Genomic DNA, 111,331 nt, shown 5'->3' with positions numbered 1-111,331 from the left:
AACATGGTAAACGGTGTTTTTCTGACATCAGAATTCGGAACTCTCCAGAAGTCTCTGCAGAGAATCTGATTTGGTTGTACGGAAAAGAGAATGCCTTCGATAAAAGAGCAGTACCGAGGTCTCTTGCTGGTTAATTACCAAGTCATAGAAAAAAAAAAGAAAAAAGAAAAAAAGAACAAGCTTATAACAACACAACAATGACAAAGAAGCGCGTGGATTTCTTTATCTGGAAAAATTAATGCAATCTTTATGGCCTTTTCTTACATAACCATAATCTGTTATCTCATCCTTTTTTTCCCAGACGCCGACCTCAGCGTTGAGTCATGAACAGTAAAGGTCTGGTCCTTTGCCTTAGTGGAAAAGAAAAGGAATACAAATGGTAGAATGCAAAGGCCTGCATCAGCAACTTGTGTTGAGAAAGAACATGATGACTTGTACTTTAATGCTCTACTCAGAAAGAGAATTGCCACATCAAACCCACATCAACTTCTTTCCCCACACGCGAGAAGAAGCAGGAGTTGAAGAATTCAAGCTTCAAGATTTCATGTTGTAGACCAGGCGGCAGCATGCATGGCTGGCAAGCTTTGAGGAAAGTCGGCAAAACAAAAATGTGGACAGAATGTCGGCTCTGCATCCTGAACTGGTGTTGAAAGGTCTCAAGTTGTGATGGTATTGATCTCCGCACAAGAATAACTAGCATTAATGTGACAGTTGAAAAGCGAGATTTTTTTATACACTGATCCTTGGACGGCTAGAACCATTCTTCCAGGCCTGAATAGCATCCGATCGTACTTTTGTAACAGTGTAGCTTGCATAGAATTTTCCTTCTAAAGATCCATTGCATTTAAGATGACGGAGTGTTTTCAAAAGGTACCTCCATTTCTTGTGCACCGAAAAACAGTTGGAGAAATCTGGAGAGAGTTCCGATGCCATTCTCTTGATGATTTCTAGAGTGGTCTATGCATTGCCTTATTCACATTGACCACTTTCTCCATTTTCCTTCCATGACAAACCATAATCAGAAAAACATCATTACAATTTAACCTCTTCAAAACTTTTGTTGCCAGCATTTCTGCATCACCAGCATGCATGGCATTTATATTACTGATTAAATTCGTATCTTAAGCTGTGTGAGAAACCTCTTCCCAGCAAGGGCAACCAAATCAATGCTGGCATCAAGACAATCACTGAATATCTGTTGATGATACTCTATTCCAACCGAACCGACTTCTAATTACATGTCCTCAAGAATGGCTACTCTGTTACTGTTGCAATCAAAGCTTTTTAACAAGTCCATGGCAACTTTCACATTGATAGGTTTGGCTTTGTGATGCATGCGGAAGCTAAAGAAGGAACACATTAAATTTAATTAGCTAAAGAAAGTGCAGATGTGAATCCTAAATGTAGAGGTTTTATTTTTTCTCTAATAATGATTCTTCAGGGAGGTTTACAAAGCCTTAAAAGAATTCATAAAATATCCACCTTAATTAGAAAACAAAATAAAAATCTAAAATTATAAAGAAAATAAAATCCAAAAATAACAAGAAAAATCACAAAAATTACCAAAACCAGGATCCTAAGACGTTGAGATTTTAAAATTTTAAAAATTCAATGGTCAAAATAATAATTTTATAGCTAATTAAGGAAAAACGACTTTCAGAAACTCCTATAAAAATTTAAATACAATTCAACAATTAAATAAAAAATTATAATTTTTTTTAATAGTTATTCTAGTTTAATTAGTACGACTAGATTTCTTTTTGAATTTAGACCTATTCTACTATAAATGCATCTGCTAAATTAGCTATCCATATAATCTATCTAAAATAAATTTTTATTTAATTGTAACAAATCCTCGCCTGACTGCAAAGTCCAACTGCATCACTTTGTATGCATTTTCACTATCTGGATGCCATTTCCAGCAAATTCAAGTTCTGATCTAATGTGAAGAGGACGTCTGAAACTTGACGAAGCAGTTGCAGGTTATATGCATTGCCGTAATCACATTATTTAAAGTGTTCTAAATAAGTGTTTCAATTACAATTAATGCATGTTTCTATTCAATGTACATGATTTTATTATTTCTTCACAAAACACATTGCCAATATCATTTGTAATTTGCATTCATTTAAGCATCTTATTTACATGAACAAAAGCAGAGCAAGAAATTATATATTTTATTGTATACCATCATACTTCGGCTCATAGCTAGGCCATGTATTCACGAAACACTTACACATATGCTCCTTCACTCTCACTTTATAGCACTACATATCTAAAGACCCCAAGAGTTGATACATCATATGTACATGAAGAAATATATGCAGTACGTGTAACTAAATGTTATTATATATTTTGCTGCATAGGCAGCTCACAAGCTATGCATTCAGGAATATCTTAAACCTATGACTTCACTCTCACTTTTATCAAACTACTATATAAAGACCCCAGGAGTGACGTAACCCAAACTCCTAAAGAAGTTTAGATTCACCCATCCAAAATAATATATATAGATTCCAGAAGTAATAAAAACTAAAAACTACGAATATGAAACTACAAATAGCAAAATAAATTCGTTATAAATATAAATGACACAAAGATATAATTTTTTTTGTGGCACACATTCATAGACATCAAATCACACCAAACACTATTAAATTTGTTTTGTCCCATGAAAAAAAGAAACAAGGTAGTGTTTATTAATTAATAAGTACCTTATTGTCTTTATTCAATAACATCTACTTGTAAGGCGTGGGATAACTTTCAGTTGATAAATGAAGTTTCCTCACTGTCTCCGTAGACATCAGATTCTAACAACTATCACTATATTATTTGGCTACAAAATTTATTTATTTTATGGTGTATATTTAATGAAAAATATTAGTACATCGTCAATCTTCTTCTATCTTACCCTTGGTTATCAACAACTCTTCTTGATAACAATGGTAGTACCTCTATCTCCCAGTAAAATCTCCCCATCATTATTTGATCCATCGTTGCAGGCATGATTAGTTTTGTCCATAGGCTTCTCTATCAACAGATTCCTTCCTGGATGACTACATGTTTTGTTGTACTCGGTAGCTCGATGTCCTAGCTAGTTCACCATATCTAAAGTAATGAATTCTAAAGCCATCATTAATTGTCAATTCAACTTTGATCTAACACCCTTACCTCTCAATTCATTCTTAAAATTCTTAAGTTTGGACTTAATTGTCGATCTCAATTTTTCCCTAGGTTGCTAATCTTTAATTGATGATTTCCCCTTTTATAATGGTTAGCTAGTTTGTGGTGACAAAAATGATTTACACTCATTAAACAATTCATATAATGAATCTCTAATCTTGATTAACATTCTCATAATACCATCATCATCATAAAAAAATAAAAACTCTAAATACTATAATGTACGCCTAGAATCAAGAACAACCACAACCACAATATATAAAAGTATGTTCATTTTATTAGTGCCTCCCTTATTCTTATAAAATCTTTTTTTCATATTATCGCCATCAAACACATACAAATATCTTCATGTTGCCTCAACTTGCAAAACACTAATCATCTTATTAACTTCAAAAGTAAATAAGAAATTAGAGATTTAATTTGGACACAATGTAATGGGTCACACGTTGATACATAAGGTTAATAAGCTGATTTGATGAGTCAATATTATTGATTTATAAATAAAAATATATATATTTATAGCAAACTAACAATATTGGTGTATATATAAAAAAGAGAAATCATGTATTCAAATTCCACGAATTACACGAGTTCAAACTTAGTAGTGACAAAATTGATCAGACCATTCAGGTTTGATTGAATCGGATCAAATCTTTGTTTAAGTTAACTTTAAACCTAATCTAAGTTAAATTGTATATTACTAAATTTCTAGATTAATTTGTTGAATTGTGTTGACTATAAAAACCATGCTCTCAAGACATCTCATAATGAGTTTGAAGACTATGATTGGGTTAACCTAAATTATAAGCTTGACATCTCATAAAAATAATTTTATTTTTAGTATAATGTTCTCTCCTTTTCTTTTCCTAAAAAAACGAAATTTAGATAGTTAACCTAAATTATCGCCTTGTTACGGCAGCTACAATCGAGTGTTGGGTCAGTCTATCGTGGTCCATTTTGTTCTCTGTTTTCTTCGGGCATTCTTTCTTACATGAGAAACGTAAGTGTTCCGGGCCAGTTCCACCTGATTAATTTAAGAAGCCCATGGACCTTTAATGCATGGAAATTATATTTTGCTTATTGAATCCAAACTAAATACCGAACTGACAAAAAAAAAGTTATTTCTGTCGTCTCCTTTCTAGCAGCAAAGAGATGGGTGCGATTATATGGAGTACGCTGCCATTTCTTTCAGTAATTTCTTGGTTGCAATGCGAAAGCACTATGAAATTATTAAGAAAATGTAGAGGAAGGTGCATTCTCCTTTCTTGATTCAAGATTATAGAAGTTATTATTCTTATTATACAGTAACCTAAAATAAACAATTCATTTGGTGAATCAATCGGCACGGTGAGAGCATTTGAAGCCAAAATATTGGACAAAACTCATGCATTAGTTTACCACATACACCACTTTATAGTAAAGAACATTCAAAAGCAAACTATGATACGACAACCTAAAATAAACTCTGCCTTGGAGTGTGTTTATATATTTAAGTCTTCAAATTTCTTTACAGAGATGGAGGGCATGTTATTAGCGAAGAAATTAGTATGTCACCATTGGGTAGCCATGATGGATGTTAATTATTGTGTCATGGCATTATTCTTATGCCATGCATGTATTGATAAAAATATTGGTAATGAATAGTATAATTGACGTAAAAAAAAGTGTATTGATAGAAATATTGGTGATGAGTAGAAAAAATAATGTGCTTGAAATTTTATATGTTTGGCTTCTAAGAACCCACAAAAAATACAAAAAAAAGAATGTGTCAAGACAACATTACACGATCATGAGTAGAAAATTCCTGCCATTTGGGCAGCTGAAAAATTATTATTAAAAAAAAGCTTAGCAACATCACATGTCTTAAATCTAGACTCGATGCCTAAAAATCAGTGTATGTTTCTTGTTTCAAATTAAGTGTTTATCTTGAACCTTAGTCACAGTGAACTAGTAGTCCAATAACATGTCTCGAAGTCCTACCTCTCAGAGACAATTGCACTAAAATGTTTGCTGATTGCTTTAGTTGATCTGATGCAAACCATTCCCATGATTTGAAGAAACGGCACGGTAACAGTGTCTTTGTTTGCTTCTGCTTGTAGATCATTTCATGCCAAAGAATAGGACGAAGAAAATCCCCTGCTAAACCATTTTCTGGTTTACTTCATGCTCCATTCATAAGCCATACAAAAAAGAAGTCGGAATTAAAGGGAAACATTTCGACCATCATCGGGGGTAAGAATCACAACATTTTCAAGGGCACGCAGACTTGAAAGGCAAGCCTCGAAATATTATAAGCACAACGGTATGAGCAGATGCACTATATAAACCTCAAAAGATGCAAAGAGATAAGTGTGCTTGCCTGCTTTCTAATTCCTTCACTACTATAGTAGCTGCTACCACTGCCAAGTCTATCATGAGGTTCACAAAACAATCCCAATTCATTTGTCTGGCCTTGCTCTTCGTGTTGGGAGCTTGGCCTTCCAAATCTGTCGCTCGTACCCTCCAGGATGTGTCCACGTACGAGAGGCATGAGCAATGGATGGCTCAGTATGGACGTGTATACAAGGATGACGCTGAGAAGGAGACGCGTTACAACATATTCAAGGAAAACGTTGCACGCATAGGTGCGTTTAACAGCCAAACCGGCAAATCTTACAAACTCGGTGTCAATCAATTTGCAGATCTGTCAAATGAAGAATTCAAAGCTTCACGTAATAGATTCAAGGGCCATATGTGCTCTCCACAAGCAGGTCCTTTCAGATATGAAAACGTTTCTGCAGTGCCAGCTACCATGGACTGGAGAAAGAAAGGAGCCGTGACCCCCGTCAAGGACCAAGGACAGTGTGGTAAGCGCCCAATTCTTTCCTAGTGAGTACTGATAACAACAACATCTTACAGAGGGATACTTTCTAACTCCTTTTCTTGCGCTGTATCAAAATTTAGGTTGTTGTTGGGCATTTTCGGCAGTGGCGGCAATGGAAGGAATCAATCAGCTCACAACTGGTAAATTGATCTCCCTTTCAGAGCAAGAGGTTGTTGACTGTGACACCAAGGGTGAGGATCAAGGATGCAATGGTGGTTTGATGGATGATGCCTTCAAATTCATTGAACAAAACAAGGGCCTAACAACTGAGGCCAACTACCCATATACAGGAACAGATGGAACTTGCAACACTCAAAAAGAAGCCACCCATGCCGCAAAGATAACCGGGTTCGAAGATGTGCCAGCAAACAGCGAAGCTGCACTGATGAAGGCTGTTGCTAAGCAACCAGTTTCTGTCGCCATTGAAGCTGGTGGATTTGAGTTCCAATTCTACTCGAGTGGCATCTTTACAGGAAGCTGCGGCACTCAACTAGACCATGGTGTTACGGCTGTTGGTTACGGGATCAGCGATGGAACAAAATATTGGCTAGTGAAGAACTCATGGGGTGCACAATGGGGCGAGGAGGGATACATCAGAATGCAGAAAGATATATCTGCAAAGGAGGGACTCTGTGGCATAGCAATGCAAGCCTCTTACCCTTCTGCCTGATCAGATGTTCCAATATCTGAAGACATGTCGGCTACTGCTGTCGACGGTTATTTCTATCATGCATTATAATGTACGTATGCTTAATGCTTTCTGTAATTTCTCCTCCTTTGGCTATGTAATTATATCTCAGAAAGAACTCGTAAAAGTATCTCATACTTTGTAACGTAACGAGTCTGTAATTCTGTATATAATTATTACTTATTTCTATACGAGTAACAGTTACATTGAAGGCATCTAAATATTGAGGAAAAGCACTTACGTTACTAGTGTAAAAGAAGGATGGAGTTGCAAGAATTAGAATTATAAATAAAATAACAAAAAAATAATAATTTGGAAAGGCTGTAGAAAAGGAAATTTTGCTAATATTAAATAAAATTATTATAATCTTAATTGAAAACAAACTAAAAACTAAAAGTATTTAATAGACTAAATTATTTTAATCTTAATCTTAATAACTATTTTATTTTAATGAATTATAAATATATATATATATATTTTTTAAAATCCCTTATAATTAAAAACATTCATGTGCTTGGACCTATATGGGTAAGTCCCTGACTTAAAATAGAGAAGGTCAGACATGCTTACAAGGCTAATTGCATGTGGGCTTGCAAAGTGAGATACATGTGCATGGATTTTTTATTTTTTTTCTATAGGGTAGCACATATGTCTTTTGCCTTTATTTTTTCTTGAGTACGTTGGCTTCCATCCTATTTTTCAATCTTTTTTTTTAGTAATAATTTTATTTTAATATAATACATGATTTTTTTTATCTAATTATTCATGAAGGATCTTCATGGTTCTACATATTCATGGATGAAAATGTAATTTACTTTTTAAATTTAAATTTTATTTTTTGATTTTTTTAAAAAAATCAGGTCATTTCATGTACTTGTTGAGTGGAGAAACTCCTCCACCAAATCCAATTTTTCAGATAAAAGATTTCCCATCCTTAAAAATTTAAGAAATCAAGTCGTTTATCCTTATATACAACCATTATAACAGTACCTTCTCAAGAAAATATATACTGTATATCAGCACCTTGAATAATCAATTTCTGAACATTTGAAAAAAATATGTATATTGTGATTTGGAGAATTTAAAAATTGGGCGGACCTGGACCTACAACATCTATTGTTATGATTTCAAGCAATCAAATCTAAGCTATCATCATATCTATATCTTTCAATTATCGTTGTGGGTCAATGTGCTTTTGTTCTTGTTGATGAGGTAAAGATGACTAATGCAACAAGAAGCTAAAGGCTCACCAATTCGTAGCCCCGTTGTCCCTTCATGTATGTGTGTGCTTTCAGAATCCAAGTCCGATCAACCTAAACTGATTCTGCATCTCTCAGTGCATACTCTGCAGGCATGTACAGCCACTGAACAGAGAGGCAGCTGGAGAAGTTAAGGCCAGAAGTGAATAAATCTTCCCTGCTAATGGAGGGTTGATTACTTTAGAAACAAGTTATTGTTTATTCTTTCATTCTTCTTCAGGGGGAAGCAATTTATATTAATTGTTTTAGCATAATCCATATGATTCACCTTGGATCTATATGTGTAGTAGGACTAGAAAATCATAATCTTGTCCTTTCCCAACTGTTTGATTTCCAGGAAGAGCTATCTTCTACCCTTCTTCTCTCTTCCTTTTTTGATGCGGTCGGCTTTGTGCTGTGAGTAAAAGAAGATTTTTTTTATTCAAATAATGGATTGGCATGTGAGAAATGAAGCTGATGTGGATTTGACATGTCAGTTTGCCTTTCCCTCAAACGTGAAAAGCTATACTTAACAGCAACTACTTCACAATCATGGGTTAATGTTGAGATAATCATTTAAATTGTAAGAAAAAAACAGTTGAAGTATGCTTACCGGTATGGTGCTTGACCTGCTTGAAATCCAGTCACCAACACCTCAGCATTGAAGAGGAGTTTTAATCCATTTGAGCAAATGACTTTTCCTTTGCTGGTTTTTGTCGGGTCTGTCTTATCCTTGCAATTCAACAACTTCCACAATCTAAGAAAAAGCAGCAGCCTCTCTTGGAAGCTTGACGACACTTAATACAAAGGACATGTTATCAAACAACTTTTAAGGATGTAATGGCCACCTTAAAATGTGGTTGATACAACAGAGATGAAAAAAAAAGGAGTGGGGTGGCATAGAAAGCTAAAGTGCCAGCACAAAAAGCTTTATGGACACACCCTCACACAGTCAGCAAATTGAAGAAAAGAAGCCATGCGATGCTTGTTAGGATTTATGACTAAGAACTGTCCCAACTAATCAGAAAAAAATTCTTTATTTTCATGGCCCCATTTGGAAAAAGGTTAGAGATTTTCCAAACTTTTCAAGGGAAAGTATTCCGAGGAAGCAAACTGAAAAAAACAGGATGAGATTTCTCACCTCCTAAGAACAGTCTTCTGGTCATCAATTAACATGCTCTGCCAGCGCTACTGTCATTCTTGATGATGCTAAAACAGAATGATCCCATTCCCAATTTCTTTTTTCTTTCTTTTTTTTTTTAATTCTGGAGCAAATGCCTTGACCTATCAGCTACCATGTTTGAAGTCAATGGCCAATCCCTGAAAAATGACTTTCAGGAAATTTTAAAATTTGACTGAGTTTTTTTTATAGTGATTCAAGAGAGATTAAAAATAAGAACACCAGGGCACAACAATATCTTTTCTTAAAGCAATAGAACATGCCATCATTTCTACATCTGTCCTTGAAATAATCTTTATGAGTCATTATGCGTGCCTTTGTCCTTGTCGATGAGCCATGGGTGAGTCATGCAACCATAAAAAGTTAAAGAGATTCACCAACTATTGGTACCTCTTTATATAGACTTGCAGAATACCAGGTTTGATCAACCTAAGCAGCCTCTACATATCTCTCAAAGCAAAATACACTGGTCTGTTGACATTTGCAGCAGCACCAGAAAAACAGTTCGAGTCATTAATTCCAGGCGTTATCAAATCTTCCCTGCCCATCAAATATGAAGACTTCACAGAAACAAGTTATTGGAATTCCAATCAGATCAGCAGCATATTCTGTTGAGAAGATGCCAAGACTGTTACTTGAAAATGCTGAACAGCGCTATATTCCAACCCCCGCAAATAAATCTCTGACATGCAAGCAAAGTATATTTCTTTCCCCCATTTCCTCTTTTGATCTCCCCTAAAAATGAAGGGAGGCTTTTGTTTACTAATCAGCTAGTCTTATAATATCGCAGATAAAACAGATTCATTGCTTAAGAGGATGAACAAGCTAGGGAAAAAAGCTGACAAATTTGCTCATGGAATCCGAGAGCATGGTAAGTTGTTGGAAATGTGATTCGTGACCAAGAATCATCAAGTTTCCTCTCATTCAACACCTTGCAGATGCTAAATTCATCTCAATTTTGTAACTGCAGTGAAACTGGGGACCAGGATCACTGAAACTCTTATAGGGAAGCTGAGCTTGGGGGCTAGGATTATTAAAGTAGGAGGGGTGAAGAAAGTTTTCAGGCAGCTATTTGGTGTTAGTGAAGGAGAGAGATTGCTGAAGGTTTGCCAATGTTATTTGTCAACCACAGCAGGTCCTATTGCAGGCCTCCTCTTTACCTCTACTGAAAAGATTGCCTTCTGCAGTGAGAGATCGATTAAATTGTCTTCTCCAGAAGGAAAGTTGACCAGGATTCATTATAAGGTAACAAGAAAAATAACGTTACTTCTGTCCCTCCTTCGTCTCGTCTCCCTCTATAGCATCTCTGATCTCTAACATCCAGGAACAATATCAAATTATGCAGGTAGTTATCCCATTAAGAAAGGTAAAGACAGCCAACCAAAGTGAGAATGTGAAGAAGCCATCGGAGAAGTACATAGAAATAGTAACGGTAGATGATTTTGATTTCTGGTTTATGGGTTTCTTCAGCTGTCAGAAAGCTTTCAAGTCTCTTCAGCAGGCAATAACTCAAAAACAGATGAATACAAGCCATTCAACTCTGATGTAGACAGAAGTTTTTTCTCCCTTTTGTTTCATCAAATGTAACTAAATGACATGAGAGGGGTCAACACGATCAGTTGATCAAAGAAAATGTAAAAAGTTGTTCTAAACTATGGGAATTAATGGATCTTGATTTCTCAACCTTCTGGATTAAAACATTAAATGATCTTGGCCAAATGACAACATGTATAACAAGCTAGTTCTCATGTGGTAACAGTCACTCTTGTTGCTCTATGATGTGTCTGCTGTCCACATTAATAAGCACCACCAGTTTAACTCTGCAACTCTGTACATTACTGGATTGGTGCAAACCTTTCTTCCCTTTTTGTGGATTCACTGCAAGAGAATTGCATGGAAGGAAGGTCTTTTACCAAGACCTCCATGATGGCATTCCAGCAGCGCTAAGCTACTTGATGAAGATGGTTTTCTCAAGCCATGAATTAGTCCTAGATTCGCCAAGAGACTGTCGGGTAAAGTAATGCAATGAAAAGGCAGGTGGAGTATTCTGTAATCCTAAATGGACCCTAATTCTTGAGGTTTAGTGGAGCTGAAAGAATACTTTACGAGTGAATCACAGCCTAGCTACCACATGAGCCAACTGACAAAATGATTGCAACTTCTGTTGGCCGTTTCCACAATCAGGAGCAGACCATGACACGTTTCCATTCCTTAACATAGCAGGTAAGAACACTGGTGACATTGTATATCTCTAACAAACTCCAACATTAGGACCCACTCATTCCATCGTGGCTGTAAATTACTATAAATCAGCAAACAACCAAAGCTCCTAATAGATCCATGCACGTGGAGGCAGATTTCTATTCCACGAAATAAATCAGATGGAATCTTGCATAAGAAGCAAGGTAACACCCCTGATACACATCATTGCCTCGAAACCATTTAGTTAGCTGCGCTGTAATGGGTCATATCAATTTTTTATATATACATAGATTTGAAATTTAAAAAAAGAATCAATTCAAAAAACTATTATAGGTAGCTGATGAAACCTGTGATCTAAATTATAAAATCAAGATGATCTCATAGAATGCAAATTAAAACAAATTATAAATTTTAATTTTTAATCAATCCAATATTAAAAGATAAAAAAAATAAACTAAAAAATAAACAAGAAAACCAACACAACAAGCTTAACCCGCGACCCGTGTCATAAGATCATGATAACCCTATAAAAACTTGCAACTCAATTATCAATCAACCCAATGTTAAATGATTAAATCGAAAATAAGATTAAATAAAAAAATAACTTGAGTTAATCAAGGTTAACTTATCAAACCCAGGTTAAAAAATTGAGATAACTCCATAAAAAGCAAATAAAAAAACATTATAAAGTTCAATTCTTAATCAATCCAATGTTGAAGGATGAAATTAAAATCAAATAATTAAAAAAATGACAAAAAAAATCAACCTGGTTAACCCGTAAAACTCGCAATCTGGGTCATAAAATCATGATAATCCTATAGAAAACAAATCAAAAAACAATTATGAAGATCAATTCTTAATCAACTCAATTTTGAATGAGAAAATTGAAAAAAAAATTTAATTAAAAAAAAACTCGAGTCAATACAGCTAACTTGCAAAACTCATGACACGAATCATGAGATTGAGATAACTTCATATAAAGTAAATCAAAACAAATTATAAATTTTAATACCTAGTAGAACCAATGTTAAGAATGAAAAAAAAAACTAAGTTTGAAATTAAAAGGGAAAAAATTACAAAAAAAAAACTAAAAGTCATTAGTAACACACTGTAGCCACACATTTCACTGTTCATTGGAACAATAAAATGATGCTTATATCCTTAGACAAAAAACTTAAAAAGTATAAATTAGGGGTAGAATTGTCTTTTTCAGGAATCTATTAGTTATTGCAAAATTAATTAGAGATAAATTGGTCATGACATCTTTTTTCATAGTAAAATAATTATCCTTCCCTAAAAAAAATATTAAGTTTTTGGCCATAAGCTCTGTTATCTTTTCAAAAATCATTGTACAAAAAAGTTACGGCCATACCTTTGAGAGAAAAAAAAAATGAATATGCACAAAAGGCTTTTTTCCTTTTTTTATTTTTTAAACAGTTAAATTATGAAATTACCAATGAATTAAAAATGGTTTCAATGGTGTTTTAGTCTTTTCATTTTAGTTTTTTTATTTATTTTTTGAATTTTATTAGAGGTTGTTTGGTAATTTTAAGTAATTAAATATTATTAAAAAAAATTATTGATGCGTCAGCTAATGACAAACCTGTACTTTTTAGATGGCGCGTGTAAAGCCATACGATTACCAAAATCATTCATTTACAAAGACGATGTGAGCAGCTAGCCATCCTCTTTTCATCAATATGGCATGCGCTATAGATTGGGCTGCAGTGAAGTTTTTTTATTTTCTTTTTCTATTCTCTCTCATGCCCTTGAAATTCATGTCAACCCTTTCCAAAAACAATTGTGTTCTCCAGTTTATAATTTTATTAAATTGTTTTTTATTTTTTTAATTACTTTTTATTTTGCTTTCAACGCTTTTTAAAGTTAAGCTTTTTTTTTTTTAATTTTTTCCCTTTGTATGTTACTCCATTTGATTTTTATATACAATTTGTTTCTTCTATTTTTTATTGCTCTTTTTTTATGTTATATAAACTTTTCTTGATTAACTTTTTTTTTCATTTTTTCCCTGTGTATGTTACTCCATTTTATTGCATTTGTTTTTTTATCCAATTTTGGTTCTCATTTTTTATTACTTTTTTAATATCATTTTCTTGATTTATCTTTTTTTTCCCTTCACCATTTTATTTTATTTTGTTTTTTTATCCAATTTTGATCCCTATTCTTTCAATTATATATTTTTTAATCATTTTCTTAATTTATTCTGTTTTCCGATTTAGCTTCTAATTATTTTCTTTCATTTTATTTTCACTATTTGATAGTTTTAAATTTTTTTTTGTTGGAAAATTTACCTTGTCATTTTTTCATGATTGTCTTCCTACATGGTAATCCTTGTCTAATGACCCGGGTCCGATTAAGTTTGGCATTTTTTGGAGGTTGTTTATTAAAAACTAATATTTTTTTTCAAATTATTATTTGACATTTGGTTATTGGACCATTAACTTCATTGATTGTTCCACTTTCCTTTTGTTGAGGTATCTCAATTTTATATCTCAAGTAATAAGTTAGTTGAGTTAACTTAGTTTGACTCAGATATCTTCCCTGTATTTTTTATAAGGTTAATTTTTTTTTTTAATTTTATCATTTGACATTAAATTATTAGCCTTCAAACTTTGTGATTTTTTTTTTATCTTCTTTTTATTAGGTTATCTTAAATGCAAGTTAGTCATGTTTGCCCAGGTTTTTTTTTTCAATATTTTTTATTTTAATTTGATTTTTTTGCTAGGTCTTTCTTTTGGAAGTTAAATTTTTTTTTATCACAATCATATGTCATGAGTGAGGGGTTGGTCGAGTTGACTCGGGTTTTTTTCCCTCAATTTTTTCTTTACGATATTGATTTTTTTTTTCAATTTTATCATTTGACATTAAATTATTGGCCCTTGACCTTTGTTATTTTTAGCTGTTCTTTCTATTAGATTATTTTGAGAGCATGCAAGTAAAGTTAACCTATTTTTTTTTTATTTTAATCTCATATAATCTTTTTTTTTATTTTAATCTCATATAACAAGGTGTAAGCTAGTCAAGTAACTCATATTGACTTAATTTTTCTTCTTCAACGTTATATTTTTTAAAATTATTTTATTTTTTCATTCATATTTGATTTATATTTTTTAAAATTATTTTATTTTTTCATTCATATTTGATTATTAGACTGTGTTTTGCAATTTCTTTTTGCTTTTCCTTTTGTGGTTTATTTAAATTTTATATCTTGAATCACGTGTTGATAAAATTATCCTGGATTTGAATTTGCTTGAATTGTTGTTGCCTAGACTCTCTTTTCACATTAAAAATAATTTAACTCGATCCATGACATAACACAGGTCATCTATCTAATTTCTCACCCAAAAAAAAAAAAAAACTTAGCATTTTATTGTACCAAGGCATTTAAATATATGTTGATTAATAATAATTCTCCCGGTAGCAGAACTGTTTCTAGGCATCATGTTTGTTATCAAAAACTAATATGAACTAGACATACTACTTGATCCATGTCATGCCTTCGATAACTTCCACCAAGTACACACCAAAAATCGAACTTCCAACATCTCAACCTTCAGTTCATCTTAAAAAAGAAAAAGGAAAGGCAAGATTCTCCAAAATTCCTACACAGCACATGTCAGACTTCATAATTGCAGTCAAGAAAAGAAATCTCCAATATGAAGCATCAGAAAGAGATAATTGTGGGATCAAAGCATACTAACATATCAGAATCCATAACTCTGAAGATGAAGGAAACATCTTTCAACAGCCATCTTACACAGCCGGAAGATGTAGAAAGAGAAAACAAGAGGATAAGAAAGATAGACGCACAAACAATAGAGGAAACAGTGTGCATGCATAAGATGCATAACCATTCTGGCGATGACCATGCAAATGTCCTCATTCTGGTATCCTAACTGATCTGTGCAGGAGAGCATTATATAGGAGTTATTGCAGAAAGAATATCCCCAGAGTTCCAAACTATTGAAATCAATGGTCTCACAGTAGAACGTCTGGCTCATTTAAACTTCCATTGAAATTCACTTTACAGCAGTCAGGGAACTGCAATCCAACCTCATCACAACCTGACTTGGTAATGTGCGGGCAGGACCTTACATCAAGGTATTCCAAAGAGTTGCATTTATCCAAAAGCATGCCTATCCCAGTCACTGTGATCTTTGGGCAGCTACTGATTTTCAAAACCTTTAGCCTCATTTCGGTTTCCATAGCCCCTAAACCATGAAAGACAGCATCTGTAACCTCCCCGCAGCACCCAATATCAAGAGCCTCCAGGTTTCTGCACTTAGTGAGGATGAAGCTTATTGACGAGTTTGAGATGTTTAAACACCAGTCCATGCGCAAGTTCTTCAAACTGCTTTGACAGGAAGTGGCCAAGGATTTTATAGACTCATCAGAGATGTCTCTACAGCCACCAATGATGAGGGTTTCCAGATTTTTGCAAAACTTGGCCAGAGATAAAATAGACTTGTTCCCAACTCTAAAACAATCCATCAGCTTTAGTGTCTTCATGAAAGATGAGCATGCCTCTGAAACAGTGGAAACCCCACTGTCCCCCACATTACTGCATTTATTGATATCTAAGAAATGAATCTGCCGGCATCCACTGACAAGATCTGCAAGTCCACAGTCAGTTATGCTGGTACAACCTTGCAGGCCCAACTCTTCTAGATTTGGACAGTTCTTAGAAAGAGCTTTTAGTACTTCATCAGTAACAAGTTTGCATCCATCAAGATGCAGGCTTCGCAGACCTTGACTGCCCTCAGCAACAGCTGACAATCCCTTGTCTGTTAGCTTTCTGCAATAGGATACATTCAAGGACTGTAGAGATGAAAGACCACCTCCAATTGATGACATTCCCTTATCTGAGATACCTGTATCACATTTCTAAAACAGCTAAGCCAGTATGCAGAGTGAGCGTGTTCAAAATAAAAATTGTATAAAAATGAAGACGATTTAAAAAATGCACCAAATATTTCACCATGCAATGCTGATGTTTATGGACAAAAACTCTCATCCTTGTTCAATCACAGCAAGTAGGAATGAAAAGAGAGCATCTAGTCATGCTTATTTGTAAGGGAATCCATGGCAATATTAGTATTGCATCATGGTGAAGGTTCAGCAAAGGACCAAAATAACACCATATGAGTGAGTTCAAAACCTAAAAATACATCTTTAACAGGATTAATCATTATTTTTTTATGATTTCACAAACAGAAAATAGGGAAGACTCAGCAAACAGAAAATTTACTGGCTTTTCAGCTTCTCAATATTGTAAATTAATCTCCAATTGTTACATCAATCACAAATACATGAAAATGCAGAGCCATCAAGAGAAAAAGAAAAGACAACCATGTTTCGAATTCAGCAATATTGAGTCTTTATCAGTAAGCCTATTATAGGAATCTAATCGTTTTCAAAGAAGCTTAACCTATTTTCAATCAAATCACCATGTCAAAGACACAAAAGAATAACTACGAAGTTTCTCCGATGATCATGTTTTCCATCAAATATTAAAAAAAAAAAAGAAACTCCTAAACCCTCTAAATATACCATGAAGATCACCAAAACAGTTACCTTTACCCTCAAAATCATGCAGCTCAATCCAATTAAAAAAAAAAAAAAACTCTTTTCATCATTGCCACATTAACACACAAAAACCCACTAAAGCACCAAAGTCTCTCCACAAAATGAATCCTCCAAACTCCATGGAAACGAAATAAACAAACCCTTTTTGCATCCAAATTTAAAGAAACAAAAACATAAACTAGATAAGTGATTTTACCTTTACAATTCTGCAAATTCAGGACCTTTAAGCATCTAAAACCATCAGCAATAACAGCAAGATCAGAATCAGTAACACCAGGATAGAAAGACCTTGAAACAGACTGAGACAAGTCCAATTCAATCAATCTAGAAAACCTAGCAGCCATCTTTTGAAGCATGTGAGGTCCAGCTCTAGCAGCAAGTCTCTTCCTTCCATTACTCTGCAAACCTAACCATCTCTTACAAACCAGCCCAAATATCTCCTTGTCCTTATCATTCTCTAGCTTTGATAATATTGATCTTAGTTCATCATCTGTTAATTTCTCATTTATGCAAATAGAAGCCATTGAAGGTGGGTTTTTTTGGAGGTGGGATTATGGGATTTAGATTAAAAGAAGAAACTTGATGTTTGTTTGATTTTGCTATGCTTGTGTTGTGGTAAAAGTGGGATGAGGACGAGGATGCTAATGAATGAAGGAGAAGAGGTTTTTTTTTTTTTTAAAAAAAAAAAAGGGTTTGACAGTCGAAAGAGTTATGTTCTATAGAGTGGAAGTTGAAAGTACAGATAACATGCCTCGTTGTCTTCTTGCTAGGTCGGGTCGGGTCGGGTTGTTGTTTTTCTTGTAATTGTTTTTTATGGGAATTTTTTAAGAAAATATCTTCTTTTTTTTTAATGAGAAATTGAGAAAATATAAAAGAAATTTGTTATTATTATGAACTACAATTTAAGTGGAAGTTTAACTTTCTTCTAACGCCTAACACTAACAATTGATAGCCTGAATTCAGTTAAAAATTTGTAGCTTTTCATTGCACTGTTTCTTTTTTACTTGAATCATAAATCTTTTTGCCAACCAAATATTTTTTTATAAAAAAAATATTGAAAATAAGCCAAATAAAAATTAGACCTGGTAACACTAAAATTCAAAATAAAAAAAAAGGCCTCTGAGAATAAAATTCTCATTCACATTCCCACCAGTTGTTAGGGTTAGGTTTTTTTTATTAGATTAGGAATTTACTGATTTTTGTTAAATTAAATGTAAACTATGTTCATTAGATTGAAATTATCCCTAAATAGTGTCATTTACAATTTAGAATTACATGTAATTTACAGTTAATTTAAACCAAAATCTAAAAGAAAAAAACATAACCTAATTCATTGTTTTTTTTAATAACATAACCTATCAACTAAATGATGCATTTTATATATAATTAATAGTTAATTGATCTCTAATGGAACTACGTTATTCTTACAAATAAATTATTTAGGGTTGTGTTATTTTATCAAATATTTTTAATCACCCTACTATTTTTTTTAAAAGGGAAAAAAAAGAACTTTTTTTTAAAATTTACGTGGGTGTTCGGGCTAGCTTGCGTGCGTCATGACTAATCTCACGGTCCACTGAACACCCTGCAAACCCAGTGAGCATATAAAACATCGCGAGGATGACAGGTGTTTACATGAAAACTCAAATCCAGAAACAGGAGAAGAAGACAAAGCCCTCCCACTACCAGATCAAGACCCTAAATGCAAAAGAACCTCTTTTTAAAAGCCCATGTAGTTGGTTAAGTAACTACCACACACATACCATCCTGTTGTCTTGTTAGAAGAAGGCACAAAGGCAAAGCTGTTCTCCGTTTCTCTCCACTTAAAACCTTGATAATGGTAGCTAGTAGTGGCTCTCGCATTTCACATCATAATTCTTACAGGAGGAATTGTAGCCCTAGGAAAGTTTGATGCTCTTCACGGTGGTCATCGAGAACTTGCAATTCAAGCATCAAAGGTTGGAGCCCCATTTCATCTATCATTTGAAGGAATATGGTAGAAGTTATTGGTTGGGAGAATGATGTATTTTAACTTGTGATAATAAGTAATTTTAGATAGTTAAATGTACGTCTGTTATCACTAAATTAAATTTTGTTTTAGATAGATTATGTGGATGGTTTAATAAATATATTTATAAATCATAGAGATAGATCTAAGTCTAAGAGAAGATTTAATCGTACTAAACCAGAATAATAAATTAAAATAATTATAAATTTTAATTCGATCATTAAACTATACTGTAATTTTTATAAGAGTTTCTAAATCATGTTTATGTTGAAATAGCATGGAATTACCTTTTTTTTCTTTATAATTTTAGATTTTTATTTTGTTTCGTCTGTCCTATTTAAGCTTTGTAAACTTCTAAAAGACAGGGGATTAGAGGATTGTTATTATAGAAAAAATAAAATCTAGAGGTTCGCATCTGCAGCTCCTTTTTCTTATTGAAATTCATGTGTTTTTTTATTTGTTTATTGTTTTCTTTAGCTTACCCTGTAACATAGCCAAGCTTAGGTGACCGTTTGTTCCTTTGTTTGCATGTACAGTTTCTTGTGTTTGGTTGTATGGAAAGCTTTCCTATCCCTTCAATTTTTGCAGCTGTTACCTGTTGAGTTTGAGATGCTTGCTCTTTATTTTTGTATCTCGTGGATTATAGTTGATTGTTTTGTTTTTACTGGAAATCTTGTGTGATGTTTCCATAGAATTACAGTTCATTGACAGTTTGAAGGTTGCAATCTTCATCGTGGTTGTACTGTTAAATGACTCCTTTGGTGGAGCAAACATGTGCTCTGTCCTAATTCTTGCTCTTGGTGCTTTTTCAAGCTTCTTATGATATGCATGGTGTCTTAAATCTCACCATCTTTAAAGATTTCCAGGATAATTTGAAGCAAGTTTGAGTTGGAAACCTAGTCTAAATAGCTAAGCTCACAAATAGTTTTCAAATTAGTCCAATATGCGCGCGATGTACCATGGTGTTCCAGAGTGGTTTTTCCCCACATTTTGCTTGGAATCAATTTTCTAATTTGAAGGAGAGTATTGATAAACTTTGCTGAAACATGCATGTGGTGGTGCACTGGTAGTGGTGGATTCAGGGGGGAAGTGGTATAATTGGCAAGCCGGAGGATCATTCAAACAAACGATGGTTGGTAACTCCTTGTGGAATGGTGTTTTTGACTCATCATATTGTGTTTTAATAGAATTAGTCTCTTGCGGAAGGAAGAGCAGTCGTTGACAAGTGAAATTGGAATAGTTTTTGTAAGCCTGCAAACCATGTACAACATATCACAGTTCTTTTTCTCTGTTTTGCACACTTTTCGAGAATAAACTTCACCACTTTCATTGCTGAAGAAATTCCCAATAGTGATTGATCAATTGAAGACACTGTTTACGATGTCAATTTACAGTGACGATCTTATGATGATGATTTTATATACTTCCTGGACAGGGCGCCCGTAGTTGCCAAAGGTGACCGGAGTAGAGTTCTTTCTTCTTGGGCTCCATACTGTGGCAATCTGGTTCCAGCAGAGGTCCAAATTGAATTTTCAAGTGTTCGACATCTCACCCCACGCAATTTGTTGAGAAGCTCTCCAAGGAGCTTGGAGCTGTGGCAGGTGAACTAAAATTACTTTGCTGCCTTTCTTTTTGTCCCTTCTGTAATGTGAATACCTGCATGTGATAATCATATAATAGAAGTTTTGAATCTTACTGGTTGACTCTGGCAGGGGAAAACTACAGGTTTGGATATAAAGCTGCTGGGCGAGGCTGTGCGAAGGGCAAGGCTTGTGGGCTTACATTACAAGCTCAGTAATGGACAAGAATCAAGATCACAGAAGCATGAATTCATCCACCCGTGTTCGTCAGGCTTTAGCTATAGGAGATGTGAACTACGTGTCAGAACTTCTTGTTCATCAGCATCGTCTCATATCGACGGTGGGAGACCAGAAAGAACTAGCTAAAACCAGCAGTGGATGGAGAATCTCCTTTCCAAAGTCCTATCTATCGAATCTGCGAGAGGTAAAAGGGATCAGAATAAATAAAGATTTCTTGGTGTGATCAAACTCATCTTCAACAATCCAAAGAATCTCTTATGGGCATCCATGAAAGGCTAAGAACAAGACACCTTGTCCCTTGTCTTCCTGCTCACCCTTCCATTCAGAATCTCTGGTTGGAATATCCAAATGGGATATTCTAGAAACCATTCTCGTCTTGCAAGCCACCCGCTTCCTTTTCTTCCTCGCACTGCTTCCTTTCCTTTTAGAAAATCTCTACTTATCTTAGGCAGATAGCTTTTACATGGCAAAGCATCTCTATTTCTTTGGGCTCAAAGGCTACCACATTCTTGTTTTTTTTTAAAAAAAAGAAAGAAATTATATGATATTTTAAGAGGGGAAATTATATCTGAATTCTTTAAAAATAATAAAAATATGTCTCTTTCGTTTGATAAATTATTCTTTAATTCCCTGATTCTTATCGCCTCTCTCAAATTACTGCCACATTAATTATATATCTTAGTTTTTTTTTTTTGGTTAAAGTTTATATATCTTAGTTAAAAAGGGCAAAATCAAAAAGTGACCCTAATTTATATAGAAAAAAATGAAAAAAATAAAAATCCCTAAACTAAACAAATAAAAATAAATAAATAAATAAAGAGGAGTTACGGTATCCAGGAAAAATATATTTAAAGCCACCCCAACAACGCCACCACCATACCCCCACAAATCAAAAATCTCTCTCCCTCTCTCCCTCCTAAATTCAAGGACACATTCCTGTCTTCGCTCTCTTTAATTGAGAGAACAAGAAGCAAACTCAATTGCCATTCACACCGACTCTTTCTCAGGTCTCTCTCTCTCTCTCTCTCGATGTATTATTTCCTTCCTTCTTGCTCGCTTTCCTTTCTCTTGCTTATTGTGAATTTTTGTTTTTTGCCTTCAACGTTCGGATTATCATTAAATTTCGAGCAAAATCTTGAAACGTTTCAATCTGTTTTCATGTTTTTTGTTCAAAAAAGCATTACTTTCAATGGCCATGGGTTGTTTTTTAAACGAAAGACCAAGACTTTACAATCAAAACCTCTATATTCTCAATTGGGTTTTCTTGTTTTTCATTCATTGAAAGAAAGAAAGATTGTTTTGAATAAGAACTCCGAGTTTTTCGTTCGAGTCATGGCCGAGTTAGCTCGCTTTCAATCAAGGTCGGTATGGCCACAAGGGTTTTTTATGCTCTGGTCTCTGTCCCCTGAGTCTGACCTGTCAATTTTTTATGGCAGCCTCGTGTTCCTATGCAGCTTTTAGGTCCACCGGTGTATAGTTAATTCAACTTTCCAATCCTGCCCTCGGAACTCTCTCTTATTACCCCTACCCTGGACTTCTCCTCCTTTTCTCGTAGGGACAAGACTGTCTCTTAGCTCTGCCCACTTTGGCCTCCTAACTAGCCGGAGAGAATTTATCACCACATATCTATCAATCACCATCCTTGTAAACCACAAGGCAGCACCACGTGGCGAGTTCTTACTGGTTGCTCCATATTTGAAAACTTAGTTTGGTTCCATCTTGTCATTCTGCCCCCTGTTAGTGTTCCCTCGGTTATGGTTTTGGCTGTGTTTGTATTTGAAAAATCTTTATTTATTTATTTTCTTTAAATTAGTTTTTTTAATGTTTTTTTTAAAAGATTATGTTAAAAATAAATTTTAAAAAATATATAATTTCAATGAATTTTCAAATACAAAAACATTTAAAAGCAATTAACATGTCCGTTTTGTGCTAGCAGGAACGCGTTTTGAACTGGTAAAAGAAGCCTCTTGTTTGGTGTCTAACGTTTGATCAATCGGGCTGTCAAAAGAGAACTATTTTTGACAGCCCGAATACAGCTTCAAAGACCCTTTACAAAGAATAAGGTAAACAACATCAATAGAATATTCCATCTTTGACTATTTCTATGATTTTTGAATGAGCATGGATATTTATTCTCCTGTTTGGTTTTAAATAGTTTTCATGGAATTGTTCTTATTACTGTGCAGGTGATTGATTATTTAACATACAATACCTGGTTTTCGGGTTGTGACCAAAGTTGAAATTCGGTTGCTTGACTGGATTCTTGGCCTTTTGTTGTGTAGATTGTTGTTATATCGGATTGTGTGCTTATGAGAGGTTTTCTTCTTGTTTATTCAGTATGAGTTCCTTGTGTGGAATGCTTCAAAGACCAGTGATTGCAGCAGCTGCAGCAGCTTTAGCTTCTGTTTCTGTTGATTTTTCTGATAAACTCCAATCTTTTAGATCATTTGATTCTTGTTCTACCTCGGAACAGTCTAGTTCTTTATTGTCTAATTCAGTTCAAGATTCAAACTTTTCAAGGGTTTCTCACAGTTCAGTTTCTAAGCTTGCATCTTTGTCGTTCGTAACTAGGATTCAGATTCCTGTTCCTAAATTAAACTTGGCAGTCCTGGATGTGAGCCAAAACTTTGTTCCGAGTACGTTAGGTTTTTCTGTTGCTTCCTCTCCTCTTTTTGTTAGTCTGTATCAGTCTGCGGAGTTGGCCAAAGGGCCAAAACCAAGTGCATTTAAAACCACCAATATTCCTACATCCTCTCCTGATATTTTGTATAGATGGCATTTGCCCGAGCCTAGTACTATTGATGTTTCTGGGTCTTCTGATTGTTTATCAGAAAAGTCCAGGACAGTGGTAGTTTTGTTAGGGTGGTTAGGATCAAAGCAGAAACATCTAAAGAAATATGCTGAGTGGTACACTTCGAGGGGATTTCATGTCATTACTTTTACTTTTCCAATGGCCGAGATTCTTTGTTACCAAGTTGGTGGGAAAGCGGAACAGGACATTGACTTGCTTGTGAACCATCTGGCTGATTGGTTGGAAGAGGACAGGAAGAACCTGGTTTTCCATACTTTTAGCAATACCGGATGGTTAACGTAAGCTCTCTCTCTCACACAGGCATCTACGGTGACCATTTTTTTTCCTTGTTCTTTATGTAACCTCTTGGCCAGTTGGCCTGACATGCTTGGTTTGATAAACTGTTTTGCAGGTATGGAGTTATACTTGAGAAGTTTCAGAAACAAGATCCTTCCTTAATGGGAAGGATTAGGGGCTGCGTCGTGGACTCTGCTCCTGTTGCTGCCCCAGATCCTCAGGTAAATGTTGCTTGCTGTTTTCATTGTTTTGTTTTGACAATAAAAAGAATATATTGTTGGGAATGGTGGAGGAGATGAAAATCTTTTTATTTTTTTCCTCTCTGAATGTCTTGTGTTTTTTTCTATCATGTTTACCTGTCTTTAATGGAGGTGTTGTCTGTGATGATTGGTGTTGTAGCTGGCAAACCTTTGAAAACCCTGGCTTGTTTCATTTTACATTTTAAGTTTATGATCAACTTTTTCATTGGAATTGAGCTCTTCCATACGCTAGTTGTATGATCATGCTATTGATAACCACCCTTCCATTTTCATCTGCTTGCCATCTATATTTTATTGTGTCCATTGTTTGTTGCTTCTGTTCACTGAACTTGGAAATTTCTATTTTGCCATAATGCTAGTTGTACGATCATGTTGTTAAGAGATGCAGCTGCATGATTGGATCAAATTTTTTTCTCCAACTTGGCAGCAAATATTGTTGGACGGGTGGACCTTCAAACAAAGGCTTAATTTATATGCTGCTTTATGTATTATAAGTATATCTTTTGGTTGACTATTATTGACTCTGTTCTTTCAATTCTTGGTTTTTTTCTTCAAGTTCTAGCTTCATGTTTTATATTTGCACATGCTCTCTGCCACTCAGGGGTGGAGCTAGGAATTTTAGTTTGGGAGGGCCAAATTAGAGAGAATTTTAGGGGGTTCGAAATTTAAAATTTTCTATTTGTAGGACTAAAAATCTAATTTATTGAAGGTGGGAGCTTTTTTCTTGCAGGGCCCCAGCCCTTGCCCGCCCACCCCAATTCCGCCCCTGCTGCCACATCCCTCCTTAATTTATTATGGTTAGGAGATAGTGTTCTGATTCACAGAATATAATTTATTGGCAACATTTGTTAATGTTAATTGACTATTATTGGTCTGATTATATATCAGCGGATTCTGTGCTTTTGTGAGATCATGTTATCGGTGATCAAATATATGATCAGAAGTTGGGATGCTTTCGGCTCTGAGTTCATATGGTCCTGTTTGTTCCCTTGTTTAGGTCTGGGCTTCAGGTTTCTCTGCAGCTTTCCTGAAAAATCATAGTATTGCAACAAGAGTGCATACGAGCTCAAAAGAATCAGATGTGGAGGTACTAGTTGGCAGCAAAAAACTTGTGGAACCCAAGCCTGCAATAACTGAATCAGCTTTATTAGCAATTCTGGAAAAGTTCTTCGATGTGATCTTGAACCTTCCTACAGTGAACAGGTAAATATTCTCTTATCAACGAAGGAAAAATCTGAAACCATACATTGATACATGCTTAATAATGCAATCCTTATCATTACTGCCATCGATAAATTCTCCATGACTGGAAGCTTATACACCTTTCTCTCTATAACACTGCAGGAGGCTCTCGGATGTGCTAAGCTTATTATCATCAGGACAACCAAGCTGTCCACAGTTATATATTTATAGTTCTGCGGATAGAGTCATTCCTGCAGGGTCTGTGGAATCATTCATAGAGGAGCAGCGAAGAGCGGGGCATGAGGTCAGGGCCTGCAACTTTGTTTTCACACCTCATGTTGATCATTTCAGAAATGACCCAAAACTCTATACAACCCAGCTCAGCCAGTTTTTAGATGACTATGTGCTTACTCGTTGCAAGTGTTCTTAAATGAAACTGCTGCGGCGATTATTTTAACCCAAATTCTTTTCCCCACTTATCACATTATACAGCTCAGATTCTTTTTCATCCAATAGATGTCGAATACAGCTGACAAAATTACTTCCTTGCATTGCTATGCCACAAAGTCCTTCCTTTGCAGGTATATCTTTCTGCATTGAATAGCAGAATACTTTTAATAAAACATCACTTATACGAGTGATTCATGAATCCAAAGTTATGTAGGACCAAAATAAACACAACAGCGAGAGAACTAAATGAAATTTTTATGTAAAGAATTATTTAAGTATTATTATCAAGGTTTACACACAAGATTGAATAGTTTAAAATATCGTATTCATTACTTGGCTGTGCAAATAGATTGTATTTAACTAAAAAAAATACAAGGTCAAAAGCTTTCAAAAGATCTATTAATTTCATAATCCCTCAAAAAATCTTCATGTTTTTAAATTGGACAGATAAGTTATGAGTGGGGTTCACATTATTAAATAATGTTGAAACTTTGTTGAAATTTTATTAACATATAAGCTTTAACATGTAACATTAACATGTTTTAAACAAAGTGTGGATGAATAATAAATGGATCTTAAAGAACTCTTGGTTGGTATATTTTAGTAAAATTCAAAATCTTTAAAAGAATTTTATCCCACATACAAAATGAACAAATTTTTCTTGGTGTTTATATAATGAGAATTTAAAATTGATCTAAAAAACAACCTAAATTTTCAGAGAAAAACCGGGAAAGTTTCTAAACAAAGTTGGCTTTGAGCTTAAAACCCACACATGTGCATGCGAGCTTGACTCGAGCTTGGGCTTTAAGCTGAGTTTAGATTTATTATAAAATAATAATTTTGGCTACTAAATTTTTTTTCATCAACTAAAATTTAGACTTTAGCTTGGTCTAAGAAGAATTATTTTTTTCAGCCCATTAATTTATCCAGTCCATGAAAGAAAAAATCGTATTAGTTTTTTTTATAACATGTTTAACAGTACTTAAACAAAATATTCACCTCAAAACTCATAGATTTATAGTTATATCATTTTAATTCTTGATTTATAGTGGATAATTAAAGGTTAATAATGGTAGGAATTAATTCTAATTATTACTATAATTAATTCTTGAATTTTTTATCTTTCAAAATTCACTATAAAAAGAAGATTAAAAAAGAGTTTCCTCCAAGTTTTTTACATATTCTTACACACTCGTCTTCACCTTTTTTTTTTAGTGTTTTTCATTTCTTCTATATTTTAATTTTTCTCTCAAATTAAGAGTTTAGATTTATTTTATTGAGAGATAATTGAACCTTTTATACTTTTGATTCAAAGATCTTATTTAGAATTACATCTAAATATCGGTTGAACCAAGATGAGTAATAAACTCTTAAGAACAAACAATTTATTTTTAAGAACAATAAAAGTTTTATTATTTTAAAGTGTTTCAATAAGTAAGTGCATTTATTTGCTTTTATTTTAAACTTAAAAATATTAAATGAATAATATGCATGCTAGGATTTTATTTTGATATCAATTGTAAGTTTGATATATATTCAGCATGCATGCTCGAATCTTTATATTTTTCTTTTTGTCTATGTTTTTTTTATTCGAGGAAACTTCATCTTCTGGAAAGCGCACTTTGTGGGTCCAGGTGAGTGAGTAAAATTCCGACTGTCCCAGGCTTTTACAAGAGATACACGTCCTGACTCAAACTCGAGACCCGCTGTGCAAATCTCAAGCCCTTTGCCACTACGCTTCGCCTCCTGCGAACTTTTTTGTCTTTGTTGATAGCATATCTAGTGTGATTTATGTTTTTCCATAAACTTTATTCTTTCTATGGATAACTTTTGCTTGGCATGCTTTCGCAACGATAAACTAAACAATCTATGTTAATTTTTGAATTACAGTCTGGTCTAAAGGTAGCAGATGAGGAATATGATTGCGCTTAATTTTTTCTTTTTTTCCCCTCAAGGTGCAAAATCTCGGAGCAATGTGAAAAGGTCTAGTTTAAAGGCATGCAAGGGATGGTTTCGTTAGAGAATTTGAACTTTTAGAGATTCAACTAAGTGAGACAATTAAAAGATGAATGTTCGATGCATATAACAACAGCAGATTTCATATACAAACCCGTTTCTTTTTTAAAATCGAAGGCCTTACACGAGTTCTTGATTAGGAATAAGATACCAAAGTTGAATTTACTGAGAGAAATCTTACATATTATAATACATTATAGATCATCGACAGCAAATCAAGGCATTTTCAGAGATTTTGAATCATTAAGCAGTGGGATATGAGGCTTGCATTGCTATGCCACAAAGTCCTTCCTTCGCAGATATATCTTTCTGCATTCGGATGTATCCTTCTTCTCCCCATTGTGCGCCCCATGAGTTCTTCACTAGCCAGTACTTTGTTCCATCGCTGCCTCCATAACCGACAGCAGTGACACCATGGTCTAGTTGAGTGCCGCAGCTTCCTGTAAAGATGCCACTCGAGTAGAATTGGAACTCAAATCCACCAGCATCAATGGCGACAGAAACCGGTTGCTTAGCAACAGCCTTCATCAGTGCAGCTTCGCTGTTTGCTGGCACATCTTCGAACCCGGTTATCTTTGCCGCATGGATGGCTTCTTTTTGAGTGTTGCAAGTTCCATCTGTTCCTGTATATGGGTAGTTGGCCTCAGTTGTTAGGCCCTTGTTTTGTTCAATGAATTTGAAGGCATCATCCATCAAACCACCATTGCATCCTTGATCCTCACCCTTGGTGTCACAGTCAACAACCTCTTGCTCTGAAAGGGAGATCAATTTACCAGTTGTGAGCTGATTGATTCCTTCCATTGCCGCCACTGCCGAAAATGCCCAACAACAACCTAAATTTTGATACAGCGCAAGAAAAGGAGTTAGAAAGTATCCCTCTGTAAGATGTTGTTGTTATCAGTACTCACTAGGAAAGAATTGGGCGCTTACCACACTGTCCTTGGTCCTTGACGGGGGTCACGGCTCCTTTCTTTCTCCAGTCCATGGTAGCTGGCACTGCAGAAACGTTTTCATATCTGAAAGGACCTGCTTGTGGAGAGCACATATGGCCCTTGAATCTATTACGTGAAGCTTTGAATTCTTCATTTGTAAGATCTGCAAATTGATTGACACCGAGGTTGTAAGATTTGCCGGTTTGGCTGTTAAACGCATCTATGCGTGCAACGTTTTCCTTGAATATGTTGTAACGCGTCTCCTTCTCAGCGTCATCCTTGTATACACGTCCATACTGAGCCATCCATTGCTCGTGCCTCTCGTACATGGACACATCCTGGAGGGTACGAGCGGCAGATTGGAAGGCCAAGCTCCCAACACGAAGAGCAAGGCCAGACAAATGAAATGGGATTGTTTTGTGAACCTCATGATAGACTTGGCAGTGGTAGCAGCTACTATAGTAGTGAAGGAATTAGAAAGCAGGCAAGCACACTTATCTCTTTGCATCTTTTGAGGTTTATATAGTGCATCTGCTCATACCGTTGTGCTTATAATATTTCAAGGCTTGCCTTTCAAGTCTGCGTGCCCTTGAAAATGTTGTGATTCTTACCCCCGATGATGTTCGAAATGTTTCCCTTTAATTCCGACTTCTTTTTTGTATGGCTTATGAATGCAGCATGAAGTAATGGTTTAGCAGGGGATTTTCTTCGTCCTATTCTTTGGCATGAAATGATCTACAAGCAGAAGCAAACAAAGACACTGTTACCGTGCCGTTTCTTCAAATCATGGGAATGGTTTGCATCAGATCAACTAAAGCAATCAGCAAACATTTTAGTGCAATTGTCTCTGAGAGGTAGGACTTCGAGACATGTTATTGGACTACTAGTTCACTGTGACTAAGGTTCAAGATAAACACTTAATTTGAAACAAGAAACATACACTGATTTTTAGGCATCGAGTCTAGATTTAAGACATGTGATGTTGCTAAGCTTTTTTTTTAATAATAATTTTTCAGCTGCCCAAATGGCAGGAATTTTCTACTCATTCGATACCAACTAAGATGGTCTAATATTGTATTGACACATTTTCTTCGTATTTTTTTTGTGGGTTCTTACAAGCCTCTTCTTTGTAAGAACCATAATTTTTTTCTACATGCACAGGAGTTTTTCTACGCAGAACAGACACTATTTTCTACGCTAGTAATACTACTCATTACCAGCATTTCCATCGATACACTATTTTCTATGCCAATGATACTCCTCATGACCAACATTTCCATCAATACATGCATGGCATAAGAATCATGTCATGACACAATAATCAACATCCATCATGACTAGCTAACAGTAACATATTAATTTCTTCATCAATAACAGACCCTCTTCTTTGTAAAGAAATTTGAAGACTTCAATATATGGTGGGATTAGTTAGATCACTAGAAAAGAGTAGGAATTCCTTCTTATAGATCCTACCCATAGCCACTCTTTGATCCGTGATCAACATAGGAAGTCTAGGTTGGGTATACGATGATTGAGCGACAGGTTAAAGATGATATATTGGGAACCACCATTACGGTAGCTACAATCAAGAATAACAATGCATGGAATAATAGGGGGTTTACCTTGTGAAGGAACTGCCTGATGTGTTTATGAGTGAAGTTGCTTTCGTTTTAAATGTTTTTAAAAAGTTTTATATATATATATATATATATATATATATATATATATATATATATATATATATATTTCTTAATGTTTTAATATGTTAATATTAAAAATTAAAAAATAACATATACATGAGAAAAACATCGCCAATGACGATGAATAGCTTCTGCAAAAACTGAAATTATTATTAATCATTGTCACGTTGAAAGCTTGCAGACATTAGTTGTTAAACACGTCCGGTTTGACGAGCTGATCCGGGGACTAAATTGATTTAGGTTTATTAAAAGACCGGTCGATATAACGACCTGGCTAAACCCGGTCAACCCGCGACCCGAGCGAGACCTATCTTTTTTTTCAAAGAAAATATGTTATTTAAAATTATTAGTATATATACTCTATGTTTTCAAGAAAAAAAATTATTTTTTTTCAATGTGAGATTTGAAACATATTAGTATATATATTTCATGTTTCTAAGAAAAAAAATATTTTTTTTTAACATGGGATAAAAAAAAATTTAATTTAAATACTTTAATTTAAAAGTTTAATATAATATCTTTTTAACAGGAGATAAAAAACTTTTTAAAATATTTTTTTAAACTTTATTATTTAATATGTATAACCTATATATAATATTAAAATTTTAATTTTTCCAGATTTACCTATAAAACTTGAGACCAACTCCTTAAACAGGGATTGATGGAGTTCAATATCTATGCAGGTTGGGGATTGAAGGAGGCTTGCTGCACTCTAAGTGCGTGTGGGTGCAACGTGAGGGAGAGACCTTGCAGTAGGGTCAACAATAATGTATTTTCAGGATAAAAAATATAACTAACAAAAATATAGAAGGAAAGTGAGGGTTTCTATAATTATCCAAAAAAAAAATAACCAGGAAATAGACACCGCCATGGGAAGAAAATATTGCTTCTTCAACTTGTGTGATAATAAAAAAGAATGATGTACATTTTAATTTAGGCATCGATAAGAACCAGGAGGCTCTGCCATCACCACATCGCTTGTACAAAAAGAAGTCATCACAATTTTTCTCTGCTATATAATTTTCGGATGTTAAATAGCCAGGAGCTAACCACCAAACAAAGTAATCTAAGTATATCTCGTGCTGTTCCTCCTTCCCCACCACTTCCTTTTCACCCTGTCAAGGGCACCTTCTTCAGTTCCGAGCTTATTCAAGATCACCTTTGTTTCCCGTAGTCTCGATCCATAATCCTTCTTCCAAGCTTCAAACATCTGCTTCAACCTTCTGAGCTCTCGGTCAGGGTTCAAACTTGCTTCAACCTGACCTGATTTTACCTCTACCAAGAACTTGGCATCATCACCAAACACTTGACTCCTCTGCTCAAATTCTTCGGCCATACGGCTTATAACACTCAAGCCTGCACTCATCGGTCTAGCACTGTTACTTTCTTGACCCCTATGGTTACTTCCTGTATCCCAGCTAAACTCTCTCTCATCACTTGCATTGACAGATGCATCAGAATTTCTCTCAGAATCATCAATGGCTAGGCTCTTCTTTGCAATGGAGAGACTGGATTGTAGGGATCTCATCTGTTTCTGCCACACTTCTTCCATGGACTTCATTTTCAACTCATATTCTGACCAACGGTTCTCATACTGTTGGAGCCGTTGGTGAAGAACATCATTCTCCTCCTCTTTCTCTCTAAGAGCAGCTTCAGCTTTGAGAACACGTCGCTGTAATTCAGCAAGAAATGACGCCTTCACAAGCACCTCATCTGACTCATTGCCCTGTTGAGAAATTGAAATTGTTTTTGTATCTCAAGACAAGGGACTCCAATATGAACTGTCCTCTTAGGAAAGAAAGACTAAACAATCACACAAGGTGGTTCAGGGTGGGGGTGGGGGACAAGAAATGATCAATACTAAAATGGTTAAATGAACCAAATCCAGTGCGTTGGTATGGGATAATATTCCTGAAGCTCATAGACATGCATCTAGCCATGTTCAATAGTGAAACAAATATGGAACCGAGAGCAAATTAGCATATGAATGGTAGTTATAAAGGAGATCAAGGAAAGTGAAGATTGGATAGGTACCTTGGTTGCACCAGATTTCAATAATCCTACATCACCCGAAAATCTTCTCACCAACCATCCACGAATAACTGCAGCATAGCACAGACATCATGAATAATTGACAGAGAATCTTATTATTTGAAGCAGAGACAGCAAAGCAGGCTCAGTTTCAGCATTTTCATACAGAAAATGTAAACAATCTCTCAATAGTTGACTGAAACCAACTGAGCACAATGTCCAGGAACCCACTCAGAGATTGTACTTTGCAAACTCTGAACTCAAGCATTCAGATGAGCAAAATATCTTACTTTGCAGCACTAGACTTGCAATTCAGGAACAGAACTCAAGTTTACCTGATTGTATTATGATTGATGCTTGATGCATGTCTTTGTATTTTTTCCCACAGATTGTGCTTTTGATATGTCTTTGTATAACAACGGCTGCTCTATGTCTTTGTTGTGAGACTGCATATTCCTTTCTGATTTTCTCTCCACGAACAACTGCATGAAGGAATGAAAAGGTCATCTTCACATGCACTCTTTCAAATATTTTATGTTTACCTTTGCATGAATGATGATGCTTGGAAGCAAACAGAGGTTCAAACTAGAAAAGAAAGGGTAATACATGACTGTAGAACGCAAATTCCTCTTTTGAGCTCCCTGAGGTAAGCACGAGCTTGGTGCCCCCTGAAACAGCTTTGAACACGTAAAATACCATGTAGCGTGTGGTTTCTTGTATCCTCAAGCACACCAATCTGAATGGAATGTAAAAGATGAGCATAATGGTTCAACAATTATATTTAATAGTAATTAATGGTTGATATTCTACATGGTATTTATGTTAAAGAGTAATATAAAATCATTCTTAGAGCCTCACTCAACAACTTAACAACAAAGCATTCAAGAGTTTGAATTTCATCTCCCCATTCTATTTAACTAAATTAATAAATTTAAGCACAAGGTAGTGGGCTTATGCATGTTTCAAGTCCAGGGGGCTTTCATGTATTAAAGAGTAATATAAAACCACTATGAGAGCCTCACCCAACTTGAGTTTTTGGATTGAAATGGCTTTTTTACAATTTATTCTAGGAAAAAAAAGTCCTCAAAGAAGCTATGTATAATGAACATCTGGCAGATATTTGCATGTAGGTTTTCACATGTGTTTTTTGTGTGCATATGCGGATTCTCCATTTCACCTGTCCTGTTCGGAAAAATAATTTTGTGTAGCCAACTTGATACATCTCTGGCAAGATATCGAACTGATGAAGAATTGCAACCGAAATACTCAGTGGATCTTGAGAATAAGCAACACTTTCCAGCAGAAGAAAACCATATCTGGTGAAAAATCATGTCAGGCAATCAGCATCCCAATAGTAAAATGAGGTACAAAATGCCACAGAATAGGACAAATTTGGAAGCTGTCACATCAAGTTAAAATAGTAATTTTCTTTACCTTCTGGCAAACTTCTGGTGTGACATTCTGGTAGGAAATCCAGACCTTGATATACGAACTACTTCAAGAACTCCACAACATCTCAGTTGCTGCAATACAAGTCCTTGCTCATACGATCCAGGAGATTGCGAGTTGTTAGGCTTTATACAACGTATGAAATGTGGTGTTGTGTTCTCTAGACGTTGCATCAATTGGAACAGTTGGCCCTATACACCGAAATGCCAGATTAATAGAATACAAGCAGAAGCTAGATTGTTATCTAGCATTAACACTCATCTGCGCTGAACAATATTAAAAGAAATAAGCTTTCTAACAATTAGGATTCAATGATTCAGATACTGGATCATCAATGAATAATGGCTAACAAAACCCTTATCTTGCTTCAAAAATAGTGAACAAAACCTTACATCATTAGACTCAATGGAAATCTGAGAAAAGTAATCCATTGCCAATATAAACCTTAGAGCATCGCAATTTCAAATATTATATTCGGGGACAAACAACAAAAAAGCAATATACCTTAAATTTTGTTGCAACACTTAGCTTTTGTGAATCTGCTCCACCTGCTTTATATAAAGGACCGACTACAGGTTTCTCAGATTGTGTAAGCATATTGGAAGCAAATATCTGAGGGAGATGGCATGAACATGAAGAGAGAAGCTGGATAGAGTCTAAGTGTAATAAGTCTCTATTCTTCTCCAGAAATCCAGTTGTATCATAAGTCACCTGAAATTCAACACAGTAGCAGAATTAAATGAGGTAGTCTTCTGAATACCAAAGTGTTATGGCACCTACATTGTTAAATTACCATAATCTTCTGGGAAAATAAAAGAATCAGAAGCACAATCATTCAAAGCTGAGTCATACTAAGTACAAGGGATATGAAGAATGGCATTCATTAAAATAGCACCACAAATCTGTCCGTCAGTTTTGATCAGAAGGAAATGAACAGACCAATATAAACATTTTTCACAACAGAAGGAAAGCACAATGGACTATCCATTGACTAAAAGGCCAATACCTCGCCCGCATAATGGCTGACACTGAAGGCTTTGCCTCGCTCTCCTCTGAAACAAGAATTAGAGTTTAAATGCTGTTTAAGCTTGTTGGCAAATGTCAAATCTGTTCCATTTGGAAAGGTGGACTCCTCATCCAGCAAAGATAATAACCCCAAAGGTTTCTGCATATAAGATAAAAGGACCACACTGAATAAACTCAAATTTCAAAAGCAGAAGAAATTTGAGAAAAGTTCAAGCCTTCCAACTATGAAACTTAAGCATTAGAACTAATGCAGTAAACATAATTAAGAAACCATGTTTTCTGTGAATGATCATCCATATTTGTTAACTTTTTAAACAAAAAAGTCATTGTATCGGGTTTTCCATTCCTCTATTTCACAAACTGGAAAGATAAAATGAGTACTACACTGGTAAGAAGAAGGGAGTCAGCTTTGGTAGCTTTTCTCGCCAGTATCTTGGAACTCTAAAAAAAAATGTTCCATTTTCTTTCCCTAACCATGTTAACAGAAATTATCCCATTTGCACCTCAATACTCTCAGTTGACTTGTAAGAAGACAGAGTAAGAAACTTGCAATGCAACATTGATGGGATTCCTATCCTTCTTAACATATGCAAAAGAGTACAGGTTGACAGAAATCACTATCAGGTCTGCATATAGTCCTCAAAACATTATGTGGTGCGGATACCAGAACATCAATTTACATGTCATATCAAGGTATATTCAACAGGCTAGAAACATTATATTACAATAGAAGTACATATTTATAGTTCCAACACTACAATAAAAAAAAAATAAAGAGCATGAATGAAACATTCTAGTGATCAACTCTGTACCTTTTCAAAAAGATTGAGACAGTCCTGGTTATCATCAAAATCAACCTTGGTCCAGTCAATGCCATCTTGTATGTATTCCTGGTCGACAAGAACATCTTGTAAAAACACACCGCAATTGTTGGTAATACATTCTAACTGCTTAGGCTACAGAAATTTGAGTCTCAAGCTGTGTTTGCCATATATAGATGTTGAGACCCCTAGTAATCCAGCATAATGCTATTTAAGAATTCTTAACCTTTTTTTATTTCCAAGGAGCCAGAAGTTCTGCTACCAACATCGAAATAGGTGGCACATTCACTATTGAATGTAAAATTTTAAGCGACCCCTCTCACATTATAGCCTTGAGTTCAAATATGAAACCAGGAGTCTTGTAAGATATTTAAAGAGGCTTACCTCCTGCTCCAACTTGAATAAATGACGATTGAAGTGTTGCTGCAATCTCTCATTTGCATAATTTATGCAGAATTGCTCAAAACTATTCCTCTACAGCGACAAAGTAAATAGCATAGAATGTCATAAATGAAAACTCAACCCACAAACAAAGAGATCATCACAGTAGGACGATGACAAAACTTACTTCAAATGATTCAAATCCATAAATGTCAAGAATGCTGATGGATCTGCCAGTTCTCCTTTTACCAACTGCAAGTGATTTGTTGACTTGTTCAACAAGCCAATCAAACAAGCAAGAATAAATTGACTTGGCCAGAGCATCTCTTGTATCTATTGCCTGAAAAGTAGAAGACAAAAGTTGTTCATAGCTGAATATTTTTTATGTAGTTCGTGGAAAAAAAGCATCCCGTCAAATTTACTATTAATAGGAGCTCAAGTACAGACAGCTCATCGTGTCCATACATATCAATACATATTTTCAAATTCCATTTTCAAAAAGATAACCACCACCAGACAGACTGAAGGACGGTTCAATAATGATGTTTTAAAAGTGAAAGTTTGAAAAGGATAAATGTACTTGTTTAGAACCATTACTTATGAGAGGCATGTAAATGTTGCCTTCCCATATATGTAAGTGTGCCAAATCCAATATTCAGTGGCCCCTTAAATATATAACAAAAGAAAAATTTTTACATTTTCTAACCTGTGATAAGGATAGCTTTTGGACAATTGTATCATTTCCGACTCTCATTTTGCGAGTAGATAAAGCCAGCTTAAGCTCCTCAACATTACAGCCAATCAATTTTGCAACAGTGGTTAGACCTGAACATGAAAAATGCAAACTTCAGTGCAACAATTTGTTCACAAGCTGATGGCACCATACCAATAAATTTTTTAAAAGAAAACATAGTTTCATTTGCCCCTAGAAATGAGCACAATCACTCTAAGAAGGATCAATGAAATCAAATATTAGATGCTGTTGGAACTAATACTACATAAAATAGAACATAACTGAAGTTGTATTTATTCCTCACAAATAAATGAAACAAACTGCAATAGCATTATTGCAGTAACTATTGCATGTTTTGTTACTTGGGAGGTCAGCATTTTAGTTAGCATTGTCAGCCTGCTTTCATTATTGTGCTGAAATCTAATCCTTCATGACTAGATATCTGTCAAATCATCCATAACTAACAAAATACATTCAGCTGTCGTTTATATTTAATGGTCCATGTTGATGCAGGGTGGCCTGTCAAACCAAAAAAACTCTTCTCTAGATTCACTTCTGAACATTAGTACCTTTTTTTTTAAGATTATTATTTTTTCCTTCAAGGGTTTTTTTTTTCTGACAGTTCCAGTTTTTTCTGACAGTTCCAGCTTTCCTAACATCTTGATGTAGGCAAGAGGATAACTGTAATCTCAGTTTTTCTCTTTTCTTCTATAAAAACTTATAACTCTCGCCACATATATGACATAGGATAATAATATTGACAAGAACAACGAATATGATGAATTTAATATGTTAAACATCCAACACTAATGGATGTAATTCAAATTAACTTCAGCAAGAATCTTACCTTCATCTGCCAAAGGTTCGACATGATTTTCATTATCAACAATGGAAAACGAGACATTTCCTAACCACAGTACTGCAGCAAGCATTGCAAATACACTCTCTTGGTCTTCCTTACTGACATGAACAATATCCAGAGCTTCCTGAAAGTTGTTAGAGCCATAAGCAAGTTGATATGTGAAAAATATAATCTCAACATAGGAGAAGTGAAAGAATTGAAAAATAAATGCAACTACGCAGGAAAATGGGAAGCCAAAAACGAACCATAACACCATGGAAGCGTTCAGCGTCATCGACACCAGTAATTGTGTAGCAATTGCTCTGTCTCAAATATTTATATTCACTTGCAATCTTCAAGCTTATTTTCTCTGTGCTCATAAAAGAAACAGCAGAAAAGGCCAAGGAACAAGAAAAAGAATTATTGCATAACAAATGATGAGTAATAAACTGGGAAAAATACCATAGATAACAAAGCTCGCTGGAAATCATCATCACTATTATCATAATTATTAGGATTTATTTGCTATTGTTACATAGGGATGTGTCGATATGTCAGAATAATTTTTTAAAAGAAAACAAACTTGGTGAGATCTTAATATATGCATCAAGTTTTTAACACATTGAGAAAAATACATGGTAGTACATACCTCTAAGTTTAGGTGAAGCCCCGGCACAAAGCTGATAAAATATATGATATGACCTCTCACCCTCCATGCATTGGACGACTCTGGACTGTTTATTTAATAGATTAAATTGGCAACTAATAGCAAAACTGAAGCAGGCAATATCCAACAAGGGAATGGAAAAATACCTTTTCAAGTAAAACTGTTCACCAAACAGGAGCAAAATGTAGAATCATAACTCAAAGTCAGTAACAAAATTTCCAAAAAGTGAACCAGAAAGTATATTCAATGCCATTAAAGGACATCGGTAGTTCAAGCAATCTTACATGTTTGAATTTTGGCACCTGATATTTTTCCAGTTTCACTAAAGTGGATTTCAATCAACTTTCCCTGCAACATGTCCAGCCAGAATATTGATAATTAAAACTTAATTCTGGATGATAGTAGTGCCGTCATCTCACAATACCAGTTGTTTAACGTAAAGAGCAAAGAATACTAAAATGTTCACACAAAGAACACGGAGCTTACAAAGCGACTTGAGTTGTCATTCCTCAATGTCTTTGCATTACCAAAAGCTTCTAGAATAGGATTCGTTTTCAATATTTCATATTCTATCCCACTACCACCACCAAGAGCAGCCAGATATTGCATAGCTATCTTCGCTGTCTCTGTTTTTCCTGCTCCACTTTCACCACTGGGCAATAAATGAAATCAAACTCAGATGTGTGCATGGTAATAAAAACGCTATTAACTTGTGCTTCTTTGGTCTATCATGTTATGTGCCATTTATTGGATGGTATGCATGGGTACTTTATCATTTTGAGTAAGTGGTGAACTGGTTAAAAGAACACAAAAGGGAGGCACATGCTTGCACATCAGAGAACCATGAGAGGGAAAACCATCCAAAAACTAACAATCTATATCATCAAAATCTGAAACACACAAGATAAATAAAAGTAAGAAGTACATGACCAAGTGGAGTTCGAAGAAAGAGAAAATTTCTTACTTGAATATACTTCATCTGATAGCGTCAGCCACTCAAATATAAGTAGACCCATAAGTAGACCCATAAGGCTAGGTTATTAAAATTTCTACCCATTTTTTTAGTGGAATGACTATTTCTAACACATTGAGATACAAGGAAGTTGTCATATTTAAAGTTCATTATGTTCTCTAGTAGCTTCATACTCATTTCCACATAAATAATGAGCTTATATATCTCAAGATGACATTTCCAGATGAAAATCCACCAAACTTTTGACATGAACATTGACACTGTTTTGCAAACTTCAAATGGATAGGAGGAGTCTGAACAATGCATGGTTGCAAATCGTCATATAAACTATCTATAAAATGCCACATTGGGAGTTCCTAGTCAAACTTCCTAGAAGAATGCACGCCACATTGTGAGTTCCTATTCAAACTTCCTAGAAGAATGCAATGTGATGAACAATTTAGTCGAGATAGAAAGTGCTGAGCAAGTAACTGAAGCTGAAGAAGTGCAAAAAAAAAAGCAGAGAGGGAGAGGGAGAGAGCTTAATTTCTTGTACTTTACTAACCTTATAATGATAGATTGATTTACTTCATCTGGATAGAGGGGGGAAAGGGAATAAGAATTCCACGGAAATATGACAAATTTCAGAAGTTCACAAACAAACTGAAACTATAAATCTTTTAAAATATATGAAAAATTAAACCACCTCGTATCATTTCCCGGATGGCCGTGTCTGTAATGGCATACACATGTGGGCTCTCCATAGATTTATTCTTATATGCTTCAATGTAATTATTTCCATATAAAGGAACTTCCTTGAAAGGATTGATGGCAACCAAAACTGGCCCTGCTTTTGTCTAAATTGCAATCAAAGAATTACGGGAAATCGGTATTTTATTAGCTGATTCCAAACCAAATATAATACTGATACAAACACTTACATAAATCATATCACGGTTGTATCTATACTGAAGATTGTACAGCACTGATGGCTCATTTAAGTAACTAAGTTGCATGAGATCATCTACACCATCAAGGATATCAGGATTTGCTGGAACAAGACTCTCAGTTTTCACCCTTAAAACCTATAATTTGAAACGCAAGTCAATTTTAAACATATCCCCAACTATTTATACCACAAAACACCTTCAAAGATTAATTTTACTTACTTTTCCATCAGGAGGGGAAATGACAGACTCGGTCCCTGAAGTTGATAAAATCTTCCCCAGCTCCCAATCCCCATTTGAAAGTTGAAACCAAGATTGAAGTTTCTGAAACAGTAAACTTAAACATAGGTAACAAGATTGATGAGTTGAATGCTAATTAATCAACTTAAATCCTAATGGCTTCAGCATAATTTAGTAACAACCTCAATGTTACTATGCATCCTCAGCTGCAAAAGACTGGGCATAATCATAACAAAAACTAATCCCATTCATGCACAATACCTTTTTTGCAGCATAGGAACTGGTGTCAGCCCACCTGCGCTCCCTGTGAAATGTTGATACCAAGGGCAAAGGTGTGGGCACAGTATCCAAATCGTCATCACCCACAGAAGGTCTTTGTTCAACCAAGATGGCAGCTTGACTGTAAGGTGAATCCTCAATGACAGCATTGCCAACACTATCCTCAGCTCCCTCGACAAGACCATTCTCTAGATCATTTTTTTCAGGAACACTCAAACAGGCTGTATTGCTATTTACCAAATTTGCGTTTTCTGATTGTTCTGATGTCGGAGAACCAACAAACCTAAAATCAACTGGCAACGATTTGATAGACTGGAAAGAGGGCAAGACCTGAGATTTTTTCTGCAACATTTTCTCTGATCCTGACGATTGAGCTCCCACAGATGCAATGAGATAAAAGAACAATTAAAAAGGTAACTTTTTAGCTTTTCACTCTAAAAAAAAAAGTCATATCACGAGACCCCACTTTGAACTTATTTGGTTACAGCTTAATGGAGGGGACCGTAGTTTTAGAAACCGACCCTAGTGCTCCCTCGATACTAAGTCACCACCATTGACAAGCTCAACACCTTAAGAATCTTTTCAAGTCCTTCGAAAGAAAAATCAAAATGAACCTTCCCTATCAGACACTTCTCACAAATCCCGAATTAAAAAATGGCTAATTTTTCATCTCTCACTGATCTTCAAATTCACCCCCAATCTTCAAACTCCAATTACTTGAAAACTCTTCTAGTTTCTGCAAACATTAAGCAAAGTAACTAACTTTTATACCTTCCTTAACAAAAAAATTCACTTAAAAGGTTAAATCATATCTAAAAACAAAACAAAAAATATTGTAAGACTCGACTTGTCTATGCTTTTAAGCAAGGTAACGAAATTTTAAAATATAATCGAAGTAATTAAAAAATGAGGACTTTGAACAGTGAAGTTTGAATCTTTCTCCACTAGAGACCAAAAACAAAATAATAAGCAAATCAAAGAACCCAGGTTTTCTCCATTTTCCTTCATTTTCTTCTACTTTCTCAAGAACCAAATAAAGTTTAAACACTTGAAAGCAAACAAAATGAGCTGAATCATAACCGATCTAATATGAAACTCGCATTTTCAACACTCATCAACATTAAAAGTTAAGAAAAGAAACAAGAAAAGAAAATTCAACTCCGAACTTAACAACTTAAAAGAGAGAGAGAGAGAGAGAGAGAGAAAGAAGCTTCTCTTCACATACCTTGACAAAGTCTACAATGGGCTTTGCATAGAATCAAAAACCCTTCTCAGTAAAGCAAATTAATTCAGCGCTGGAAGGTCGATCTCAAGAAAAAGCCTCACTAAATCAAGAAAAAAAAAGTGAAGTTGAAACAATGAAAAATGAAGCTCTCTTTTTCTGTAAAAAAGAAAAAGAAAAGGCAAACAACTTAACAGCTCAAAAGCGGCGGCAGCAGAAGCAGCAACTATTGCTAGAGAGCGGTGGTGTGTCGTTTGGATTGCGAAAAGGTGAGGGAAAATTGGAATGGGAGGCAGAAGCAGGCAGGCTTGTGGAGAAGAAGCTGTTTTTTCTCTGCTTCACAAATAAAATAAAATAAAAACAATAAAGAGAAGGAAAGAAAGCTCTCTTTCTCTTTATTTTTCTTTCTGTTTTTAAAATTTTTATTTGATGTTTGAATTTTTGTAATTTTTTACGTACCAAACGAATTTAAGAGGTAGATCTTTAACGGCTCAGGTCGGTTTTTAAATTATCATTTTACCCTCCACTTTTTCATTATTGCTGCCACGAGCGTTTTCTTCTGGCTTTTGAATTATGATTTATTTTTATTTTATTTTATTTTATTTTTTAATATTATAATACAGACTTACAGAGTATTTTTTTATATTTTATTTAAAAAAATATTTTTTATATCAACACCTCAAACCCATTAAAAAATATTATTTTAATATATTTTAAAAAAATAATTTAAAAACAAAAGTTATTACATTCACAATACTTCAATCTATCAATTAATATAAGTTACTCTTTGATTTAAAATTAATTTTATTTTTTAAAATTTAATTAAAAACAAATTATGAAAGTGAATTTTTAATTTTTTAAAACTGGATTGAAATTTGAAATTTGAAATTAATATTTAAGAAAATTGGTAGGGAGCAAAATCTACATTGTAATGTCAACAACTTCAAATTTGATTGATGCTTTTTTCTATAAAAAGGATAGCTAAAAGGAATTTTTTTTAAGAAATTAGAACGCAATATATTATTATCAGCAATAAAAAAAAAACTTACAATTCAAGTCATTTAACACACTTTTTAATGAGTACAAGTATGAGTGCATTTGAAATTATTATAGAAATTACTTTTTAAAGTAATTTCTAATTGTAAATATATTAAAATAATATATATATATATATATATTTACATTAGTATATTAAAATAAAAAAATAAAAAATTAATTTAAAATTCAAAAATATAATTTAATAGCACAAACAAACATTTAATGATTCGATTAAATATTTAAAGTAGAGATCCTATCAACATGAATTCCTATCAACATGAATTTCAAGATAATGATTCGAAGTAAGTGTTTTATAAAATATATCAGAAAAAATAACTATTATTTTTTTTTTAGTTTAATTCTTAATAATTTTTTAAATTGTTTGGTATGTTTTAAGTGATTACAGGTTAGGTTTCGGTTTTCAGCTAATTAATTTCTAAAGCAATTTGACCACTCGGCCATGCTGGACAAAAACAAGGCCACAACCAACTGGGAAAAAAAACAATAACAAATCATTCAACGAGGATTTATTTCTTTTCTATTTTTTATTTATTTATTTTTGGCTATCTTTCTGTTAATGCTGCTGCATCTTTTGGCATGAATATCCTCAGTTCCTCCCACTTGGTTGGAACAAGTCATACATAGCAATTGTTGCCACCGCCTTTATTAATAATGTTATCCCATAAGCGGTGTCTTAACTGCTTACTGGACTTGTAGGGTGTTTAATGGGTCCAAAAATTAGTTATGATACGCGTAAACTAGCCCGAACACCTCGAGTTATCAACAAAAAATAATGTTTCCAATTCAAACCACAAGATTCGTAGCTTCATCGGGTCATAGATTTACTCCTTACTCATCGTGTCATAGATTTATTTTTTATAAATTATTAGTTTAAATTTTATAAATTTTAAGATTATTAAAGATTTACATAATCATTAATTTCAGAACCCGTAGAATTAGTCGAGGTCCGAGTAAACTGGTCCGAACACACCCGTGTTAATAAAAAATAATAATAATAATAATAATAATGTTTCCTATTTAGTAATCTAGTATAGCCTGCCTAGACCAATTTGAATTTAAATATTTTTTGTAGTATTTATTTGTCACTTGATTAAATCCCTCCACAAAATTGCTGGTTAATAAGAACATGAATTAAAATATTCCAAAAAAAATTAGTTGTAACCATAAAATTATTGTTCTTTTCATAAGAATATCCGGTTAGTGGATACTAAATGATTGAATGTGTATTAGTCAACACCTAGACGCCATAATTTTAAATATCATCCTGCCCCACTTGAGCCTGTAAAATGGCGGAAAAAATCCCCACTCTAAAAAAAACAAAAAACTCAGAAAAAACAAAGAACACAATAAATGACAGATTTTTAAAAGATTATGACCGTATTTATTTTTGTATTTTAAAAATATTATTAAAAAATTTAAAAATTTTATTTTTTTATTTTAAATTAATATTTATTTATTATTTTAAAGTTATTTTAATATATTTATATCAAAAATAAAATTTTTAAAATTATTATTTTAATATATTTTTAAATAAAAATTATTTTACCAAAAAAACAATGCTATTATAATTTTGTATATTTTATACATTAAAGATGACATAAAAGAGGATACGAGGGTGATTATGTCAATTAGCAATGAGGAAATTGAGGGCAGATAGATTTGAGTGCACGAATCAGCAAATATTGGAGGGAGCAAAAACTAATGTGTTGTTTTGAATATGACCGTTAGATTGGAGTCAGACGGTCATAAGCGGCAGAAACATGAGATTGAGAGAAGGAGCTTATGACACGTGGACTTTTCTTAAGAGGCCGGCAAATGTTGACTGGGGTGGTTGGTGTTGAGGTTTAAGTTGATTTTTGTCATGTATTAAAATATTTTTTTTATAATTTATATATTATTTTTAATTTTATTATATTAAAATTATCTAAAAATATAAAAAAATATTTTTAAATAAATAAATAAAAATTATTTTTCAAAAAAAATGTAATTCTAAACTGCCTATATCCAAGTTGTAGATTCCGATTAATTGTGATTTAACATTACTATTTTAAAATAATATAAAAATACAAAGAAAAAATTAAAATAAAAATAAAAATAAAAATATATTTTTTAAAATATTTCTAAAAATATTTTTAAAATGTAAAAATACTGGATTCTTTTTATTATCATTTTAATATGATTTTCGGAACGAAAATCAGATTAGTGGACCCCACCCTGACACTGCTTGGACAGGCTAATCACAACCCTTGGTTTTTCTTTTACATTTTACGATGATAAAAATAGTCTGACACTTTGCAGCGCTCCTCTGTGCATGAAAAGAAATTGAATTTTGGTGGTTTTAATATTATTTTATCGTGTTGGCTTTTCAATTTTGGTGGTTCTCAATATTATATAAAAAAAAAAGGGAAGATCTAAAGATAATTATAATTTACAAAAGAAGCGAAAATGGCCTCGTTGCCTCTTTTCTAAGGCAAAACAATGGTTCCGTGGTTTTTTTTTTTAAAAAAAAAGGTGAGGATGAGTTCCTTGAACAATATTTATTTAAGATAGCATGCTTCTTGTCGAGGAACGGAAGTAAACACCAACTTCCTAGTAATTTTTTACTTGAAACGTCATAAAAACTTCACTTCATCTAGGCTTTTTCACATTTATGTGTCTTGGGCTTGCTATATTTGATGAAGAGCTTCTAATATTTAAATTAGAAAATTATAGAATGGAAATAATATAAAAAAAAATAAAAGAGAATGAGAATAAAAGGTATATGGATAATATGTTGTGATTGTTGTTAATCGTCGATGATTTTCTATTCATGTGACATGAGATATTTATATAACTCAATCATATGAGCTTACTTTAAAGAGCGTGAAATAATGATATTGAACACTTATAGATATCATACTGAAAAGGAGGGTTAGACACCACAACCATTAATTAAAAAGATAAGAGTTTGCATATGATTAATGATAGAGGTTTTTCTTTTTGGGATACAAATTGGCGAGATATTGTTATTAACAAGAGAGATGAACATTTTAATAATTTCTGCATAAGCATAGAAAAGTATGGCGACATAATGACTTTCTTAGAGGTAGAAACTCTATGTTATGATGTGTGATAGTCGCTAGGCTCCTTAAGAATTTGTATGGAATTGGCCTTACGGTGGTTAAGACGAGTCTCAAAACACAATCTATTATAGAGGGTCTAAATAACAAGTCCATACTAAAACATGGATAAACACCCTAACATTTAGGCTAGCTGAAATAACAAGGAATTTCCCTATCATTTGAGCTAGCCTAAACATCATGGATGTTCTTTTTTTTTTTTTTGTTATTGTACTATCATTTGCTCCCTTAGTCTTTCAATATTTATGTCTAAAAGACTTAATTAGTAGAAGTTGGAGAGAAAGAAACATTTATTGTTTTATACATGTCATGTTGTCTTCCTATGAATTTTATTTTCCTATCAGCATACCTTGATTCTTTTTGTTAGCATACCTTTCATGAGAGATGAGAGTTCTAGCATGCCGAGAAGGTTGGCTTGTTTGTTCCTCCGATGGTGGAGAAGTTATAAGTGGAGACATGAATATTTTGTTTATAGATATGATGATTTTATTGGAGAGATGAAGATCTTGTTTAGATATATAGAGATTTAGTTATAGATAGGGATATTTTCATATCTTTTTTTATTTTATAATGATGATTATTCTGGATTTTTTAGATTGTTTTTCAAGCAAACCTCAAAGTAGCCCCCCAATTGTATATTGATTCTAGATTGAGTTATAAAACAATTACTATTTTCAATTGAGTCCTTCCATCCACATCTCTCAATGAATGTCATTCAAATTATGCATAAACAACACTACTTATGATGTTTTCCTCTTATTATTAGTCATTTATAAGGAATTAAGATGAAAATCATAAATGAGAGGTTTTAAAAACTTTAAAAACTCATGTAATATAAAAATATATAGCACTTTGATTGAGATCTCGGTTAAGGGTTTCTTCACCTTTATTGATGGGCTAATAACAACCTTTTATTTTTTATTTGTTTATTAAAATCTCATGCATACAAGAAAAATAAATTGTGTTGGTTATTGTATTTTGTTTTTGGATTAGGGTGAGAAATTTTATGGCATAAATATCACTTCTCTAAATGTAAAAATAATAACCAAAAGAAGCAATATGGTCCCCCCTGCCCCCCCGGTTTTCTTTAGGCCCCGTTTGTTTGTAGGAAAGTAGTTTCCTTTTGGAAAGTGAATTTCGGGAAAATATTTTTTGATGTTTGGTAGTGTAATGGAAAATGAACTGGAAAACACTTTCCAGTATTTGGTTATGTTATGGAAAATAAACTAGAAAACAATTTATTAATGAATTAATTTTTTTTTCAATTTATCTAATATATGAAAAATATTAAATATAAATATTTAATCACTTACAATATAATTTATTAATGAATTAATGGAATATGTCATTGGGGTCATATTTACTTGAATATAATTGCTTGACTTAACTTCACAAATTAACCTAGCCTCTGTGCCTCTCTGCAGTTGCTTTAAGCAAATTCTTTCACTCATTTTATCTGCTACATCCATCTCCATAGTTTTTCAAATATCGTAGTAGTGATCATCTTTTACTTGTGGTTTGGCTGCTAAACAAAGGCAGAACATTGGCTATGGAGATCCTTGGTTCCCTGACATCCACGGTTGTGGAACTGTTAATTGTTCCCATTAGGCACTCCATTACTCGTGTATTCAACTACATAGGTAGTGTGCATGTTATCATACTCCACAAGCCTTTTAGCATAAGCTTCAGCTGCAAATTCAGCATCTGATGTAGGAGTCATGCTTTCTTTAAGACCAGCATACGTATTTCCTTCCTTTAACATAAGGGCGCCGCATAAACTATAAGGCCCCTCTCCTTCTTGTTCGTAGACAATCTTGCCACAGGATAAGCAATTACTCACCAGTCTATGCTGACGGGCTTGACATGGGCATGACTTCCCCTGCTGGAAGACAAATGACCCTTTGACAGTCTTTGTAAGTGAAACGACTTTTCCCATTTTGATGTTGGAAAGTGGCTTGCTAGTGTGAATGTTGTCACTGAAGAGGCAAACAGAGTTTTTGGAGGTGAAAACGAGACCAAGAAGAGGTGCTTCATGGGAAAGTGTTTTCCTTAGAATAAGGAAAGGAAAACACTTTCCTATCATAAAGCTTTTTTTTTCCTTTGACTAGAATCGAGTTTTCTTTGACCTATTTTCCTTATGTTCACCAAACATGGGAAAGTGGGGAAAATGGTTTTCAGGAATTCATTTTCGTGGAAACAAACAAGGTATTAGTGTTTGATATATGATAGGTAGTGTTTGATATTATAGTTCAATTATATTTTTAATTTTTTTAACTTTAAATTATTTTTTATATATTTTTGGATCATTTTAATGTGTTGATATCAAAAATATATTTTAAAAAATAAATAAAATATTATTTTAGCATATTAAAAAAAACATTTTAAAAACTAACATTCACTATACTCTGAATCACTCAATAATATAACATGCATCTTGTCATGGATGGGAGTAAGAATTGATGCAAGAGTTGATGCATTAAAGTAGATATCTTCTTGCATCACCTTAGTTTGCTTCCAAAAGAAATATAATTTAATTTTTTTTAATCAAATTAAGACTTGAATAGGAAAAATATAATCTCGGAATGTAAAAATTGAATCAAGAATACAATGATTATTAAAGAAAAAAGAAAAAAGTATTTTTAGATTATGCAAACAATTCTTAGTCCAAATTTTACTCGTTTCACGCAAGCAAGCATAGTAATTCACATTTATTAGAATAATTAGTTAGACCAAATGATCTAAATTCCTCTAATAACAAATAAAGCCAATATATATTCTTTGCTCACACGAAATGATCTAAGAATATTATTATCTTTGCCATGAAAGGATAAAAAAGGAAAAGGTGCATGAAAGAAAATTATTATATCGCATATTCAAGAAGTGGATGGTTAATTATTGTAATTCAATAACATCTACACATTTCTCATTGTTTGTAAATGTTTTTTAAGAATATTCATATTTTGAAAAAGTGAAGAGAGAAGGAAAAAAAAAAGAAAAAGAAAAAGTAAATTGAAACCTCACTATCATGCCGCTATGCACACACGCGACACTAATAGAAAGAGAACGATAAGGCGCGTTTAACACTATCTTGAAAGACAATGTTTGGAGGTGGAGCGATGCTAATCGTGTCATTAATTTTTTTTATAATATTTATATTATTTAAAAAATCAAGTTTCCTTCTGTCAACTTGTTTATTGCAAAATAAATTAAAATGAAAAAACAAAAAAACCCTTGATATAAGTTCAACAATTTTTTTTTTGGATTCGAGAAAACCCTACCCCCCGGAAAGTGTACTTTGTGAGCTCAGGTGAGTGAGTAAAACCCCGGCTGTCGTTCAACAAATTTTACTTGTATAAGTAATACAGTTTTTACACTGTACATAAAATGTTAAAATACCAAATTAGCTTTGTATAACCTCTTAAATATTTTGTTTTTAGGGCAATATAATTTGTATTCAAAATGTAAAAAGATCAAATTATTTCAAATCAATCTCGTAATAACTAATAAATTAATATAAAAAGACCATTCTAAACCCAACACCAAGATTATTGATTTTTCTGAATGGATAAAATAATAATTATATTATTGCAGTGAATATTAATCGTATTTAGATGCATAGTGAGTTCTCCATGCATTTTAGTTTTTTTTTTTTTTAATATAATCTTTCTCTTTTATGTTTTATTAATTTGTATTAATGATCAAACACAGTGTACCCTCCACATGGAAACACAAATCTAAGCACATGCCATGTCCTTGCATGGAAGATCATCGAATCAAAATTTGATTGAATCAATCATGTGAAGCACTTGTTAGATCTGTTCACAGAATTTCTGTGCAGTACTTCTCAGCAAAAACTCTTTTGACATGGAATTGTCCTCGTCCTATATCCAAAGCAACATTACATTTCCTACCTCATTTTGTTCATTTTGACTTTAGACCTTAAAGATCACTGTGGGGTTCATATCACTGTCTGCTGATCACGACGAAGAATGAGAACTTCAAATTCATGCGTGCTTTTCTGATCAAGGTTTCGAGTGCTTGATTTCTTTTTCCCAATTGAATGAATGGATGGATGGATTCTTAGTCTTATTTATTGTCAAGATATCTTGAGATCAGCCTTCACAGGCCGAAACTAAATCTTTTTTTTCTGTTCTTAAACTGCAGCACTCTATAGATTTTTAGTTTTGTTCAAATGGAAACCTGAAAGGTAGACCTAATTTTGGAGACCTGAGAGGTGAGTGTTGACCTAATTTTGGAGTGTATTGATCACAGGAGGACAACTCAAATGAATCAAATAACTGTGGAATGATTGGATGGATTTTATCTGTATGATCAAGCTAAGCAACACTGCCAAGTGCCTCGACATCTAAAATTTATGTGCTTTAATCATCTCTGCAGGTGGGTGTGATATCACATTACATGCACTCACCAAAAAGTGTGATCGTCCACCAGTTTTTCTTTTTACAAAAAATCCCTCAAAGTGATTTTTGTACTGGCTCAAATAACCATCCTAGTTGACTGTGCTTGTGGTTGGTTAAAGTGATTTGATGCTTGGTTTTTTTAAAAAAATATTTGAAAATGCGATATATTATATTTTTTAAAATTTTAAATGTTTTTTTTAAATAAAAAATTTATGTTTTCAGATTTTTGATGTGTTGATATTAAAATTTTTTTTTTTAAAAATAAAAAAAATTATTTTAATGTATTTACAAGTAAAAAATACTTTAAACCGACATCGCTACCATAATCTCAAACACATTCTAAATAAGATTTCGAGTTCGAGCCTTGTGAATGAAGCACGTTATTGCCAAGAGAGTTTTATTTCTTAGTAGTCTGACCAGTTTGATCGGATTAGTCGAGGTTTAGTAGAATTTAAAATAGTGGGGTTTAGATAAAGAAAAAAAAGAAGAAGAAGTAACCATCCTAGCTATATTGGAACTTAAGCACCATGGCCAGTCCAATGGTGTTAGGCTACATATCAACATTAGAGGTGTCTGGATCTCGAGAGTTGACACGTAAAAGATGGCATTACTTCCGAAACAGCTACCCTAACAAGTTTTTTCACCAATGTAATGAGAAATCTAATGTTAAGTAGGGATTCATTGAGAGAAAATCAGACCGTATCCGAAAGATTATGATGACAAGAAAGATTGAGTCTGAATGCAGCTATCTGGATTGTAATCGAAGCATGATAACTTGATGTTAGCAGTGGCAACTTTTGAGAATTAATTGGCCCCCTACCGCATTAGAGGCAAGCTTAATCCAAAAGCCAGGGACCAGGGAGAGTAATATCAAGAACCCAAAAGGCAGGAGCAACCATAATGCCCCCATGTGTTCGCAGCTCCCTCCCATGGCAGTACTGCAGTGGACGCGAAAAGAAAGTGTGTGTGTGAGAAGACCATACCATCTTCAATAATTAAAGAGGCCTTCGCACAGCAGAGAGGATCAGAGGAAGTGCCCTTTTAGTATTTGATAAAGACTTGTTAACAGAAAAAACTTTAAAAACATAAAACGACCTCCATTAGGTCTTCGAGCAGTCTCTTCGTTTCTAAAAGCTTTTCAGCAGGGAAGCCAGAAGAAGAAACTATGCATGGGTCATGGGCTTTTCTATCTTCGCCATGTTGGAGACAGGCAAAAGCTAGCCTCAGGGCCCACAGTTCTGACCTTAAAAAAGTAAGGTTTAGATTAGGGTTTCTTGTAATGGGTTACAGCGCATGGCCCACTAGCGCATTGCATGTTTGCTCCCATGATCAAGCGATCGCCTGCTCCACCTGACGTTAGAACCATGCTTATTAGTGTCAGAAAAAGCCTCTGTGTAACACTTATCTTTTTATACAATAATTACTCATGAGAATTAATTAGAAATAATAAAATAAATAAATAAATAAACTTGCGCTATGGATTTACATCATATATTTTTTTTTTATTTTTGTCATCAAACTTTTTTCTTAGACTATTTGATCCTTTTGTGTCTAGATAGAAGGCCAATTGCTTTCAATTTATTGATGATGGACATGATTGAAATTTATGAGAAAAATTTACTTTAGTCCCTGCATGAATATATAAATTTTACAGGAAGAAGGTGTATGGCCCTGGCTTGTTAGACCTTGCAGTGCCTGGTCTCTTTGATTTTATATATATATTATATTTTTTTTGTTTAATGTATACACTTTTATATTTTTTTAATTTATATTTAAATTAATACCCCTCTTTCTTATTTTTAGATTTTCTTTTGTTTTTTTAATTATTTTACATGTATTTAATGTTTCCAAAAGATTATAATAATTTATCTATAAATTCTCTTCTTCTATTTTTTTTATATAAATAAACTTTATTTTCATGATGTGTTTATAAAATTAAAAAATATTTGTTCTTTGTAAGGAAAAAAATAACCTTTAAGATATAAAAAAAAACATGTACATTTGAAGAAAAAAATTGAGATTAAATATCATACTTATCTATCTTTTATTTTTACCGGAATGATTATCTTTTTATTTTATAATTTGACTAGGACTAGCATCTCTTTCTCGGTTTATTGATTCATACATTTTAGTATTCATTGTGTTTAGTGTAAGCTTCGTCTTTACGTTCCTTAATTGAGAAAATCATGATATAATGAAATGCATTCGTAATATTATTTTATTTTTCTACTATATTAAAAATTAAATTGAGATATCACACGCAATACTATATTAATAACTTTTTTTAATAAATTTATTAATATATATATTTTTTCATATATACCCGTCAACTTTTTAAATCATCATTACACTTTTTTTAGTTTGAAAAAAAATTAACAACACCTATATGTTTGATTTTTTAGATAAAGAAAGAAATTATCCCTACCGCGAAGACGAAACAAAGATCATTTGACTAGTGGATGACTAACCTTAGAGGAGATCAGGATGACAGTAGAAGTATGGAAACAAAGCTCCAAGCAGAAACAGATAAAGTCCGATTAGATCATGCTTTATCAATAATGTCATAGCTTTTCTTTCTTCTTCTATAATTATTTTATAAAAATCAAACAAGGAGGTACTGGGAACTGGCCACAACCAGAGGCATGGGGCTAAGCAAGGCATGTTCTTATCAAAAAGTACACGACGAACGATATTTTTCAGAAGAAAGCCATCAGGTTTCTGAATTTTTCCCTTGATCATATCTCTTTCTGGAAAATGGAAATGCCAGCTTGATCGACAGGTGCAAAATCCATCATGTGTCCTTTTGTCAGTTCACATGTCAAGCCTTGTCCACATCCCAAAAAAGCCTTCACGTTGAGGATAAAGCAAGCCGCCGTTCTGAACTGTAGACCTTCACCTTTTTTAGACTGGATTAAATCATATATTATCAGCAATCAGTCAGTCTATGCACACCTTCGGAATTTGAAGGTGAGTATTAAGGAAAACAAATCAATTTTCATTACTCAATATAGGTATATAAATCTTCAGTATTTAATTGAAAAACCTTAGTATTCTATTTCTCCCATTTTTTACTAAAGCTTGCAACAACGTAAATGGTAATATTATCCAGATATTCCTTCTAAAAATATCAGTTCACTCACATCAGACTAAGTCCTTACAATCTAGAACTAGTTTTATAAAAGTTAAGTCCCGTAGCCAATATGTTCAAAAACTTTAGAGATTCGAACTTGAAATATCCAAGGAAACAAACCCCTCAAACACTTAGTTAAATACCGCTAGATCAACGCCTCGAAGTTTAAGAAGAAAATGAAGTTGATGCTAGTAGAAACTATAGAAAGTAGAGCCAAACAACTCATTGATTTCTCTTTATTGTAGATATCAAATTGTAGTTAAGAGGTGTAGTACCAATTAGATTGTACATAACATGGAATTGGAATTCATATTTTAAAGAGAAGCTCCACCAAAACCAGAAAGAAAAGCCAAACAACTCTTTTATCACTGGTTTTCTTGAGGGTACAGAAACAAAACAAAAGCTGGGGTAGCTTGGCTTTTCTTGTTGTCTCAGATATCCTTCTCTATTTGGATTTTACTATGGCAACAGCTGCCACAGCAGCCATACAATATCATTGGTGCAATAAACAAGAGTACTCTATCAGATTCAAGAGACTCAACTTGACAAGCTAGCTACTATATAATATGATAACTTGTTAAGAGAATCATAATTGATTTCCTTCACATTATACATCACTTCTTGATGGATAAAGTTCAATTGTCACTTCTTTCTGCAACCCATTTTTTTCCTTTTGATCCCTGATTCCTTGCACTGCTAGAGGACCAAATGCACTAGGCCTCAGCGGAGAGCGATGCAGAAATAAATCTGTCACTGACAGGAGATGGCTATGATGTCTTCTCTCGAGCCAAGAGAGCTTCGGAGTTGCAATGCCCTGGCATTGTCTCTTGTGCTAATGCTATGGCCATTGCCACTAGAGACTTGGTTAACTTGGTAAAACTATCCTCATTATCCATGTGTTTTTGCAAAAATATTTCCACTATATCCATTTACCAAGGCTTCAAGGGTCGATGGGGACCATCCTCAAGAGAACAAGCCATCCCTCAACTAATCTCACTCTACAAATCCAAAGGCGTATCTATTCTAGACATGATGGCCTTATCAGGTGGACACACCATAGGTTTCTCACAGTGCAAGGAATTCATGCGAAGAATTTAATTATGGCTACAACAGCACATTCGACATAGACCAACAATGAACCAAGAACATGCACTGACCCTTCGTGGTCCTCGTCCTAAGAAACATCTTGATCCTACTGTGGTTGCCCTTAGTGATGTACCAACCCCATTTAACTCTTACAATGCTTATCAACAAAACCTTAAAAAAGTTCTTGGGTGGCTGGCAACTGACCAAATGTTGGGTTTGGACCTGCTAACTCGAGTTCCTTTGTTGCAATCATGATAAAGTTGTATCAAATTGGAGTTAAGGCAGGGAGTGATGGCGAGCTAGAAGACACTGTGACTCCTTCAAGGCTTCAATGATCAATTGCAAGAGTCACTGCTATTTTTTTTTTTTTGATAATCAAGAGTCACTGCTATTTTTCTTCTGGGAAGTTAAATAGGATATGTCAATTCACATTATGACATTCTTCTATGTTGTAAGATGTTTCTATTTTAATACAATCCCAATCTCCAAGTTCCTAGACAATGTTTCGTCCCATGATAGCTGGACGGGCAGGCTATTTGGATGGTATCCTGCATCCATTTGGCAAGAAAATATTTGGAAAAGACATATTAATTGAAGTCCTCATCCATGTGTTATATAAAAAAATAGATGACAGCATCTCATCCCAAGATAAATTTACAGCACAAAAGTTGCCTGACTCGGCTTTCATGTGGACAGCCCCAACCCTTTTCGTTGCACAAATGGCTAAACAAGTTTTTGCTGGCCTAGGTTGAAAAGAAGAGACTTAATAAACAAAAAGGTACAGCTCAACAACAAGCCCGTCTAGCTCAGTTGGTAGAGCGCAAGGCTCTTAACCTTGTGGTCGTGGGTTCGAGCCCCACGGTGGGCGTTTTGATTTTCATTTATCCTATACATAATTTTCATTTTAAAAACTCGAAGAACAAGACCCCTCTATTTACAAAATAAGGCAATTCTTGACAATGCCATTTCTTGTGTCACTAAACTTTTATGTTTTTTTTTTTTTGGCAATAACAATAGTCTAATTGTTTGAAATTTATTTTTGTTTAATAAGAATATTTCTGTTTCTGTGATCAAAAAAGCACTTTCAAAATTGTTTGAATTTTTTTTTTGTTTTAATTTTTTTTTTATGATTTTAGGATGCTAATATCAAAAATTATTTTTTTAAAAAAATATTATTTTAATATGTTTTTGAATAAAAAACAATTAGAAAAGTAATTAGAATCTCAAATTTGATTGAGATTGATATGCTCATTTTGGTTAAAGAAGATACACTTCATTTCATCTCTCAAAACCCTTGTCATGTTCTTATGAAGTCCACCAAAAAAAGTAGGGAAAAAAAAAACCGAACTCATTTTCCACCCCTCATGACATAAGAGATCAAATTGCTTGAAGCCAAAAGAAAGAAAGACCCGGACTTGGAAGTAGAATTATGATGGAAGGTAATGGGGAAAAGAGAGGCAAGTTGAGAGTTCTTACAAGGAAACTAGTTCTTCGGTGTCCAGCCTTCTGCTAGTATATAAACTTTTTGATGTGAAGAGTATTTTATCTTTTAAAACTTCCAAGTCACTATGGCTAAAGCCTTGTTTTTGGTTCTTCAATTTCTTTCCCAGGTTTGCCTTGGCCCCAACATACAATGCAGAGGATGTTCACATCTTCGATGTAGTTGCTTACAAGTTTTCAGAAGCTCCCGAGTCTGCTGCTGGCGCTCTACGAATCTTCTCCCAAGACTGCTTTGTTGAGGTTAGACTCCTTCAATTTCTGCTCATAATCTATTCAGTTTCTTTTCAGCTTTCTACTTTCAATCTTTGATAAATTTCAAGATTTCTGTTAACATCATCTTTGGTTGTTTCATGGAGGGTTGCGATGCATCAGTGATCAAGCAACACTGTAAAAGTAGAAAGGGATGCAGAAATAAACCTGTCTTTATCTGGAAATGTTTTTTACTTGTTATAGCCAAGAAAGCTGTTGAATCACATTGTCCAAGAGTGGTTACTTGTGCAGATGTCATGGCAACTGTTACAAGAGACAGCTACAATGGTAAGAGCTAAGAAAATTACCCCCTCCACTGATTCTTTGATCTCAAGTTTGTCTACAATCCTAACTCGATATTCGTGCGCTACTCAGCTAAGAGCCCCTTAGGTTTGAAGTGCAAATGGGAAGAAGAGATGGGCCAGATGGCCTTGTCTCCGAGGCTTCAAGAGTGGCGGGAAACATTCTTCACGCGAATGACAGTCTCTCAAGTAATCTCACTCTTCCAATGCAAAGGGTTATCCATCCTCGACATGGAAGCCCACTCGGTCGGTGCCTCTCACTGCAAGGAGTTATGTCCAGAATTTATAGCTGCAACCTATCATTTGACGTTGACCCAAACATGAACCATGCTAAAGAATTTCGTGAAACATTTCCTGAAGAGAATTTTGATCCAACTGTTCTTGCGCCAAATGATCCGACAGCATTGAATTAGACAACGCCATTTACCATAATCTTCAGAAGGGCTTTGGACCCAAGAACTCAGGTTTATGTGAATTTAATGGCCAAAGATCAAGAGCTATTTTACGGTCACTTTATCACAGCCACGATCAGGTTAGGTATTACAGGGGTTAGGACAGGGAACGGGGTAGAGATCAGGCAAGATTGTGGATCATTTAATAATAACAGTGTTTTAAATCCTATAACATAAATGACAGTAAGTGAAGATTTTCAAATGAGCATGTAAATAAAAATATCATTGTTTAAAGCATACGCAAGATTACAGACTTACAGTATTGGTGTAGGATCAATGAACAAAAATTATCCCATTCCAATGAATTTGGAAAATTTAAATGGATTGAAAACAAGAAATCAGCGTCAGCTTTACCACCTAATGTAGTAGCGGCAAATTTAAGCTCACTGGGATGATCAGTTCAGCTTCAAAGAAGTTCCATCTCTCTTCAACAAAGCATCACTGGAACTTTTCTGAAGCTATCTTCATGAAGCAAGATGAGTGCACCAAATGAGTTCAACTGTTTGTGCAGACACCATAAGATTTCACTTCACAAAAGGAACCCCAGAAGGAGTTCGCAAAGCATATTCGTCATACTTCGACCCAAAAAACTGCCTCAAGAAAAATTCTTCGTACGGTATCCGTTGAGAAAAGAAGCGCCAGACAACAATTGCAAATCCAATTGTCGATATGGGATTACATAACATTATCTGAGTGCCAACTGACCAGATTAAAAAACCAGTATATGATGGATGGCGAAAAAACCTATAGATTCCATGAGTAATCAAATTATGGTGCTCCTCATGATAAACCTTAATCAGATGCGTGAATGCTAGTCCAGCTGTTATAATCGCTAGTTTCCGAATAATCTCTCCAATTGTAACCATCACGAGACCTAAATTGCTTACCCACCAATATTCCTTCAACCCAGGAAATAAAGCAATCTCAACGACATATTCAAGCAATGAAAACATCATCGCAAACACATAAGCTTTGCTGATCAAAAGTGAACTAAGATTAACTTTTGATCTCCCGTGAATAGCAGCCGCTAAAACGTATTCAGAACCATGAAAAAAGAAAACAGCCAGAATCATCTGGGATAACTGTCTGCAAGCCGTATATCCAAAAATTTCTGTCATTTTGTTAGATCAAAGAGAGCCAATTTCAGTCCCTTGTGACACTCAAACTTGTCTCCACACTAACGTGCTAAAGGCAGTGACTGTAAAAATAACTTCAAACCTGAAAAGGGACAGCAGCTAGACATCATTAATCCTGAAACCTCAGGCTTCCTATCACCCAAAATTTGCTTCAACAATAACATCTTTCTCTGAAAAACAATAAAGGGCTTCTAAATTTGTTTCTAAATTTATCAAGATTTGACGGTGATTATCAACATAGTACAATCAAAGTCCCAGAAACAGAAAAGATTATACATTAAGGTATATCATATATTATACTAAACATATTACAATGATGGAAAAGTCGATTCCTTTAACCATATACACAACATAATTGATAAAGAAAAAGAAAACCCAGCATTAAAAACAGCTTGAAATCACACATGCCAAAAGGGTTATCAAGAGAATACTTAAATATTAGTTAGAGCCTTAAATTTACAAAAAGAACATCAAAGCTTGAATCTTTAAGAGTTTAAAGAGAGAGCTCTCACCTCTTGAAATTGATATCGAGTTCTGCTGGTTGGATTGAGAGAGAGAGGAGATGGGCGAGAGAGAGATTAATGTTTGACAACTCTTGATAAAAGTGAAACCATTTTAACAAGTTTTATGGAAAAAGAAAGAGAAATATTCTGTTACTGAAAAAGGGAGTATATTTACTTCCGTTTCGTGAATTTGTGATGCTGTTGTTTAGCACTCCTAGATTTTTTGTTCCGCTACCCTCGGGTCGAAATATTCTTTTATAACTTAAAATAGATGTGAAGATATTGGCAAGTAAAAAATCTGATGTATACTGGAAATTTTTTTGATATAATTATATATTAGAAAATGTATTTAAAAAAAATTAATGAGATGATGATAAAATAGATTGATTTAAGCTAATTATATTTAAACTCTGTGATAATTCTATAAAATTAAAATTAAAATAAATTAAAAAGTCCAATTATAATAAATAAAATATTAAAAGTAAAAAAAAAACTTTCAATTTAAAAAGAAATCCAAAAAAATAACTCGAGTAAATATAAATTGATGATTTATGCAATTCGATGAGTCAGATCAAATTGTTTCTAACATATAAAAAAAATACCTAGGTGATATCAATGTTTTTCTAAAATAAAAAATTATAACTCAAGTCATTGACCTCACTGGATCAAATAAGCCGAGTTAATTTAATAATATAATTAAAAAAATTAATGAAGAATGATAAATAAAAAAGCTTCAGATAACACAGGCAATTTTAAAAATCCTATAAAAACAAAAAAAAATAAAAAATAACAGAAACTAATTTCTAATTAAATTAAATTGAATGATGAAATTTTAAAAAATAAGCTTAAAATAACCAAATATGACATATAAAAAGCTTGAGGAGGATGAAATTGAAAACAAATTTTAATTATATAAATTAATTCAAATAAAAAAATAATAATTAAAACAACATATACCAAATTTTAAGGAATAACAAATTCAAGGATTGCTGTAAAAATTTGCAAAGCTAGACATGAAATTTAAGGAGGAGAGAAAACAAAATAAAAAAAAAAGAATAAAAAGCCAATCATGACCAAACTGGAGAGAATCACACTATACGTGCTATCTAGGCGCAATAACCTTTATTGTGATGATTCATAAAACATTAAAGGATATTTTTTATCACAGTAAACCACCACACATGCTATTTAAACACTTCATAAAATATTGGAGTTGGAGATTGATGAAAAATATTATGGTGCTCATAAAATAATCAGTGGTATACTAATAATTACTCACTTAAAAAAAAATAGATACAATTAAAAAAAAAATCTAGAAAAAAAATATTTTTATAACTTTTGGTGAGTCATAATTTTGTCTGTGTTATTTTAAGATGAGTCCCTAGCACTATAATTTTTTTTTTTTTTATGAGATTGATTTCAAAGCTGATGAAATTCCTAGCTGTAATTGTAATGAAGAGCCTTTGAGATTATAAATTTCGAGATGATGAAGAAGCTACCACACTTTGATAACTAACAAACCGCTATCACAATTTCCCGTGCTTGAGTTTTGACAAATGTTGTCCATTTCATGATGCCATCCGAGGTGAAATATTATGGCATTTGCAAATGATATGGGGGCCCTTCATGGGTTCTGCTTTGAAACACATCAGCTTTAGAAAGCTGTTTCTCTGATGAGTGCACATACAAATCCGCTTCCAGGAAGAAAAAGAATAAGCAAAAGGGGAGAAAGAACTGAAATATTAATCACGTTGACCGGAAAAGAGGAGGAGGAAAGCTTCAAGATAAAGAAGTGCTTTTTGTTGGCATTCCATTTATATCACAGGAGTACAATTTCCAAAAGCCATAATGTAACCATACTAGTTAGCTGCCAAGGTGCTTCTGGTGCTAACCATACTAATTAGTCAGAACAAATTCATTATAATATGTCCTCAATTTCAACATTAAGGTCATTTATATAATTACCAATGACAAAGGAGAACCAATTAGTTTACTACTACATTTCCTCATCTTCTGTAACTAATCTGATTCCTGGGAATCCCCAAAAAAACATCAGGGCATCTGTTGACAAAAATGAAGGACTGAACTAATGTAACGTGAGAACTAATCTCTTTACTCCAACATGACTGCATTTCTACCTTCAATGTCTCAAATGAATCGCTTCTGACCTGCAGTCACTTGGAAGTTATCTCTCTTCAATGTCCTGAACGGATCACCTCTGACCCCCAGTCACTTGGAAGCCACCAGAGACTGCTGAATCATAGTTCCTGGGTCAAATGTTAAGCAATAGGAATTTTGGGTTCGCCTAGATTCACGAATGCCTCTGCACGGGCCATGCGTGCCATGGCCATGTTCCAAGATACAAGGTGGTCCATAAATGCATTGACATAATTCTCTTTGTCATTCTGTTCAAAGAATGCCCCGTGATCAATACAAGAAAAAAACTCACGATAGAGGAAAGAGGATGCCAATTGATGGTGCATACCTTGTAGTCAAGATAGTAAGCATGCTGCAAGACATGCAAACAAAAGAGTTATAAACAGCTTAAAATGTTAGAACCATCAGTGTGTGTTAGAAAGAGAGATTATAAACTTACCTCCCACATATCCAAGTTGATGATAGGCTGCGAAAGGAAAAAAAGAAGAAGAAGATGACTAGTGCAATTAAAGATAAGAAAATCAAATATGTTAGGTCATAGAGATTGACATACAATGTCACCCCATACAATTGGCGTAACTGCATTCAGTGTTTTAACTACTTCCAGACGTGGTTCTTCTCTCTTCACTGCAAACAAATTACACAGAGGGGGAAAAAAGGAAATGGTTGGTAAAACAATAGATTGCCAAAAAACAAAAAAAGAAGAAGATCATAATGATAAGCAAAATGAACAAGTTTTGCTTTCTATCTGCTCCTTTCGCTGGAACAAACACAAACATCTAAAACAATTTTTTTGTGTGTTTATATGTATATATGTAAGCATGTATGTATGTGTATGCAGATGCACATGTGCGCACGCACACACAATAAGTGGTTTTCTTTGCAATGTGATATGCTAAATAATACTCAGAACTGAAAGGAGCATAATACCTGGCGACAACCAAAATGAAATTTATGCTACATTGCTCACAAACTAATAACTATTCAGTACTCTGCTGCACGCTAAAATGCAAATAATTCAATTATGTTGAAGTAAAGTAAGAAGAGAACAATTTTGGTGCATTCCTCTCACCCCCTTGTATCATCAGAATTCCTCTTCAGGTAGCCTTTCAAGGAAATGGAAGGTTTCAAGTCGAAACATGAATGCAGAACATCTCTGAAATGTTGAATTGTACACCACAAATTTTTTGATTCGATAAAAATCCAAATACCTTCTTATTACCACTATGAAACTACTCTATCTTGAAGACAGTTTCAAAATGAGTGAATTCTAAATCAACAACTCCAAAAGATTCAATTCAAGGTTTAAAAGCAAATTAACTGAAGGAAGGACATACAGACAAGCCAAACCCAGCCAGAGCCAAATAGTGTAAGAGCTGTTTCTGCAAACTTGTTTCTGAAATTTGTAAAGGAACCAAAATCCTTTTCAATCTGCTCAAGCATGCCAAGTTCTGGCATGTCTCCTCCTCCTGGTTGCATAGATTCCCAAAAAAAATCATGATTCCAGACCTGCAATTGGAGGATCAGATGTTAGCTTTTAATTAGAGTCTTGCAAACCTTTTATTTTGGTAACAAGAATTGTGCTTGAAAATGAACCGAAGAAACTACATATGCATAGAATCAGCCAGAAGACAAGTTCAGGCTTCCAATCAAAATATGACCACAAATAAGCAGCAAATTTATATCAGAACGCTACAGTAGAAAAAGAATCACCAAGGCACCCATTTTTCGATCAAGACTCGTCATCCATAAAAAACAAATGACAAGTCCAGCTGGATGCTGAAAATTAAATCTTTATTCTAAATGTTATGAACATTGCAAAAAATCTTAATTAAGGGAAAAGGAGAACTTGTTTCAGTAATTTCTTGTGAAAAAGACCAACAACACATTGTACACAAGCTTTTGTATAAGAAAATCAATATTAGAATACATTCAGAATTTTCCAAGAAATTAAACTCAAAAGGTTAGAGGCAATAACCTCAAATGACAAGTTCCGCCTATACTTTGAAGACTCTTCTAACCACAAGCTAGTATAGATAAATTCAGTTTCAATGATAAATCATTCAAGATTTATGACAACATGCTACAAAACCTTGTACATTACCTGGGCAGCATTGTTGAAATCACGCGAAGGGTTGCCATTGTTATATGTCACCTTGACAAGGTCATCCAGAGTATAGCCATAAAGTATATCACTTTTCGCTAATGCTTTATTCAATCCTTCCACATAGGCACCGTGATGTTCTTTCCAATGCACCTCTACTGTCCTCTTACTCATATAAGGTTCTAAAGCATCCTAAAAGTTAAAAAAAAAAAGAAAAAGCATTTACACAATCCATTTCTTATCCAAAAAGAGTTCTTATTTATGTAATTCAATCCCCATTTCTCCAAAAAACATATAAAATAAGCAAAAACCGTTCCTTTTGAATTGAAACTCTTCAAGTTGAAGGAGAAAAAGATCACTGACAAGTTTATAAGGAGGGGTCTTCAAGGCATAGTAAGAGACAACTCTTGAAGCTCTTTGGCACCCATTAAAATGTTTCTTTTTCTGCTTAAACTGAAAAGACAAAGATCCAAAAGGGCGTTCATGAGTGAAGTAATTGAACACAGAACAAGCAAAACAAATTAGTTAGTGGAAAAGAAACAAGAACAGAGCAACAAACCAAAGTAGGGAGTTGCTTGTAAGGAGGAGTCTTGAATTGGCAAGCAAAGCTGCCTGTCACTGGAACTTGACAAGATGGAGAAGAAGAGAAAAGATTATAACTAAAACAACCCATCTTTGTTGTGCAATCCACTCTTTCTTGCCCTGTTGTTTTTGAACAATTTTTTACTTGGTACAGTGATGCAAGTGGTGGATTGAACTGGGTTGAGTAAAAGATTTCATGGCTTTAGGTTTGGTTCTTTTGGGTCATTTATTGTTTTGGTGACTGTAGCCCAGGGCCCATTTAAGTCAAAAGATCTCAATTTACGAAATTGCCCTATTTATTTCCCTATCTTTTTTCTTACTCTGGAGAAAGAGAGAGGGCTTTACAGGATGGTTTTTTGAATTATTTTAATTTTAAATTAATATTTTACATCAAAACATTAAAAATAAAAATATTATTTTGATATATTTTCAAGTAAAAATCATTTTAAAAACAAATTTTACTTGCATATATAAAAAAAAAAGAGAATTGGATTGGTTAGCTTCCATGTCATAGGTCATGATCTTTTTCAGGAAACTTGATGATTATGCTAATGGAGAGAATCATGAATTTGAGATTTATGATCTACAGTTATGTTCTCTTCCATAACAACTGCGTCATAGTATCTGTACTGATGAGAACTTGCTTGTTATTGTGGGATGAGTTTTTATAAATCATTGAGATATGATCGCATGTCCTTCAAACTTCAATCTGAGAATCAGTGAATGAACAGATTTGGTTTGACAATAAGCCACAGTACCAGCACAGATGTTTAAGATGCTGCCCAGAATGAATTCATCAGGTTTCTCACCAGCTTCTGTCAGCATGTTGGGTGATGATAAGCTTCACAATCATAGCCTTCATGAACGAATGCAGACATCATGCCCCCCCAGGCTGCTTTGTCTGGCCTATCAAGCATATTGAAAACCTTAAAAAGAATCATCCAAGAGCTCAAATTTAACGTCACCTTTGATTAATGAGCTGCAGAATATTATCAAGCTTGGATTTACAAATTAAACTTAGTAATTTGTAAATCCAAGCTTGATAATATTACAACGCAAGAAAAACTAGATTTATTTTTAATTTTATTATTCAACATTAACTCAATTAAAAATTAAACTTTGTAATTTATTTTATATATTTTTTATTAGATTAATTCAGCTTCATGACTTAATAATTGTACTTAATAAGTTAACCTGAGTTAATTCGAATTATTTTTATATTTGTTTTTAAATTTCACTATCATTATATTAAATCAATTAAAAATTAAATTTTATAATTTATTATGATTTAATAATTCAATTTAATCCTGTTGCTTTGTGTTTGTGTCAATTTGATAAATCAATTCTTATGAAAAAAAAAATATCTTATATTTACGGCATTTGGTCCATTAAATTGTACACAAATTTTGGGACAAATTTATCATATAGGTAGAGACTTTATTACTTATAATTCAATTAGATTAGTTTAAATTAACAAAATGTAAGAATATATTATGAAGCTTAGTTTGCTGAATTGTCACAGACGACTTTTCCATACTATGGCCAAAGGAAAGTAGACTTCCAATTTTTTCATTATTTTTCGTTTAAAATTAATTTTCGTGGTTAAAACGAAGAATAAAATTGTTATATTGAAGGACACCCCCACTATTAAAAGCGCGAGTAAAAAGGGTTTATGCTTAAAACCACACCCATCAAACCAAAACGCAGCCTCTCTCTCTCTCTCTCTGCTAAAACCTCTCGTAACCTCACTTTCTCCACCTCTAAAACCAAAACACCACAAAATCCTTCTCTTCTTTTCTCTCCTTTTGCCTTCTCTTTCTTTTTTTATTCAACTTCTTTTGTCCTTTTTTGGTGGTGTTCATAGAAAGTAAGATTCTTTAGAAATTTTGCAAAGTTGTGAGTGATTCTCGATTTATGGCTTCAAGGGCTTCAAGAAGGTTACTTAAAGATTTTTTGCTCAGAAGGGTTACTTCAACTCCTGTTAGTAGTGTTAGACATTTCTCGTCTTCTTCTTCATCAGAAACTGCTCCTAAAATTCCTCATTTCTCAAAGAAGGTAACTTTTTTTTTAATCTTTTTTAACATTTCTGGTTATAGTATGAGAGATTCGATTGATAGCAAAAATGGGTTCTTTTCGGATTGTTTTAGTGTTTTTGGTTGTATTAAGGTTTTTCAGAACTGGTTTGGTTCAGTTGAGCTTTTGTTTTATTGTTTTTTTTGGGTTTTAATCATTGATGAACGTGTGAATGTAGATATTCTTAGGGTCTAAGTTGAGGTTTTGTTTTGAGATTATAGTTTCATTTTTTTCATATTCTGTTATGGTTTTATGCTGCAAGACTCAAAGCAGGAGGCTTTTTAGTTGTTAAATTACCGTTTCAATATGCTGCAGTGATTGATGTTGTGATACTCGAGGATAAAGTGCCATTGGACACACCGATTTTTTGTGATATTAATAAGTTCTTGTTTATTGAATGAATTAATGCTTGTTGTTCTGTTTGTTTTCCCCGCAAACCTTTTGCGTAAATCCATTCCTTTTGCCAATTTTCCATTTTTGTTGATGTTATAAGTCTCTTTAGTATGCTGCTTTAGCATGCAGTAACGAATATTAGTGTGGCTTTTGGCGCCTGTTTTTTGTTGTTCATATTGCACAAATTTCCTATTGAGCTCCAGTGAGATTCATGAACAGAAATGTTTCTGTCCGATTCTGAAGTGTAAATCTCCTTTTGTTTTCCACTATAGGGGAGGTTGTTAACAGGTGCGACCATAGGACTGGTTATAGCTGGAGGAGCTTATGTTAGTACAGTGGATGAAGCAACTTTCTGGTACTTCATTTGAAACTCTGACAAGACATTTTCTTAATCCACATTTGAACTTGTTACATGCATATTGGTACACTGATTCCAGATTAATGATGTAAACATAAATGTGCCATGAACAAGAATGACAGGTTCATGTGGTGAAAGAATTTGGATACATATCATGATACATTCTGATAATTACACTTTGTTTAAATTCTTTAATGCTTTTATAGCTTTGGATAAATTTAGATGATTAGACAATCTCATGAATCACTTATAGTACGAGTTCAATTTTGAATTTACCCCTGTATACTTGTGTTTATTCTAGGATTTCAACTTATTCTGCATAGAATATTATTGCAGCGGTTGGCTATTCAATGCAACGAAACTCGTGAATCCATTTTTTGCTCTTCTAGATGCTGAGTTTGCTCATAAGCTTGCTGTCTCAGCTGCTGCTCGTGGTTGGGTTCCGAGGGAGAAGAGGCCTGATCCATCAGTTTTAGGACTGGAAGTTTGGGGAAGGAAATTCTCCAACCCTATTGGTCTAGCTGCTGGCTTTGATAAAAATGCTGAGGCTATTGATGGCTTGCTCGGGTTAGGTTTTGGCTTTGTAGAAGTTGGCTCTGTTACCCCTGTTCCACAAGAGGGTAATCCAAAGCCACGAATTTTTAGATTGCGCCAGGAAGGGTGAGAATACAGTTATTCTTTCCTGCTCTTATAGTAGTGGTAGAAGATGCTTGTATTAGTGAAAGTTTGAGTCTTTAATGCTTGGGAATGGGAAACAGACCCCTTTTTTATATCATGGACTTCAAAAATGTGTTTTGTATGATTTTACATTGGTTTCTTGAGAAGTGCTTCAACACTGATTTATATGATTGCTTCGTGTTTGTGCCAGTGCAATTATCAATCGTTGTGGATTTAATAGTGAAGGCATTGTAGCTGTTGCAAAGCGATTGGGTGCACAACATGGGAAACGGAAGTTGGATGAAACTTCAAGCGCTTCATCTACCTCGAACAATGATGTCAAACACGGAGGCAAAGCTGGCCCTGGCATTCTCGGGGTCAATCTGGGGAAGAACAAAACAAGTGAAGATGCTGCTGCAGATTATGTACAAGGGGTTCATTCATTATCCCAATATTCTGATTACTTGGTAGAACTTTCTTTCTTTTCATTCTTTTTTCTTCTGTTTCTTGTATATGTTATTGGCACAATTTACTAGGGTGGTCTATTGACGCTCCATCTAGCTTTATTTTCCTCACACTTGTATGTATACTGTGGAAATGAAAGATGGAGTGCCAATAGCATGACTCTTTTATCTAGTCAAACACATGACAGGCTAAGAGGAATTGAATTCTGTTTAATGTGATTTGGTGTTCCTTTGTCTTGTATAGGTAATTAATGTGTCATCACCCAATACTCCTGGATTGCGTATGCTTCAGGGAAGAAAGCAGTTGAAGGACCTTGTTAAGAAGGTGTGGATGCTTATGCCTGACTTGCACTTCTCTTGAAATTGTGTGATGCTGAGTTAAACTTTTTCTTTCTTTTTTTGGCTTTTCATTTAGGTCCAAGCTGCTCGTGATGAAATGCAATGGGGTGAGGAGGGTCCTCCTCCATTGCTTGTGAAAATTGCACCTGACTTGTCAAAGGAAGACCTTGAAGACATTGCAGCAGTGTGTAACCGCTCCTATTTTTCATCTCTGTTCTCCACTTCCACATGCATCACTCTTATAGTTCCCTGTTTGTGATTTTGTGTAGGTTGCTCTTGCACTCCGCTTGGATGGTCTGGTATGTTTTATTCCCGTCAAGAACTCCATCTGCTTCACTTTTAGCAGGACATTCATGTTTTGGTGTTCAGAACTTTGGTTACTTGTCAGATGAATGAAGCTTTTCTGATTAATTTTTTAAAATTAATTTATGACCTGGTTACAGATATGGTGGATGGTGTAGTCCCTGGGTTACTTGCATGAAACAGTAATTTAGTGGTTCCAATTGTTTTAATTTAATTAAATACCTATGGACATCACATGTTCTACTGTAATGCATGACTCTAGTGCGTGTCCTTGGTATTAGCAATATCCCTGGCTCCAACCCATTTACTATGTGGTGGAATGTGATTTTTCACCTGGATATGTTCCTTTTATATTCCTGTTGTGGTTAGGCTTGAAGGTAATGGAGGGATTAATTGTAGTTGCGGAAGTTGATACCATGCAATTAGATCACATCACATTACGATATCTATATTGAAAACTTCTCATAACTAAAACTAAACAATCTGTCTACTTATAGTTGCAAGTGCAGCCTAAAAACGAACAAAATATAATAGCCTGTTAGTTATTATTATTATTTTTTTATCATATTCTTGGTTTAATGATTGGAGTAAATTTAAAATATATTTCTCCAATCAGTCGTATTTTTTTTAATTTGGTTTTTGTAGAGAAGAAGATGATGCTTTCATGTTGTCCAATAATAGCAGTAATATTATTTTGTGGATGAAGTTGCAATAATGATGTATGCCTACACACACACACACACACACACACACAACTCAATGCAGAATAAGGGTATTATGTCCACACAGTCATGTTACTCTCTAATCCATGCTGATTTTAGCTTCTCTTGGGATAGATTATATCAAATACAACCATATCAAGACCAGATTCTGTAAAGAAATCCCCAGTGGCCGAGGAAACTGGTGGCTTGAGTGGGAAACCTCTCCTCAATCTGTCTACCAATATCTTAAAGGAGATGTTTATTTTGACAAGGGTATGTTGGCTGTTCTTATGATAATTTTAAATTAAATTCAAACGCATCCTCAGCGTTCTCCATAGCTCTCAATTGCCGCGCTGCCAGGTTCAAAATGGTAGTTCTAAAAGAAAAGGTCCAATTATCATATGCTTTGTATTGTATCATAATTTCCAATGTAATCCGGCTCATTTTCTTCCTTTTTAATAGACAATCCTCTATAGACACCCTAATTTACCCCATGGTCAGATGCTTTGTTTTCCCATGATTGCTTTCCCCCCCTCGTTTCATGTTATCTAGTAAAACCCTTTTTTATTCTGCTGTCCGTTGTACTATTGGATTTTATGTATAACCATTTTATAGTTATTTTCCCTGATAATTGAATAACATGGTTATATTTTCTGTAAAACATGCTATCTTACACTGTTTGGCTGAATCATGTATTAGTTCCTTTTTGCTGTTAGTTCATATTGTCACGGGTTATTTGTTGAGCGTGCATATTTTGTCTCATTCCAGGGAAAGATTCCTTTGATAGGCTGTGGGGGTGTTTTCAGGTAAAATCTAAAGAATGCATCTTAAATTCGTTACTGTCATTAACATGATGACTGCTTATCTGAACTTAAATTACTTGCTGTCAACTCAGTGGTGAGGATGCATACAAAAAAGTAAGAGCTGGAGCAACTCTTGTTCAGCTTTATACAGGATTTGCCTACGGCGGACCTGCCCTAATTCCTCGAATAAAGGTAACGTTGCAATCTGTTTCTGCATTGTCGGCGCCTGAAGGCAACATCTAGAAAATAAAATGTTCTCTATTTTATAGAAAATGAGTTTTTTTCTCTCTCTTGGATTCTGAATGACTTTTGCATAGAGCTTATGTTCATAGCAAAGCATCCTTTTGGGAGATGGTTGCATTTATGATTAATGAATCAGAAATACAAGAGTAATAATTATAACATAGGAAATTGTTACAAATTGTTTCCAAATGCAATATAATAGCCGGGCCTTCTTGCAGGCTGAGCTGGCCGAGTGCTTAGAAAGGGATGGTTTCAAGTCCATCTCGGAGGCAGTTGGTGCAGATTATAGGTAGTGTATCCCAGGTTTTTCAACAATGAGAGAGAAGACTGTCGCAGCATGCAGGCAATACACCATAACAGAAACAAATGGAAAGAACGAACATAAAACATATGGAGATCTCAGCTCTATATATATTTCGTTTGTTGAGCAATCTTTACTCTATTAAGTGGTCGCTACAGTTTTGTTTTATCTCAGTTCCCCCCTGCAAAATCTCCAGTCCCTTTTTCTGATGTTTTCTGTACAATAAGAACAAGTTTGGAGGGAAATAGAAATTCCAGGAAAGAGGGTTGTGAGTTTTGCTATCGTACAGAATACACTTTTTTCTAATATAAATTTTAAGATGTGCGAGCCAATCGCCAACTGGTCCAATGCACTTGCCAGATTTCAAGACGAGTTGAGTTATTTATGCATCGATTTTATGGTAAAGATATTCATGTAGTTTCTTATATATGCATATATATGAAGATTAAGTTACATTTGATATAATTTTTTTAAATTGTTTTTTAACTTTTGATTAAATTAGAAGTTAGAATTCCTTAACTTTTAACTTAGAAATTTTAATTTATACCATATTTTTTTTTTTTTAAGAAACTTGCTTTGAATGTTTTTATCATGTATTTTTTTATTTATTTAAAATCATTTTTATTGTAAATTATTTATGAAAATAACTTTTGAATTATAATGTGGTGATTGAAGACATGCTTTCTTTTATGAATTTGGGTTCAAACCTTGAAGCTAGCGCTTAAATTTTTTTATTGAATTCTTCTTAATGGATTGGGTTGATGTGGGAGTGCTTTAGTGTGATTGACCACTTAAAATGGAGTTTAGTCTCAAGTGACATAAACTAGTTTAAAAATAATCTTTATCATTGAATAAAAAAATTAAGTTAAAAGTTAATTTTTGTACGGTATTGGAAATCAACACTAATAATCAACCCATTATCTCAAAGATTCATTAATATATTCAAAAATTTATTTGGGATTGAAATCAACCTTCCAGGGAGGCTGTAAGGAGGGCCGAAAGTTGCTGGAAATTTGAAGAAGCAGTTGCGTCGCGTCAGCTCCTGTTTGAGCTTCTTTCCTGCATCCAAATGGGAATAGGTTTGCTACTATGTATTGAGTGTGAATGATGTACCTTTGGTCCAAATTTGGTGATATTTAGATATCGTTTGGACTGGTTTTGGAGTTGGCAAAAAAAGAGATACTGTTGCAGTCACCAGGAACATTCACTATCAAGGCTTCTGTGTTGATGCTAATTCAAGGGCTTCTGTGTTGACTGAGATGACTGTGGATGTGTTTGAGAGATTCTTGTAAAATCTGGTAGTCTTTAGAGTAGGTTTGGGCAAATTTCGGAATTGGAAAACCGAAGGTGTGCTGCTGTCTCCCTGGAGACGGTCTGCAGCCCGAGCTTCTGTTTTCACATCTGTTCAAGCCTGTTGTTAAGGAATTTTGGGATGGAATTTGTTTGGGATGTTGGAATAGATGTGAAGAAACCTTGGGAAAATCTTGGAATTTTTTAGAATAGTGGAAAGTCGTGATTCATGGGAGTGAAGAGCTGTTGCACAGATTCTGTCCTGGAGAAGCTTATTGCAGCAGCTACTGTGTCTTCAGGTCTGTTCAAGGTTCATATGAAGGAGGTTTTTTGTGAAATTATTCTGAGGTTATCTCAAGTTATCAGGAAGTTCAGGTAAAAAGTTGGGCAATGTTGTCTGTTGCTTTTTTCTTCCACACCCCCCCCCCCCTCCCCGCCCCCGCCAACCATGGCCGCTCGAGTTTCTCCCTTTTAACTTTTTCGTATCATGGTTTCCTACTCATCCCACTCCCAATGCCTTCCTACTCACCCCACAACATCGTGCCTTCCTTCTTTTTTTTCTTTTTACACTTCAGTCCTTGTTTCTTCTTCTTTCATCCACTTTGCTCACTAAATTTTTGTGTTCTTTTCTTTCTTTCTTTCTTTTATGAAAAAACTTTAGAAAAAGTGGATCAAAATATATTTGTTTTTCATGAAATCTTGAGGTTTGCACTTTGTTGTTGTGGTGATGAACATGAAGGTGGTCATGACGATGAAGCTTCACACGGGCTGTTTTCAGGTTCAGGGTCAAGTAATTCATCAAATGTTGGAACACGATATGTTTGGTCTTGGGACAGGGTATTTGGGAGGCTTTCAATTCCAGTGCCTTCAAGGCCTGGAATTGCTATCTATACCTACAATATCATCATCTAAACCATCACCCTTTCCTCTTCATCTTCAACGGCTTCGTCAAAACCATCCCCTCAAGCTTCGGCACTAACTCTGTGTCTGCTTTGTGTTTTACTTCACATGTTAACACATGAGGAGAAACAAGAGGCAAAATGAAGGTTTTTTCTGAGATGTTGAATGAATGAAGAGTTTCTAACGTCTCTTTTTATCTCCCTGTTGTGATTGAATAAAAAGTTGCAACTTCCTTCCTGCTCGAGGTTAAAACAAACGTACAATTTGATTGTATCAGAAATGGAGTGAGTTTAAATCAGAGCATATTAATCTGGAGCTGGAAAATGCAGCAGTTAATAAGAAGTCAGGCAGGAACCCTTGCTTCAAAGAGAGTTAAGAGCAAGGAAGATGACAAAACCTTTGTAGCTGTTGAGATTGACTCATCTCGTAAGAAGAGGCCATTTCTTCTGTTCGAAAAACCGAGCCATACCAGGTTTTAGCCTCCTGAAACATCGAGCCCTAATGCGGTAGACAATCAAAGTACTGGTTCGTGAACTTCTTCGTGAAATTCGGTCGATTTGTGTGTGTGTGTGTGTGTGTATCTCACATTTTCACTTTCACAGCAGGGTATATTATCCATCGCTGTGGAGCACTCGCTTAGTGGTTGAATTTGGTGGAGATTTTCTTCTGCAGCGTTATCCCACCCGTGCATATGATATCAGCTTCCCATTTAGCACAGTTTGTATTAAAAAGGCTCACCAAGCAATCGAAGCAGCTTCTTATAAAATTTAAAATAATAATTATGAATTCAAAATTTGATTTGTTAGTTTAAATAAAATAGATGGAGTATCATGTATGCAAATAGTTTATTTGTTATTTGTTAACGTTAACTATAAACACTATAAACCAAGCTGTGAAGATGGGAAATAAACACAAATTAAGATATTAATTAGATGGCATGATCAACTCAGCGAGTTTATAAACAACTTAAACAATTGGTAAAACTTTAGGATAACATAATAAAAATTTCAAGATAAAATATTTTTTAAAAAATATTGATATGACAAAATCTTGAATTTATTTGATTTAACTCCGGTTAAACCATCATATAATTACAATTCAAAGTTGATAACACAATAGGCCTAGCTAGTGAGCTTGACTTTTTATTTTCTCTAATTTTTTTCTAATGTGCAGGTCTCTTGTTGTGATTATTATCTTATCATTTAATTCACTAGTTTACAATAAATTCTTATAATTAAAAATATTAGAGTCCAAGTTTGCGGACCTAAAATTCTACTTTAGACTTGTTTTCATTTTAAAAATATCTTAAAATATTATAAGAACCTCGATAAACTCATCCCCCCAAAACACCCTGAAATAACTTTAAAAAGTGAAGATCAAGAGAATTAAAAAAAATAAAGGGAACTATTTCTATTTTTTTTGGCATGTTTGTGCGCGTGCGCAGGGGGTATCATTACTATAACTCATTGACATTATGAGATTTTTTGGCTAACCAAACATTTCTTATATAAAGAAAATGATGTTTTGAAAAAAAAAAAAGTTAATTGTTTTTAGAAAAGGGTTGATAACACAACAAAAAAGAAAGTTGCATGATTGCTTTTTTATAAATAAAATATGATTTGTCTCGTCAAATCAAACATTAGTTTAATGGTAATATATTTCTTGTACCTTAAGAAACTTATAAAAATTTATTCAAAATAAATTATAAGTAAAAAATCTCATTTCATCACAAGGATGTAATTGGGAAAAAATAAACGTTTAAAAAATTAAATATCTAAAAAAAACGAAGGGTCACGGGACTCTCCAAATCTTTTAAGTTTTTGTTAATGTTTTGTCCGTCGCTTCAAGAACTCCGGAAATTCAGAGTCATGTTGTCTACTTTCGTCAGTAGCTTACGACTGCTTAACGAAAGAAAAACCTGCTGGTCACTTTACTCATATTTTCTTGGTAGAAGCCTCATCAGCGACTGAGCCAGAAGCAACGGTGGCTCTGACTAACTTGGCTGGTGAGAAGACAGTAGTGATAGTTGCTGGTGCCCCAAGAGACTATTCAGGCTGGGCCAGTCTGATATTGTGAGGAAGAACGGACTGAAGATATCCTACTTTTAATAAAGAATTCACGAGAGCAAGCCACACAGCAGTTTAGATCTGTTGTAAATCAGATGATACTTGCAGCTTTGCACCATTCTCCTATATCTAAGCTGCTCTTTCATTACAACAGTAAGCTACTATCGTAACAACTTAAACTCTTATATGCTTGGAATTTTGCAGGTCAATTGATGTCATATGTTGCCCTTAAGGGCATGATTCTGCGTTGTCATTGACGAAGGACCGAATGTTAATAAAATAAAGAGCAGATTAAATAGAAGGATGAAATTGAAGCAAATAAAAGAAAGAGGACCAAATAGAGACAAAGTTAGGAATAGATGGATCAATACACCATTAACCCATTTTAATAATCAGACAAAAAGCTACTCTGTCAGTTTCCTGCTCCAGTCCTAGGTTTCTTTGGTAATAGATTTCTTAACACTAAAGTCTTCGTCTTGGCCAGCGGGGCTTTGCTTTTAAATAAATGTTCTTCCCTCCCTCTCAAGTGCCAGCCTAACCTTTCGCCACTTCAAATGGGATCGCGCCAGGTGCGTCAATCTTGCTGACATGGTGACTATACAGATACAGAAAAAGGAGGTTGAAAATATATGCTAAAAAAGAAACACGAGAAAGGAGAAGAGAAAAGAAATATTTCCCATAACGAAAGAGGTGTTGAAGACTAGGACATGAATCATTACCGCATTGTTAAGTTTTCCTGCTTTTTTCAACTTAAAACATCAGAAGCAGCTCCAGTACCACTATAAAAAAAAGGCACTCAAGCAGCTCCAGTGTTGAGTTTAAGATCCTTAGGTAAGCAACTCCTTTCTTCTTCTTTCATTGCTTTTCTTTTTATTATTTTGGGCTCACCGACAAAGCTTTCTTGATCCTTTTCATTTGCTTGTCATCTATATTCAATCTAGAAATTTGTGTTTGATCAATCTTTTATTTTGTGACCTATTAATTAAAGATCCCAGTTCTCCATTTTTCTGGTGGAATCACTCCCACAATACTGCAGGAACATAAGTCATAGAGAAGGTAATCCCTGACCTAAACTTATGCTGTTATTTTCTTGGGAACCGAACAATAAGTTGAGGTATTTGTTACTTTTGGGCGTGTTTTTGTTGCAGAAGGTCAATCAGCATGTCTGGGTGTCTTGAATTCCTTAAGTGTGTACTTTGTTGTGTACAAGAACGTGAAGAAGATCCCTATGTTGTATTAGGTTCAAGGTCAATAAATAATTCATCAGATGTTGGATCAAGTTGCTTTAGGTCTGTGGAAAGAATCAATGATGGATTTCAGAGTTTCTATAGTCGCCCACATGCACCCATATATTCCGATGATCTACCTGCATCTCCCTCTGCATTAACTCAATCTTCATCAAAATTGTTCCCCCCTTCGGCACCTCCATGGCCTGAACCCCCAGCATCATCTTCTAATCAATCTCAATCTTCACGTGCACCGGCAACAGTTCTTTCTAGACCCTCTCCATTTCAACCAGTACCTTCAACAACTGCATCGAAACCATCACCTCAAGCGACAACATTGTCATTCAAATCATCTCTATTACCACCTCCAACTTCAACTTCTTCATCAAAATCATCCCATCAAGATCCTATTCCTGCTTTCCATCCATCTCCATCTCCTAAACCACTCCCATCATTTCTTAAACCGCCAACTTCATCTTCTAATCAATCTCAATCTTCACGTGTACCGGCAACAGTTCTTTCTAGACCCTCTCCATTTCCATCAGTACCTTCAACAACTTCATCGAAACCATCACCTCAAGCTACAACATTGTCATTCAAATCATCTCCATTTCCACCTCCACCTTCAACTTCTTCATCAAAATCATCCCATCAAGATCCTAATCCCGCTTTCCATCCATCTCCATCTCCTAAACCACTCCCATCATTTCTTAAACCCCCAGCATCATCTTCTAAACCCTCTCCATCTTCATCTAAAGCATCCCCATCTTCACGGCCAGGACCATCTTCATCATCCTCTAAGCAGCCTCCATCCTTCAAACCAACTCTATCTCTGGCTTCCCCAAATTTAATTAATGAGCAGACAAAAGGCAGCTACTCGTTGGTTCAAAAGGTTATGTCACCTATTTACGCGGTTCCCAAGGATATTGAGGACTTGATCAAGAGAGACATAGTGCCTGAAGTTCTTAATGAAATGTTGTCTCCTTCCACATACAAGGATTATTTTGCTGCCCTTCTGTATGCCGAGGACTTCTACATTGAGGTAATGAAAAAATGCATCCCTTCTGATGTACACATTAGAAGGATATGAGCACGATCTACACCTAAAAAGCTTGTTATGGAAACTTTTTGCCTCTACATTGCAAATGATGTTCATGATGATCATTGAGAGTGACATTTTGTTTGAAGTAATCTACAAACTGAAATACGAGGGAAGGCTGACCAAACTTTTTTCATAGCTATAATTACAAGAGCTAGCGTATTAGTGGTTGGACAGATTAAATTTAATGAGTCACATTAGGGTTAAAAGAGGCAAAATGAAGGGCTTCCTAAGGTGCTGTATGGAGAGTTTTTAAGTTCTTACTTGTTTCATTCTGTATATAGAGTATAATGTTCTTGTTTGTGCACTGAGATTTGGATAAATGTATGCCTTGTTTGAATCAGAAATGGAGTAAATTTAAATTGAAGAATATTACTCTCAAGTTGAAAGATGCAGCAATCATTAAGAAGCGTGGCAGGAATGAATACTTCGGTGAAAGTCATGAAAAGGATAATAAAACCTTTGTAGAATTTGAGATTGACTCATGTCGTGAGAAGCGGCCATTTCTTTTGTCCAGAGACTTTGCCTTTGCACGACCTTCAGGTCAAAAAACCGAGCCATATCAGGTTAGCCTCCTCAACTTTCAAGCATTATGTGCTGCGTAATATGTCATTTTACTATGTGGATGGAGTAGATGTGGATTCGTGCAGCTTGAACTTCATTTAGTGTATTGTCATCTTAACAACATTGTTAATGTTTGCAAATGCACACCAGGGTGTTATCTATCGCGTGGTGAGGAGCACTATTGTACTGGTTGAATTTGGCGAAGATTTTCATTTGCAGCACCATTCAACCTGTGAATATGATGTTAGCTTCTCATTTAACAGAGTTTGTTTGAAAAGGGCTCACCAAGCGATAGAAGCCGCTTCAGATCCTTCATTTAAAAATTTCCTTTTCCCTGATTTTGTCCACAGAAAGAGTATCCCAACCTCTACACCTCTCCATTTTATCAATCATAAACTTGATGCGTATCAAAGATCTGCTGTTCACGAGATTTTGAGCTTTCGAGGACCACCACCTTATCTTGTTGAAGGTCCACTTTGTTCGAAAGAGTATTCAAAACAACTATCAAGGATTGGATTGGTGGTCCAGGAAGCAGTACTCCAAATTTATCAAAGTTCATCAAAGCATCGGATTCTTATATGTGCACCCATTAACAGAACATGTGATGTTCTGATGCAAAGCTTAAAAATTGATATTCCAGAGTCGGATATGTTTCGAGCAAATGCTGCTTTCCGGGAGATAGATGGGGTGCCTATTGACATCCTAACATCGTGTGTGTACAAAAGGGATTGTTTTACTTGTCCATCTATTCGGGAACTAAGGAAATTTAGAGTAATCTTGTCTACTTTTGTAAGTAGCTTTCGGCTGCATAATGAAGGGATAGTTGCTGGCCATTTTAGCCATATTTTTTTGGTGAATGCTTCATCAGCTACTGAGCCAGAAGCAATGGTGGCTTTGGCTAATTTGGCTAGTGAGAATACAGCAGTGATAGTTACTGGTGCTCCAGGAAACCATTCAGGCTGGGTTCGTTCCAATATTGCAAGGGAGAATGGGCTAATGACATCCTACTTCGAAAGACTTCGTGATAGCAAGCCATACTGGAATTCACATCCTAAGTTTATCAAGCAGCTGGTTGATCCCGAGAGTAAATCAGTTGATTCTTATAGCTATGCCCATGAATCAGTATCGTATGACTAAGCTGTTCTTCCATAACTGCAACATCATAATACCCTTGAGTCATTCGTTCTTTGTATATGTGTTAAATGCATGAAGAATTATGCTGCAAGTTGAAAATTGATACAATTTTGGGTTTTGGTTCTGCATTTTGCATGTTCTGTGGGTTATTGATCGGTCTTCATCTGCCTCACTGACAATATAAGATTAAACCTTTCTCGGACATCTTGCTGCTGAGCTACGATGTCGCGTAGGTATATAATGGAGAACAAAACTCGCGTAGATTTTGCTCAAAGAGAAACACAACAGCTATTGTTTTTCTTATCATTATGCATAATTGTTAATGGTTTTTGGATTGTTTTAAAATATTAATATTAAAAATAATTATTTTTTAAAAAAATATATTTTAATATATTTCAAGTAAAATGTACTTTGAAAAATAATCGTCATCATATTCTCAAATACTCTTTAAAAAAAAAAACTAATCAATTAACTATCCCTTAATTACACTAAAACTTTCTAATAAATATTAATCTTAATATTGCAGAGTTTTAATAATATTAAAACTCTTACAAACTCTAAATTTTATAAATCACAAACTCTTAATTAATATTGAATTTTAACATTTCTTCTTAATATCAGTTGGCATCATGATTTTTTCTTTTCTCTCTTTATGACATCCCGCTCTTATTCTATCAATTACCAAACATGGATTTTTTTGACATTGAAAAAGATAATTTAACATTTTACTCAACATTAATTCTATTTTTCCAAATCATGTTCTTGTTTCTGCACCTTAATTAGATTCATAGCTTTACTAACATGCTTACAGGTCTTTAATTATTATATCTTACATCTAATGTTATTAACCAGAGCCTTTAGTCCTACTCTTTAACAATGATGACACAATACATATTTAAAATCTTTCTCTTAGAGCTTTTACTCTTAACATTATTATTCATTAAATTTTCTTTAGACTTCTCTTAACTTGAACACTTTTTTGCATAGCAACTTCTTCCTTCTTAAGAGATGAATAATTGGATCCACACAATGGAGGAAAATCTCCAACAACAAAAACTCTTCTCCTAAAAAAATTACTTTTCTGAACAAAATTTCCAACTAGAACAACAACATTCATCTTTAAAGATGATTGTTTTTGCTTTGCATCCAGTTTTTTTTCTTGTATATTTTTTGAACAATTCTCCAAAGACACCGGAGATTCAGAATTATCTTCTTCATTTGAATTAAACTCATTGCTACTTTATTCTATAACTTTATGAGATGACTTCATTACATACAAAAAGCTTTGTGATAGATATTACAAACTCCTCAAGCTTACACACTAAGTCATCAAAAACAATAAGTTTTTCTTATTTTATTCATGGACTTTTTCTTTGTATTGAAGCAAAAGACCTTTTGAATTTTGAACTTGTAATGAAACCTCCTCTTCCCGAGGGTCAATAAAAAATAATTCTATTTATTAATGTGGCTCCCTATCATGATCAAGATAACAATCACAATCTTGTTCATAGTCACAATCCTAATATATTTTACCATGATATGGACCAAACAAGATATAATGGTCTATTGATATTAATTGTGTTACAAACAACAAATCTTTCTTCATACCTAAGACATGATAAATATCTTGAAGATATATCTCATTAGAGTTATAGTGAGGTGTAATTGTCATCTTACCAATATATGAGTTATTTGTAGTTTTGAGTTATTAGCTGTCACCCCCACATAACTTTTTTTGTACCTTGTCAAATGTTGTGACTTTTGTTTATCATATATCATGCAAGTAGAACACCCAAAGTCTAAGATTTAATCACTTTCATAATTGATTTGATCTTTAATTATCGTTGTCATTGCTAATTCTTCATCTTTTATGATAAATGATGCTTCAACATTCGATTCATCTTCAATTTGCCTTTCTAAACTCGAAATAGTATCATTGTTTTTTTTTAAGGCTTTTTGAACCAACAATCTCTCATCATATGACCACCAATAGCAGCATTGTTTTTTGTAGGTTTTTTGAACCAACAATCTCTCCTCAAATGACCACTATTCTCACATTTATAACATGTCTTCAAATCTTCTGTCATTGCCATAATTCTTTGAAGCTCATCATTAATGAAAGCCTTCCTTTCTTGTTCTTGGATGTCCCAACTATGGATTCTATCCTTACAAGTATACCACTAATTACTCTTGCCATTATTGGTGTTGAGTGCTTTCTCTTTACCCTTCAACAGGATCCTTACAAGTATACCACTAATTACTCTTGCCATTATTGGTGTAGAGTGCTTTCTCTTCACCCATCAACAAGCACTACAAGATTTCACAGTTTTACCGACGGACCAATTCTGTCGGTGTGTGATTAGAAGTTCGTCGGTGATTTTTTTACCGACATCATCACCGACGGATTACGTCCGTCGGCTTTACCTTAGTCGGTGATTCCCCCTTCCATCGCTATATCGGTTGGAATAATAAAAAAACCATTTGCCAATGGTTTTACAAACAGAATTTGCGCGCAAAAAAAAAAGATTCCCGCTTGAAATATACCGACGGATTTTTATTCCGTCGGTGATATTGTAATTTACCGACGGACACTATCCGTTGGGCACTACGTCAATGAGTGTATGAAATACCGACCGAATCTGTCTGTCTGTAAATTCGTCGGTACTGGTGGAAGCTACTGTTAAATGCCGACAGATTAATTCCGTCGGTGAGTGTTTAAAATACCGACCAAATTCATCCGTCGGGAAAATCCTTGGTAATTGTTTTTTTCTTAATTTGTTTTTAAAAAATTATTTAGGATATATAATATAAAACTATATAAATTAATTGTAATACAAACTAATTGTGCAAATAAAATTTATATTAAACATAAAAAAAAACAAAGTTAAATAATATTCATTACAAACTGAATATGTTTCAAGAAAAATATTAAATGAAGTTTTAAAGGTCAATAATGTTGATTACAAATTAATATAAAGGTGGAGCTGGAGGAGGAGGAGGAGATCCTAGAGGAGGCTAGTAGTTATACGGCCAAAAAAGATTAGGCGCACATGTTCCACTATTTGCCATGTTCATAATCATTTCACGAAACTGTTCATAAGCCGCTTTTTGTTGTTCATGAGCCGCTTCATACTCCGTTTTTTGTTGTGCTTGAGACGCTTTGAGTTGCTCAGACTCCGCTCTCCGCTCTTTGTTCCGCTCTTTGTTGTGCATGAGACGCTTTGATTTGTGCGTACTCCGCTTTTAGGTTATCGTATTTCTCGGTAAGCTAAGTCGTGTGTCGCTGCAAGGCCACGAACTCCTTAGATTAGGAGCTCGATATTGATTGGAAGCTCCCAACGGTTGAAACACTACGGGTCGACCGCAAGTTGTCGGCTGTAGTGTTGGAGAGCCCGTAAACCCGATTTTTATCGGGTCCACCTGACGAGCCAACCTCCATCCATAAATCCGGATCGAATTCTGGATGGGTCAAAGTATCGCCCCCGTATCTCTCCCTCAACCGATTATTATAGGTCTCCTGAAAATAAAATAAAAAGTAATCATCATATTCAATACAATAAACATAATAACTTACAAAATAAAATGGTTGAACAAACATACCACGAAATGCTGAGCACGATTATCAACAAACTGTTGCGCCCCCTTCTGGCGGTCTTGACTCCGCACGTGCGTCTCCACAAACAGCTCCATCGGGCTCGGCTCACGTCCAAGAGACGCAGCCTATAATGGAAAAAGATATATTAACAACAACTGAATTTAACGATATATTTCATTTAAATTAATCTTACCATCCGTTTCGCATGTGCAGCAAACGGAACGGAGTCGTCAGTGTGCGTTGTCACCCCACCATGAATTGGCCGATTCCGGTTGCCAGCGCCGGACTGTGAGCATCGTGTGAACCGCTCAGACATCACGTGCTTAAGATAGTGCGGCCATATATCTTCCGGGATTTATATTGGTTTGAAATCCCTCCAAACCGCAACATCATTCCAGCCTTGGAAACCCCTATCCCTCGCGGTTTTTTTTGCCTTTTTTTGTGCTTCATACCAAAAATCACGCAACCTACTTCACGCAACCAAAAATTACATTTCGAAACATAAATTTTTGTCTAAAAACAATCCTGTATTGTTTTTGATCTTACCTAGTTGCCGCGTGATTTTCCCACACCCTCCTCACAACAGTGTTATGCTCACTGTCCCAGCAGAATTTGTGTTGTGTATAAATAAACAAGTTTAAATAAAAATAATAATTTATTTACAATTATATTAATAATTTATTAGAAATAAGCTGAAAATTATAAATTAACACCAACCTGAAATCTGTCAAACCATGCATTGATTTAAGGCATCCATTCAGGATGCTTGGATATCTGACTCCATTGAAACAATGAAATCTCCATCGATGATTTAAACGCCGATGATATTACTCGGGCGGCTTCAATGTTTGTGAACCTGAAAATAAATGAAATAAATTCAATAGTGATTACTTCATAAATTATGTTGTAATTTAAAAAAAAACTAAAACCTTAACAAACTTACATTGAAAGGTCGTCCTTCCACTGTGCCTCGTACTTGCGGGTAAATTGATTCCGCTGCGAAGGCATACCGTCTCTGCGCTGTGAAGTACCACTGGAAGAGGCAGCATCGGTTGACGGCGCAGGTGGTGTAGGTGCCTCTTCTTGAGCGGCACATAAGGAAATATCATCCTCGCTGCTAGATGAACTAGCTGCGACCGCACTTGAGCGACCAGCTCTGGTTTTCGTTCTACGCATCTACACAATTTGATACAAATAATTATATAATTAAATTCAAATGTAAAAAAAAAATTCGACAGCACCTCCCCTATACCGGATACTACCCAAATCCACAAACATGCACATATTAACAATAGCCACAACCAATTTACCCAATCTATACTAATTATTCCAACATATTCAATTACTAATCCTAAGGTAAATTCAACATTAAGAATTACAATTCAAGTAATTATTCAATAATTATGCCAATACAACAAAACAATAAATTTAAAAAAAAACACTAGAATAACAATCAAAATAAATGGAAAAAATTAAACACAAAGCATGCAATAATAGAGTAAAACTAATAATTATTACAACATATTCAATTACTAATTCTAAGGTAAATTCAACATTAAGAATTACAATTCAACAAATTATTCAATAATTATGCCAATACAACAAAACAATAAATTAAAAAAAACTCTAGAATAACAATCAAAATAAATGGAAAAAATTAAACACAAATCATGCAATAATAAAGTAAAATTAATAATTATTTCAACATATTCAATTACTAATTCTATGGTAAATTCAACATTAACAATAAATATTCAACAAACTAACTAATAATAATTATGCCAATACAACAATAAAAAATATTCAATAAATTCAAAAACAAAACTATAGACTTTAGCAATGAATTATGCAAAAAAAATTATAGACTTTATCTACATTACAAAAAATACAACAAAACAAAAAAAATAACCAAAAAAATAGCAAAAAAAAACCATTAAAGTAAAATAAAATAGAGGAAACACTAACCTTTTAAATTGATGAAGATGATGAAGAAAACTTGCTAGAGATTGGAGGTGAAAGCTTTGAAGAATGGAGAGGAAAAAAATCAAAATCTTAAGGTGAGAAACGAAGGAGAAGAAAAAATGAACTGAACGGGCGGTCACTTGAACTTATATGGCAGTTTTACCGATGGATTCACCGACGGATATAAAATTAATTATTATTTTAATTTATTCCATCGGTAAAGTGTCAAATATCCGTCGGTAAATTTTTTTTCGCACCAAAATTTTTAATGACCCTCCATATTTTTCGTGGTCCGTCGGTAATTCCGTCGGCAAGATGACGCGGTCAGAGGTGCATTTAATGCACAACCCTTTAAAATTCGCGCGGTCCGTCGGGAAGTTTATCGGTAAAATTGACCTACCGACAACGTACCGACGGATATAAATTTGTCGGTGTAGCCGTCGGTGATGTGGTGGCATTTCAAGTAATTATGTTCGAACTCTCTGTGAAATGCCGACGGACTTAAGGCCGTCGGTGATGTGGTGGCATTTCAAGTAATTATTTCGTGTTACAAAATATATCATCCATGATCAGTAATTATTTCAAGTAATTATTTCGTAATTGTGGTATTTCAACTAATTATTTCAAGTAATAAATATTTTGTGTTTCAAAATATATCATCTATAATCTAAATTACATGAAAAAAAGGGTTTTACATAGGACTTCATTTTGGTAGTTAGTCAGAATTTTTTTCTTCTTCGTCATCAATTGAATTGTCATCACCTTCATCGCAATCTTCAATATGAATATCATCTTCTTCATCGATATTTGCTTGTCCGCTAGAGCTCAAAACAAAATTCAACTCCTCTGCGTCAACATTAACAAGACTATCATCGAAAACATGAAAATTTGAATTTTCTTCCAATTCAATCGAAGGAGCAACTCGATATGGTTCAACCACCTCAGTAACTTGAAAGACTTCATCTCGCACACTTGTGTCTTCGTTCTCATCCTGAGCAACCTCGACACGACCCCGGGGTTTCGTTTTTAAAACGGACAACCAATCCACTCTTGATCAATCCTTTCTAAATGAAGGGGTGTATGTGTAATAAACTTGTTGACATTACTTTACGAAAACAAAGACATCGTTTATGTTGCGGAGTCTAGCTTTTGAGTTGATTTCGACCAAACCATAGTGCGGATCAACTCTGATTCCTCTGTCAGTCGTGTCATACCGATAGCATTTGAATAAAAACACTATATTCTGCTCGTTATGATATTGCAGTTCGACGACCTCTTCTAATCTACCATAGTAGTCAACTTCTAACTCACTATTAGTGGATCCCTTAACACAAACACCGCTGTTGTATGTCTTTCTTCCTTGCCCGTATTCTTCAGTATGGAAAACATATCCATTGACAAAATACCCGTTGTAGCACTTACATTTTCTTTCAGGCCTCAGGCTTAGTGAAGACAATGACTTAGGTGCACTCCTTCCCATTTGATAAACCTTGTATGTAATGTACATCAATAAACAGTAAATGAACGAGAATCTCGTAATGACATGCATACGTACAGTAATTTTGCAAGTTAGAATAAGTTTGTGATAGTGCTTACATGTGTTCTGAACCACGTGGCAAACTGCTCATCTTGTAATTGAAAGATCTGGGATTCGGTCAGCTGTGAGTTATTGGAGAGCAAATATTGATGATGTTGCCTGCAAGTGATAATGAGTGTATGATATTACAATAAATAATTAACAGTATATTACTAACAAAGTTTAATTAGTATAAACTTACTGAATAAAAGGTTTCAGCTCATCACAGTTAAATAGAACATAGTTGTGTGCTTGTTTGAACTCTATTTCCAACAAATATCTTCCTCTTACGGCATTTTTAGGTGTGGGTCGTCCAGTATTGGAGAATATTGACAAGTTTCCACTAGAAGGCACTTCACCGCCATCATCATGCCGTGGAACGCGATTGATTCTCGTTCTCAGATGAGGTTCGAAATAGTACGAGATAAATGTTGAGATCTCCTCAACAATATAAGCCTCACATATCGAAGCCTCAACATGCACCTTGTTCTTAACCTTTTTCTTGAGATTAAACAAGTACCTGCATTGAAATATTAATCAAGTATTTTCAATTAAGAAAAACATATAAAATACTTTTATATATGAATTACATTGCAACTGTAATATCTAACCGTTTGAATGGGTACATCCATCTATATTGGACCAGTCCTCCAGCTTTTGCCTCAAACGGTAGATGTATAGGGAGATGCTCCATTAAGTCAAAAAATGATGGAGGGAATATCATCTCAAGTTTGCATAGTGTCTCGATGATATTCGTTTGAAGCCTCTCAATGTGATCAACATTCAACTTGTTGGAGCATATATCTCTGAAGAAATGACTGATCTCCGTGAGTGCATCCCATATTCCCTTTGACAACAAATCACGAAAAGCTAATGGGATGAGTGTTTGCATAAACACGTGGCAGTCATGACTCTTCATTCCATACAATCTGCAGTCCTCTATATTAACCAACCTTGATATGTTCGATGCATGTCCATCCGGAAAACGCAGACTCTTAAGCCATTTGTAGACTAGCAGTTGTGCGTTTTTCTCTAACACGAAGCTTGCTCTTGGTTTTGCGACCCGTGACTCATCATAAACCAACTCTATATTTTTACACTTACAGTATAAAGCTATATCCAATCTAGCCTTGATGTTGTCCTTTGTCTTCCCCTTCACATCCATGACGGTGTTGAAAATGTTCTCAAACATGTTCTTTTCGATGTGCATGACGTCAAGGTTATGGCGGAGCAGATTGGTCTTCCAATAAGGAAGCTCAAAAAAGATACTTCGCTTTACCCAATTATAGGTCAAACCAAAACCAGGAAACTTTTGCTTACCTGATTAAAGGCAACATCATGCAATTCTTCACCAGAAAGACGCGAGGATGCAACATCTTTTTCAACTCTGCCAACAAAGAAATCTTTTCTGTTCTTTCTGTACCTGTGATGAAGTGGCAAGAAGCGACGGTGACAGTCAAAAAAAGAAGCTTTACCTCCATTTGCTAGCGTGAATGCCTTGTTGTTTTCCATGTAGTATGGACATGTGAGTTTCTCATGCGTGCTCCAACCAGAAAGCATTTCATAAGCTGGAAAATCATTGATAGTCCACATCAATGCTGCCCTCATAAGGAAATTTTTTTCCTCGATATATCATAACTCAGAGCTCTGGAGGACCACAACTGCGCCAACTCATCAATCAACGGTCGAAGACAAACATCTATATTCCGCCCCGGGCTTCTTGGACCGGGTATGACAGTAGATAAAAACATGAACTTCGGCCTTATACACATTCCCGGTGGCAAATTATAAACTATGAGTATGACCGGCCACCAAGAATAAGGAGCAGCAAATGACCCAAATGGGTTGAATCCGTCTGTACACAACCCAAGATGCACATTCCTTGATTCAGCTGAAAAGTGAGGATGAACACTGTTAAAGCGTTTCCACGCTTCGCCATCAGAAGGATGAACCATCACTCCATCAACCGCATGGTGTGCTTGGTGCCATGTCATGTGCTCAGCAGTCCTTGGTGACATGAATAACCTCTGCAGTCTAGGTGTGATCGGGAAGTATCTAAGTTTTTTATATGCCACTAAAGTCTTTCCCCTGTCAGTTCTAGGTTTGTAACGGGAATGCCCGCATGTCATGCACTCGGTCATCTCAGCATTTTCAAGGTAGTATAACATGCAGAAGTTAGGGCACATGTCAATTTTTTGGTATCCTAAACCGAGGGGTTTCATCATGGACTTCGCAGCATAGAAGTTCTCTTTCAGCCTGTTCCCTTCAGGTAAAATGCTTCTTGCCCATTCAATAATCTTGTCATACCCAACCTCACTCAACCCGTGATCTGACTTGATGGTGAACACCTGTGCTACGGCCGATAATTTACTATGGTTCGTGCAGCCATCCCATAATGGTTCGTCAAAATCTTTCAACAAATCAAAAAACCTAGTTGCATCTGCATTAGGTTCTTCTTCTATAATTGGACATTGACTGCCATTACCTTGATTCATTCTCATTACATCCATAACCATATTTCTGTAAGGATTAGTGTTGTCATTTGCCGCTTTTCCGCACGTTGCTAGCACTAGAAGTAGACCCAACCACCGTTTCTTCCATTCTCCTCTCACTCTCGCTAACAAATACTTCTCCATGTGCATACCAACACTGGTAATTCTCCATAAACCCTTTGTGTAGAAGATGCATCATTACAACATCTGGATGCAGATACTTTTTATTTTCACACTTCCTGCATGGACACCTAATACCGTCTCCAGTAAAATTTCTGGGAATAGATGTTGCGAAATTAATAAAACCCTGAACCCCATTACAATAATCCATCCTCCGCAATCCTTGGGGTGAATCTCGATACATCCATGAACGATCATCCATGACTTATATCGAACCTCTATAAAATTATGATGACATCATGTATTAATTAACTAAGTTAGGTAAATAAACTTGCAAAAATATTACTTTACCTCGAGATTATCCAACAAACCAATCACAACTTCTCATAAATATTAAATATTCATTATCATTTATCAACGTCCATACGAATTAAAATATATAAATTTACAGAAATTGTTAGAGAATAATATAAATCATATCTTGGGACCTCACCTAATAGCTTAAGCTTTTGGGTTGAGATGGTTCTTTGACATGGTATCAGAGCCTTCATGACCAAGTGGTCACGAGTTCGAATCTCACCATCCCCATTTATTTGATAAAAATTAAGCACAAGATAAAGTGGGTCTGTGCAAGTTTCAAGCCCAAAGGGCTTTCACTTGAGGGGGTGTGTTAGAGAATAATATAAATCATATCTTGGGACCTCACCTAATAGCTTAAGCTTTTGGGTTGAGATGGTTCTTTGACAGAAATTACCACTCCGCAATACCATTGATAAAACTTTAAACGGACCCATTAAGCAAGCTATTAATTATTTCAAAATAGCACATGTAATTCGGTAGTTCCATAAAGTTTTAACAATTTACAAACAAATACAATCTTACAAAATCTAAAACAAACCATAACAGTTATAAAATTATACATTTATATACTACAAGTTTGTTTGAGAAATAACAATAAAACATGTACATCTACTAACAAAATACATATACTAAAAAAAACAATAAAATTGACATTTAATTAAATGTTAAAATTTAAAAAGATAGAATTACTTACAAAAATTGATAAAATCTGTCGGTAAATCAGAACACGGATGTTGTGATCACAAAACTTGAAGAAATATAACTTGTTGTGCTGATATGAGGAAGATTTTTTTTTTTAGGGGGGGAGGGGGGGCTGGTTGTTTGCAGATGGGGAGAGTTGGGATTAGGAAGAAGAAGGAGAAATAGGGGAGGAGAGGTTCGGCAGAGCTGACATATATTAACTTTTTCCGACGGTTTCACCGACGAAAACTCCGTCGGTGATTACGTCGGTAATTCTGACGGAAACATAGACACGTCACCGTACGGATCTGCCATTTCAAATCCCTCGGTGAGTCCGTCGGCAATTTAAACGGCGAACCGGTCACGTCACTGTACGGGCACTGCACGGGCTGTCGTTTTGAATCCATCGGTTATTCCGTCGGAAAAAAATAACCCGTCAAAACCTCCACGTCAACGACCCACTTTTTTTTTCTGTCAGTAATTTGAGGTCGAAATTACCGACAGATACTTTTTCGTCCGTAATTCAGTCTGTAACTACCGACGAAAAAATTTTCATCGGTAGTTACAGACTGAATTACAGACGAAAAAGTATCTGTCGGTAATTTCGACCTCAAATTACTGATAGAAATATTCCATCGATAAATCTGTAATTTAGCAAATTTCTAGTAGTGAAGATTCCCGCCATCTATTTGGATATATTTTCTTGACCATCAAGTAGATTTTCAAACTCAACAAAATTGTAATATTAGAGTCTTAAACCATAATGATTATTCTTCTCATCATTATTTAACTAATAGATGCTTCAGGTTATAATTTAAATTTCTCGAGAAGTTTCAATATGATATCATTCTTCCTTGATAATGAAGAGGCTAGCAAGGGTGTGTTATAATTCTTTAAATTTTGATGTTGTAGCATCCTGAATGTGCTCCGGCATATCTTCTTCAATTGTGGTCTTCAAGGTTCAAGGGAAACATTGTTTTACTAGCTTTCATCTTTCACTTGCGTAGGATAGATCTTAGCGTGTTGACCATGTATTGTCATTTTGATTGTTAAGCTTTTCGATCCCTTCAACAATCTAAAGATCTCCCATGTATGCTGCTGTAAAAAAAAGGAAAGAAAAGAAAGCTAATGCTAGGTGTGACTGCTATTTTGGCTATTGGACGACCAAAAATTTTAATGTTGCTGTAATGTTTTTATGCTGCTGCTGCTTTGTCTTGCGTCCAAGTTGTTGTGTTGCAAATTTGTTGCTGCTGGTCTTCTGCGTGTTGCTGCTAGAACTGGAGAAACATGGCTGCTGTGAACTACTGGACTGTTTTGCGAGGTCTACTGCAGCCACTTCTGAACACTACTATTGATTCTGATGTCTGGAACGTGATCTACAATTGGATCGTCCTGAGAGATCTATTGTTGCTACTGGTATTCTTCCAAGAAACAAACAGATGATGCGTTTGTTTTACTGATGCTACAAGATTTTGTTGCCGCAAAGAAGGATGATATTGCGTGGGGTTCTGCTTCAAGCTGTTGCTGGTTTGTTTTTGAGAGGTCTGTCAAAGACACCACTGCTTCGTGAGCGCCTTGTTTTTTTCCTCCACAGCAGCTATTATTAGACTCACAAATCCTACACTTTTTATCTTTATCCAACTAAGGAGAGAAGTGAAGGAATGCTTGGCAAATCATCAAAGCTTATACAGATCAGGGCATTTCATGAAGAAAATCATGTTTTGCTTTTTTAGTGTTTCCAAAGTAAACTATACCTAAACCGTATAGGGAAATGGATGCCAGGCATGTCATGTAGTCACACTTCACCCCTGCCATCACGTTCAAAATTCAGAAATTGAGTTACAGACTCCCCATCATATTGAACTTGAGTTTCACTTTCAAGGCCAAACATTCTGCAGTGAAATCAACTTCAAAATTAACAAATTCATGAAAAAAATGTATTTTATTAGATGTTTCGGCATAGAAAGAGAGGCTTACTAAAAAACATAGCTCGCTACTCCAATAATATATTCAAAAGGTAAAGAGTGTTACAACAAAATTAGAAAAGAGAAGGACCGGTCTCCTTTATCATACAAGTCCTTAAGGCCAAGCCAGCTGGTCTACACAAAACCTAGGCTCCTGCACTTGATCTTCAATCCCTGACTCATACTTGTTGCTATCCTTTGGCAATGGTTTCTGATTAGCAGTGGAAGACATAGCAGCAGCACAAGAAGTGGTAAAGGAAGAAGAAGCTAACGTGGACACAAAAGCCCGGTTTGTGTTTTGAGGACGAACAAGTTGTGACAACAAAAGCACAAGAGAAGCCATGGAACAATAAGCAAAGATTTTTCTTTTTGGTAAGGAAACGAATTCTGGGAATGAAGGTTTCATGGGTTTGTCACGTATTTTATACAACGATGAAACAACGGAGCCCCCTGGTTTTGGCCGGTCGTAACAGGCATGTCTCTGTTTTAAAAACCGGGTATGGTTTCTGCGGATGGTTTTGCTTTTTTCCTCCACTCAAGGCTTTGAATAAAAAGTCGGTTTCCAGTAAACCACAGAAGAAGTTTCTAATGTGTCCAAAACCATGGGCCTTCTAGTCCTCTGATAGTTGCTGTTTTGGAGTTTCGCATCATTGCTTGTGTCAGGTTCGCATTCACAGGTTCAGGGTCGAGCTGACACATAAGGCTATCTGCTTGGCCCAATAGTGGCCTTCGATTCGGGCGACAACGATGAAGTTTTAAGGAAAAATGGGTCTAACCTCTATTGTTGCTCGTGCGACTTCTGCTCCTTGCAGCCTACCATTAATAAGAAAAGGGCTGCACCCCTGATTAGGGGTGTTTATTATCGGGTTGTTCTTAGATAATTACATCTAATTTAATTTTTTATATTTTATAAATGATAAATTTGACTTGTTTAAAAATAATTTGGATCTGAACGGATTGAATAATAGATTAGACTGAGCTAATTGTTTTATAAATATTATAAATATTCATGGATTGAGTATATAAATTTTTTTATACATCAATGATTTTGAGAAAAATATACTTTCAAAAAGCGTATAATTGTTTGTCATTAATCACCATTGATATTGCTTATGTATTCTACGGTATCTCAAACATATAATTAACACTAAATATTAAAAAAAAAATATACTAAAACATGAGATAAAAATAAAGATATATATAAAAAATAAAGAGAGAAGATTAAAAATAATAATTATACTAAGTATTATGATTACTCATTAACTAAATGGGTTATACTGGTTGGATTGGGTTGATCGGTTTTTAAAAATCTCAACTCGTATTTGATTAAAAATATCTATTTATTTGGTTTTTTAATCCATTATTATTTATAATATTTATATTAACAAAAATATTAACAAATTTTAATGAGTTGAGTCGTGTTAAATATTGCAAATATTATTAATTACTCGGTTTTGTTTTAACACTCGTACCGTTGATCTCAGGAGCTTCACTATTAAGTGGGTGTTTGTTATTGTGGTTACGGGTGAGGTTCACCCGCAACCACAACTTTTAGTGTTTGGTAAAATTAAAACAGCAGTTTTTTTTTCATGGAATCCACTTATAACTGTGGTGTGCCACAGGTTTTTGAGAAGCAGCATTTTGCTGCTTCTTGTCTAGACATTAACACCAACAGTGGAGTATGGCTCCATTGTTCAGTGAACAGTGGAGCCATGCTCCACTTTAGCACTGTTCACTAACGTGAACAGAATTATTATTTTTTTAATTTTGAAAAACAATGCAAGTGAATTAAATTAATTCACTCGCAATGTTCACATGAAATTTTTTTTAAAAAAATAAAACTAATGCAATTAATTGATTTCACTTGCATTATTCACGTAAACGTGAACAATATATTTTTTTTGTTTGTTAAAAAAAATAGTTTAAGGTGAATTAAATTTACTCGTACTGTAATCTCAATTTTATTCATGATAATATTTTATCTAATTTTATTGCACGCTCAAAAAATCATGAAAACTATAGTTCTTGTCGAATGAATTTTGTATGTAATGAAATTGTAAATTTTTTTAAAAAAATTGAGTTTTACTCGAAAAACTAGTATTTAATATTATTTATAACACTACATAAATTAGAAGGATATCACATGATGACGTAGCATTTGTGAGAATTGATCGCAATTCCAATTATATTCTTGCCAGGTCCGACCCAGTTAAAAAAATTCAGTTTTTATTTTTATTTTAATTGTGTTTTATTCAAAAAATTAGAAGGATATCGTTTGATGACGTAACAAAAAATTCAGTTTTTGTTGTTGCATGCTTAAGAAACCATGAAAAATATAGTTATTGTTGGATAGATTTTGTATGTGATGACATTGCATATAGTTTAATGGAATAATAAAAAATATTTGATATCAATATTATTTATTTCATGATGTAATAATAGTAGTTAAATTTTCAATATTTAAATTAAAAATATTTTTTAATTATTTTATAACCTCAATTTGAAAAGCATTTTTTTAACCAAACACATTAAACTACTTTTTGTTCAACCTCAATTTCAACCACAGTTTTAACCAAACACCTATTTTTTCAAACCAACCTCAACTAAAAATACTTTTTATAAAATAACGTTTTTCAAACCACAACCAAAACAGCAACCGCAATACCAAACACACTCTAAGAATCTCAACTGGTAGTTTTGTTATATAGCATGATCAGTTTTTATTATATCAATTTCTCTGTATTATATGTGTTTTGATTATTATATCAATTTCTCAATAATAATATTCATTATCTTTCATAATATTAAAAAACTCACTCATTGGATAAAAACAAATTCTTCTTATAATTTTTCATCTAAATTATTCTTTAATTAATTGATTTTACTCAATTCATAAACAACTAATTTACTAATAGACCCATTTCTTAATTATTATAAATTATTAAATTGTATAAAATAATTTACTTATTAATTATTGTTTTGATTTTTTTTCATATCGATATTATGAAATAAAAAAATCAATTTTTTAATGCAATTACATTCTTAATAAATATTATATATATATATTTGAAAATGAGTAAGAAAAGAAAAAAAAACCCATACACTTGGGCTTGAATATTGCCCCATTGTCCAGGCTGGAAAAGATGAACACATGAGTCATTCATCATTTTCAATGTCTTTTTCCGTCTCTCCTTGATTTATTTTTCATAATTTAATGATCGATGGTGTTGAATTAGGTTTTCTTAAAAAAATGTAGAAAACCACGAGAAAAATTGTTTCTATACGAACCTCTAATTAGTTATAAGCTGTAACGTTGTAATTGTTCGTTTATTTACTCAGAGAAAGTATGAACTCCCATCAACAATCAATCAAAAAAGGTCACAAAAAGAAAGAACAGAGAAAAGGAGAAAGAAAGAGTATCTGCTTAGGGAACTGATGAACATGGAAGCAAGCAATTTACCATCACAGCTTGCTTCCTATGATGCAAAGGGTAAAGACAATCGAGCAGAGTGAAACCCAGCAAGTGGTGGCTTGTTCATCACAGCTGGCCTACTTCCCACATGCCTCACTGTGGAGCTTGCTACTCTTTGTCCCTCTGCAGGCACACATTTCACCGGATGTGGCCCTACACTAACCGCCTTCTCGCACCGACAACTCATCAACAACCCTCCATTCGCTCCTCTGTTCTTCCCACCGCCGCTATTCTTTTCATCCTCGCGGCCACGCATCATTGCCGTTTCATCTACTTCTGATGCACTGACTGAGAAGTTAGTAACACTTCCTCTGTCAAACCCTTCAGCTGTTGTCACACTCCAGTCTATGCTAGCCTCGCTTGGCTCATAACATTCTGTTGGTGCAATTGATGGTGTTCTAGGTTCATCAAGACTTCGTCTACAATACAAATCCCCTCCATTTGTTGCGGCTAATCGCCTTGTGTTAAAGCTAGGAGCATCATCAAGGGAATCGCGATGATTAGGATACATTGCATATGTTGTCGTCTGAGTTGAGAAACTCTCAATCTCGAACAAGTCTGAACTTGCATCACTTGCCATATCGTCTTCCATGACTGTGAAGCTTTGACGTCGCTGAAGATCAGAAGTTGACTTTGTTGGAATAGGACCTTCAGCTGGCCGAAAAACTTCCAACGACTCGCGGGGTGGATCCTCAAGAGGAGGGTTATATGTAGTTGATGGCAACACCAGTTTCATGGGAGGTGGGGTTTGGCTCAGTATAGGAAAACTGAACCCAGCAGTAGTATCAGTACTAAATGGTCTTGCCGAGGCCACTACACGTTGGTGGCTTAAGCCTGAAGGAAATCGGCTGTTGTCTGCCAAGATTCGATGAGTATTAGGAATCGCATCACGCCTTTCGAGCTTGCCATCTGCCGACATTCTATGAGAACTGGGGATTACTTCACGTCTTTCGAGCCAGTCCGGTGTAGCCGAACTTTTTTCAATAGGATTTTCTACAGGGGTAGGAATCTTAATCTGCTTTTTGAGATCCACAGAGAGTCCTTTAGTGTGACTTGTCCGTGATAGGGTTCTTGGTTCTGATAGCTTTTCCTCGATTTGAACAGATTTCTTACCTGAACATGGACATTTTCTCCTAAGAAGCCATTTTGTACCAGACCCTTTTCTCTTGTCATCATTTCGAGGTGGGTTTCGCATAGAGACAGCGATAGCACCTGGTGGATTAGACAATAAACCAGCCTGGCTATTCCAACTAGCTTCAGATGAAGCGGTTGGTGTTGCGTGGAAAGATCGAGCTCTATAATTCCTGCCATATCCATCAACCGAAGACGAGGCAGACGACAATCTAGGAAGCGAAGAGAAATCAAATCGCTCGGATACGCGTTCAAGTTTAGCATTAACTGGAGAAACTCTCCTGCTCAATTTGGGGTCACTGCCACTTTCATTGAAGTACTTCTGTGCATCGAAAATGCTTATCTCAGAATCATCAACTTGAGCAATCTGTTCTGGCATCGGTCTGAGATAGGAAGAAAAGGATGCATCTCTAACAGTTGATTTCTGTGGATGAGAAATGCAAGGATGAGTAGATTCAATGATGCCAAAATTGGGCTGCGGAGCTATGTTTCCTGCAGTAATAGTTTTCATCACTTTCGATCCTTCCATACTAAAATTCACACGCTTTCAAGCAATATTCAGATCCGAAAGCACAGAAAAGTATGGGAGAGAAACAGAAATAATGATAGCACGGGCTGCCTCTGAAATTCCCTTAGTTCTACTATATGTAGAGAGATACAACACCTACTTTGTCCACAACATGAATCAATGATGAAGCAGTAAAATGTTTCCACCTGTTCTTCAGTTACAAACGTACATTCCATCTACCTTTCTACAGGGGAGGGGGTATAATAAAATAGTGGTCTCCACACCATCTTATGGAGCATTGCACCCGGTCCCACCCAACATATCTACAAAGTCTCTATATCCACGCCTATATCTAACCGAAGCTCGAGAGACTCCACGCGGCTTGAGAATCAGTCATTGATTCAGCACCAATCCTTGCCTATGACGATGCTCTAGCCTTAATACTTTCTTAAAAGAAAAAAAACATGTATATGGAAAAAACAGGAACATGTTTGGATTACCAAACGCTACCAGCAACGAGAACATTAACCGTCTTGACCATAACCAAAGCAGTTACTACAATCTTTTACGACAAAATGTACAAAAACAAAAGGCATATCATGTTAGATTGAAGGTTTATCATGCCCTACATACACGGCTCCCAAAATCAATCAACGTCTCTAGGGATTGGGTTTGAACCACAAGGACAGTGTGCAATAATGTAATCATAATGTCTTCCATCAACCCTTGTTCCTAAATGTCAAATAAACCTGACCCTCCACAGTTCATATCGACATTCCTCTACCGCTGGTGTCTACTGTCACTTGTGGAAATTGCCTCCAAGACCAGCAACAATAACTCCACCAAATGATCTAGTGTCCACATGATAAGAGAGACATAATTTACAGACACGCATACAAAAGAAGCAACGAAGAGGGGTAGTTTAACTATAATACTATAGGACAGAAATTGTTTTGGAAGTTTATTCAACCAGGGATTGTCCCAAATCTGTCTGTTTATCTAATCACATCTTCATTTAACTGGGAAAGAAAAATGGATTCTTCCCCTGATTTGTAACTAGAAACTTCTCTTTTCTAAGATGCAAGGGCTTTGAATATAAAATGCCTGTCTTGATATTGTTTTGTTTCAGTACAATTAACTTCTCTTTTTCATTTCAACAGTTAAGAGGATGCCGTTTAGGGTCGGCTTTTAAAACTAAATCCTTTCTTAATCGAGGTCTTAACTTTGCAAATTCGAGTCCTAAACCTCATTTATTTGAGGAATTTAGTTTCTTTGGATGTAAAAAGAAAATCAAAACAAAAGGGGTCCATTGGTCAATCCATTGTTAAGGACCTTCGCTGTTGAGGTATTAGTGGGTGTATTCATGTCTCACTTTAGGGTTGCAAACAAGGTTGAACCTGAACTCACTTCTTTACTAAAGGAGCCAAACTTGAACATGGATTCTCATGTTAAACATGCCTAGAATTCGTACGGGATTGATTAGGGAACCAAGCTCGAGTTAATAAGAAATTTAAGGATATATGATAGAATGATCCCAAGTTCTGCACATATTGAGCCCTGTAATCAGGTGATTACAGCCGAGACACAATCTCTTTCAATCCAACATCATTTAGTTTAATGAAACAAAAACAACAAACATAAAGAATAAAAGAAGCTGAGGCATGATCCAGATAACTGCACAACCAAGAAACAATGCTCCTACTGATCATATAACTATTATTTATACACAAATTGTTGCATTAGGTTCTTGGTTAGGTCAGATAAAGCAAAATTAATTTCGCAGTTACAATACATCACTTGTGGTCTTGTGGAACAGTCAAGATTCCGCTATTTGAGCGTGTTTGAGATTTTCTGTATCAATATTACTTTTTAAAATGCTTTTTATTTAGAGATATATTAAAATAATATTTTTTATTTTATTTTACATTAACAAATTAAAACAATCCAAAAAAAAAATTGAAGCTAACAAAAAATACTCAAAAAAATTTGAAAAGCACATCCAACACGGCGTAAGTTGCAAGTGTGAGGAGTTGAAATTTGGCCCCACAAAGGCAAAATATACATAGATCCAATAAAAGCTCTTGGACCACAACCTTTCTATTAGGCAAGCAGGATTAGTTAGAAGTTCAGCACATTAGTAAATTTCAAGTACATCAAAAAAGAAAGAAATCAATACAGTATGAAGCATTCATTTTTTGCCAGACAGAGAAAATCTGTGGAAAACTGGTCAATAAGGGAAATTAAACTAATGGCAAAGCAAAGTCATAACACACCATCTGAAATAAAAGATTCATTAAACAGATCAGCATGCCTTCAAATTATTGAACTGCTCAATGACCACGCTACTAACAAGATTGGATATTATCATCACTAACTCCACAGTATTTTCAGCGTAATTGGTTAATCCAAGGTTGGTCTCATTTGAATTGAGAAAACTTCTCCTCACTCCTCATTGAGAAAGAAAAAAAATTGGTGAACATTTACGTCACCTCGAATGCAGTTTTACAGAGCAGTACCTTTACACAACGCTGGAAATTCAACAACCTAACAAAAAGGGTGCAGAGATTCTGAAAATCTTAAGTTGTAGGAGCCAACTGCCTCAGTTTTGCCTGTAAGATTGCCCCTGCTTCATCTGCTACAGTCTTCTTTTTAGTTGCAAGCTGTAATTTAAGCATTTCAAATTTAGCAATCCCATCACTGAATGACTAGCAAGTAGCAGCGATGGTGATATCAAAACATTGAAAAAGATTGAAGCCTCAATTTCAAAGAAGAAAAGAAAATGCATTTTAAACCCTTGAATTAGTATTATTATGTTTAACTTGATGGACTACTTTCTTCCCAGCATGCTTATTTTGACACGGGATTAATGACAATCAAAATTTCTGCAAGTGTGGTCCTAAATAGAAAACTTGCCAGCTCTCCAATCTTATGCAAAATGCAACAGTGGCCAAATGCTGGTATGGTTTGGTGTCAGAAGACCAGTATACAGGGAGTTCGAATTCATTCCAATTTAAATCACATGACCGCAGCACAATCCTTCAAAATTGCTGCAATTCTTGTAAGTTGGGACATGAACTGACATTATAGAAGGGACATGAAGAAACATGGAGAAACCAGGAGTAGAAAGGTGCAACTAAATATGGTGAAAATGGATTTAAGCTGACAAATACTTTGGGAAAAGACTGACAGACAATTAGCATTGCATGGTTCAATCAACAGTTATGATGCGCTATGCAGGTTTAGCACCATACCAACAATCAGTAAAGCACCCTATCAAACTGCTAAAAAGCAGTTCCTTCTAAAAGACTACTGCACTCCCCAAACACAATTAGCATCAAAAGAACAGGTTTAAAGAAACCAAATTAAGTGCCCAGTGCTACTATTTCCAAATGTGAACAATTCCGCAACATCCTTAACACAAAGATTGATTGAAAACATACCTCAATAAGCTGATCAAAATTAGACTTCAACAAGTTAATCTTGCGCTCGCAATAATCTTTCCCTTCATTCATTGTTTTCTGTTAACAAAACCAACAGGCAACCAATCAATGAAGTTAAAACAATCCAATCCGATGCTAAACCACTAAAAAAAAAGCAGCAAGCTGTAACCAACTAACCTCAACAAAATATCCAGTTCCAATATCAACAAGAACTTTATCAGCATCATCAAGTGTACCAGGTACATAAAGTGAAGCAGTTAATGGCACCAACATCTTCTTTCCTAATATTTCAAAGAAAAAAAAACCCACAAAAACAAATCATAAAGATTCAATCTTTGACTTATAAAACAAACAAAGATCCAAAGAGCTCGAAGCTTTAAGTGAAAAGGAAATAAAGGGTTTACCTTGGGGACGGAGAGAGAGGTCATGAAGTGAAGTGGCGGTGATTTCAAGACGACCAGTGGCTGTCTTGATGTTGTTAAGGCTGTCTTGTAAGAGATTGACTTCAAGATCTGTTTGTTCTTTTAATGCTTTTAGTTGTTCTATACTCATTTTCTCCATCTCAGATGCTCTCAACACCGCTGGACTAGGAGCTCCTCCTTTGGATGATGCCATGGTGATGGTTGTTGCCTCCTGTGTTTCTCCTGTTGCTTACACTCCTTGCTGCGGTGCTGTCCACTTGTCCCTTGAGGCCCAGTTTTGACGGGTCGCAATTTAATATAATAACACAAAGGTCTGTAGCTCAGTGGTAGAGCGTCAGTCTTGTAAACTGAAGGTCTGTAGTTCGATCCTGCATAGGGGCATTGAGTGTTTAGAAAGAGTCTTGTAGTTGTTGTTTTTAAAAATTTATTTCTCTTAAAAATATATTAAAATAATATTTTTTATTTTTAAAAAATTATTTTTAATATTATTACATAAAAATAATAATTTAAAAAAAAATTAAACTTATAAAAAATACAATTTCAAACACGTTTCCAAACAACTCCTAAATTTTCTAAAAACAAAGACAATGAAAATAAAGAAGACAAAACAGAATAACATTACATTTGGTGGTGTTTTATAAGACACTATAATTGTATTTGTATATTGATTAATGGTGGATAAGACAATAAAAAAATATTTTATCATTAATATGTATTATTCTCAAACTTACATATTTAAAAAAAAAGATTTTTTTACTTTAGTTTATATTGTGTTGAAATTAATAATGATATAATAACTCTAATTATTAAACTCAAATTTTCCTAATTGATCGACCCAAGACCCTACTGCTTTGGGTTTTGGACATGTTTAGGTTTTAGAAAAAAAATAGAGAAAAATTTAGCATGGCTTGACAGGATCAAAAACTCAAGTTGACCTATAATTTGGTTGACCTAGAATAAAACTCAGTTAAAACTCATTGATTTTTATTTCAAGAATATAATCTTTGGTCAAAATAACATTATTTTGATCATTTTTAAAAGAATTTTTTTTTGTTAACCTGAGTTGACTCTCTTGACCTGTGATTCGTGACTTGTGACTTGTTCCAGATTGTGTTTTAAAATTATAATCATAATTATTTTTATTATTGCATGCTTTAATTGAACAATTCTAAAATTAAGAGTTTTTTACATGGATATTTTAGAGATAAAATAAAATAAATATTGTCTTTGAATATATGTTCTCTTTGCACTTATTGTTTTAAAAGTATAAAAATTCACTCCAAAATTATCCTAAAAACATATTTCTTTTTATATTACAAATATAAAAATAAATATTTATCTCTTCAATAAAACATATTTTTTTCTAATAGTATTTTTTTATGTTCTAAAATAGTAACCAAATGCTACATTATAATTAAGGTATGTAATAATTATGAAGGTCATAATACAATAATTTTTATTTTTTATTATGTAAAATCAGTTAAATCCTTCTTGATAATAAAGAATTGCAAATTGAGAATCCAATTGTTTCCCCTTGATTATTTATTTTCTATCTTAGAAAAGAATAAACGGGTTTTTAAATAGAGTTTGTATTCACTTAAAGATTTTTTCTAAGAATTCCAATCTAACTAATTGTTACCTTTTTTAATTTGATAAAATAATAAATAGATTTTGTTTATCCAAATGCTTTTTTATTTAAAAAATAAATAGAGTTTGTGTATAAATAGGAACTTAATTATGTTTTTTTTATTGTAGAAATGAATAAACAGGTTTTGTAATAAAGTTTGTATTTAAGTGAAATTTTTTAATTTATTTAAAAATCAATTAAATATGTTTTCATAAAAAAACAGTTGCAAATTAATAAAAACATTTTTTTTATAAAATGTGTATCCAAATAGAAAAGGGCATATATGTATTACCATATTCATATTGCATACAAACATAATTTTATTTTACATGAACGAACAAAATGTTTTCTTTTACAGAGTATCTAATAACATTATAGATCGATATATATACCAATACAACAAGATTTTCCAAATCATTATTCCCTATGGATTTTTATCTTCTTACATTTTTCCATGTAAGTTGAGCAACCATGGAGTTCTAACATGCTAAAGTAATTTCTTAAAAGAAAAAAAAAGACTTTTTTTATATATGAGGTATAAAATAAAAGATGAGGAATTCTAATTTACGACCTATTTTATGTTAGTAAATTGCTATATATTTTGTAAATTTTATCAAAAGTTCCAGAATAAATGTGAAATTTATGATGGGAATTTCAAGGGAAATATTACCTTCCTTCAGAGATTTTTTTTTTTGTTATAATCTCCAAGCCAACAATTGCTTATGTATAAAATTATACATATCTCTCGTTGTTTATTTCTACTCCTTTTTTTAATATTTGTGTATGTAATTATACATATCTCATTGTTGTTATATATATTCCAACTATAAAATTTATAGGTTTGTATAATCCATTTACATCCATAGTTGTATTTAGTTGAGCCAAACATATCCTATTTTGTTCTATGAGTTGTTCACTCGTCTTCTCCATCTCAGCTACCATCTATTTTTTGAACTCTTTTCAGCAAACTCTCATCAAATTCATGTGATGAATAACTTCACCTAGAATCTGGCATGCCTAAAGTTGAAACCATATGGTTTGTCCTATGTTCTTAGATAGGTATTGTAGGCAAACTAAAAACTCGATATCAAGTCCATCACTTACAACAATCTTTAACCATATTTGAGGATCATGAGGAGGGTGGGTGGAAGTCTCTTCACCATATTTATCAACCATATTGATGTTATGTCTCTCTTATAAAACAAAAAAAATTATAATTCAAAATTCAATTACATTTTATATTATTGATGCTAATAAAAAATCTTAACATCTTAAACCAATGATAACTATCGAAACACTTTTAATGAACACTTTTATTTTTTTATTGACAAACTTTATTCTCCTTTTTTTCCTTATCTCTATTCTCTATATGAGTTTCCTCATATAACTGTATTAGAGTTAGTTCTCATCCAAGTTGATTCTATAAATTAAATAATTTGTTAAAAGTCTCACTAATAAACATGTAATTAAAACTTCAAGAAAAGTAATAAAATATATAACAATGAGCTCTAACTAGGCGTTTTGCATGGTGGATAAATAGAATTTCTTCCTCGGTGTGTTTGCTTATCGAATCATGAGTTTTTTTATTTCTATTTTTATGCATCGGATCTTGAGCATTTTGTAAAATTTTCTAAAACTACAAATTCAAAATATGTTGCCCAATCATGGTCTATGATATACTCTGGTTTATATTTTTTTTACCTTTCCATGTCATCTAACTCATCCTTCTTAATTATTTATATGTGAGCATCATACAAATATTTATTATACATAAGTTATGTAAGAAAATAAATGAATATAAGTTTACAATAATATAACATTAATTGATTTAAATTTTCCTAGTCACACTATGGATTTTTCACACTCTCCTGACAAGTATCTCATTGCTCTTATTCCATCAAAATCTTTTATTAATTGACTCATACATGAATTAGTTTTAAAAAATTTCAAAACTAGTCACTCAAATTAAAGGTTATTTATCTAACCTTAAAGTTTCGCCGCCAAGCATCTACCATATACATCAATTTAGGATGGTCATGAAGTTGAATCCATTAAAACAACAGTTCTTCAAATGATCACTTTATCATAGAGGTAATGAAATGAGTAGCTTCAATATTAGTAAACTTGAAAATTATTTTAATAAAGCTATTTTCATACAGTTATAAAACTTAAAATAACTCCATAAGAATAAATAACATCACGAGACAAAACAATTACATTGAGAGGTTACCTTTTCATTCAGTTATTTATTTGCTTGAAATGGAATCTATCAAATAAGAGACGCTTAATATGTTGTCTTTAGTGGTTGAGCCTTGGTCGGTAACTTTTATATTAGGTACCTTTTCATAATCATCCCGTAGATTCATAGCATGATCACCGACATTAATACTTGATGAAGCAGGAGCTCTCTTGTTTAACTTGGACTTGTTTTTTTTTCTTGAATACATTGTAACTGAAAGTAAACAATGAACACAATTCAAAAAATAAATCATACTATCAAACACAAATTCAATTATTTATTAACAATGAATAATAATTAATCTATCCAAATCAACTAATAACTTTATAGCCTATCATTTTTTAAATTTCAAAATAACTCAATTTCTTCAATTTAGAAAAAAAAAATTCATAATCCAATAACTATCAAACACTTCATAAGTTGAAACATGCTTAACCCCTAATTGTTATCAATTCCATACAAATTTAATTTTTCTTAAATTTTCAACTAAACCATAAAATTAATAAAAAAATAATCAGTACCCAACTATCTACCTATTATATACGCAAATCAAGAATAAATAAAATCAATTAATACCCTAATTGTTATCAATTACACATTAATTTGTTTTCCTAAATTTTGAACATTACCCATAATTAATTAAAATTAATTGGGATCCAACTAATTTCCCATCATTTCTTTAATTCAAATTTATTCAACATAAATTAATAGCTTCAACTATTATCAATTCCACACAAATAGTTTTTCCTAAATCTCCAACTTAACCATAAAATTGATACAAAATAATTGGTGCCCATTAAATTACCTATCATTTCTTCAATCTAGCACACCTAAGTTATAAAATCACACTTAATTTTATCAAATGACAAATTAAATTTATTTCCTTCAAATCTAAAACAAATCCTAAAAAAATTCATACATTAATACAAAAAAATTATCATTATAAAACAAGTAAAATACTTAAATATACAAGCAAATTACAAATACTACTAACAAATTTCAATAAATTAACTTAAAACATAAATGTGTTAAAATATGAATGAGTGGGTGTGCTTACTTGATGAAGTGAAGCTTTAAAAGAAATAAAGTTGAGGAGGGGGGGTTTAGGCTTTTGGAGAGATGTTGCGTTGATATCTTAATTCCTCTTAAAATCACTGATGAAATTTATGTTGGCAATTTTATCAGCAATTTGACATGTCAACAATGCCGACCTAATTACTGATTGAGGTTTTTGTTTTATTTTATTGTTGTTTTCATCTGAAATTATTGATGAGAATTTTTTATCACAATTCTTGTTGGTGTTTTATTTATTTATTATTTTTTTTCTGATTTCCAAGTAGTGGAATATACTGGGTTTATTGATCTTTGTTTAATTAATTGCAAAAAAAAAAAGAGAGAGAGAGAGGGGTTAGGACTCCATATGATTACTTGTTATTCAAACAAAATACATCTATTAAAAACATTGTTTGTTCGTTGTTACAACTACGTTTGCATCAACTTCCAAAGCACACGGCACTTGGAAAGGGCTTACTGTTTATAGGGTCTCTTCAAGCCATCATTTGATGAGCCCTCTGCCACCGGACTCAAACCTACTTATCCTCGATTTAACTTGTCTGAGATGAGAAGAATTGAAGCAGAAGCATCAACCAAGAGAGAACAGAACAGATCTTCGAAGGTTGCCCATATTTGCAAAGGGATTGTGTTAGTTTGGTATGGGTCCATGATCATCAGCCGTTGGTTTTCTCTTGAGGCCCATCAACAATGGCCTTTGCCCTATCAATTATAGTCTTGCTTGATGCATCTCACATGGACGCTCATTGTCTTAACTAAACCAGGTCTAATAAATAAATTATATTCTGAGCTGGTTCAATGTGACAGGATCATACCATTTTTCTCCCAGCATTAAATATGTAGGGCCCTCTCAATAATTAGTATATCTTATCATTCTAAGCCTTTTTGGTTTGCACTAATCCAAAACAACTAAGTACAGATATTGACATGACAAATGGATCTTGTTCTTCCCACCTTTTTAAAGTCTTCACTGTTCCCGCTAATTGTTTTGTTGCATCTGCTAACCCATGATTTATTCTCCTCTTTTTGTCCTCAAATGCAACTACACGGAGTCTGATACTGTATCAACAGATGTCCCTCATTTTAATATTCGATTGCTGCGCCCAACCTGAACCCACTACCTTAAAACCAGCCAAGCCATGGAATCCTTGGAAGCTGAAACTACATCAGAGAGACAACAGCATTGCCCCTTGACAGCATGGCTTCGAATGAAACGATCGCCAAGGGGGGTTTGCGAATAGGAGATGCCATTTAAGCGTATATTCATGACTGGGAAATGCAGATGGGTTTAGTCAGGCAAACCTCGAATAAATGGAGCAACATGGGATCCATTAACCAGGCATGTCACACACACAACAAAACACACCCGTAATCCCAGACACCCGACTCCCCAAGTGTTCTTCGTTAATAATGTTGATATGATGCTCCGAACAGAAATGCATTTGATCAACTACTACCGGTTTTCATTAAGATACATGAAAAGGATGTGATGTAGCATCTTACAGTCGATACAAGAGATGGATCCGAGCAGTAAACAGTCAAGAAAACTTGGGATGATGATACATGGATGACAACTTGAACAGAAAAATGAAATCCTTGAAGAAAACCTGCCTCCCACAGCAAACAAACCAGTTGAACATGTAAATGATATGATTCGACCTGTAACTCAAATCTATCACAACTGTCCACCAACAAAACTTGCTAGCATGAACTGTCCACCTCCTCGTTAATTAGTGCATGGTGTAACTCACTACTTTCACACAAACTTTTCAAAATTGCTCACAATAATCGCTTCAAACGAGTTTCATGAATCGCTGGATTCCCTTTGGAAGAGTTCCATGAATCGTTGGATTGAAGGACATATCAAAAACGAAGAAGAAAAAACGACCCGAGAAGGTCAAATTAAGGAATGCAGATTAAAATTATTGATAGCACAATAAGTTGATATATAAATTGCGCAGAAGGCAATGGCACACAAGGGGGGAAGCGAGCGACAAATTGAATTGAGAGAAACAATTGGGTTTCTTATTCACACAACAGGCACCCCGAAAAACAATTCACTTACATACATGGAAGACACATTATTCTCACACTAATTAATCTGAGAAATGGCTAAGATTACTGATAAAAAAAGGTTCAAAACAGAGGCCTTACAAAGAGGCACAGGATTTTTCCCACGCACAGCAGTCTCCTTTGAGATCAGTACACCAACACATACCCTGAAAGTGGAAGGGAGCAAGAAACAGTTTCCAACCACCATGGCAAATCACAATCTACAGACCAAAACCATCACTGTTGTCATCTCACCGGAACACAAATTGCATCAATCAATATCAACTCTTTATCAACCATTGCAGCAAAGGGAAATTCAACAAATTTGGGGAGACTGAAGTCCAAATTCACACAGGCATCGTCAGATTAAATATAAAGCAAGCAGAATGACACATGGAAAACTCCACTTTCCATTGCAGTGATCAATTCAAGGTACATGCACCCATTTACTGAAACATAACATAACAATGCTTCCAACCCACATTTACAAGCATTGTGTCACACCAGAGAAAAGAAACCTACATGGTTTCCAAATTAGGAAGAACTTACTAATTGCATAAAGCACTCAAAACTTCTCAAATTAGCCAAACTTTGACAAGTTTTTCTCAATATAAGAACACAAAGCCTGATGTAGATTTGCAGCAGACTCCCTAAATCCATTAAGAAAAAAACACCTTTGCAGATTCAGCCACAGAATTTGAACCACAATTCTTCACTCCCTTCCTCCTCCAACAAACCCCCCCCCCCCCCCTAAACAATTTGAACCCTAAAAACCCTAATTAATCTCCAAACAAACTTACTAAAAGAACCCCCTAATTAAATCATTCGTCCATTACTTAAATTCTCCCAACTCCTAAAACCTAACCCTAATTTTCACTAAATTCTTCCCATCCTTCTTCACACACAAGCGAAAAAAAAAGGGCACAATTTAACATAACAACATACTCATAATATATACCATACAATAACACCACCAAGATCCAATTTTTTCCACCTTCAACGCTGATCCTCCTCTCTCCTTCCTGAACTCCCAGACCCACCCGACAATGAAGCCAACAAATTCAAGTGACCAGGAAGATAATTCCCCAATCTAGCCGCCGACGCTTCTCCCATGGCAGCAGCAGCGGCAGCATGCTGCTGGTGCATAAACAGCGACGACTGCTGCACCGCCGTCGGCTGCACTACCATTTCCGGCGGTGCAGCAGCAAACCCCCAAAAATCGGCCCTTGCAGGCAAAGCCCAGAACCCGCCAGACCCCGCTGCGGCTGTTGCGGTGGGCCCCATTAAAGACCCGATAGTGGGGCCCACAGGAACCCCACCATCATCCTTCCCACCATTTCCATCCTCCTCTGGCCGCATCCTTTTTCCAAGTATAAAGGGCGCAGGGCCTAACAAAGGCTTATGGTCCAAAGAAGCAGCTGAATGAACATTATTGCTGGAAAGCGAAGATATTGAATTAGAATTACCACCAGCACGAACCGAAACAGAAACAGTAGAAAAACTAGCAGGAGTAGTTCCGGTCCCAGTAGCAGCAATAATCGAAGGCTCAGCTTGACGAAGAAGCCATTCGATAGTTTGTCCATCAGACTTGTGACCCAATTCACGAGTCAACTGAAAAACTCTAGCAGCACAAATGATCGGCATCCGAATCCTCCTTCCACGACCATCAACCTTGCTATGACGGTCTTTAGAAGGTGGTTTTTTAACAGCTAAAGCTCCATTAGTAGCTCCTCCTCCACCACCTCCCGGCGGCTGGTTTCTTTGTGGGTCTATCAAAGCTCCGTTATTGACAGCACCACTGTTGTCTGACATGGTGAGAGAGTGTGGGAAGCAAAAATGGTGGGTTTTTGGAGAGAAAAAGGAGGGATTTTGTGGTGTTTAGAGAGAGAGAGAGAGAGAGAAAGGGTTTTTGGGGGAGGGAAAGAGAGCTAATCATTGAGCGGCAGGAGCTGGTGGAGACAGGAAGGAGGGCACATGGGTGGTGGGGTCCATTTGCATACACATACACAGCCTTCACAGCTCACACACACCCTCTAACCCCTTTGGTTTATTTCCTTTGCGGTGTGTTTGTTTGGTGGATTTGTTTTTGGTTTTTAAAAATATTTTTTTTTAATTTTTTATTTATTTTAAATTATTATTTTTTATATATTTTTAAATCATTTTGATGTGTTAATGTTAAAAATAAATTTTAAAAAATAAAAAACTTATTATAATATATTTTTAAGTAAAAATACTTTGAAAAACAATATATTCAGAAAAATAGATCAAGTTTCTTCAGAGTGAAAAAATATATATAAAGAGGAGGTGATTTTTCTATACCCCTTTCTCACGTAACATTATTCAGTAGAATAATGTTGTTTTCTCTTTCTTTCTTTCTTTTTTTCTTTTTAATTTATTGTTTTTTTATTTTTAATTATATTATTCATCATTAGATTTATTAGAAATTAAATTTTATAATTTTCTTTTTTATGAAGTTACTTTGTCTCATTACTTAGACTGTGGGTTTGACAAGTTAACTCGGTTGATTTAAGTTTTTTTTCATTTTTTTCATTGATTTTTTTCTTCAATTTCATCATTAGATTTGGTTGAAAATTAGGTTTCATGATTTGTTTCAGTTTATTTTCAGTGAGGTGATTCTTGTCTCATTACTTGGGTTACGGGTTTGACATGTTAAACCAGATTAACTTAAGTTTTTTTATGTTTTTTTTCTAATTGAATTGTTTTCTTCAATAACATCTTTCAACACCATGTTGATTGAGAATTGAGAATTATAATTATTTTTTTAATTTTCTTTCTATTGGATTATCCTTATTTCTTGACCTGGATCATGGGTTTGATATTTTAATCTGGGTTAAATTAGGTTATTTTTCTAAATTTATTTTTTAACTTTATCTTTCAACATTGGGTTTATTGAAAATTGAGTTTCAAAATTTATTTTGAATTGCTTTTTATGGAGTTATCATGGTCTTATGCCCCAACATATGAATTGACAAGTTAACCTAGGTTGACCCAAATCGATTTAATATGTTGTTGTTTTGATATTTATATAAAAAAATCCCATCTTAAATATTTATTTTGAGTTAGACTATCTTTGTTCCAGCTACCTGAGTTGCTTTTAGACCTACTAAATTAACCTGGTCATATCAAGTCAATCCCCACAAGTTTAAAAAATATTTTTACTAAAAAAAATTAGCAAAGCCTAAACATTTTTTTATGTTAAGAAAAAAATTTAATATGACCAACAACGAAGCACAAGCCAAGGATCTAATTAACATATACTAAAAGACCTTGACATTTTACTGTAGTAATGAAAAATGAAATGCTTTGGCCTTTTACAATTTGGTTACCAAGGTTTTTTTTTTAATTTCATCTTTCAAAGTTGGATTTAATGGGTATTGAACTTCATAATTTGTTTCAATTTACTTTCTATAAAATTATCATGGTCTTAATACCCGGGTTTGGTTGGTTAACTTGGATTGACTCGGTTTATTTTTTTTTACTTTTTTTTAATTTTTTTTCAACTCAATCCTTCAACTTTGAATTGATTAAGGATTTGACTTTGTATTTTATTTTATTTTATTTCTATAAAGTTTATCACGGTTTTATGACTCAGGTCACGAGTTTGGTGACTTGACAAGGCTGCCTCACCTTTTCTTTTCATAAAAAAAAAAATGTCATCCACCATTTAAAAAATCAACATAGGGCCATCCACATGGTACTGACCTCGCAAACCTTTCTACCTCTAGCCCTTAGTCTATTGGGCCAGGTTCTTACCTCGACCCTCTTTTTATTTTATTTTTCTTTTGATTTTTTTTCTTGTTTTGTGTAGATTTAAATGCACCACAAAAAAAGGTTGGCTTTACATTTCACTTATCATTGAATTTTGTCATGTTTCTCAAATA

General features: G+C 34.4%; 12 protein-coding genes, 2 non-coding genes and 4 pseudogenes across 20 annotated transcripts; 10 read left to right on the top strand and 8 right to left on the bottom strand.

Moving 5' to 3' along the window:
- Positions 1-5,557: 5,557 nt before the first annotated feature.
- LOC133693375 (senescence-specific cysteine protease SAG39-like) lies at positions 5,558-6,771 on the top strand. The gene is made up of 2 exons (XM_062114579.1): positions 5,558-6,029; positions 6,127-6,771. Exons 1-2 carry the CDS (start codon positions 5,597-5,599, stop codon positions 6,714-6,716), a joined length of 1,023 nt encoding a protein of 340 aa, XP_061970563.1. The 5' UTR covers positions 5,558-5,596; the 3' UTR covers positions 6,717-6,771.
- Positions 6,772-9,478: 2,707 nt separating this feature from the next.
- On the top strand, positions 9,479-10,835 carry LOC133695339 (GEM-like protein 7). Its single transcript, XM_062117281.1, has 4 exons — positions 9,479-9,850; positions 9,943-10,023; positions 10,123-10,397; positions 10,498-10,835. The coding sequence occupies exons 1-4, from the start codon at positions 9,706-9,708 to the stop codon at positions 10,699-10,701; spliced, it is 705 nt and encodes a 234-aa protein (XP_061973265.1). The 5' UTR covers positions 9,479-9,705; the 3' UTR covers positions 10,702-10,835.
- A 4,166-nt stretch (positions 10,836-15,001) lies between these two features.
- Positions 15,002-17,667, bottom strand: LOC133695442 (F-box/LRR-repeat protein 4). The gene is made up of 2 exons (XM_062117448.1): positions 17,155-17,667; positions 15,002-16,243 (listed from the first exon to the last, which is right to left on the bottom strand). The coding sequence occupies exons 1-2, from the start codon at positions 17,480-17,482 to the stop codon at positions 15,351-15,353; spliced, it is 1,221 nt and encodes a 406-aa protein (XP_061973432.1). The 5' UTR covers positions 17,483-17,667; the 3' UTR covers positions 15,002-15,350.
- Positions 17,668-18,578: 911 nt separating this feature from the next.
- Positions 18,579-21,401, top strand: LOC133694845 (FAD synthetase 1, chloroplastic-like; annotated as a pseudogene).
- A 136-nt stretch (positions 21,402-21,537) lies between these two features.
- LOC133695441 (uncharacterized) lies at positions 21,538-25,867 on the top strand. 2 transcript variants are annotated; one of them, XM_062117447.1, is made up of 6 exons: positions 21,538-21,793; positions 22,723-22,849; positions 23,124-23,876; positions 23,990-24,095; positions 25,132-25,337; positions 25,479-25,867. In XM_062117447.1, exons 3-6 carry the CDS (start codon positions 23,125-23,127, stop codon positions 25,744-25,746), a joined length of 1,332 nt encoding a protein of 443 aa, XP_061973431.1. In that variant the 5' UTR covers positions 21,538-21,793; positions 22,723-22,849; position 23,124; the 3' UTR covers positions 25,747-25,867. The 2 variants fall into 2 exon arrangements, with proteins under 2 accessions (XP_061973431.1, XP_061973430.1); XM_062117446.1 differs by having other exon boundaries at positions 22,973-23,876.
- Positions 25,868-27,831: 1,964 nt separating this feature from the next.
- LOC133695443 (senescence-specific cysteine protease SAG39-like) lies at positions 27,832-29,144 on the bottom strand (annotated as a pseudogene).
- Positions 29,145-31,286: 2,142 nt separating this feature from the next.
- On the bottom strand, positions 31,287-42,424 carry LOC133695439 (myosin-1-like). 4 transcript variants are annotated; one of them, XM_062117443.1, is made up of 25 exons: positions 42,199-42,424; positions 42,007-42,106; positions 40,764-41,517; positions 40,485-40,586; positions 40,257-40,400; positions 40,022-40,172; positions 39,881-39,908; positions 38,850-39,015; positions 38,648-38,711; positions 38,510-38,523; positions 38,346-38,430; positions 37,963-38,066; positions 37,703-37,841; positions 36,829-36,947; positions 36,310-36,462; positions 36,126-36,215; positions 35,733-35,810; positions 34,901-35,059; positions 34,399-34,605; positions 33,880-34,085; positions 33,623-33,761; positions 33,052-33,181; positions 32,781-32,927; positions 32,449-32,516; positions 31,287-32,140 (listed from the first exon to the last, which is right to left on the bottom strand). In XM_062117443.1, the coding sequence occupies exons 3-25, from the start codon at positions 41,130-41,132 to the stop codon at positions 31,481-31,483; spliced, it is 3,522 nt and encodes a 1,173-aa protein (XP_061973427.1). In that variant the 5' UTR covers positions 41,133-41,517; positions 42,007-42,106; positions 42,199-42,424; the 3' UTR covers positions 31,287-31,480. The 4 variants fall into 4 exon arrangements, with proteins under 4 accessions (XP_061973427.1, XP_061973428.1, XP_061973426.1 ...); XM_062117444.1 differs by having other exon boundaries at positions 40,764-41,143; XM_062117442.1 differs by having other exon boundaries at positions 42,007-42,424.
- Positions 42,425-53,395: 10,971 nt separating this feature from the next.
- Positions 53,396-55,233, top strand: LOC133694844 (peroxidase 65-like; annotated as a pseudogene).
- Positions 55,234-55,613: 380 nt separating this feature from the next.
- TRNAK-CUU (transfer RNA lysine (anticodon CUU)) lies at positions 55,614-55,686 on the top strand. The gene has a single exon. It is a non-coding gene; the product is annotated as a tRNA-Lys (tRNA).
- Positions 55,687-56,386: 700 nt separating this feature from the next.
- Positions 56,387-57,498, top strand: LOC133694842 (peroxidase 51-like; annotated as a pseudogene).
- Positions 57,499-57,523: 25 nt separating this feature from the next.
- On the bottom strand, positions 57,524-59,179 carry LOC133693913 (protein-S-isoprenylcysteine O-methyltransferase A-like). Of its 2 annotated transcripts, none has more exons than XM_062115296.1 (2): positions 58,970-59,179; positions 57,524-58,627 (listed from the first exon to the last, which is right to left on the bottom strand). In XM_062115296.1, exon 2 carries the CDS (start codon positions 58,437-58,439, stop codon positions 57,846-57,848), a length of 594 nt encoding a protein of 197 aa, XP_061971280.1. In that variant the 5' UTR covers positions 58,440-58,627; positions 58,970-59,179; the 3' UTR covers positions 57,524-57,845. The 2 variants fall into 2 exon arrangements, with proteins under 2 accessions (XP_061971280.1, XP_061971279.1); XM_062115295.1 differs by having other exon boundaries at positions 57,524-58,539; positions 58,970-59,177.
- A 1,681-nt stretch (positions 59,180-60,860) lies between these two features.
- On the bottom strand, positions 60,861-64,628 carry LOC133694841 (superoxide dismutase [Fe] 3, chloroplastic). Its single transcript, XM_062116543.1, has 9 exons — positions 64,507-64,628; positions 63,781-64,003; positions 63,585-63,674; positions 63,222-63,413; positions 62,455-62,626; positions 61,671-61,744; positions 61,557-61,583; positions 61,446-61,469; positions 60,861-61,365 (listed from the first exon to the last, which is right to left on the bottom strand). The coding sequence occupies exons 1-9, from the start codon at positions 64,626-64,628 to the stop codon at positions 61,240-61,242; spliced, it is 1,050 nt and encodes a 349-aa protein (XP_061972527.1). The 3' UTR covers positions 60,861-61,239.
- Positions 64,629-65,468: 840 nt separating this feature from the next.
- On the top strand, positions 65,469-70,786 carry LOC133693525 (dihydroorotate dehydrogenase (quinone), mitochondrial). The gene is made up of 11 exons (XM_062114750.1): positions 65,469-65,858; positions 66,542-66,624; positions 66,964-67,287; positions 67,496-67,751; positions 67,993-68,073; positions 68,164-68,271; positions 68,357-68,386; positions 69,227-69,364; positions 69,860-69,897; positions 69,987-70,086; positions 70,356-70,786. The coding sequence occupies exons 1-11, from the start codon at positions 65,718-65,720 to the stop codon at positions 70,428-70,430; spliced, it is 1,374 nt and encodes a 457-aa protein (XP_061970734.1). The 5' UTR covers positions 65,469-65,717; the 3' UTR covers positions 70,431-70,786.
- A 4,579-nt stretch (positions 70,787-75,365) lies between these two features.
- LOC133693435 (probable RNA helicase SDE3) lies at positions 75,366-78,845 on the top strand. Of its 2 annotated transcripts, none has more exons than XM_062114658.1 (5): positions 75,366-75,525; positions 75,683-75,750; positions 75,846-76,962; positions 77,364-77,585; positions 77,734-78,845. In XM_062114658.1, the coding sequence occupies exons 3-5, from the start codon at positions 75,856-75,858 to the stop codon at positions 78,718-78,720; spliced, it is 2,316 nt and encodes a 771-aa protein (XP_061970642.1). In that variant the 5' UTR covers positions 75,366-75,525; positions 75,683-75,750; positions 75,846-75,855; the 3' UTR covers positions 78,721-78,845. The 2 variants fall into 2 exon arrangements, with proteins under 2 accessions (XP_061970642.1, XP_061970641.1); XM_062114657.1 differs by having other exon boundaries at positions 75,367-75,525; positions 75,843-76,962.
- Positions 78,846-94,775: 15,930 nt separating this feature from the next.
- On the bottom strand, positions 94,776-98,109 carry LOC133694067 (protein PHYTOCHROME KINASE SUBSTRATE 4-like). The gene has a single exon (XM_062115491.1). It carries the CDS (start codon positions 96,597-96,599, stop codon positions 94,944-94,946), a length of 1,656 nt encoding a protein of 551 aa, XP_061971475.1. The 5' UTR covers positions 96,600-98,109; the 3' UTR covers positions 94,776-94,943.
- Positions 98,110-98,855: 746 nt separating this feature from the next.
- On the bottom strand, positions 98,856-100,732 carry LOC133693881 (prefoldin subunit 5). The gene is made up of 4 exons (XM_062115241.1): positions 100,423-100,732; positions 100,196-100,299; positions 100,019-100,096; positions 98,856-99,238 (listed from the first exon to the last, which is right to left on the bottom strand). Exons 1-4 carry the CDS (start codon positions 100,631-100,633, stop codon positions 99,155-99,157), a joined length of 477 nt encoding a protein of 158 aa, XP_061971225.1. The 5' UTR covers positions 100,634-100,732; the 3' UTR covers positions 98,856-99,154.
- Positions 100,733-100,751: 19 nt separating this feature from the next.
- TRNAT-UGU (transfer RNA threonine (anticodon UGU)) lies at positions 100,752-100,821 on the top strand. Its single transcript has one exon. It is a non-coding gene; the product is annotated as a tRNA-Thr (tRNA).
- Positions 100,822-107,380: 6,559 nt separating this feature from the next.
- Positions 107,381-109,430, bottom strand: LOC133694682 (transcription factor TCP21-like). The gene has a single exon (XM_062116322.1). The coding sequence runs from the start codon at positions 109,239-109,241 to the stop codon at positions 108,426-108,428; it is 816 nt and encodes a 271-aa protein (XP_061972306.1). The 5' UTR covers positions 109,242-109,430; the 3' UTR covers positions 107,381-108,425.
- Positions 109,431-111,331: the final 1,901 nt, after the last annotated feature.

Source organism: Populus nigra, chromosome 5, assembly GCF_951802175.1.
Source record: "Populus nigra chromosome 5, ddPopNigr1.1, whole genome shotgun sequence".
NCBI lineage: Eukaryota > Viridiplantae > Streptophyta > Magnoliopsida > Malpighiales > Salicaceae > Populus > Populus nigra.
Note: the sequence above shows the minus strand (reverse complement) of the source record. Positions and strands in the feature narration are given on the sequence as shown.

Excerpts from the sequence above, each read along its gene's own strand:
- LOC133693375 (XM_062114579.1), top strand. The coding sequence starts at position 5,597 with ATGAGGTTCACAAAACAATCCCAATTCATTTGTCTGGCCTTGCTCTTC. Across the intron at positions 6,030-6,126 it reads CAAGGACCAAGGACAGTGTG|GTTGTTGTTGGGCATTTTCG; the intron begins GTAAGCGCCCAA and ends ATCAAAATTTAG.
- LOC133695339 (XM_062117281.1), top strand. The coding sequence starts at position 9,706 with ATGAAGACTTCACAGAAACAAGTTATTGGAATTCCAATCAGATCAGCA. Across the intron at positions 10,024-10,122 it reads TCATGGAATCCGAGAGCATG|TGAAACTGGGGACCAGGATC; the intron begins GTAAGTTGTTGG and ends TTGTAACTGCAG. Across the intron at positions 10,398-10,497 it reads TGACCAGGATTCATTATAAG|GTAGTTATCCCATTAAGAAA; the intron begins GTAACAAGAAAA and ends CAAATTATGCAG.
- LOC133695442 (XM_062117448.1), bottom strand. The coding sequence starts at position 17,482 with ATGGCTTCTATTTGCATAAATGAGAAATTAACAGATGATGAACTAAGA. Across the intron at positions 16,244-17,154 it reads GAATTTGCAGAATTGTAAAG|GTATCTCAGATAAGGGAATG; the intron begins GTAAAATCACTT and ends AATGTGATACAG.
- LOC133695441 (XM_062117447.1), top strand. The coding sequence starts at position 23,125 with ATGAGTTCCTTGTGTGGAATGCTTCAAAGACCAGTGATTGCAGCAGCT. Across the intron at positions 24,096-25,131 it reads TTGCTGCCCCAGATCCTCAG|GTCTGGGCTTCAGGTTTCTC; the intron begins GTAAATGTTGCT and ends TCCCTTGTTTAG. Across the intron at positions 25,338-25,478 it reads AACCTTCCTACAGTGAACAG|GAGGCTCTCGGATGTGCTAA; the intron begins GTAAATATTCTC and ends ATAACACTGCAG.
- LOC133695439 (XM_062117442.1), bottom strand. The coding sequence starts at position 41,132 with ATGTTGCAGAAAAAATCTCAGGTCTTGCCCTCTTTCCAGTCTATCAAA. Across the intron at positions 38,712-38,849 it reads ATGACAACTCAAGTCGCTTT|GGAAAGTTGATTGAAATCCA; the intron begins GTAAGCTCCGTG and ends GACATGTTGCAG. Across the intron at positions 34,606-34,900 it reads TCAGCCATTATGCGGGCGAG|GTGACTTATGATACAACTGG; the intron begins GTATTGGCCTTT and ends GTTGAATTTCAG.
- LOC133693913 (XM_062115296.1), bottom strand. The coding sequence starts at position 58,439 with ATGACAGAAATTTTTGGATATACGGCTTGCAGACAGTTATCCCAGATG.
- LOC133694841 (XM_062116543.1), bottom strand. The coding sequence starts at position 64,628 with ATGCTGACAGAAGCTGGTGAGAAACCTGATGAATTCATTCTGGGCAGC. Across the intron at positions 62,627-63,221 it reads ATTTCAACAATGCTGCCCAG|GTCTGGAATCATGATTTTTT; the intron begins GTAATGTACAAG and ends CTCCAATTGCAG. Across the intron at positions 61,745-62,454 it reads TGGCTGGGTTTGGCTTGTCT|TGAAGAGAGAAGAACCACGT; the intron begins GTATGTCCTTCC and ends ATTTGTTTGCAG.
- LOC133693525 (XM_062114750.1), top strand. The coding sequence starts at position 65,718 with ATGGCTTCAAGGGCTTCAAGAAGGTTACTTAAAGATTTTTTGCTCAGA. Across the intron at positions 68,272-68,356 it reads ACCTTGAAGACATTGCAGCA|GTTGCTCTTGCACTCCGCTT; the intron begins GTGTGTAACCGC and ends GATTTTGTGTAG. Across the intron at positions 70,087-70,355 it reads CCCTAATTCCTCGAATAAAG|GCTGAGCTGGCCGAGTGCTT; the intron begins GTAACGTTGCAA and ends GCCTTCTTGCAG.
- LOC133693435 (XM_062114658.1), top strand. The coding sequence starts at position 75,856 with ATGTCTGGGTGTCTTGAATTCCTTAAGTGTGTACTTTGTTGTGTACAA. Across the intron at positions 76,963-77,363 it reads CCGAGGACTTCTACATTGAG|AAATGGAGTAAATTTAAATT; the intron begins GTAATGAAAAAA and ends TGTTTGAATCAG. Across the intron at positions 77,586-77,733 it reads AAAAAACCGAGCCATATCAG|GGTGTTATCTATCGCGTGGT; the intron begins GTTAGCCTCCTC and ends AATGCACACCAG.
- LOC133694067 (XM_062115491.1), bottom strand. The coding sequence starts at position 96,599 with ATGGAAGGATCGAAAGTGATGAAAACTATTACTGCAGGAAACATAGCT.
- LOC133693881 (XM_062115241.1), bottom strand. The coding sequence starts at position 100,633 with ATGGCATCATCCAAAGGAGGAGCTCCTAGTCCAGCGGTGTTGAGAGCA. Across the intron at positions 100,300-100,422 it reads CCTCTCTCTCCGTCCCCAAG|GAAAGAAGATGTTGGTGCCA; the intron begins GTAAACCCTTTA and ends TTGAAATATTAG. Across the intron at positions 99,239-100,018 it reads ATTTTGATCAGCTTATTGAG|CTTGCAACTAAAAAGAAGAC; the intron begins GTATGTTTTCAA and ends CTTAAATTACAG.
- LOC133694682 (XM_062116322.1), bottom strand. The coding sequence starts at position 109,241 with ATGTCAGACAACAGTGGTGCTGTCAATAACGGAGCTTTGATAGACCCA.